General features: G+C 42.7%; 2 protein-coding genes across 3 annotated transcripts; both read right to left on the reverse strand.

The window, feature by feature from the left end:
• Window positions 1–11,975: 11,975 nt before the first annotated feature.
• On the reverse strand, window positions 11,976–36,088 carry DDO (D-aspartate oxidase). Of its 2 annotated transcripts, XM_004422210.3 has the most exons (5): window positions 35,949–36,088; window positions 33,961–34,136; window positions 29,848–29,956; window positions 26,463–26,639; window positions 11,976–13,409 (listed from the first exon to the last, which is right to left on the reverse strand). In XM_004422210.3, exons 1-5 carry the CDS (start codon window positions 36,086–36,088, stop codon window positions 12,842–12,844), a joined length of 1,170 nt encoding a protein of 389 aa, XP_004422267.2. In that variant the 3' UTR covers window positions 11,976–12,841. The 2 variants fall into 2 exon arrangements, with proteins under 2 accessions (XP_004422267.2, XP_087299870.1); XM_087443744.1 differs by lacking the exon at window positions 35,949–36,088.
• Window positions 36,089–41,769: 5,681 nt separating this feature from the next.
• On the reverse strand, window positions 41,770–82,319 carry SLC22A16 (solute carrier family 22 member 16). The gene is made up of 8 exons (XM_087444002.1): window positions 82,240–82,319; window positions 71,152–71,631; window positions 63,337–63,454; window positions 57,843–58,374; window positions 54,126–54,253; window positions 50,032–50,141; window positions 48,929–49,028; window positions 41,770–42,157 (listed from the first exon to the last, which is right to left on the reverse strand). Exons 1-8 carry the CDS (start codon window positions 82,290–82,292, stop codon window positions 41,945–41,947), a joined length of 1,734 nt encoding a protein of 577 aa, XP_087300128.1. The 5' UTR covers window positions 82,293–82,319; the 3' UTR covers window positions 41,770–41,944.
• Window positions 82,320–144,179: the final 61,860 nt, after the last annotated feature.

Here is a 144,179-nt window from a genome sequence, read left to right on the forward strand (position 1 = left end):
TCAGTCTTTACTAAGGCCAAGTAGCAGGCCAAGAGCTGTTTCTCCAAAAAAGAGTAGCTGTCTACAAAGGATGGCAGGGCTTTGCGCCAAAATCCTAAGGGTCTGTGCTGTGATTCACCAACAGGGGCCTGCCGAAGCCTCCAAATGGCATCCCTATCAGCCTCTGCACCTTCCAGTACCAAAGGATCTGCTGGATCCTATGGCCCAAGTAGCAGAGCAGCTTGCACAGCAGGCTGGACCTGTGGCAGAGCCTTCTCTTATTCTGGTACCTACTCAAAACTAGCAGTGTTTTTGGATTACTCAGTAAATGGTCCAGAGTAACACACCCAAATGAGGAATATGCTGCCTCCAAAATCCAAAGAGGCCCACTAGGCATTGTGCCTCTTTTTGGCTTGTAAGAGGGGCCGGAAGCAACATCTATCCTTTACCTAGAAGGGCTATCTCGACATGCCCAACACTGCTGGACCCCTACAAATTTCACTAAAGTAGAAGGCCCCTGAATTTTTGTCAGATTTATCCCACCCTCTGACATGCAAATGTCTTACCAACAAATCTGTAGTAGTTGCTACTTCTTGATCACCAGGCCCAATCAGCATAACGTCATCAATGCAGTGGGCCAACATGATATCTTGTGGAAGAAAAAGGCAATCAAGATCCCTGCAAACTAAATTATAACATAGGGCTAGAGAGTTGATATACCCGTGAGATAGGACAGTGAAGGTGTACTGCTGGCCTTGTCAGCTGAAACTAGCCTGCTTCTAGTAGACCTTACGGACACAGATGGAGAAAAAGGCATTTGCCAGTTCAATAGTTGTGTACCAAGTAACAGAGGATATGCTAATTTTCTCAAGCAAAGAAACCACATCTGGTACAGCAGCTACCATTGGAGTCACCATCTGGTTATGCTTACAAAAATCCACTGTCATTCTTCAAGATCCATCTGTCTTCTGCACAGGCCAAACAGGCGAGTTGAATGGGGATAGGGTAGGAATCACCACCTCTGCATCTTTCAAGTCCTTAATGGTGGCACTAATCTTTGCAGTCCCTCCAGGAATGTGGTATTGCTTTTGGTTTACTATTTTCCTAGGTAGAGGCAGTTCTACTGGCTTCCACTTGACCTTTTCCACCATAATAGCCCTCACTCCACAGAGCAGCAAACCAATGTTGGGATTCTGCCAGCTCATGAGTATATCTGTTCCAATAATACATTCCACAAGTGGGGAGATGATCACAGGATGGGTTTGGGGACCCCCTGGGCCCACTGTGAGACAGACCTGAGCTAATGCTCTATTGATCACCTGACCTCCATAAGCCCCTACTCTGGCTGGTGGCTCATATGATTATGGAAAAGTCCCACGATCTGCACTCTGCAAGCTGGAGACATAGGAAGGCCAGTGGTGTAGTTTGAAGGCCTGAGAGCTGATGGTATAGATTCCAGCGTCAGTCTGAAGGCCTGAGAACCAGGAGCACTGAGAGTAGAAGATTGATGTCCCAGGTCAGGTAGTCAGGCAGAGAGAGAGCAATTTCTCCCTCCCTCTACCTTTTTGTTCTACTCAAGCCCTCAGTGGATTGGATGATGTCCACCCACATTGAGGAGGGCAATTTACTTTACAGAGTCTACTTATTTAAATCCTCATCTCTTCTAGAAACACCTTCATAGACACACCCAGAAATAATGTCTAACTAGATATCTGGGCATCCCATGATTCAGTCAAGTTGAAACATAAAATTAACTATCACAAGTGCTTATCTTTGGAGGGATGTAAAGTGGGAGGGGCATGAGAGAGCATTCGGGGGTATTGTGAATATTCTATATCTTGATCTGGGTGATAATTATATGTCGGTGTAATTTGTAAGTTACACAAGTATGATTTATGCACTTTACTGTATAGAAATTATATGGAAGGAAGGAGGGAAGGAAGGAAGGAGGGAAGGGAGGGAGGGAGGGCGGGAGGGAAGGAAGGAAGGATGGAAGGAGGGAAGGAAGAAAAGAAGGAAGGAAGGAGGGCAGGAGGGAGGGAGGGACAATGAAAGTGCATGTGCTTCAGAGCCAGGCAGAACCAGTTCAAATTCTGACCATTTGCTAACTGTGTGACATGTTATTTAACCTCTGAATTGCAATTTCCCCCGGTGTAAATGGGAATTTTAATATCCCAAACTTATGAATTTTTAAAGAGATAGCACATGTGAAAAGCATCTAGCCCACAGTAGGTCCTCATACATGTCAGTTTCTTTCTCTCTCCCCTATTTCTTTTTCTTCTAGACTTCTTGTTTCCTGGTTGTTCTTCCTCATTTATCTTGGGATCACATTCCAATTAAGAAAGCCATTCTCTGTGCTGCAGAGTGGACCTTGACATCAACTGCTTTACTTTCTTGATCTTAAATTTCCATATACTCCTCTCTGACCACAGTGTCGCTCTCTCTGGTTGCCTCGCTTCTTTCATCCTAAGGGTCATGGTTTTGTCTCCTTGCCCATCCAACCCAGTCCCAGGGGCCTCACTTTGGCCACTCTGAGCAGCACCCTGGATGGTTTTGCCTCCAGTCCCCTTGCTGTACCCATCCTATGGTCCCCAGCCACGAACTGGTCTAATCTTCCACTCCACTTGCTGGGGGCTGCTGGAGAACATCCACCAAACTTCTCTGAGCTACTCCTTCTAGTTTCTGCTCCTTTTCTCTCCTCCCCTTCTCTGCAAAATTCCTTAAAGGAGTTGTCTCATACTCGATATTTCCACATCCTTTCTTCCCACTCTCTCTTGATCCTACTCCAATCAGACTCTCTCCCTCACCACTTTAGAGAAACTGCTTTTCTCAAGGCCACCAGTGATTTCCACTTTGCCAAATCCAATGGTCAATTCCCAGGCCTTGCTTTATTCCATTTCTCAGCAACATTCGACACAAGTGATTACTCCCTCGCTCCTGACACACTGTCTTCCTTTAGCTTCTGAAACACCATATTCTCCAGGCTTTCCTTTTACCTTACTGGAAGTTCCTTTGCTGTCCCCTCTTCATCTTCCCACTCTCTCAATGCTGACTGGCCTCAGAGCTCAGCCCTCAGGTTTCTTCTTTTCCTTTTTATATCACTTCCCAAACCATCTCACCAACTCTCATAACTTTAAATATGCTGATAACTCCCAAATCTCTGCCTCATCCTGGTCCTGTCCCTGAACTCCAGATCCATTTATCCAACTGCACACTCCACATCTCCACTTGGGTGTCTACTAGGTGTCTCAAATGTAACATGCCCAAAACTTCTGATTATTTGTACCTCCCATCCTCCAACTAAACCATCTCCCCCCTCAATCTTCTCCATTTCAGAACATAGCAGCTTCGTTCATCCAGATGCTCAGACAGAAAACCTTGGAGTTGGCTTTATCTCCTCTTTTATTTTCACATCTCACATCAGATCCATTAGTGAATCCTGTAGTTCTACTGTCAAAATATACACAGAATCCAGCGACTTCTTCCCACCCCTGCCACCCTAGTCCAACCCACTCTCCTCTTGCCCTGGATCATTGCAGTGGCCCCCTCAGTACTGCTTTCCTTTGTGTTGCCCGTCCATTCAGTTTATTCTCCACACAGCAACCAGAGTAATGTCAGATCATGTCATTCCTTTGTCCTCAACTCTCTGATAGCTTCCCATTGCACTTAGTACAAATCCAAAATCCTTACCACGGCCCCGAATCTGACCTGGCTCTACATCTCCGACCCAATCTTCTCCCACTCTCCTTCTTGCTCACTGCACCCAGCCACACTGGCCTCCTTGCTGTTCCTTATGCATACCAAGCACACTCTACTCCCTCCTTAGGACCTTTGCACCTGCCGTTCCTTCTGTCTGAGTGTTCTTCCCCCAGATATTTACATGGATCATAATTCCCTCACTTTACTCAGACTTCTGTTCAAGTGCCTCCTGCTCAGAGAGGCCTAACCAAACCACTCTATACAAAATAACAGCCTTAGATCCTCCCTATTTTTTAGAAAACTTTTCTTCATAGCACTTAAACACCTACTAACATTAGCGTCTGTACATATGTACTCTGTTTCCCCCAATGGACTATAAGCTCCATGAAGACAAGACTTTTGTCTCATTCATCACTCTTTTCCCTCAGTTTGGGGGGATGTGCCTGGCACATCGTCAGCATTTAATGACTATGCTTTGAATTAATTAATTAATTTTGCAGATTGGGGCACCACCAACCTCTAAGCATTCCTTGTGATCTATTTCATGTGTCTCTGGCCAGATCTCTTCCATATGCCTATTCTAAAACTTCGCCCTTCTCTTCAAGCTCCTTCCCTATTTTGCAGTTTCTCACTCATTATCAGCAAAACCCTTTGCTGCCCACTTTACAGGGAACAATCCAGGTCATCATATGAGAACTCCAGCAATCTTCACCCACACCTACCGATGTCCCCACACCCACTTCCCCCTTTACTGGCTCCCTGTCTCAGTGGAGGAGTTTTCTTTATCATCCCCTCCCCTGCCTTCTCAGGGATCTTGTACATCAATTAATTCCCTGTGGTTGAATCTTCAATTTCTCCCACTCCAGGGCCTTTTTCCTTCAGCATCTGAGAATTTTCAAGTCTCCCCTTTTAAACTTCCTGGGGCTTAGAAAAGGGTGGGCCTTCATCATACTACCAGGCTTGGGCAGGATCGGCTGAGGGACTGAGACTGAGCATCCAGGTCAGAGGTCTTTGGGACCTGCACAGAGTGAGCAGAATTACCACCGGCAGGCCAGAGCTCACCGTGCATCTTGGACCTAATCCCCGTTCCTCCTCTTCCACAGGCTCAGGTGGTTGAGGTTCCAGCAGGCCTGTGCCCAAGCCCAACATGTTACAACAGGATGTGCTTGGCATGGCCTAAAGCCTGGTTCTCAGGATTGGCTGTTCACCAGAAAGCTCCCATAGCAGCTTTCAAAAATATACATTGCTGGGTCCCACCCTCTGAGATTCTGATTTTTTAGAAATTAGAATCTGGAATTGATATTTTGTAAAAGCTCCCCAGGTGATTCTGATGTACAACCAGGACTGGAAATCTAGATCAGAGCATCTCAATCCTGGATGCACATTAATCACCAAGGTGAGGGTGGGGGGAGCTTTTAAAAAATATTGATGTCTGCTATCCACCCAAGAGATTCTAATTCTGTTGGTCTGGAGGTAGGCCCAGGTATCAGGGATTTTTTTTTTTTTTTTTTTTGTATAGCTTTCCAAGTGATTCCCATGCACAGTCAGGATTGAAGACCTCTGGTCCAGACAGTCAACCAAGATTTTGTTTAGGGCAATTAACTCACATCTGAGTATGTGTAAAGGTAAGGTAAGTCATGGGAGAAGACTAGATATATTAAAAGTGCTATTGGTGGGCTAGGCAGACAATAGGATGCAGGGATCAATGTAGGAAGGGCTGAGCTGAAACAAGGCGTCAAGCTCACCAGAAGGCTTTCTGGCCAACACAGTTTCCTGACACAGGTCCAGTGTTTTTATCTTTTATCTTGTTCTTCTCCTAGTAAGAGCCAAATCTCAGGCACAACAAGCCTGGAGGCTTCAGAGACCACAAGAGCAGGGCAGAGGCATAGCTTTAAGCTGCTCCCTTACCAGAGGGCACCCTCACACTCCTTCCTGGTCCCAGCTTGGTAGAATAAAGCCAGTGAGATGTACAAGCCTGGATGGGGGCACAAACATGATGGCTTTGCTCCTAAGAAAATTTTCTTCATCTTATTCCTTCTAGATGGTTAGATTATTCAACTGCCTGAGAATCCGGGCCATGAATGTATTCTCTGTGGTATACACAAACTGAGATTGTAGTAGTAGATAGATTTTCACAATTTTTAAGGAAAATCAATCAGAAAGCCAACAAGAGAGCCTGTTGAATGAGGCTTCCTAGTTTTTTCAAATTTAAGCTGGGAAAATCTGTCCATTGGTGTCACATTGATAGTTTACCCACCCAGTCATTCAATAAATGTTTATCGAGTACCAGGCTTGGTGTTTGGGGCTGGGTATAAAGTGTTAAACAAATCAGACATGTCCCTGCCCAAATGGAGCTGATATTCTAGTACAGGGCAACTACAGCCAATAGGTCAAATTGACCCTCTGCCTGTTTTTGTAAATAAAGTTTTATTATAACACAGCCATGACCATTGTTTACACATTATCTGACTGCTCGCAGATTATAGTGGCAGAGTTGTGGAGGTGAGTGGTTACAACAGAGACTGTATGGCCTGCGAAGCTGAAAATATTTACTGTTGGGCCCTTTACAGAAGCAATTTGCTGACCCCTGGTCTAGTGGAGAGTTGACATGTTTTCTCATCACAGGGATCCACTTGTTTTTTATAAGCTGACTTAGACAAGGGTTTTTGGTTGAAAGGAGAGAATCTACTTAAATGGGCTCTGGGAGAAAGGGAGATTATGATAAAATATTTCCCCGTGGAATCCATGGACAGGAAATTAAATACAGGCATTACTCCTACAGGCTGAGTTTTTGCCATCAAATTGGCCATAACTCAGTTCTATTAATTAAAGAGCATAATCTGCATTACTAAGGACACCATTGGTTACAACAGGATCTTGACCAGGAACCAATATTGTGTTCAGGAGCTAGCACCAATATAAGAAAAACTATTGCCTGAGCAACACAAGAGCTTTGTTTGGGTAGTTTAGACATTTTTTATCTCAACAAAGGGTGAAAACGAGGATGAAGGAGATAAGGAGACAAGGGTATATAAAATGTCCACCATTGGTGATAGAAAAAGAAAGGACAAGATTTTTAAGCAAAAGTTAAATGTCACCAAATGCTGGATTTGCTGCATGATGTTTAGATTTTACTCTTATAGCTATAAAAAATATTCTTATTGCTGAAATTACTGCAGGAAAAACAACTTCTTTTTCTGGGAATCTGAAACTCTCCAACTACCATCTCCTTTCTCTGTTTAATATAATAATTTTTAAAAAGCAGTTTCTAAAAATGTAAGGTTTCTGAGGAACGCAGAATTGACTGTCCAGTCAGACTTCATGAGAAGTGGAACTGAGTCAGGACCTGAGGTTGAAGCCGGGTCCCTGAGGGTTACTGTAAATATTCAATAAGAACGTGATTACCCTTTGACCTTGTTCCCAGCACAGACACAGATGAAAAAAAGTTAATCGTGTTAATTTGCTGTTTTCTTGTTTAACCTAAGGGGTAACTCAAGGGTCTCAGGGATTTATGAGCCTGTTTTGCAGAAGAAAAAGAATACCTTCAAAGAAGTTATGACCACCAGATAGCCAGCCCCCAGCTGCCATTGATGCCCAGAAGTCAGATTGCCCAAGGGTTTATCTGGAGTGAAGGAAACATGGAATTCCCCTTTGTTTCTCTGAAACTCCTCCTCCCAAGCCCTTTAGCTCTATAAAACTCCCTGGTTTCTTTTTTGTTAAGGTGAGTTTGAGAGAACCTATCCTCCTACCCTCTCATTTGGGCCAATTCAAATAAAACTTTCTCCCTCTCCAAGCACCGATGTCTCAGTGATTGGCTTATTGCACATTGGGCACATGAACTTGAGAGTAAGAGGTACGGTATAAAAGTCATTCTTGATGATTCTCCAGAAGTAGATGGACCCTGGGGCTTCCTTCTCTGCTTTTCTCTTCCTCCTCTCTCCTGCCTGGCTTCTTCTATAAACCTGAACAACCTGGACCGTTGGCCCAAGTCTACGTGTCTCCAGAGCCTGCCATTACCAGGAAGGAGTGTTAGAATCCCTTAATACAAATCTTTAAGAATCTGACCAGCTTAACCCAATTTACAGTTTGATACCTTTAGCAGAGCCTGCTAAAACTTTGACCTTTACATTGTCACCAAGCCAAAAGATTACATTCCCAGCTTACCTTGAAACTCAGTGTAGGCCTGAGGCTAAATCCCATGCAATGAGATATAAGCAAAAGTGGTGTGTGAGTCTTCAGGGAAGTTTCCTCAGGGGGTGTATGTGATGATGTGATGGCTGGAGCTCCGACTGCCATCTTGGAGCCACACCCTTGAGATAGCAGAGTGTGGGCAGGAAAAGCCTGGGTCACTGATGACGTCCCCATACCAGCCCTGGACTGCCTACATCCAGGCCTTTTTTATGTGAGAGAGAAACAAATGCCCATCTTGTTTAAGCAACTATTTGGGGCAGTTTCTGTTACTTACAACTGAACCTAAACCTAACTGATAGTTTCCTCTGATGCAATAAGCTGTGACCAGAGAGTCAGGGCACCGGGGATACTGCCCAGATAGTGAGCCCCTAGGTCGGAGCAGATATCCCAGGAAAGGGGACAGGGCAGAGCAGACAAACCATTTGGAATATTCACTACAATGGCTGAGTTCCATTGCCAGACCACTTGGGTCTGAATGGAAGGGAAATACTAGGAGGCATGAAAAGTTTTGGAGTGGGCTGATATCTTAGAACACACAGCAGGGTGAAAATTATAATTCAAGGGAAACAGGCTCTGAGTGGTGGAATTGTGGGTAACATGGCTGCAGGCCATGACCAGATGGAAGTTAATTGTTCCTCTAATAATTGAAGAGACATTGGTTACATTTTTTTCAGGGATCTGGTTAACTCATTCCCTTTGGCTACTTAAGGCTGTGATTTACAGGCAGCAAAGTCGCTTAGGATAATAAAGCCCCCAGGCCTGGTGGCAAACTGCTGAGATTTTTCAAGAAGAAAGAGACCACTTAAACATCTCAATCAGCTTTTCCTGAGTGAATGACATCCGGAGGAAACAGGTTTCAAATGTGTGTCCGTCATTCACACCCTCAGTAAGAAAGATGAGAGGAATCAAGAAAAAATACTCTGAGTGCTACATTCATTTCAAATATCTGACAAGTTATGAGAGTCCTGGAACAGGATTCCCAGAGCTACAACTCCTACAGGACACAGGTCCCACTATCATTTTTTTCCTCTTCTCTAAAAGCTCTTAATGGATTGAGAAAAATTGGTTCAAGTATCAATTGATTTGAATGCATCTATTCAATAAAAGGAAGAATATAATACATGTCACTTTTTGAAATAGCCTTTCTTCTGTACAACCATGTCCTACTGGGCTCTGGCCCTTCTGTTTAACTTCTTTTCTTTTTAAGTGAATACAGGCCTAAAAGTATGTACATAACCTCTGTCTGCTGAAGAAGCACGGTGCCTGCAATGCTGGCGCCCTCAAAGCTGCCGTGTCCCTCTGGGTCATAGACGCAGGAGGTCCGAGCTCAGCACAAATGTCAGACACTTGAAAGCAGGGATTTAAGAAAGAAATAAATTGTTCTCCATGTTCAGGGAAAAAAAAAATTTAGTGGTCTGTAATAGAAAATAGAGGAAAAAATAAATAAAGTAGTCCATTCTCCGGCCTCAGCACAGATCACCAAAGACTTCAATTTATATAAACAGGAAATCTTTGTTGAAATAAAAAATGCTCAGCCAAATAAGAAAAATAATGGCTATTTATTTATTCAGAGCTTGCTACTGCAAGGGAGTCAGCCACTGTCACTCCAAGGTAGGCAGAGGAGTGGGGAAGTTTTATAGGGCAAAAAGAGAGGACTTCAGGTGTGTCCTGAATGGAGGCTGCTGGCATGGGGAAGCTGTGGGTGGGTTAACTAGAAGTGGGGCATCCTCAGCGATTGGTTGGGGGTGCATATATTGCTTTTTCTGATTGGTCCTAAGTTAAAAACAGAACAAAAATTAGGGAAGCTGTCTGTTATTAATCAAGTCCTGGCCATTTGGGGCCAATTGTTACAGAAATCATGATTTAGGCTTCTGGATTGTTTCTAGAGATAGCAATCTGGCTCCTTGCAAATCTGACCGTAGTGGACTGGCTCCTTGGGCTGGTTATTGTAGACAAGGGGTTGGTTTCCTGGGCAGGTTGTGGGTCAGATTTCTAGTTTTATTTATAGTCTGGCCATTGTCCATTTGTATATTCAGTCTCTCATCTTTCAGACAAAGATTTGTTTTTTTTTTTTTTTTGGTGAGGAAGATCAGCCCTGAGCTAACATCTGCCAATCCTTCTCTTTTTGCTGGGGAAGACCAGCCCTGGGCTAACATCCGTGCCCATTTTCCTCCACTTTATGTGGGACACCGCCACAGCATGGCTTGACAAGCGGTGCGTCGGTGCGCCCCTGGGATCCGAACCGGTGAACCCCGGGTCCTTGCCGCGGAGTGAACGCACTTAACCGCTTGCGCCACCGGGCTGGCCCCTCAGACAAAGATTGACAGCTGTCTCCAGGCAGCTGACCTACAGCTAGCAAGGTGATTCCCAGTATCTCTAGAAAGCCACTTTGGGAAAGAGCTAATTCCTACCACTTTGCCCAAAAGTGCCTAAGGACACACCTGCTTATGTGAGCACATCCCTCTTAGCTCAATGCCCCAACACAGCGAGGAAGGAAGGGAAGGATGGTTGTTATGGCAGTGATGGAGCCCTGTGGGAAGAAGAATGAAACAGTGCTCAGTGACTCCCAGCCAGGCCGTTGGATAGAACCCCGTGGGCAGCTTTGAATAAACACTGATGCCGGGCCCCACTCCACTCCCACAGATTCTAATTTAATAGAGCAGGTTGTGCATCAGTAGTTTTTCAAAACTTCCCAGGTGATTCCAACGTGCAACCCAGATTGGCAGCCACTGACAAAATTTATAAACCTTTGAGGGACACTGGGAGCAAATATTTAGCAATTAGTGACAACGAAATTGGGGCATGAAGCCATGATCACTTTCTCAAGAAGCCTCTAATCTTTCAGTCTTGTAATGCTGGGCTTTAGAAATATAAAATGCAGAGTAAAATTAAACTAGAGTAATAGTTCAGGTCGTTGCAAATAGGCAATGGTCACAGAGTGTGAGCATATCTACAGGAAATGAAAATGCTGCAGAATCCAATCTGTGGGCATAAGGAACAGAGAGGACGCTTAAAACTGTAAAACAACTGAAGTATACCTATTCTGAGCAGCAGTCTTCATTTTTATTTTTAACTATTAAAAAATTTATTTTCGGGCCGGCTTGGTGGCGCAAGCTGTAAAGTGCGTGCGCTCCACTGCGGAGGCCCAGGGTTAGCCAGTTCGGATCCTGGGCGCACACCAACGTACTGCTTGGCAAGCCATGCTGTGGCTGTGTCCCATATAAAGTGGAGGAAGATGGGCATGGATGTTAGCCCAGGGCCAGTCTTCCTTAGCAAAAAAAGGAGGATTGGCAGATGTTAGCTCGGGGCCAATCTTCCTCACACACACAAAAAATTTATTTTCCCTCTTTAAAATGCCATTTATCATAACATTATTTCTTACAGATTGTGTGCCATGAGTGCGTGTGGGTGCGCACATATTTTCAGTCTACCTGAGCTTGTACGTTTCTCAAATACTTGAAACAGAATTTAGAACAATTGCATTTTGGGCTTGTAAACTCCCAAACCTCAAAAGAATCACACACATACTCCACACACCCCGTATCCACTTTTTATTTCTAGTCATTTCTAAATTTTCGAATTTACAGATGTATCTGAATTTGATACACCACCACCCCCTGGTGGAAATCTATAGAAAAGAACCCGCACTTGATTTAATTGGGAACTTGAGTAGCTGAGAGGGACGATTAAGACATTCCAGTACTAGTTCTGGTTCTGGAGTGTGCTCTCTCTCTCTCCCTCTTTCTCTCTCCCAGCACAACGTTATTGTCAAACAAAACCATATGCAAAAGCTTAACGAACAAAACAGTAAAAACGGAGCTGTGCTGGGGGCTTTCTCGTTCCCTTGTTCTCATTGCCAACCCCACATCTCCCCCCAGGATGTCCAGATAGAACTTACTATCACTAAACATGTCGTCTCCCCAAAAAATTAAAATTAAAATTACGTCTATTTCTCCCAAGCTTTCCTACCTCAATGAATAGCACCTCCTCTACCATTGACTCAAGCCAAAAACCCTCCTGAGTGTTCACAATGCACATGAGCAGATTAGAGGCTCTGAGTAAGCCCAAGTCAAGACACCAGGTTAGATTGATTTAATTCAGCAATTTCCAAACAAATTTTATTATGAGACACATTCTCCTTCCTCCTCAATACTTTTTAGCAACTTACAGAAAACTCTTTGGTTATATTTCATTTAGAATGATTGTTCTGTTTTAATTAGCAAATTAGCTCTTTGGCTACACAAGCTATTCAATCCTGAAAAATGCTTGGGCGAAGTCAACCATCCAACAAGCCAGCTCTCAGTCATTTGTGGTAATGGAAAGTACGCCCCTTAGGTGATTGACCCCAGACAGCTATTGAGTTGATGCCACTTCTGTAGGCAACTTCATCCCTTTCTTCTACGATCATTACCAGCCAAAGGGAGGAAGAGATTGCCACTAGGATTAGCAGGAATCACGCTTTGTCTTCCATCAAATGTAATAAGCTTGAATTGCGTGATCACTGTGTAAATTTATTTAGAGGGATTATAGTGTTCATTTGACTACAACCTAAGAGCATCATGGGCAGCTCTGCAACTGACAGGGAGTTAGTTAAGTGTTTTCCATACATTATTTCCTCCTGTGGATTTATGAGCCAAAAAGTATTAAAATCTCTACAGCTTCCAGCATCCATATAAATTAGCATAGATCCCTGGACACCAGATCTAAAAGAAATCTTACACTATAGCAAGTATTTTTAACAAAAATAGAGCTTTATGCTCTATGTCATTAGTACTGACTTAAGTCTAGTACTAGATTAGATTAGTACTAGTCCTAAGTCTACTGATACATATTGCATTATTTCTAATTTTGAAAGCAAAGTCATGTTTAATTAAATTTTCATGCAATGGAAAAGTTATTTAAAGGTGTTCTGGTGCTTAAATTGTATTTTGATCAATAGTCTGCAGGGCCATTTGCTGTCATTTCGTGTCATCTACAGCTTTGACTTGGGACTGGGGGTCCTGAGGTCTTGGGCACACTCACTCACCAGCTGGGCGGCCTCCAGAGCAGTGCCCCAGTGCATGGAGAAGCCCCCGCTCCCGTGGCCATAGTGGTGCACCACAGGCAGCCTCCGGCCCTCCCGGGCTAAGAGCTCTTTCTGCAGCCGTATGCCTGGCCTGGAGGGCCTCAAGCCCACCTTCTCCCTCATGTTGCGGGCTCCATGGAGGGAGGGCTCAAGAGCACAGCATCGGGAAAAAATATCTCTGCTAGTTTCTGCATCTGGGGACAGATTCCAGTCTCCTTTTTGCCTAGTTCCACCCAGGGTTACATCGGATGCACCCGGGTAAATATATGTCAGCCCACTCCCATCTCGGATAAAATGTTTCAACCAGGGAGCCTGAACTTTGAGCACTTGGCCCCTCACGGGGAAAATCTTCGAGTCTCCCGCAAGCTGTCTGCTTCCAAGGCCTGAACAGTTGACCACGATGTCAAAGGATGGGTGAAGCTCCCACAGGTCTTCTATCCGCTGGGTGAGCATCAGGCCCCCACTTCTTTTGATCCTGGGGAGAACGAGAGACCTGAGGTGAGCCTTAGGTGCCTCCTGCTCAACCCCTCATGGGAAGTGACAGACAGGATCACGGAAGCAAGGGGCCCCGGCAGGCCAAGTTCCAGCCATCGACCAACCCACATCCTAGGAAACTGGGGATTCCTAAAGATGAACCTAAATAAAGACCTATTTCAAAAATTCGAAACAAAAGAAATTGTGTGTCTTGTCCTTTTTATGTTTAGTAGAGTTTCCATATCATTCTAGATGCTAAATAAATACCAAGTTAATCTGGCGTTTTAAATACCCAAGCATTTCTTGTTTATGCCATTTATTTAGCACCTAAATTTACTGCCTGGGACATTTTGTCTCATATTGTTAACTCTTGCATGTTCCTTTGTATTAGTCAGGTCTCCCTAACTAGATGGTTGGGACAGGGGACACATGCTCCCTCCTTACATCTGCCACAGGGATGTTAGCATGAGAGGAACACAGAATATTCGCAGCTGATGGAATAAATGACAGTTGCAGTTGATAATGATTTTTTGGACAAAGTGCATCAATAACAAAAAGAAATAGAATTCTTTCTTTTTTTAAATTGGGGTAAAATACACATAACATAAAATTCACCATTTTTGACCATTTTTAGGTGTACAGTTCAATGGTATTAAGTTTAATACATTCACATTGTTCTGCAACCACCACCATTCATCTCCAGAACTTTTTTCATCTTGCAAAACTGAAATTCTGTACCCATTAAACAATAACTCCTAAACCCTATAATCTTATTCACAGGTCACTTGTAGAGGATATAATGTGAAAAAAAGACTATCAGCGGCTCTGTTCAACAGATGCAGGTTGGATGCCTGGATGCAAGGTACTGCTAAGAGGGCCCTAAAATGTGTGGGCTCTTCCTCAAGAGCTGACAAAGGAGCTGGGAGATGGGAGTGTAAATACTTGGCAGAATGAAGTAAGTTCCGAATGAGTGGTGATGTAGAATCAGAAAGCATGGGTTTATGTCCCAGTTCTGCCTCACATTAACTTTAAGGTCTTGGCCAACTCAGCTCACTTCTCTGACCCTCAGTTTCCTCATCTGTGTCATGGGGGTGATACCTCACTTGCCGGACTAAGAGGATGGCTGTGAAGTTCAAATGAAATAATGGGCATGACAGTACTTCGAAAGATATTAAGCACAATACATTCTAGGGGACTGATATTAATAAATTATAAATTTATCAAGGGCAGAGACCATGTCTTATGCTGCTATGACCCAGCTCAGTGCCCAGTACCTAAAGGGCTTGACATAAGTGTTGGCCAATACTGAAGACAATGTGAAATCCTGGTTTGAGTGTATGACGGTTAATTTTATGTGTTGACTTCACTGGGCCATGGGGTGCCCAGATATTTGGTCTAACATTGTTCTGGGTGTTTCTGTGAGGGTAGTTTTGGATGAGATTAACATTTACATTGGTAGACTGAGTAAAGCAGATTGCCCACCCAAATGTGGGTGGGCCTCATCCAATCAGTTGATGGCCTGAATAAAACAAAAAGGCTGATCCTCCACTTTCGAACTCGGACATCAGCTTGTTCCTGCCTTCAGACTCAAACTTAAACATTGGCTTTTTCTGGGTCTCAAGCCTGCCAGCTTTCAGACCAGAACTACACCATCTGCTTTCCTGGGTCTCCAGCTCGCCAACTCACTCTGCAGATCTTAGGACTTAGCCTCCATAATATCTACACATATACTTTATATATACTATATAGAGAGATAGACGTCAATATATATACATTCTATTGGTTCTGTTTCTCTGGAGAACCCTGACAAATACTGAGTGGTGCCACACTGGCACCCTCTCTCTCCAACAGCTGCAACTCAGGCCTGTTCCAGGGAGAATCTGGGAAGGGCTGACACCAGAAATGTGGGTAGAGTGTTGTTGCCCTACCTGCCCTTGAGAGAGCAGAAGTGGTCATGCCAACAGTTCTGAGTACCATCTGCCTTCAAGGCCAGATAAAGAGAGGTTTAAGGCTGAAAGGAAGCATATGACAAGGCAGAAACTTCCAGAGCATAAATAAGAGATGTCTGTGAAAGTGGTAAACAATGGCATGGTTTGACAGTCGATTTTAACTTAGCAAGGAGAAACTCTTTGAAGTGATTCCAACTTTCCACTCCTACTTCTTGACTGGAAAGTTCAATTGAAACTTGCATTAAGATCAGCAGGGGGCCGGCCCCGTGGCTTGGCGGTTGGGTGCGTGCACTCCGCTGCTGGCGGCCCGGGTTCAGATCCCGGGCGCGCACCGACGCACGGCTTCTCCGGCCGTGCTGAGGCCGCGTCCCACATGCAGCAGCTGGAAGGATGTGCAGCTATGACATACAACTATCTACTGGGGCTTTGGGGGGAAAAAAAAAAAAGATCAGCAGGAAGCTGGCTGTCTTCTGACACTGGTTCCCATTTCTAGAAAGTGCTGCAAATGGATGAGAATGGAAGACACCCATTGCTGCTCACTGCATCTTAGATCCTGACCCCAACAGCTCAGTTTCCTATTCTGTAAAATAGCAGCATTGGCTTATATCAGTGGCTTTCCACCTTCTCCCTCATCTGGCTGAAGGGTGAGATGCTGGGGGTGGGGAAGAGGGCATGGGTGGCCTGAGCAGGTCTCCATCTTCTCAGTCTCTGCATCCCACCCCAGCCCCTGCTACCCTACCTCTGAAGTATCTCCACTGAACAAGAACAGTTGGAAGCCTCTGGATTAGGTACATTTATTATTCGACAAATATTTGCTGAGGGCCTGTACTGTGCCAAGCAGAGCTAGGCTAGAAGAACTCGAAGGCTACCTCTTGCTCTAAGATCATACGAACAGGTGGTGCGTGTACTATTAAATGCAAGCTGTTATTTCAAGCAGCAATGCTCCAAACCACAGAACTTAAGCTCTACGCACTGGCATTTGTACTCTATGCCACCTTGCTCGTTATTCTGAAAATCCATGGAAGACAGTGTGTCATTTACCCGAGACAAGGAAACCAAAGAAAAAAACCTGGCAACATCCACACTTTAGGGCCCCTGAGAACCTATAAAGCCAATAGACTACTTTTTGGTGTAACTAAAAGTGGTTAAAAGAGAGAGAATGAGGCTGGGGCTACTGTCTTGTTTGTTTCTTTTCTAAGTAAAATAGTTCACAGAAAGTATTTCATGCAGAAAATTTTATGGTCACAAGTTTTCAACTCTCTCAGTGGAATAAACAAGTTGGCAGCTTAAATTATGTTTTTTAAAAATATAACAATAAATGAGTGTTTTTAAAGGTAAGATCACTGTGTAAAGTTTCTTTTTTTCCTAACACTGGCATAGAAAGAGGAGTAAATTGGAATTTTGTGGCATTACCGACATTTTGCGGTGTGTTTATAATCTTTAGGATAGTGAACATACAGAAAAGACTTTTACAAAGAGTTTAGGAAGGCTCTACCCTTGACCAGTCATATGACCTTGGTCAAGTTACTCAACTCTAAACTTTAATCCTCCATCCACAATTTGGAAATAATAATACTGACTTCATAGGCTCATTGTGAAAATAAAATGAGATAACATTTGGAAGAAGGCTAACACGGTGCATAATACACTGCAGTTGCTCAATAAAGGTATTTTAATAAGAAAAAATAGGGTTTAGGGATGTGTTACACTACAGTAAGACCTGGTATCTCATATATGAGTATGCTTGCCCTCCACACCCATATATCATTTACGTTTAATTATGTTTTAGAGCCTCTAAGAATGACATTTGGATTTTAAAAAAATGTTTTCTATTGATCGTTATTTGGATATTATTTGGTTTTGCTTTTAACAGATTGTGAATTCCATGTGTTACTACTTAAACATTATGTTCCATATTCTAACCACCACATTAGAACTCAGAATTATTTCCTAATTCAGAGAAATAAAGGAATTTACCAGCCTTGAGATTTGAGCAAATTTCTTAAACTCACTGAACTTGTTTCCTCAACTATAACCTAGGGATAAGAGTGCTGAGCTCACAGGGTTTTTATGGTGATTACGTAAGAATTCAATAAATACAAATGTCCTTCTTTTCTGCTTCAAGGGCACCCTGCTAGTTGAGCTACTAATGAAAGTCCACCCCTTACCTGGAGACTTCGTAAATTATCATAGGGAATGGGCTCTTGGAAGTCAGGCTTGCTGTACTGGGTCCCTCCCAGGCCTTGTATTCCAGGGAAAAACTTACTGAACGTGCCCAGGGACCAGTCATCCTTGCGCTGTTGCAATGTGACCGCGTGGTGATGCCCCGTCATTATTGTCTATGCCCCGGGCAATGCATCAGGATGACACCAGGTGTAGGAGGGCACTGGACTTGGAAGCTGGATGTTAAACTGGGTGACCGGCACCTACAAGGTGCTTTTAGAACCATACGATGCAGTTATTCTGGAGGTTTAGGGTGACATAGTGGGGGGTATAAGAAGTTTGGTGACTTTCCTCTTGGGGCTTCCTGCAACTGAGTAAGACCTCATCCTGGATAGGGAGAATACTATCGCCCTAAACTCCTATGAGGAAATGGGGGATGGAGAGATTCAAGAAGCCGTGCCCACTAAAGCCCCAGCCCAATGTCCTCTGCCCATCACCCTAAAACCTAAGAGCGCGTGTTTTCATCAAACCGAAAGTCAGCCCTCTGCTGGACTGCATCAGCCTGACCCATAAACACGGGGATGGTTGTCTTCAGGGCCCTTCCTTCAGTTCACTGGGAGTTTGAGCAAGAAGGGAAATTGAGCAGACTGTGCCACTGAGAAGAACACGGGCTCCAATAAGCATTTCTTTAAACACACACACACACACACACACACACACACACTCACACAACCTCCCAGGAGCACAGGGGAGTCCCCTCATTCCCTCCATTCTCCTGGAACTAGAGGCAACTCCTGCACTCCACCTCCTATCCCCTGCCACAGCCCAAGCTATGTGAGAGAGGAACCCTGGGCAGCTCTAAACGGGGAGGTGGGGGTTCTGGTGTGGAGATGCCGTGCCGGGGAGGGGGACACCTGGTAAAGACAGGACCCTGGTGAGCTCGCCGCGTACAGAGGGAAGGGGCTGCTTGGACAGCAGCACTGGGCAGCAGGGGCTGCAGGAAGGAGGCAGGGGCGTTGGAGTGGGAGGGCAGGGCAGGAAGGGGGGTGCAGACCAGCAGGAACAGAACGAGGGGTGCAGCAGAGCCAAGATATTGCCCTGGAACCCGCACGCACCTGGAATGCATTGGCTGAAACTTAGACCTTCATTATTTTTGGAACCTGATGAGTAGAAACTGGGGGAAAAGTTTTTTTTGCCATTTAAAATTTCTAAGTGCTTTCCATCTTGCCAAAGGTAGACATTTAACAGTCCTTTGTTAAGATTTTAACAGCTTATACCTTTTTTCTGGGAATGTTATCCAAATAGACCTCTGAGTTATGCAAATATAAAGTAAAAACTCTCACTTAAGTGTCTAAGACGACTCTGTGGTGAGAAGATACATGATTGTCTGTGGGAAGGCCGAGATGCTTCTCTGCAGATCAGATTGCTTTTGGAAAATCTGTGTCTCCGCCAAGGATGGTGGAGGGAGGAGGGGGTGGCACCGTGTTCTTTCCCAAGCTGGCTCCTCGGACTGGCTGGAGCTTCCTCTGTTAGAGGGCGAGGGTCAGAGCCTGAGGGGACTGATTCTGAGAGAACTGGTGATACTCAGACCTGAGCGGGGCTGCTGTGGAGCCCGGGGGGAAAGGAGGGTGTTCAGAGCTGGGAAGAGGACATTTCTCCCAACCTTTGCATGGAGCCTAGCTCCTCTCTGGCCCCAGGAAGGACCAATGACAGCAGAGACAGGATCTATAGCTTAAAGTTTGTTGGAATGAGGGAAACAGCATTGAGTTTTTGAGTTACTGCGTGAGGATAGCTTGGAGAGGAGAGAAACGGTGAAGAGATAGGAAGCCGTTGCTGCAGTTTGGAGAGAGACAGAACAGCCGGGAGAGGATGGTGGTCAGGGCCCTAGAGGGGACGGCTGGCTCTGCAAGATATTTTACATCAAGAATTTGTTAAACCTAGTCCTTCTATTATGTATTATTTGCATATTATTAGACATAGTCAATTAAAAAATTAATCCTTGCTTCAAGCCTGAAGAATGACACTTTACTAACAGTGATCAGAAAATTAACTATTTTCAGTCTTTTTGTCTGAAGATGAGGGGGAAAAAAATAGTGACACTTGATGTAGCTATACCTAAAATAGCTTACCATAGTTAGAATTTTAAAAATGCATTTTATGTTTACAAAGCAACTAAGTATCTATATATCTATACATATGGTCTAATTTTGACCTGACAGCATTATCTCATCTGATGATCCAATCTTCGTTCATTCCTTTGCAATGCATGTTCTAATAAAGTAAACTGCATTCTATCTCCCACTTCTCAGAATATCCGTGTCTGCCTTGTCCACTCCAGGAACTTGTATTAATCACGCTAAGCCTGTTCAGGCGTGGAGCAGCCTCTGGTCCCTTTGGGGAAGGAAGTAGGATGAGGCCCAAGGTTTCTATGGGCAGGGTGGTCCTGGAGGAGAGCAGCCGTGCATCCTTAGTCCGTCTAGCAAGTGTGGTTTCGGGAAACAAGTTCACCTCTGCAGCTGCCTTAGGGCGGCTACTGAAGCCCCACTGGAAGCCCCAAGACTATTGCACCCCACACAGACTCCATCTATACCCTGCTAACTTTGTTGCCATCATCAGAAAAAATGAACATCAACATTTTCCACCTTCCTGGCTGGTGCCCTCACAGTTCATCTTTGCACAGCCAGGGAGAAAGGGGAGTGCTCACATTAGACTGTGTCTGGGACCATCTTTTGCCCATTGCACCTCTGGTTTGGGGCTGGATGGCAGATGCTGAGAGGGGAGGAAATCCATAGAGGCCTGGGAAAGGAAGGCTGTACTCTAGCGGCATGGTGTGTGCTGGGCACAGGGGATCAGGAATCTGCTGCACACAGGAAGGGACCTTCGCAAGTTGGGCATGTGTAAGGCAGGGATGATCTGTACCATTCCTAATGTACAATCCATGTTTCTGTCCAACTGTGGCTGAGGGAGCCACAGGAGTTCCTTTCTTGGCACCGCTGTGAGTCAGGCCAAGTGGGAGAACAGAAGCTATAGGAGATGGGAGACTGAAGGCTGTCCCAGGGCCAGTAAGAGAGAGGACATATTAGATGAGTGGGGAGGAAAGTACAGAGAGAAGCTCACTGTGGTCAGTGCTGTGGGCAGCGCGAGGCCTACTCAGGGCTACAGAATAAGGCGTGGCCTACTGGAAAGACACAATGCACCTAAGTTCCGGGGTCCCCAGCACAGAAACCGGGCATCCAGCTTCCTGGATGTCATAAAGGAAGGACGATCCTGGTTCCCCTGGGATGATTTATTTAGGTAGGATGCCTGGCCGAGAGACAGGCTCAGATGACTTATTGCCTCTGTGATTCATTTCCTGGAAGGGGCAGTAAAATGCAACAGAATATGACTCCGCTGGCCGAAGATATAAAACATGATCCGCGTGGCTGTTTAAACCTCAGGGTGTTTTGTTTGTTTGTTCTGGAGATAGTTGGATATATGGTTTCTGTTTTTGTTTTTGTTTTGAGAGGGAGATGATCCCTCTGTTCTTTGAAAAATGCTAAAGATCTAATTCATGGTTAAAAACATTGTTTTCTTGCTTGGAAGATTATATTATATTCAGAAGGATAGAGCTTAGGTTGAAGCCATTGTTCACTCGGCCTACTGAGTGAAATGCCCGTTTTTGAGTCAGGACACTGAAGCCAGAACACTCACCTTGTGTAGAAGGGGCACAGGAGGCAACAAAACAGACCCTGGACGTGAGGAACAAGCAGAGATTGTGTGGCTTCCCAGCTGGGTTGCCTCTGTGGACAAGAGTGGGTGGCAGCCCAAGGGTAAGCCGCGGGGGTCCCACCCACCACTATGACGCTGCCCTGCCTCCCTCCTGGCCTGAAATCCTCGCCTGAAAGGCTTGCCTCGGGCTGAGAGGAGGCCCTGCCCTACGAAGCCTCCTGCCAGAGGAAAGGGGACCCACTTCCTCCTCCACATTGGCCTTCTGGCCAGATGCCAGGCCCTGAGGGAAGGGGGGACAGCTAATCTCCACAGAGAGAAGGCCCTGCGTGCTGTCTGTGCAGGCCCCACGTTGGGGGTCAGGAGGAAGCATGAGGTATCAGGGGCACAAGGGGGTGCTGAAAGGTGGGATGTGGGGTTGCTAGGACAAACATCTCCTCCGCATGGCTTCCCTGCAGTAGACTGTGTGTACCGTCTGCCTGAGGACTCGTGTCCCAGACCCGTGCCCCTGTCATGGTGGATGTGTATCTCAAACAAATGGACTGAAAAAGGCCTCCCCAGGACTCCATGGGGGACAACAGCAGTCCCTAGGACCTCTTCTCCCTGACTTTGTCACCTAAAAACAGACAGGAAGCAGCGAGCTCCAAGGCACGAACCCCAGCTGGCTGGTCATCAGGCCTGATGGCACTGCAGTCAGGAGGTGGCTCCCACTGGCACAAAGTACCACTCACCGGGTTATTTTAGGTGGAGTAAAATGCTGACAGCAGGCTTCCAACTAATGAGAGGGTATAGGGATTTTTCCCAGGCCTTCATCCCACAGTTAGAGATTAGGCCTGAAAATAAGGTTATTATGGAAATAAGGGGCCTATTTTCTAGAAGGTGATACTTCAGAAGCAGCCAGAACAAATTGTTCAGATAATACTTGTTTCCATGTGAAAACAGTTGAGGGTGGCCCCACAGCTAAAACATTCATTTTTAGCCAGAGAGGGAGAGCAGCTGGGACGGAGAGCAGCCGTGCTGGGGACTGGCCCTAACTCACTGTCCAGCCTGGGGACAGACACCCCTACCCACCCAAGGGGGACCTTCCTACTGCCCAGGGCAGCCACAGGCAAACCGGGAGACTTATGAAGACTCCTCAGAGGAGGTGACACGTAAATGAGGGTGAAGCTGGCTTTCCTGCATCCTCCCCTTCCCGCAGCGACACCCCTTCTGCCACCTCTTCCAGTGCCCTGAGCCTCATGCTCCCTCTCGGCCCCATCAAAACTCCCCATCTCCCAAGGACCTTATCTACTATCCGTCCCTTAAAGCAAAATGAAAGAAATGCACCCTCTCTCCCAGGAAGAATTTCTGTTTAAGTCTTCTGTCTAGACTTTATATCCAATATATCAGACAAAGATTGGGAGAAACGTCACATCCCCTCCCCCTGATGACCCGTTAGCTCAAGACTATTACTAGGACTTAGAACTTACCCCGGCTAATCTGAGCTGTACCTTCCTTCCACTGGGCCACCTAGAGGACCTGGCTCTGGCCCTTCTCCAGGCATGCATGAGAAGTAGTATGTGGGGCTGAGGGATGTGCTCAGCCACAGTCCTCTCCGTTCACTTCCAGTCCGTGGGCTGGGGACTCAAGATCCCCATCTTCCCTCCCCACCTCCAGTGCCTGCAATGTCTTCCTCCAAAGGGCAGACCATGCCCCTGTGTGCATCCCTGAGCCCAATGGGTGGCCAAGGGAAAGCTGTTTTCAAGGGGAGAGTATGGATGGAAGTTGGGTGTATGGGCTGGGGTCCCTCACAGCATGTGCCTAAGGCCACTTGCTGCCACATTAAGGCGCAGCACTCCCGGAAATCCAAGAATTCGAAATGTAAACTTGGCCTTCTGGCAGTGGTAAGGCACATTTGTTATGGTAAAAGGATAATTATATCTTATTTAACGGTTTGTTAGCTTGATTTAGAACTTCTAAATATTTACACATACGCATGTGGGCTTCTGTTTGTATTCTTGCACAGGCTGGACAAGGTCGAGGAGGGTCTGATGTTGGGTGTGTTCTCTAGCTATACCCAAAATCACAACAGACGGGACCTTCAGGGAACAGAGGGAAGGGGGAGGGAGGAAGAGTAAAGGCTATATATTCTGCACTGAATCCGTAAATTTAAATTGTGGCATTGCCTCAGGTTTCTATTACAGAAAAGATGGAGGGAAATATTCATGAAAAGAAAATATTTTTTCTCCAAATTGAAGTGTGTGGAATCTTGTGCCCATAAGTAAGAAAATGCTAAAAAAAAAAAAAACCAAAAAGCAAAAAACAAAAAACCAGGTGCAGACATGTCAAAAAGGGGCAGCTTGGAAGGGCAACTGGCCAAACCTTAGACAATTTGAACATAAAAATAAATAATAAGAGTAATAGACTATAACCCATTGAATAAAATAGGAATCTGTGAGTCCATAGTGATATAAATAAATATAGGAAAAGGAAAAGCTCTTCTAGAAAGAGTTAGAAAATTATCACTTGGCAAACATTATAGTAATGACTCAGGCAAGAATCATCAATGGATACTAAAACTAGAAAGTGACAGTTTGATGAGGAACAGGATATTTACACAGCCCCAAGGTATATCCTGACAAAGCATTTAATAATTACAAAGGGGAAAAGTAGTAACTTTGCCTTGGAGATACCTGGCAGGCCAGGTGATCAAAGTTCACATCACCAGCTGGGGACAAACTGACACCATGTGCCTCCTAGTATGGTGCAGTAAGGATTCAATGTTCCTTCTATCCACCAAAAATGCATAAGCTCAACCTGATCATAAGGAAACCTCAGACAAACCCCAATTGGGGGACATTCTACAAAACATCTGGTCTGTACTATTCAGAGTTGTAAATCTCATAAAAGACAATGACTAGACACTAAAGAGACATGACAACTAAATGCAACATGTGATCATGGACTGGATCATGGACCAGATAGACATAGATATCTATCTATATATATCTGTATAGATATATATACAAAGGACTTCATTGGGACAATTGGAAAAATACAAACAAGGTCCACAGAATATAGTATCAATATAAATATCTGGATTTTTTTTATCATAGTACTGTGTTTATGTAAAAGAATACCCTTGTTCCTAGAAAATACAAGTAGCAATGTTTAGGAATAAATAGGGGCATAAATGGTGCATCATGTATACAACTTACTCTTAAGTGCTTCTGGAAAAAAAATGTATGAAGAAGAAAGGGAGACAAAATGAAAAAGAAAATGTTAGGAATTTGCATGAAGGGTTTACAAGAGTTCATTCATTTCCCTTACCTCTCTTGTCCATTACCATCCCTGACCCATTCTCTGGCCATCCCCACACAGAAAAGCTCTTGGCCATCCCTTGACAGTCTCTGTGATGGGAACAAACACTCTGTAGCATTCTCCCTCACCCACCTCTTCCTGATCTGCCGGAGACCACAGGACTCCAGTCAGGTTTTCTACAGACCTTCCTGAACAACTGAGACAAAAGTCCAAGATGAGGAAGCCATACAACAGACTTGGGGATAATAAAGAAACTTCAGCCCAAGAGAACTAAAAATGCCAAAAATGATAAAACTCTCTAATGACACCTCATTTTTTATACCCAACATTTTGTACATGTTCTTCTATTTCATTTTTTTATCATAATCAAAAAAGTTATGCACCATATTGACAGTAAACTTCTGCCACTTTTGGCGTGCCTAATGATTTCCCCTTATGTGAATTTAATTAAGATAAAATATATGATACCTCAACTTCAAACCACTAGCATTAGCACTTCCAATTTTCTATTTCCAGTCATTTTTATGATATAAGGACAAAAATGAATACTCCATATCATTGCCACCCAGAAAATATGGCGATGCTGCTGAAACGTGAGTGTTGGCTCATGAGCAACTCCATCATATGATGGCTCAAAATGTTCATCAGCTGATGTATGCAGGTTCAAACTGAGCATACAAACAGTGGTTTATGGGCCAGTGAACAAGGCACAGAAGTGTGGGTTTTATGAAACTGGAACTTACAAAAGTAAAATGTCCCATATAAATTGCTAAGAGGTAAAAGTGAGAAGAGCACTTACAAAGCTACAAACACACATCATGATGCTCCTGACATGAGCCTAATAGACTTAGGCTCCCTCCTCTGTGCTCCCAATCCACCCTCAAAACCTGTACTAAACCCTCCCATATGTGTTACTGTAATTGTTAATTAACATATATAAACACACGCACACGTATATACACACATACACACCATCACTCCCAATAGACTATGGTTTCCTTAAGAAAAGTGATCATAGTTGATCCTTTCTTGACCATTTTCTAGCACAGTGCCGAGTTTATATATGTGTTCAACAAAGAATTGTGGAATTAATGAATTGTACGAATGAATTATCCTATAGCCTACATAGGGGACCAGATCATTGTTGCCACTGCTTACCTCAAGTCACTTTTTCAACATTTATATAATAATGTTCATTGTTCCTATTCATCTACCAAATATACAGATTTGGGGATTGGAAGTGTCAAGGTTTCACAACCCTCAATACGCATGCAATTTCCAGACTAAACTGAAGAGAGATTTATTGATGTGTCTCAAATAAAAATGCTCTCAATGTGTTTCCTAACTAACTGGAAACAGGAATTCGTGAAAACCAAACCAAAATGCAATGTCAAGATATTTGGGGCTGAACTTGGTGAGGAAGCAAATACCTAATTTAAATAAGCCCTCAGTTTTAGAGCTCTTATTTATAACAAAGAAAATAATGAAGCTATTTTCTTTATCACTAACGAGAAAAAAAATTCAAAAACAATTTATAATAAGCCTAAAATTCTCTCATCCAAAGAACTAGAGTAATTATAATTTTATAGCTGGAAGTGTACTCTCCAAAATTCTTCATTTTACAGATAAGGAAACTAAGATACTGTTTCAATAAGTGGGTTTTATTGGGGGGAAGGAGGCCAAATCGTGCATCAAGGTGCACACTAGAAGTAGAAGATGGACGTGTTACTAGCAGCGTGGCGTGACTCACTCCTTGTGACACAAACGCTGTCTTCAGACTGTTTTACAAAGCCCTAGACATTTGTGAGCAACAAGGCACACTGGAAAAGAGCTCTGAGGGACCACAAAGAATTGTCAGTATGTATTTTATGAATAGCTATGCAGTTATTTATGGCTATGACAGATAAAGAAAGCAGCAAAGAGCCCTTTCAACTGACCTTTTCTCCAACCATGGCAGGTAGGCAGGGCCTTCACATTTCAGGGTCGTAAAAGCTTGACCAAACACATGTTGGGGGAATTTCTTCAACTCAGCCTTGGTCATCTTTCGAAATCCCAGAACCACGTCAGCCCAGAACGGCACTTCTTCAGCAGGGATGCTCCGAAATATCTGCCAACTCAAACATATTAAGTGGAAAATTTTCTTGAAATTTTGTGAAATGACACATTTCTAGGAACCCCATGTGACATTCTCTAAATCATTTAAAACACATTCCTGTACACATAAAGGGAAAAAGATCTATTCTTCCATTCTCTTGGGTTAAGATAACTCAGTAGCTAAATTTAAAATCTTCATGATTGGGGGGAATAAGACATTTCAAAAGTAGTGTGTCTTTTAAAGATTGAATTTAATTCTCTTTTTCTAAAAGGCTCTTGCTCAGATTTTCTTTATTTACTTATGACTGCATTTCTGAGGAAAAGTTTTCCTGTTTTGCATAATGCTTTACATAAATTATAAGTAAACCATCAAAAGTTTAAAGATTGGCCTCAATTCTGACCAAAATATCTAAATTGGAATGAGCAATGGTGGGTGTGCAGAAGGCAGGGGTGCAAATTATGAGTTAAGTTGTAGGTCATCACCTTTAGCTCTTAATGGGAGAAGCAAGTGTTGTCAGGAGGAGCCTGTTATCACTAAGTCACCAGCACGGTTGGAAGTGGATGAGGCTGGAATGATATTGGTTGTTAACAAGAAGCCTGTAACAGTGCTACCAATAGCTGCTAGGCATGTTTGGATTTATAAGTATTGGGTTGTTTTCATCAATAGGAATAAATGTTCTAAATCATGGCTGCTCTAAAATAGCGAGGAAAATCCTTTGAGTGCTCTACATGGTTGCTAATGATGTGGTCATTAATGTACCAGAATTTATATCTCTAAGTAATCCATTCAAAGCGGTCCCTGTGGAAGGTATAAATGTTGTTTGCTGCAGGGCTCTACACTGGGCCCTCTTGCCGTCTCATTCTGCACAGTCTCCTTGAACTAGATTGCTCTCTTCCGTATCTTCACCATCATCTATAGGCCGAACACTCAGAACATCTCCAGCCCTCTTCTCTCTCCTGAGCTCCAAAACCAGATCCAGACTCATGTTGCCTACTCCGCATTGGGTAAGTCTACCTCCATGTCTCATACATTAACCCCACACACACTCTTCCCCTACCCCTTTCCCCAGTCTTATCCAACTCAGAAAATGGCACCCCATCCACCCACATGCTAACACCCAAAACTCAGAGTCATCCTTAACTCTATCCTCTCTCATCCCCTACATGCCATCAACTCTCAAGACCCATCAAATCTCCTCTTAAGCATTTCTCAAATCCATCTACTCTCTATCCTCACTGTCAACACCTAATTTATCCCACCATTATCTCTCTTTCCACAAATCTGTGCTCCAAACTATAGACAGAATATTTTTGAAATGCAAATGTGATCAGTTACTTCGCTGTGTAAAATCCTTCAATGGCTTCCCATTACCCTGGAATTGTTCAGTCCCTCCAACACAGCACAGTCACTTTAGACTCAGGTCTATACATGCGCTCTTCCCTCTACCTGGAATGCTGCCTCCTCTGTCCCCAACCCTGTCTCTGCCCCCTCACCTCTACAACCTCACCAGACTAATCCACACTCATCTGGATGGTCTCTACTGAAACATTACTTTTTTCCTGGTGGCTTCTCACAACTTCCCAGAGCAAGTTTATTCTCCAGATACATGCTTCCATAGAACTCTGTACTCTTCCCTTGGTAATTTGTGTCTCATTTGTAACTCACTAGATTCAGGACATTCCCTACAGACCATAAGCTACACTAGGGCAGGACTATGTCTGTCTTTCTTAAAAATTCCCTCAACAGGTGTTTATTGAGCATCTACCATATGCCAAGCAGTATGTACTGCATTGCTCCTTTCTATACCCCTGATACCTAGGAGAGTACTGGTACTGATAAATGCTGAATAAATTGTTTGAGGGAATGAATAGATGAATAAGGCTATATACTTATGCCAAAGACGCACAGGACATTTGTGCCCTTATCTTTGCTTGACTGATTCAAGTCCTTTTTGGAAGCAAGTCGGATAACAATCATTCATGTGAGGGAAATAAATCTCTTTTAGAATAGCTTAAAGTACATTCTTTTTAATATCCTCAATGGTGGCAAAGTCTTACTCTTGAAAGGACATTTGAATTTTGGACACAGATGTTTCCAAAAATTACTTAGAGCCAAAGTTTGTGAATTACACTGGGTCGTGTTGGTTTGGGACAAAAAGTTTGGCCATAAATCAGTGAGAACAATTTTTCTATATGGCTCATCAACTAGCTCTGGAGACAGTTATAGTATCAATCCATCTGCAGAAAGTAGAGAAGTAAAAGTTGCTACTTTGGGTACGGACCGTGGGAAATTAGTGACGTCAACATCATTTGGTGTTTGTGATGGTGAGGGCAGGAAAGAAGAGGAAAAGGGTAGAAATCTGCCGGATGCAGGTATGTTCACTAGCAGGAAATGGCAGCAGACAACCTGATTTCAAAAGAGGAGGGAGGAGAGTTTCTCTAAAACAGTACAAAAAAAACACAGTGGTTTTGAGAACTTAGTAAAAGGCAAACATCCCTCTGCTCTTCAGAACGCTGTAGGACCTGACTGTATTATCACACAGGATAATATAGACCACAGTTGTGTTATGCCATAAATTAAAAGTGATAGAATGGTTAGCGATCTCTGTTTAAGAAGATATAGAAAGATATTGTCATATTTTAGGTGCTAGTTGTGCTAGAAATGTTAAATAGGATTTATTTTTTAGACTCATTCATTTAATTATACATGTCTCCTGAAATCCGATATTAAAAATCCAATAGAAGTTTGCTAACCATTTCAGAAATATTTTTTCCTAAATGGCACTTCAAAAGGCAACTTTAGTGACCTGCAAATTTACTTTTTGGAACATCTCATGCTCCAGGGACACCAAATAAATAAGATGTCCCTATCCTGGATCTCTGCACCCATTCCAATATCACACTTGTTTGCTTTCCATCAGTCACATCATTCCCACATAACCCAAGCTATATGTTTTTCTAGCCATATTTGCAAATCACTGCATAATCCCTGAGGAAACTCAAAATAGTATTTGTGATGGGAAACTGTAAAGGTTATCGTTAAAAAGTCTAATATTATAACTTGTTTTTCTCAAGTTCTTTCGTGTAAAGCCTAAAATGTTCTAAATCCTCCCACATCTAATTCCGCACTCTGCTCACAGCAGATACTCAATAATATTTTTATGCTGAAATCTAAAGTCTGTTATGATCATTGTCAATTCTAAAATAATGTCAGATTTCCTCTCTTACCCGGACACCAGACAAACACCAGCATCTCCAGCTTGTGCAGAATTGGCGATTGCAAATAGGTGGTCAAATGTCTCTCTAAACCACTGCTTCTGCTTGGGAATGGGTGTGTCTGTAATCACGCAGAGAAGCAAAGCAGAACAGAAGGGAAAATGAGGATAATGACTATGCTTCAGACAAGTTCCTTCCTAGAAACTGGGAAAAAATTAAGAGGCAGGGAGGGACATTTAGATAAAGTACCACATTGTGTTGGAGGATCTGTCAGCGACCAGAGTTTTGAATGTTGACATGCTGTTGGTTTATGTTCCTATAATGATAAAACAACGGAGGGGAAATCAACCACTCAGGGCAAAATCTGGCATGTGAGCCAGCTGGAAGGTGGTCTTTGGCATTAGGTGTATTCCAGAGGTCTTTGAAGGGCCCATAACCAATCTGAGCAGAAGTTAGTTCATAGCTGAGGCATCCAGCTGGCCATATAGTTGAGATGATAGGAGAAAGGACCCAGGGCCTCTGTCCTGGGGGCTGAAAACATGGTGGGTGACAAGGGGAAATCTGTGGGGCCCAGGTCAACGAGGATAGAGAACAACCTACACATCAGTGGGAAGCCCAGGTTGCTCACTCTTCTGATACAAGGAAACAAGGCCTGCATTGCAGAGCTGAGCTCCTCGAGAAGAGCTCCTTGCAGCCACATCCAAGCCTGCCATCCATCCCCCTCCACTCCATGAAATCATGGACCAGCTTAGAGTAGCATTCCCAGGGTTACCAGGGGTGTACAGGAACCACACCAGGTACCACCTCTCTGTCAGAGTCCCGTGGACCAGTGCTCTCTATCCCTCAGGCATCCCTGCCAAAGCACAAGAGACTGGATTTGGACACAGCTTCCGGAAGGGTGCCAGCCCTGTCAGGGAGGCAATGAGGGTCAGAGTTCAAGACTAAAAATAATAGTGTCCAGTGTAGGCACAGAGAGCAAGCATAACCCAGAGGCACAGACAAATCCAGCTGTGAGGGAAGTATTTGGACATCTGATCTCTAAGGAAGGGTCATGAGGAGGAGTCCAGGGTCAGGCCAGGGACTGGAGAACAGTAATCCTGGGGGGCTGCTATGGGCAGAGCCACAGAGGAGACGAAGGCTCTGAGGCAGAGAAGATGCTGGGTCAGCTCTGCTTGGAGAGATGTCCTTGGGGTTCGTAGTAGAGATGAAAAGGCCCGCGGAGACAACCTGCTCCCCAGACAAAGCCCCCAGGTCAATGAGGGCATTTCAGTAGCAGGGTTTTAAAGCAATTCACTTATTAAAGAACCAAAAAATATTTTTTTCAGTAGTGAGTCTGTGCTGTCATCTTTAAACATGTGCCCGTGTAAACCCAACACTGTATTCCAAAATTGCAGACTGGGGCCACTGGTTTAGAAATAAGGAGGAAATAAATAATAAGCTGCAAAGAGAACGAAATCAGACCTCAGATGGATTTTACCCCATCAACCTAGGCCAGTGTGTGGGGCTGTATTGAAATGCATCCCCCATTCCCATCTCAAACCTTAAAAACAAAATAGTGGCTGCAACTCATACGCTGCAGAAGTCATCCCGAAAAAATGCACAATTCCAATTCAGCAGTGGGTAGAGGAAGCCTGGTGACCTAATTCACGTTCAAGTGCTGGTACAAGAAAACTGTAGCCAGAGCAGCAGTAAAAACAAAAGCAAATGCTGATACAGCACCTACTGTGTCCCAGGCACTGTTCTAAATGCTTTACATGTAGTAACTCATTTAATCCTCACAACAACCCTATAGAACAAGTATGGTCCCCAAATGGTATTGACATTTATGATCACAGAAGGTATTTACCACTGGGGCTGGTCTGAAAGAAGCCCAAAGAGAAGACCAGAGCCCTTATCTAGAAGCATCAGAGAGAAAGACCCTGATCCAAGAACCCCAACCACCTGCCCCAAGGGTGAGCTGGAGCCTCAATGGCCTGGATAAACTCTCAGATGAGCGTCCTTCCTTAAAGATGATTCCATGACTATCAGACAGCCTTCTGATAACCTCACCTGGGCCTGGTGCAAGCAAGGGGGCTCCTGGAAAATGGACACACGAACTCTGGTCACAAGAAAGGCTCCCAGTGTGAGCTAGCATTCTGCAAACACACCAGGCTGCTGTGCTCGTTCCTCGCGAGGCAGCTCCCAGGAGGCACTCCAGCATCACGGTTGCTGATAACGCCAAGATCCTGGACCTGCAACACCAAGGCCACTGCCCTCCCCATCCTGGCAAAACATGGGTTTATTCTCTGTTGGGTGAAACACGCGGTCTCTGGACTAGGAAACACCAAGCACAGGCAAAGGCAGGGATACCATACTGGAAATAGGAGGGTTAGGAAACACATGCAAACCGGATGCTAATATCCAGCCCTCTTCTCCCCCCACCTTCTAGAATACTGCCAGCCAGGCCCTCTCCCTCCCCAGCCTCTCCTCTGGGGAACGTGACCTGCCCAAGAAGAAAGACTTAAACATAATTACACCAGAGGTCCCCCAACTAAACAGCCCTGTCACGTCACTCCAGGGAGGCTCAAGGCAAAAAGCCCTACACAAGTGCTCAGACATTCCCATCCTCTGTTTAGGGTCCTGCTCTTCAAAGTCAGCAGACAAGTAAAGATGACCACATGGCCAAGGAAAACTTGCAACGTGAAAAATGAGAACATCAAACAAAAACATCAAACAACTTGGAGACAACAGAAACTATGCAGGGACAGGAAACTTTTAAAGCTATTATGAGTATCTTCAGAAAGACGAGAAAAGATATTGCAACCATAGGACACAAATAGGATGTTCTAGCAAAGGAAAATCCAGAGAACAAAAAAGAGCTTTGGAATATTGAAAATGCTATAGTAGAAGGGAGCCGAAATAGCTCAGTTGGGAGAGCATTAGACTGAAAAATGCTATAGTAGAAATAAAAAATTCAATAGCAAGGTAAAAAATAAAATTGAGAAAATCTCCCAGAAAGTAAAATAAAAAGAGAAAGAGATAGAAATAGGAGGGGTGGAGGTGGGAGCAGGGAAGCTAAGAGAATTGGAGGACCAGTCCAGGAGGCTCAGCATAACAATTCCAGAAAGAGGGACAGAGGCATCAGGAAGCACAAGTTAACAGCTGAGTAAGTCAAAGACAGCTTCTTGAACTGAAGAACGTGAGTTTCCGGATTAAACGGACAGGGCAATTTTGATAGTCTAGATTGCTGTTTTTTGTAATAAATCTTGTAACCATTTGATTATTCAAACTATGTGCATGTACAACTTTGATTTAAAGAATAAAGACTAATGGGGAAAAAAGAGACTGGAAATGAGGATGTGGAGACAATGAGTATAAACGTCATTCCCTGCAAAGTGATTTTGGTTTCTGTTTCACGCTCTTTCCCTCCTCCTCCTGTTTCATGTGAAGAGTACAGAATGGAGAGGATGCGTGGACATGTTTTAAAAAAATCAATACATCTTTAGGGCTGAATACATACTGACTGATTTTTTTAATACTGGCTTAGAAGTTAGGATCATTTTGGTTCCATTATAAGTAATTTCTGACTTGATGGTCATTACCTGTATCAGTGGAAAGACTTAGAGTTACCAATTGTAGTCATTAGTGCTGTTCACTGAATACTTCTGGCTGTCCACCTTCTGAGAGCCTATAGAACTGCACTTCCTGGCCTCCTTCTGAGGGGTGGGAGCACATGACTAACACTAACACAGAAGTGATGACAGTAGCTTCCTGGTTAGAGCCTTTAATTGCTAAGACGAGACCCCTCAGAGCTGCCTTCCTCCAGTCATGGGTACCCACGACATTCAAGATGGTGACTGCCCTATCACCTTAGGTCACTGGGTGACAAGCAGATCCCTTGCTGATGCTCAGTCAACACGTAGTGTGAGCACACAATAAACCTTTCCTTTTTAAGCTACTAAGATTTGAAGGTTGTTTTTGTCCTGCAGCATAACTGAGCCTTTCTCACAGATGAACCAATAAGATGTTAAAAGCCTACATTACACTTACATGTACATCCAGCTGTCCATGTCAACAGAATTCCACCAACGTCATTCTATCTAACATCTATCCTATCTGACAGAGGAGCTAAAATCCTTCCCTCACCTGGGTAAGCATGAGGAATGAGTATTCCAGCTGCCACATCACTCGTGGTATCAGGAGTAAACTTGTCTGAAATGACGGTAATGGAGCATCGTGGGACCAGTTTGGAAATGCACACAGCGGTAGAGAGCCCCATCAGGCCTGCCCCCACAACTGCAATCCGTACTGTATCCATGGGCCTGTGAGGAGGGAAAGTGTGGGTGTAAACTTTGTTTTAAGGATTATTCCATCCAGTACAAAGTTTGGCCCTGAGGATTCTTTCCTTACGTCCACAGCCTCTCAAAATAAGACCTTTCCTGTCAGCATTTCTCATGGGCTGATATGAGAGCTTTAACTCTTTTTCCATTAAATCTTGGGGTATGGGCAACAAGGACTCAACAGAGTTTTAGACATTAGCCCAAAACCGGCCTAAAGTTGCCTTTAGAACACACAACAGGTAAGTAGGTTTGCATTTAGGGGGAGAATTCTGTTCATTCCACCCCTTTCCAAAGCACTTTCCCTGTGGGCACAACCTAGGGAAGGTTCATGAAGAAAGCGAGGTGACAAGAGCAGCAGAGTTGCAGTCTGGGCTCCTAGAAACTTCCTGAGGAGCAGCCACTGAGAGGACACTACCCACGGGCAATTTAGAACTCAGCTCTTACTGTCTACAAACTTGTTTTTAATTATAACAACGTGACAGAAAGTTTGAACAACTGAACCCCGCGTCTCCTCTTCTGCTCCTCACTCTAACTGGAAACCAACTCTCCCCCCACCCCTTCCCTGACTGGTCACTGTCTTCCTCACCTCCATCCCTCCCACCCTCAGAGATAAGAACTTGGATTCCTTTGTGGATTCGGTCAGGTGCTGATTCTGTAACCTAGGGAGTGACCCACCGTCTCCTAGCCTCAACTCCTTACTTGGTAAACCGGGCCAGATGATTCTTCGTTAGATCCTTTGCGTGGTAAATAAGAGAGACCCACTGAGATTATCTCATAAAGGGGGCTTCTTTCCAGAATTTGTATGGAAAAGCAGGAGGCAGACACCCAGCAGCCTGAGCTGGGCATCCTGAGACTGGCACCTAGTGTGGGCACTAGACGGTTGATGGAGGCTCAACACCCTCCCACCTCCTTGCGGCTAATCAGCAGAGTCCACTGAGGCCTGCTGCACTGTCAGCTTCCCTGCCCACCCTTGCTTCCCTGCTTGTCTTTCTACTCTGTTCCCGCTCTCTGTCTAACTCTCTCTGCAGGTCTCAGGTTTAAACTCCAGAGACAGAAAATGCAATTAGTCCAGTTGGTCATTGCCATCCCTACTGGACAAAGTTCTAGCACCAGGCCAATTTACTGGGCTAAGCCAGCCTATAAATCTACCCTTGGCACAGTTGCCCTTCCCTGTCCAATCAGCAATAGCCAGGGCATTGGGTCTTGTGGCATAAATCATGGCCACTCGCAGGTAAAGATTCACCTTTCCTCAGGAGGGGGTGGGGCAGTTCCCTCTGCTGTGAGCAGGACAAAGGTGGTGGCAATGCTATCTTCCAGCTCGGAAGGTCTCTTGCACTATGATACTTTAACTAAGGTCCTCCCTTGAGGCTTAATCTGTATAATTTCTATTTCTCAAGCAGTATATGCATTTCCCTGGCCATTAGTTAACCTGATTGCTCTCCAGGGGGCTGGCTAGCTGAAAAGGAGCAGGATAGCCAGGGCAGAGGGAAGAGAAGGGAAGGGGCAGGGTAGAAGGCAGCCGCCTGTTCCCTAACTGGCTTTACTATTTCACACTGGCCTCCCCTGCCCAGCAACTTTCTCAAAATAGCTCTGATAAATTAAGTTGAGAGGGAAAGTAATCCGTGGCTGAGAATAACCAGCTGCCAGGGAGGAGAGAAGTGAGCCAGCAAGGTGGGTGCATCTTGGCCCTGTGACCTGTGAATCGATGTCACCTGATCCCGTTAAGACACACCCCCAAGCTCCCGGAGTATGCACAGAATGACCCCTGAGCCACAAGCAGGAGAATTCAAGTACCTGTCTCTGAAAAAGCAGCCTTGGAATCCACAGAAGCCTCTGGCACCAACACTTGTTTTCACAATGAGTGGTAGGTCTAGTGCCCCGAGAGGCTGAGGGAAAGCGAAACTGCCTCCCATTGGGGAATTTATTAAGGGCATTCCCTCTAATCTGACTCTCCATTGGCCTGTACGGCTGTGTCTTTGTCACTCATTCTCCTGAGAAAGGAGCGATTGACCTCATCTTGTGAGCTCCGTGGAGCTGGGGCTCTGCGGAGCCCTTGGCAGCTGGTCCTCCCTTAGCAGCACTTCTCTTCCTAGTTTACAAACCCTCCATCTCATCACCAGCCTAGGATTTGTAGGTATGGTAAACAATGGGTGAACCTGTCCAGCTTCCAGCAAGTTCCAGCTAGAAGCAAATACTAGTTTCCTCATTTGGCTGCCCAGAGTTAGCTGCCATCTCCCAAGGGTGCCTGGCTCTGCTGGGTCAGCTGGTGCGGGTGGCAGTGGCGGGTGCCGAAGAGTCAGTGAGATTTGGGTGGACAAAGAAGAGGAGTGAGGGGAATACCAGGAGGGAGGATGGTGTGAGCAAAGCCACAGAGGCAGGACGTTCAAAGGGAGCTGAGGAAAGTGAGTGGCTCCATGGGGAGGTCTGTGCGCGAGCAGAGTGTGCAAGCGCTGGAAATCTGGCTCGGATGGAGGACTGTATTTGAAAAATAATGGGAGCCCTGGAAGCTATCTGAGAGGGTGCCTTCTTCTCCCTGCCCAGGTAAGGGCTCTACTTCCCTCTGCAAAGCAAGAGGAGGAGGAAACTTTTAGAAATGAAACCAAGAAAGCTGTGCGTTTACAGCTAATCTTTTACTTTGTGCTACATAGAACTGTAGCAATGTGATTTGAATGAGGGGTCATTCAGAGAACTGGTAGGAAAACCTATCTGATTTAGGTATCATTGAGAGTGTCCTTTAGGTGTCATTAGGGGCTTCAAGGACCTTCCAGTGGGATCTTATTTTACAGTCACGTGGCTGACGTCCAAAGAGTTGAAGCGATCTCCCTGAGATGGCAGGCCCTCCTCCTTAACAATTTTCCAGAAACTTTTTACCTGAGGCTCTGGAGGTGGCCAAAGCCTCACCTGTGCCGTGTACTGGGGGCCTCCCTGATGGCCCAGCGCCTCCTGCTCTGCTCTCTATGGCTCCTGAGGTGTTGGCCTTGCTAGTGTGTTAGTCTGCCAGTAAATAAAAGGCCTCAAGCACAGAACTTGAGTTCTTCAGAAGGCTATTAAGGAAGCAAGGCTCATGGGGGCAGGCATTCAGCCATGTATGGCTACAGGTTGGGGCAGAGAAGGGAGGAAGAGTGAGATCAGGGAGACACAAGTCTCTGACATTGGCTAACCGTGACTCAGGGCACAGATGTAGGTCAGAGTCTATAATTGAACCCTTTCTTGCTTGTAAAATAAGAATTTCAAGGCTTACTTATTGGAACATCCATATAAATCTCTGAAGTTTGATTCCTGATAGGGTAGGTGAGCCCAGGGAGAGGCAGGGAATGAACGAGGAAAATGAATTTACTGAGGGAACTGACAGCTGTCAGTAAATACTGGTGCAGTGTGGACTTGAGAGATGAAATGAGCAGCCATTACTGACTTCTGGCAAATTCAGATAAGACATGAACACCCACAACTCCCAGACACTGGGAAGGGACGATGGACTTGGGCTTCCACAGTCAACTTTCACAATCGTAAATAAAATATCCTCTTCACCACCACAAGCAGTTACTAAGTATCCCTTTGCATATGTCATGTTACAGAATGAACTCCTTGTATTTAGTACGTTTTCAGTAAATATCTGATAGGAGTGAGAGAAAGGGGAGAACTTTAGAACTGAGCATTCAATTGAACACATTCAGAGAATATTTTCAATCGAAACTTCCTTAACAACAGACCTTTTAACAGCAATTTGGGGTAGGGGGGCAGATTCAGTTTTTGTAGGGTCTGAAGTTTATCCAGTTTTAAGAGCCTTCTTTATGAAAAAAAAATACAAAATCAGGAAAATAGAAATGCCTGTGATCACTTTGATGCACCTGACAGAAGAGAAATGTGACGAAAGGGAAACAGTGGAAGGAGACAGTGGTCTTAACTGATTGCAGTGAATATATCTTACTTTCGCAAAATTTACAAAATTTTACAAAAACTTATGAACCCATTACCAGCGGCTGTCACAAGAGCCTGTGCAAGTGAGGGACGTGAGCCTGAAGGTTATGCTTCATTGGCTTCACGGTAAGTTTTCCCTGCAACGATCATGAGCCAAAACCAATCACCAGAACCATCTATACTGCAGAATCCACAAGGGAGAAACAACGTATGTTGTAGGGCGCAATCAACTCGGGACAGTGACAGCATGATAGAATATTGACAGATTGGCCCCACATGTCCACTGGCCAAGACCAAGACTGGACAGGACGCTCACTACACTTGCCTTGACTGAGTGGTAGGATAGTATACAGAGCACGGAGGACTAGCATTGTACAGTATCAGGGCTGTGCAGGGTGGCATTTCATGATGTAGGTATAATATTTCATTTCATTTTCACAGTCCCATGAGGGACATTTTATTATGATCTTGAATTTTCAAATGAGGGGACTGAGATAAAGAGAGGTTGATTTGCTTAAGTGGGAGGATGTACAGCCAGGCATTTTTTATCTGCAAGCCTCACTGCCTCTCACGGTTCACTGCCTGTTGAAGTCAAGTTGATGCCTGGGCCTCAGTTAAATAGAACTGGTAACAAGGTCACCTACCTGCAGTTTACCTACTTGTGTGAGGCTTATTCTCTAAGCTTTCCAATGCTGTAGTAAAGTACTCCTCGAAATAGTTACAACTAGAGTCGGATCTGATGCGCTGCAACTAGGTTCCAACTATCATAGATCTAATAACATGACTCTTTTTCGAGTATAAAATCAGAAGGCTGTGCATGTTAAGAAATACTGGAGAAACAAAGTGTGTTTGGCTCCCTGTGTGACTAATATTTGTGAACTGTTCTGACAAAAAGCCCAATTTTTCTCCCAATAAAGAAAGGTTTTTTTTTTCCTTTTGAGTTCAAAACACTTTTTATCAAAGTTGCTGGACATAGTCACAATATATAAAATCAATCATCTTTTATACCAGCAATAGCAGTAGAAAATATATTAGGAATTTAGCATTTCTATTTGTAATAAAAATATAAACCTATGAATAAATATAACAAGAAATGTGCCTGATTTATGGAGAAAATCATACTTCACTGAAAGCCATTAAAGCCGACCCAAGTAAATGAAGAGATAACCCAGGATAAATGATGGAAGAGTCAACACCAGAAATAGGGTATGTTTTCCCTAAAATAATCTAAAAATCCAGCTCAATTCAACTCGAAACCATGACAGGCAGTTTCAGTAGTGTCAGTGGGAGTGTGGGCCCCTGGAATGCTGGTCAGCAGAAATGTGATTTCTCATAAGAAGCGGAAGCAGAAAGTGTGGGCTTATGGCACCCAGTCCATTTGTGGCAGCAGCTCCTTGATCTCTCAGTAACTTCTTCTCCATTTGGTTCCATCAGTTCTTCCTACACTTTCGTAACTAATTCCCCGGACTAAATTCCTCTTTGCTTGAAATATCTTAGACGGTTTTTGTTTTGATGGCTGGACAATTCCTGATACAGAAATACATACACGGGTGTTATGACTCAATGCTTGTAGGGTTAGATGAGGTCATGAGGGTGGGGCCCTCATGATGGGATTAGTGCCCTTATAAGAAGAGACAACAGAGAACTCTCTCTCTCCCCCTCTCCCTGCATGGGCACAAAGAAGAGGTCCTATGAGCACACAGCAAGATGGCGGCTGCCTACCAGCCAAGAGAAGAGGCCTCAGAATGAAGCCTACCTTGCCAGTACCTTGATCTTGGACTTCCAGCCTCCAGAACTGTGAGAAATAAATTCTGTTGTTTAAGCCCCCCAGTCTGTGGCATTTTTTTACAGCAGCCTAGCCAACTAATACAGAACATTAAAAAAAGTCAAGAAAATATCAAACATTAACTAAGAGAAAAAAATCTAAATGACGGTAGAAAAACAGGCTGGGGATAAAGAATAAAAGAAAAAAAACACAAAATAAGAGATGAGAGAAAAAACAAAGAAACGTCTTCCTCCTTTCTTCTCATATCCTCCTACTCATTTTGTTCTGTTTTCTTTTACAAAGGGAGAAAGGTTTTTGGTTTTATTTTTTATTTTATTTATTTATTTTTTTTGTGAGGAAGATTGGCCCTGAGCTAACATCTGCCAATCCTCCTCTTTTTGCTGAAGAAGACTGGCCCTGGGCTAACATCCATGCCCATCTTCCTCCACTTTATATGGGACGCCGCCACAGCATGGCTTGCCAAGCAGTGCGTCGGTGCACGCCCGGGATCTGAACCAGTGAACCCCGGGCCGCTGCAGCAGAGCACGCGCACTTAACCGCTTGCACCACCAGGCCAGCCCCCTTTATTTTTTAGTTTACAAGTTGAAAGCCCAAGTGAAGAACTGAACAATTATGCAGGGAACTGAATTAACATAAAATGTCTAAATAATTCAGGTCAAATCTCTCTTTTTCTTTCTCTTAGCAATGCTTTTTAAATCTATATAATTGTCTTAATCTTTCTTTTATTTTCCTCTGCAGATTACGCTAATACATCATCAGTTCTAATATACTGGAAATAAGACATATCCAACATCTAAATTTCAAGAGCAAAGAAAAAAATAATGAATTTCTGATGAAACCATAGTAAAGAAAAACCCAAAACCTATGGAAAATTTATCTGAAATGCACCCCTCTAACAGATATAATTTTGCAGTTGAAATATTCAGGATATTAAATTGTTCTTGCAAAATATGGCTTTAAGCGAAGTTGGGGAAACAAAATTTAGTGCTTAAAAAAAAAGAGTAAAATCTTCCTGAAAATTTTTTTTTTTTAAATGCAAGCATCCTAACATTTTTTTTTTAAATTGGCGACGGATCCATATGGTACTTAAAGTCAATTTCCTAGAGGAATGCGCTAAAATGCCATAGCTTCTCCGTGCTATGAAGGAGACTTATGGAGAGAATTTGGTAAATTTAGGAAAAATAGGAATGTCAGACTGGAAAACTCCCTCCTGGCTCCTAGCAGATGTGTGTCCCTTAACACATTTGTCTGCACATTCAAACCCTCTTTGCTCAGGGTGCTGGAAAGCAGGATATATTTTTTGCAGCTATAGTCTTTTGTTTGTTTATCTTTTCAGGGAAAGATTCGCCCTGAGCTAACATCTGTTGCCAATCTTCTTCTTTTTTGTTTTTGTTCCCCAAAGCCCCAGTACATAGTTGTAAATTCTAGTTGTAAATCCTTCTAGGTTTTCTATGTGAGCCATCCCCACAGCATGGCAACTGACAGGTGGTGTGGTTCTGCACCCAGAACCGAACACGGGCCGCCAAAGCGGAGCACACCAAACTTTAACCACTAGGCCATCAGGGCTAGCTCTCAACACCTATAGTTTTTATGGTTAAATTATGAAGACAAACATTTTTTGACACAGCATTTTTGAATAAGACTTGAGTTTAGAGCTATGATTCTCAGAAGAGGGGAAAGAACATCAGAAATAGAATCTTTAAGGGGCTTTGTTAAAAGAAACACACTCTCACATGCCGCCTCTTCCCAGTCAACAGTCCCTGGGGGGAAGAAGGGGGCCCCTGGCACTGATGGGAGTATGTGGTATTCCCTCAGGCCTGCGTGGTGGTGGTGGGAGAAGGCTGAGAATCAATGACACAGAAGAACAACTACGGAAAAATATTTTGTGGCAATAAGAAAGCATGTAAAAAATGAGAATTCTCATCTTGATTTTTATTTCTTTTACAAAACAATTGTTTTAAAACTTCTTACAAAATTTTTTTTAAAAGACATATAAATGACATGCGGGAGATGAGAATATATTTCTCTAACACAAAGGCATTAAAGTAAACAATACTTCAGGTGCTAGACAGCACATATGGCACATTTATTCGCTAAGACCAGAATCCTCTGAGTTAATCACTTCTCTTTCTTCCAGCACAGTATTATTGGTTGTGGGAAATAATTCGCCTGAACTGCTATCTTTTGCTGCGTCCAGTTTGGTGGCCTCCTCCCAAGTAGTTGCCAGAGGCTTCCCAAGGGTTTCTGGAAGCCTTAGTGTCAGCAAGCCACTCACAAAAGCCAAAATCCCAAGAAGCGACTAGAAGGAATTAAAATAATAACAATAAGTGACACATCAAGAAAGAAACATGCCCTTCAGAGAATAATAATTTCAGAAACTTTTTCAGAGGGCAATAGAATTGGATCTGACATAACAGTTGTCATTTTTATTCTTCGGTGAGACCTGTGGTTACTTATGGAAGTTCTTTAACTCATCCAATAGGCTTGGTCTGATCACTCATTAATTCATCATTAACCGCTGAGGAGCACCTACTCAATAAATCCCAGTTACTGCCGGCATTATTACTCTTGCAGGCACTGTTCTAGGAGCCACACAGCGAAAAAAGTCCCTGTCCCATATTCCCAGTCTCCAGAGTCTTGTGGAGAAACCCAGCAATTCAGTCTTGAGTTGGGACTTGATGGTGAAGGACAGTCTCAGTCAACCCTGTCCCTGCCCCAATAATCGGTATGCTGTCAGCATTCAATAAATGATGGGGAATGAATGAATGAATGCATGCATGCACCAATCAGTGTTTCAATGAACCCAAACCGACAGAATTTAGAGGGAAACAAAACAAAGGCAATGGAAACTAACTGCTATTTTGGGGGGGGAAGAGCATCCATTTGATTTTCTATAAAAATTTAGTATTTCTTTACTTTCCAAATTTTGACACATAAAAGGCAAACTTTTAGACTAGCACCGTGTTTTCCTTTAAATATGAAAATCATATTAAAAATTAAAGTCTACATATTTATTCTCTGTTGATCATTATGAAGATATTGGGTGGATTTTAGAACTAAATCTCTACATAGTCTGTAAAAACGCATTCTGTCCTTACATAATTTAAACTCCTTTAGCAAAAAATACTGCCTGGGAAGAACCCATAAAAATAAATTAAGGCATGGTTTTTCTGATAAATCTACCTACTTGGTGCTTTTACAGCCTCTGAGGATGAGAAGCATGAAGCACACAGTGCAGCAGTGACGGGATGTGAGGGCACATCAGTAACAGACGTGACCTGGGAGGACAGCTTTTTATTTGGTTTACAGAATGCTGATAACCTCATTCTCAGAAATATGGGCTAAGCCTAGAAGCAGTAGCAGAATTTAAAGTGATATTCCAAAGAGTTTTTAAAGGCATTTTCTAGTGTCTTGAGACATAGCAGGTATAATCCACTGATGCAGACACCCCAGAGGAGCCCTATGTCAGGGTCTGACGAACACAGAAGAAGTCTAAACATGAAACAGAATCAAATGGAAGATCCAAGACGGGACTGGATTTTTCTTTTTAGCTCAGTAGTGAAAAGGATAGTCAGGCAGTAAACAAACCCATAACCCTCCATGTCCCCTCTCACTCCAAGCAGAAGACCCGGCCTCCTGCAGCCCTGGCGGGCTCCCTCCACCCCCACAAACGTCCCAATGAGCCCCCCTCCCCACCTCTTCCTCTCCCTGGCCGGGAGAAGCCCTTCATCCCCTCCAGACTCCACTGCCTCTCACCTCCTCCTCCGGGGTCTCCCTCCATCAACAGACCTCCCTCCTTCTCACATACTTTTGACCTTTTCCATTATGCTGGTTATTTTCCCCCAGGAAAAATAAAAGTTCTCGAGCCTTTGGTAATCTCCGTACCCACTCTGCAGGGGAACTTGCACTTGCTACCTGTGTGGCCTTGGGCAAGTTACTGAACTTTCCTGCTCCTCAGTTTCCTCATCTGTAAAATGGAAATAATAACAGTGCCTGCCTCAAAGGACTGAAAGGATTAAGTAACACATTTAAAGCACTTACAAGAGTGCCTGGCCCCTGGTAAGCAGTCAGTAAATGCTAGTTGTCATTACTGCTACTTTATCTTTTAAAACAAGCAAAAGAGGCCCTCTGCCTCGGCCCACACCAACTCCAGCCTCCAGCCCGTCCTCTCCACCGCGGTCACTGCTTCCCCCTCTGTCTCTCTTCCCGTCTTGCCCTCTGTAGCACGGCCCACCCCCACCACCCACAGACGCTGCTCTTCCCAAGCCACAAACTCCTAACATCCAATGGATGTTTTCCTGAGCCGCTCTTTCCAAGCCACTGTCCTCTCCTGCCTTCCTCACCTCCTCTTCCCCTTTGAAATCCTGGTCACCTCCCCGCCTCCCTGGCTGCTGCACCTCAGTCTCTGCCCTGGACTCCTCCATCCATCGCACCTTAAATGCGCTGCTCCCAGGGTTCTGCTCTTCAGTCTCGCTCACTCCTCCCTCGCCTCTTGATAAGCTGACTCCCAAACCTGTGCCTCCAACAGGCCCGTCCCCTGAGCTCCAGACCTGCAAAAGCATCTGCCTCCTGGACGCCTCCCCTGGCCGTCCTGCAGGCACCTCCCACTCAACACACCCCATTCGAGTGCACCGTCCTTCCCCACCTCAGCCCTGTTTGACCTCTTGGGCTCCCTCTAGCCCCGAGAATGACTCTTGCATCCCTCCGCCCTCTCCACCACACCCAACAGGTCACCAGGTCCTGTGGATATGACTTGTCCATCCTGTCCTCTCCAATCCACCTTTAGTCTGAATTCTCTTCCCTTCTGACCCCCTTTGAGATCCTTGCCCATCTTTCCAGACTTCTCTTCTGACTCCCACAACCCACCCTGGATGTTAGCAATAATGCTTCCACCCCAACCCAAACTGGCCATGTTCCTTTGCCCCTCTAAGCCTTTGCCTCTTTGTTCCCTCTACCTGGAATTCTCTTCTCTCCTCCTCCACCAGGTTGACTCTTCCTGGCACCTCCAGATACAGATTAAAGGCTTCCTCCTCCAGGAAGCATCCTGCCTGGCCCTAGCCTGGGTTGGTAGCCCTCTCCTACAACCCCATAACCCCGGTATTTCCCCGCTATGGCCCTCTTCTCTGGGGCTTGTGACAGTTTGCTCTTCTGCTTTCCCCACCACCCTGGACGTCTCTGAGGACAGAGGCTGTTTCTTTCATCTCTGGTCCTTAGCATAGCAGGAGGTTAGTTCAAAATCAACACTCAATAAACCTTTGCCAAATGAGTTGATGAATGAATTGTGTTCGCTTTTTCCTTTTAGATTACTAGAAAATAATGGTCAGTAATAAAAGCGTCAGAACGACTGATTTTCATGTGCTTCTTTTCAAAAGAGAAAACATAAACTTATCTTCTCGATTAGCGTTTTCATTTCTCAAAATGAAAACACTGGCTCCCTAGGCAGTTTGACGTCCGTAAATAAGCTTAATGAGAAATTTAATAATTTATTTTTTTACTCATTAAAAACAACAAGCAACATGTGTTGCATCCAAAGGAAGCACATTCACGGAATATTTCTGCAAATATACACAAGACCCTGCTGACAGAGGCTGTCTTGGGGCAGCGGGTCTGGGGCAGGCAAGGGCAGTCAGGGTCAGAGGGAAGGAGGAGCTTATCTCTCTGCATTATTCCCTTCTGTACTGTTTGTTTGTTTAACCTGGTAAAAAGTGTGGTATTTGGGTTTGAATCCAAGCTGTGTCACCTTTACAGACCTTGGGCTGTAACCCTTGGTGTGACCTTGGGCTAATAACTACTTTCTGTACATCAGTCTCCACATCTGTAAAATGGGGACAGCAATAGTCTCTGCATTCTATGAAGACTAATTTTTGTAAAGCACTTAAAATAGAGCTTGCCACGTAACAAGCACTACTTAAGTCCCTATTAAATAAAATTAAAGATCCCCTTTAACTCCATAGTCCCTAATTGACTGTTATGGATGTCCTTTAAAAAAATCTTTATGTAGTTTTAGTCGTTTTTATAGCAGTTTGCTTTTATAGATTTATATGTCTTCTTCGGAGTGTTTCAGCTCATTGTTTTTAAAAATACTTTTCCGTTTTTATCTTTTATTTATTTAATGAGGAACACAAAGTGCTAGCACAAAGGAGATGCTTCTAGAAAAGTGCATGCATGCCCTAAAAAGGATGGTAGACTCTCCAAAAATACTTCCCTGTGCAGGCCAGACAGCCCGTATCATTTCTCAACTTCAGAGTCAGCCCAGGAAAGAGGCTGGCATCCCAACACCCCAATCAAGCAAACTTGACTGAGTGCCCGTTCCTGGGACATGAGAGAGACCCACGATAGGCCAATGAGTCCCAAGGGCAGAGGCACACCACCTGTGTACAAGGTGATGTCAGGTAGCATCAAACACTTCATTTTATTCCTTTTGAGGTTTTGTTAAATTGTATTTTAGAAAACATATAACTAGTATAACACCCATGATTTCACTGAGATTATTGGCCAGTCTACTTGATTTAAAATATTAAGTAAATTATAACATGAGTGGCACATAAAGCGAGGGAAATGCTTTGCCGGACCCAGTAGTGGGGATACAAAATGCCCATTCTGCAAGAGTTCAACAGTTCAACTGAGGGACAAAGATACACACGCAAATAATGAAGCCAGCCTGTGACTGCAGCCTGGGAAAGGAGTGCACTCGAAATGCTACGCAGACATGAGACAGGGAGAGGTTGGGTAATTGGATGATGGTGGCCTTCTTGGAGAAGTCGGGTTTGCTCTGCATCTTAAACGATACCTGGGGGCTGCTTCATCTAAACTCCTACAATGTTTGGCCTCCCACCAGTCATCCAGCAGAGGCACTGCGGGAGGATGAACTGGGAACGAGGCAAGTGGTTCCAGTTCTGGTATTGTTTCTCCAGCTGTGCAAGTCACAGCCACTAAAGCTCTGGGACAGCCTCATCCAGACGATCCTGGCAAGGCAGCTGCTCTCCACAAAGCCTGGGAAGACCATGTGAGAGGGACTGTATTGTGTGAACGGCCATAGACTTCATGGAAATACTGGGAAGAAATCGCTGCCTTAACTAATCTTATGGTTCTGGGAGCCCTTCAAGGCTCTGTCCCAGATGGAGTTCACACTTTTGAGACAGTTTGAGTCCTAATGGTTCCTGGATTTACCTCTTAAAAAGAAAAAAAACATCTATATCTGTCTATCTGTCGTAAAATATGGTAAAAGGTCTATATCTGTCTATCTGTCGTAAAATATGATTTAAGTATAAAAATGCATAAAACAAAAGCACAGTTTAAGAAGTAATTATAAAGCAAACACATCATGTTCTTGATAAACCACAACAAAACACTGTTTGCATCCCAGAAGCCTGCCTCTCCCTCCTCCACAGTCGTCCCGATTTTGTCACTTAGCCTTATCTGTTTTCCTCGTTTTAACATCACTTCCGTGTAAAGCCCATGTAAAACTGTTCCCATTCTCTTAAAGAAAGGAAAAAAATATAGATACCTGGAGGTGGCAGGGGGAGATGGGAGAGAAGCATGCTCTGCCGAGGGCACGTTCAGGCAGCGGCATAGGAGGAGAGTGGGTGGCGGGTGAGTGAGAACAGGGTGAGCATGGAGAGGAGGGGGAAGTGTGTGAGGAAACCAAACAAATAGGGATGATCAGCAGGAGGTCGCTCTGGAAAAGGCCTGAATATCAGGCAGAGTTTGGACTTTATTCTGAAGATGAGGGGGCAGTTGGGTCAGAGCTGTGGTTCAGTAAACTATTCTGATGGGGTAGGGGTGGTGGAGTGGAGGAAGACCCGAGAGGCAGAAGGTGAAGAGGCACTGAACTGCGAGCAGGCAAGCTAGGGTGGTTTTGAGAAAGAAGGTAAGGATTTAGTGTCATGGATTTGGAGGAGAGGGAGAAAGAGGAACAGAGGGAATACAAAGCCCATGCTCAACTGTCATGCTGGAGGCCACTGACTCCCTGACCCAAAGTGGGAGACAGAGGAGGAGGGAATGTAAGTCACCAACCAGTTCTGTTTAGGAAACAGTGAATTTGTTCTAAGACACCCAGGAAGAATATCCATGAGGCTCGTGGAAACATGGGTTTGCAGCTTGGAAGAGAAGTCAGAACTCAGGAGAGGTTATCCACGCAGAGATTGGGAAAGACAGCCAGGATGGCTCTTGGAGAATGAGTCTATTTAAGGAGCAATCGGAAAAAGAAAGAGGAGCTCTGAGGGAGGGAACAGCCTGGAGAGCTACGGCAAAGAAGTCCCGGAGAGGGAGCCTGGAGGAGGAGGGAGAGGGCCAGCAGACCCAGGGCTTGCCCCGAAGTCACTGCAGCACCTGTGTCACTTCCTAACACCCCCACCCCTCCCCGTCTCCCCTCTTCCTCCTGACCAGAGCATCATACTAATCCCAGGTGTATGACAGTGCTCCACGTGACTTTCCAACCTTGCAGCCCCTACCTGAGGAAATCTGCAAACTGAACACAACCGCTCTCACTCTTCATAACCCAGCAAACAGCTCATGCTACGGAGCCAGAGGAAGAGTACGAGAAGCCTCGCCCATGAACAGCCCGTCACGTTTCAGGTAACCTCAAAACCACAGATCCCTAAACCTCTCCATCAGGCATCACAGAAGCCTCCAAGGAGCAGGCAGCCTCCAGAATTTGCTTTGACCAGCAGGCACACAGTAGAACACAGAGGCCAGGGCTGGGGGTGGGAGGCAGCCTGCGGATCCAGGCCGAGGAGCACAGGCTGGGCGGGGCCGGGTGATGGAGACAGAGGCACTGAGAGAGGACAGAGACCGGAGCTCTCCCTGTGCAGTCCCGCTTCCTGATAGGGACGAGGACAGACCCTTCTCTGGCAGGCTGAGTTGTGATTAACAGCTCACCGGTGGTGGAAGGCAGAAACAAGAAATCAGCAACCACAGCCCTACTTACCGACTGGTGAGCTGTTAATAAGGTTTCTACAAACTCCCATAGTTGAATTATAAATTGGCTTCCAATAAATAAAAATGTAGAAGGCACTTAGCTGCTCTGCCTCTCTGCTGTCTCAGTAAGGCTCTAGAAACTGATGAACACCTGTGGCATGAAGATCCACACGCTGGAGAGAGAAACGCAGAGCGGGGCCATGATGCTTCCCACACGGCACACCATACTGCCACTCCCCACGGCCAGCGACCTGAAAACATGAAGAGTGTTAAAACAGCAGCAAGAACAGAAGACAAACAGAGTACAAATGATGCAGAGAGTGATGGAATGACTTCCTGTAGCCCCCATGCACCCTCCCAGCAGAGAATAAATAATAAAACTTAAGCTCAGCTTAATATACTTGGAAATAATCTACTTTAATTTTTTAAGACTCACTCGTGACTTATATCCACATTCTGTGAAACCCAGGCATGCAGATAATTCAAGACAAAAAAAAGGGCAAATCATTCTTCATCTGCTATGCACATGGGGTCCTTATGAATATTCATTAAGTCTAACACTGAGGATAACATCAGTCTTCTAAAGCCAGAATTTGTTTGGGGTAGGGAATGGAAATTTGGGAAAACAAAAGATTTATATCTATAGAACATTCTATTTCAATTTTTTGAAGTCAAGCAGTATCTTAATGTGATTTTCTTTAAAAGTTATTTAAAGAAACCTTATAGAATGTCTAGTAGGAAGGAATGTGCTTTTCTTGTGAATAAGTATCTCTTATTAAGCCAAGGAGAGAGGCCCCAGGAGAAACCAAACCTGCCAGACACCTTGATCTCCCTGGACTTCCAGCCTCCATAACTTCGAGAAAATAAATTTCCGTTGTTTGAGCCCCCCAGCCTTCGGTGTTTTGATATAGCCACCTTATCAAATTAATACAACTGACATCAGAACACCAAGAGACACATCCTGAGAAAATTAGCCTTGAGTTATATGGGGAGTCAGTGTAAGACAACTGTATTTGAGATTTAAAATGGTTTTAGGATAATAGAGTGTTATTTCAAAACAATTTCTTTAATATCCTTGCTAATGAGGTATAGACAAAGCCGCAGATTCAGAATTAGCATCATCGTGTAACTTAAAGCATCTCAGAGCTCTGGTAACTTCTATCAAAAGAAAGCTTTTATACTCAAAGGCCAAATATAATGAAATGACGCGTAAGTGAAAGATAAGAAAACAACAAAAAAATAAGTAACTCTTACCTTATAAGGGTTGGATACAATTCTGCTGTATAAAGGTAAATGAGACCAAATGCTGCCCCTATAGCAAATTTTCCAGCCATAGTCACCCCCACACTCCAGATATGGTAATCCTGAAAATATATATATATTAGTAAAATAGACCATCATAAGTAATATTTTTAAATGGAAAATATAAAATCTTTAAAATTATTATTTTAAAACTTTCTAATTCTCCAGTATTTTTCAGAACAATGAAGAATTTTATTTTTCTGTTTGAATTTATTTTGTAAACTCTACTTATGGTCTGCAAAAGCTTTCCCTCTTTATGAAATTTAGAGGAAAGTTTTTTTTTTTTTTTTTTTTTTTTTTTTTTTATTCTTCAGATATATTTATTATAACTTCCACTAAAAGCAATTTCCATTTCACTATGTTATCTCAGAGTTGTACATTAAAACTTCAGGAAAATAGAAAATAGTAGATAAGATTATAGCTTTTACAGACAAAACTTTAAAAAGTAAAACTAAGTTCCTACATTCAAAGATAGAATAACTATGACAACATTTATAACTATTGTATACAGCAATGTAATTGACACTACTAGGTCTCTGTAAATCAAGCACAAGTAATCACATAATATGTAGGACCAAAGTAAGAAAAACTTCATGAATATCTCTTTCTGCAAATAGGTATTTTCCTAATATGTGACTGTACAGATTCAAGCTTGACTCTCCATTAAAATGACTAAAATAAACTCTAAATTTTAATTCCTTTTTTTGGTGAGGAAGACCAGCCCTGAGCTAACATCTGATGCCAATCCCTGCTCTTTTTTTTTTGCTGAGGAAGACTGGCCCTGGGCTAACATCCATGCCCATCTTCCTCTGCTTTATATGGGACACCGCCACAGCATGGCTTAACAAGCGGTGCGTCGGTGTGCCCAGGATCTGAACCGGCACACCCCGAGCCATCGCAGCAGAACGCGCAAGATTTCACCGCTTGTGCCACCGGGCCGCCCCCTCTATTTCTTTTTTTTTTTTTTTTTTTTTTTGAGTTTATTTTTTTTATTTATTTATTTTTTTTTTATTGCAGTAACATTGGTTTATAACATTGCAAAAATTTCAGGTGTACATCATTGTACTTCTATTTCTGCATGGACTACATCATGTTCACCACCAAAATACTAATTACAACCCATCACCACACACATGTACCGAATTATCCCTTTCACCCTCCCCCCCCCCCCCTTCCCCTCTGGTAACCACCAATCCAATCTCTGTCCCTATGTGTTTGTTTATTGTTGTTATTATCTACTACTTAATGAAGGAAATCATACGGTATTTGGCCTTCTCCCTCTGACTTATTTCACTTTGCATTATACCCTCAATGTCCATCCATGTTGTCACAAATGGCTGGATTTCGTCGTTTCTTATGGCTGAGTAGTATTCCATTGTGTATATATACCACAGCTTCTTTATCCATTCGTCCCTTGATGGGCACTTAGGTTGCTTCCAAGTCTTGGCTATTGTGAATAAGGCTGCAATGAACACAGGGGTGCATGTACCTTTGCAAATTGGTGTTTTCAAGTTCTTTGGATAAATACCCAACAGTGGAATAGCTGGATCATATGGTAGTTCTATCCTTGATTTTTTGAGGAATCTCCATACTGTTTTCCATAGTGGCTGCACCAGTTTGCACTCCCACCAGCAGTGTATGAGAGTTCCCTTCTCTCCACATCCTCTCCAACACATGTTGTTTCCTGTCTTGTTAATTATAGCCATTCTGACAGGCGTGAGGTGATATCTCATTGTAGTTTTGATTTGCATTTCCCTGATAGTTAGTGATTTTGAACATCTTTTCATGTGTCTGTTGGCCATCTGTATATCTTCTTTGGAGAAATGTCTGTTCAGGTCTTTTGCCCATTTTTTAATTGGGTTGGTAGTTTTTTTGTTGTTGAGATAGAGGAAAGTTTTATTGTGTCTGCCCCCAGCCTTGGAGATTTCAAATTATCAAATAAGAAAAGCCATTTGGGAAGACAGCTTTGGAATGAGACACCCAGACAGTGCTGGTTCCACCAATAATTGACCCACTCCTTCCAGAATTGATCCACCAGAATGAATCGAAGAGCCATGAAAACAAATTGTGCCCTTTGTGGCAGTAATCCCCTGGCTTATAAACTATCTTCAGAAAATAATTTGAAAGTGATAACGGAACTGTTAGAACAGAGTCTTTTTTTTTTTTGGCTGCTGCATTCCTCAACAGCAAAAGTTCAGTGCCTCCAACTCAGTCTCTGTGTCCCTAATGTGCTTCACTTCTAAGAGTGGCTCACAAAGACCTCCCATATTCCATCTTTCTCTCCTCCCCTATCTGTCAGCTGGATGTCGAGACCCAGGTGACCTTGGAGTTCACGTGTTGAGGATGGCAGCACCTTTGTCAACCTGAGTCCCTGAATGACTCCATGGAGCCAAACACCCCCTCACCACTCCCACTGCTACCAACCAGGTGCACCCACATCGAACTTTCTATGAGTGAAAAAAGGTCTATTATATGAAGTCACTGAGATTTGGGGATACCTATATTAAAGCAGCTAGTGTCACCTTAATTACTATTGTAGACAATATTTGTTGAATGAATTAATGTGACTTGAAAAAAATTATATTGTGTTGACACTACCACTTGCGGAGAAATTTTACTAGAAGGGAGAAATTTGTGGTTAAGGGTTAGTGCTCTTTTTCTACAAATCCCCACCAGCCACTTTTCTGTCTTCTCCATTATCACTGGGGCTTAACCACTGTAGAACTCAAAGGTTCTGTGGTTCCCGTAAATCTTCACCAGCTCCAAGGCAGCTGCCATCAACTCAACTAATATAACTGCAAACTACTTAAAAACAAAGACCAAAAAAAAGGTACGGATGAAGTTCCCTCAAATTGGCAGAGGCCACCTTGTCCTGAGTAGTTTCATTGCATTCATATCAGTTGTTTTTCAATCACCTGGCAATTTCAGTTACATAAAACATTTGATTCACCAACCCTGATAATTAAGTGTGGTGTTACTATAAAAGGAAGTCACTGGTTAGCTTAAACTAAATTTCAAACAATATGCAAAATTTAAAATGCCTTGCCCTAAACGTTGAGATACCATTGCTTAATAATTATATAATTGCTGGAGAAAATTATATAAAATATTTTAAAGTATTGTTATAGTGACTATATTTTCCAAACAGAGAATGAAAATACAGGTTCTGATAACATTTTTTCAGGAAGAGGAAGAGCACTTCTGGATGCAAGAGGTATTCCAGGGATGAAGTTTGCCAAAATACAGAAATGTGAAAGTCATTTCAGTAGTTTATGGCAGTGTTTCTCACCAAGAAATTGCATTTTTAAAAACAAGCTCCTTGGGGGATTTATGCATACTAGAAATTGGAAACTACTAATCTACCACAATGAAAAACAAGACCATTTAAACTGGAACAATCTTGAATATAAGACTTATTATGTCCTTCACACATCTCCAGGGCTCCCTCCCTCCTTCAGATTTCTGATCAAATGTCATCTTCTCTGAGAGGCACACCATCCTTGATCACCCTAGATAAAATAAAATAGTACACATGTGCTCCCTTCCCCCCCACACACACTCATTCTCTATCCCTCATCCTGTTTTGTTTTTCTTCATTATACTTATAGAAACTTGATTCACTGTCTGTCTTCAGCACCTAGAACAGCACCTGGCACATAACGGATGCTGGAAAATCCTTGTTGAATGAATAAATGAATAAACATTTAAGATGACAATAATCACTGGAAGGCATGATCTGCTTTCCTCACTCAAGATTATTGTGTCTATGAAATACAACACTGGCCATCTCCGGGAAGTGGAATTAGGGGCTTTTTTTTTTTTTTTTTACATTTTTTTCCCTTAAATGTTCTACAATAAACATGTACTACTTACATAACAGAGAAAGAATAGTTTTTCATAGAAAGCATATTTTTAAATATTATGTATATACTCTGTCCATATGTCTGAATTCATCTTCATACTTACCGCAATAAGCTAAAAATTCTCCCATCAAACTGTCATGGTATTAACTAACCATTCCCTAAATAAAACATAAAATAACTCACCTTGGGGATCGCCATAATCACACCACAGATCAGTGCAGTTGAGATAAGGGAGAAGATCAGAATGTTTCTTCTCCCCAAACTGTCCATCCCCAAGCACACGAACATGTAGGCAGGAATTTCCACTGCGCCTGTCATTGAGCGAAAAGGCCCTCTATAAGCTGTGGTGGCCAACTGTACAAGGGGACCCCGCCTTCTAACTCACCACCCAAAAGGAGTGATCAGCCCTCTCCCGGCTTCCAGGGTCCTCTAAGAAATATCCAACAGCCGCCTGAGAGGCGGCAAGCCCTACCACTTTTAAACTCACTGCAGCAAGGGAGGAGGACATTTCCTGTGAAATGCACTAATGTTCACATAATCCGCCCGGCACTTATCCCCTGTCCTAGGGACTTTATCCCCTACAAGCCTGTAAGCTCTCCAGGACATGGCATGGTGTCTGGAGGACCAGCCTGTTTAATGAATACATAAGTAAATTAATAGACAACATTGATAATTTCTGGTCTTTGGTTTCTTACTCTTGGCAGAACTAGAGAGAAATTTTTGTATGAGTAACTTCAAACTTACAAACTAAAGTATAAAATTCAGTGTCGGCTAGATCCATAAGCTAATGACAACTGCTTGATGGATTTTAAACCTAAAAGTAAGCATTTTAAAATCTAATATGAATCCCCTAAGAACAAGGATACTTTATCTTTTTTTTTTGTGAGGAAGATCAGCCCTGAGCTAACATCTGATGCCAATCCTCCTCTTTTTTCTGAGGAAGACTGGCCCTGAGCTAACATCCCTGCCCATCTTCCTCTACTTTATATGGGACGCCACCACAGCATGGCTCGACAAGCAGTGCATCACTGCGCACCCGGGACCCGAACCTGCGAACCCCAAGCCGCTGTAGCGGAGCGCGAGCACTTAACCGCTTGCCCCACCAGGCCGGCCCCAGGGATACTTTATCTTGGACCTCTTTTCCCTCTACCATAACAAAAAATAAAGAGCTGAATCCGTAAGTCCATAATGGACTTAAAAGCCCTTCCCTTGAAGAACCGAAGTTTGAATCTTAGGTTCAGAACACAAAAGCTTTATATCTATCGGCCAGAACGAAACAAGGAGCAAGCAAGATCTCTCAGCACACCCCGCAATCTCCTTTGGGAAACTGTCACTGTTTACCAGCCTGGATCCTCCACATCATGCAAAGTTCTGTTGTTTCCTCCCTCTGCAGTTTGCCTAATCTCAGGACACTGCCCGCCACTGCGTATTAGGAGTGATGTGAATTTCTCCATTCAACTACAGAATGTTACAAGCACCTGGAGAGGCAGGTCTGGATCTACATGTCTCCCACAGCTTCTAGAACACATCACAGGGGTGCACACATATTTTCTGAGTGAATATTCTTAGTAGTGCATCAGAAATTAAACTCAGTTGCAGCTGCTTAGTTAATAACTGGCTCAGGCAAAGGCACCCAAAAGAAAATTCTGAGCCCAGGTTGAGAGACAGTCTCTCTCCCTTTCATTAATGAAAAATAAACAGCTTGGGAGGAAACACCTCCTTTCATGGACCCTACTGTGAGGTCCATGCTTGTGGGCCAGGAGGGTACGTACATCCATCACTCTACTTTTTTATTGTTTATTTTTTTAGTGAGGAAGATTCTCTCTGAGCTAATATCTGTTGCCAATCTTCCTCTTTTTTTTGCTTGAGGAAGATTTTGCCCTGAGCTAACATCTGTACCAATCCTCCTCTATTTTGTATGTGGGTCACCGTCACAGCACGGCTTGACAAGTGGTGTAGGTCCATGCCTGGGTTCCGAACCTGGGCCGCCAAAGTGGAGCACACCAGACTTAATCACTACGCCATGAGGCCAGCCCCTCTACTGTTTTTTTAAGAGTTTATCAAGCACTTTTCGAGATCAAATAAGGCAATGATCCTTAAAAGAGCCTCATGCGAGTAGGCCTGGATTATTATCCCTACTTTACAACTAAAATGAAATGATCTGAGCCAAATGAGTAAGTGACAGCTCAGGGGCTGGAATAGAGGTCTTCGGGAGCCAAGGCCTCTTTCCTGCAGCCTCCCTCCCCCATCGCCTCCCTCCATGTCTGACTCAGGGCTCTCCTGTGTGCAGGTCCACCAACCAACTTCCTGGAGTCTAGCAAAGCTTGCAGCAACTGTGAAACAGCTGAGGAGACATTTAAAGTACTACTGTAACTAATGTCACTACACTGGTGTTTCTTGAGTTGCTGCTTCAGGATACCAATACTACATCTAATTTTTGGCTTGACTATATCTGGGATAGAAAGGATGCAAGCAATGAGCCCCAACCCTTCTGGGATTAGGACAATGTGCCATTTCTTTCTTCACTTTATAATACATAATCTCTCTAATCACTGAGACCCCATTCTGCTCCTATCTCCACATAACCCCAACGGTGTGTCTTGAAGCTACTGAAGCATTTGTCACCTGCAAGGGGCACAAAACCAGAGCTGAAATTCCCACCAGCCCCAAACCATCTCAGGAGATTAAAACTCATTCAAAAATTTCACAGTGTAGCAGTATTGACTAGAAGCACCTGTCAGCAAGAGGACTACTGGGAAGGGTAATGACATGGAAAATCCAAGACAGTAGAGAATATAAAACCATGGATATTTGTCTTGGAAACATTTTTATATTTATGAGATTGCCAAGCTTCTTGAGAATTTATATCAAAATTAAGAATCTATATAATAATGATCTAAAAATCCACCTTTCCTAAGCTTCCCCCTGTCACACCCCACCCCACTTGACTCTCCTACCATTTGCTGCTCTGTTCTAAGAATACTGCGCCATTTCTCAAACTGACATATAGAATGGGTCTGAAGTCAAGACGGGCTCCTTCCACAAACTTGTCGGTTTGCCCAAAAAGAGAGTAAAGTTTTTTCTTAAAATGACTTCTCTCATAATTCCTGCTATGTCATAATAAACAAAAACAGATGTGCCATCAAAGCACTTTAATGAGAAGAGATAATATCAATGTATAAAAATTTTAAAGCAAGATTTTCTGAGGATAATATCAAATATAGATGGCCCACAGGGAAAGAACCAGGAGTTAAGACTAGATGGCCAAATGCAGATTTCTAATATTTCTCTCACATTTGGCATGAATTTGGTTTACCCTAGGAGTCACGTCTCAAGCTATCCCAGCAGTATCTGATGTCATTTTAACCTGCTACTAAAATGAAAGAATCATGACGATGTAAATTATAGCTGCATGTATTTAAATTATTTTACTGGCTAAAATTTCTACATTAAGGACATTTGAAGGTAGAAAGATCTCCAAGACATATTCAATTTTAAAAGGACAGCAACTTACAAAGAACAATATGTCGTGAATGATCTCATTTATGTTAAAATATAAAACATTTATCTGCACAAATGTATGGAAATGCATAGAAAGAGATCTGAAAGGGTACAAGCCAAACATAATAGAAGTTACCTCTAAAAGAGAGTTCTGAGATGGGGATGGGCTTAAAGGAAGGAAGCAAGCAAGGAGAAGAGGCAGAAAAGGAAGGAGGGACTAAATTCTTCTGACTGTTCACGTTTTTTGAAAAGAAAATATATACGTGTTACAGTATAATAACACTAAAAGAGACCATAATAATATAGTTGGCAGTATTGTTCCTGGTAGAAAAAAAGACAATAAAAACACGGTAGGAATTTCACTTCATTGCCACACTTAAATATAATGTAACTACTTACCCATGAGGAAGAGGTTTAAATATTCATTGCCTCCTAAATTAACAGAATTCAAGGAGAAGGAGTAGAATCCCAAAGCCCCTGTGAACCAAATCAGCCAAAGAGTAAGTGTCCTTGTTCCAATATTCCAGTCATAAAACAGATCTAACAGGTTGTGCTTCTTAACTTCAGTGGTTTTATTACCAACAGGACCATTTAGATCCAGTGATAAAAGTTCTGACAGTTTACAGGAGCTGGCCCTATTCCACTTGGCCATCGTATCAACAACTTTTTGTGCTTCTTCATATCTTCCTTCTGAGAGAAGCCAAAAAGGTGTCTCCGGGAGAATCCAACAGCACAGGACAAAGGGGACAGTCACTGTGGAGAGGACTATCTGATAGATCCACCAGGTCCTGACCAAGTAGCCCATCAAAGCCACCATCATTGCCCCAAGGGCAAAAAAGGAATGCATATGGATGGATGCCCACGTCCGAGATTTCATGCCAATAAATTCCGTCACATAGACAAACACCACTATGAGATAGCCACTTGCAGCCTGAAAAACAAAGGAGGGGGGTGGTCTAGACTTAAGGTCACATTTATAGCTATGGAGGAGTCTGATCTCTCTGCAAATTACACATAGGCAAGAAAGAAAATGACAAAGAATTGTTTTCTGAAGCCCATATCACATTTATAAAATGGCGTTTAACCCAATTCATCCTTTTTCTTTAAATGGGTCCTTTCATTCTTCCTCCACCTTCTCCAACCCAAATGAGAAGTTATGTATGATATAAATTTTAGACACTACCTTTTGTTTCATTTAAATGTTCCCTTATAGTGTGAATTTATTTCTCAGTTCCTTGTAAATGTGCCTATCAATTTATCTACGTACAAGAGGTCCTTATTATCAAATCCTAAATTGTTAAATGGGACAAATAAAGTATGGACAAAAAAAATGGGGATAAAAACATGGGAAGAAAAAAGATTTGATTAAAACTTTATTTTGACAGGCAACAAAGAAAAAATAGACATATTGGACTTCATGAAAATTAAAAACTTCTGTGCATCAAAAGACACCATCATCAGAGTGAAAAGGCAACCCACAGAATGAGATATTTGTGAATCACATATCTGATAAAAGGTTAATATCCAGAATATATAGAGAACTCCTAAAACTCAACAACAAAACAAACAATCCAATTGAAAAATGAGCAAAAGATGTGGATTTCTCCAAAGAAGATATATGAAAGGCAAAAAGCACGTGAAAAGATGTTCAGCATCACTAAACATTAGGGAAATGCAAATCAAAACCACAATGAGATACCACCTTATAGCCATGAGAACGGCTACTATCAAAAAAATACAGAAATCAGAGTTAGCTCTGATGGTCTAGCAGTTAAAGGTCAGCTGTGTTCCACTTCAGCAGACTGGGTTCAGTTCCTGGGCACAGAACCACACTGCTCGTCTGTCAGTAGCCATGCAGTGGCAGCAGCTCACACAGAAGAACTAGAAGGACCTGCAACTAGAATATACAACCACGTACTGGGGCTTTGGGGAGGAAAAAAAAGAGAGGAAGATTGGCAAAGGATGTTAGCTCAGAGTGAATCTTTCCCAGCAAAAAAAAAAAAAAAAAAAAAACCTATCATTGCCACATAGATTTAAAAAAAAACAAAAACAGAAAATAACAAGTGTTGGCAAGGATGTGGAGAAATTAGAACCCTTGTGCACTGTTGGTGGGAATGTAAAATGGTACAGCTGCTATGGAAAACAGTATGAGGATTTCTCAAAAAATTAAAAAATAGAATTACCATATGATCCAGCAATCCCACTTTGGGTATATACCCAAAAGAATTGAAAGTGAGATCTCAAAGAGATATTTATATACCCATGTTTATAATAGCATTATTAACAGTGGCAAAAAGAAGCAAATTTAGAATACTGTATGATTCCACTTATATGTGGTACCCAGAGGTATTCAAAATCATAGAGACAGAAAGTAGAATGTTATTTTCTAGGGGCTGGGGGGAAGAGGGAATGGGGAGTTCTTGTTTAATGGGTATAGAGTCTCAGCTTTGCAAGATGAAAAGAGTTGTGGAGACAAATGGTGGTGACGGTTGCAGAACAATATGAATGTACTTATTATCACTGAACTGTACACTTAAAAATGGTTACGCTAGTAAATTTTATGTTATGTGTATTTTACCACAATAAAAAAAATTGAGGAGGGCCGGCCTGGTGGCATAGTGGTTAAGTTCGCGTGTTCAGCTTTGGCAGCCCGGAGTTTGCAGGTTCGGATCCCAGGTGTGGACCTAGACACCGCTCATCAAACCATGCTGTAGAGGCATCCCACATACAAAATAGAGGAAGACTGGCACTTCTTCCTTGTCCCTAAGGATGTTAGCTCAGGGACAATCTTCCTCATCAAAAAAAAAAAAAAAAATTGGGGAAAAAAACTTTATTTTGAAAATAGGCCTATCTTTAATTTAACAAAATTTAGATTATAATAACAATATGTGGTCATTCTTGGAATAAACAAAGAATGAATCAAATGATGGATTTTTTGGTTGGTGGGGTGGTGGTAAAAGGATTAGAATTCTTCCTACAATATTATTTCACATTTGACTTTTATAACACAAATCATAAACTTAATTTTTGCAAAATTATTCTAGAATGCCATTGATTTCCCCAAAGGCCTCTCTTAGCCTGTTGATATTCAAATCATATTCTTTTGAAGGCTCATCATGTCATTATCCTGGTGGATGTTAATTTCTTCAAAAGTTAACTGGTCTAGTTCTGCCAGATCCCACTTGGTCAAGGGATTTGGGTCGGATTCAGACAGTTTTTCCCCATTGCTTTCAAAGACTTTTTGTAATCAAGCACCTTCAGTAAGATCTGCAATTTCACCTTGCATCAGAGTCACAAAGAGGTTACCCTACAAGAAATTTCCTGTGATGAGAGAGGATTGACACTAGCAGTAAGTAAGCAAGGAAGTGCTTGATGGGGACTATTGTGTTAATGGTCAGTTTAATATTTTTGTGACAACAGTTTTTATTTCCTCGTGCAACCTTGTAATTGCAAGACTCAGATCGTGAACGTTGATATTGAGGACTCCTGTATCCAAAAATCTAATTGTTTGGTAAATGTTTACTGCTGTTACAGCAAAGAAAGAAAGATTGTAATAACCTTCAAATACTACAAATTTGCCCCGTAAGTTAAGCTGTAACATCAGTCCCCAACACGTTTTTTTCAAAGCTAATGCTTTCTGAGTCCACTCCCACCTCCTATTGGTTACTTCTGTCACTGGGTTCAGACAATCCATACACAACTGCCTAAATAATTCCAAAAGACTCTGAATCCATTGACACCTGTCACCTCCACTCATAACACTCTATTCCTCACATCTACCCTGACCCCACCCCAACAGAGCAGCCAGAATGACCACTTTACCCGACCTGAACCCCTTCTGCGGATTCTCATTGCCTCTAGGAAATCTCTTTATCACCCTACAAGGCCCTGCCTAATCCCTCCCTCCCCTTCAGCCTCATCAGTGTATTTCGCCTCCCCTCTATTCTCCAGACATCTGGATCTTCAACTCTTTCTCATCTCAGGGCCTTTTTACTTGCTGCTCCCTCTGCCTGGAATGTTTTCTTACCCATCCCTCAGAACTAAACAGCCCCTGACTCTCCAGACACCCCACCCCCTCTCCCCCACTGTTATGCCTCCACTGTCAACATTGTATGTATTTTTGAAGATGGCCCATCATTGTCTTGCCTTCCCACTACACTGTAGGGTTATTGAAACAGCCTGGTCTGGTTTACTTAGCATTACACTCTGTAGGAAGATCAATAAATGTGTTGAGTGAATGAAGCTGCCTGCACCTCCCCTACTCAGATCCACCACAAATACATTGCCCACGAAAATAAAAGGAAAGAGCCACAGAAAATTAAGGCCACATTTTACAGATAGTCTATGGGTGGCTGTCTCATTTTCTCAGCTCTGGAAATCGACACCTTGGTATTTTCTAAGACTAAAACAGATATTTTCAGAATTACCTTCTGAAGTCTCCCAAAAGAGGACCTACACACTCTCTTGATACCTGTGCCTCTGTTGAACCATCATTCCCATCAGAAGGTTTCTTATCAAACCTCACTCGGCAGTTACAAAGCCATTTCCTCTTACTCTGTCTTCAGTGGAGACAGAACTGCTGGTTGTTATCTTTTGTAGTAAAAACTCTTTACATTCATAAACATATATATACTTTTTTTTTAAGGTGCAACACCTTCGATTCTCCTAAATCTTTTTTTTTATGCATCTTCCCTATCCTTGGCCACCTGTGTGGCTTCCTGGGAACCCTTTCCAGCCATCAGTGAAGACTCCAAACTGAACACACCACCTTGCTCTCTGAGGGGGTGCAACGACCTCTTCTGAGACCAAAGCCCTCGACTTCTCTCTGGACCCTTGGATCATCTATCCTGGTGAGAAAGGATGCATGCCCTGCTCTGCATACAGCAAGATCACAAGTTCTTCCCACAGACAAAAACCTCACTCCATTATCCTTGATCAGTGACCTCCAAATAGAATCAACACTGCTGTTGTTTGGTAGTTTGGAACCTGTCTGAAAGCCTCACTAAGTGTGGAAACAGGTTCCTCACTCACTGGTCCACTTCCAATAACAGTCACCATCGTAAAAAGTGCCAGGTGCTGTACCATGGATGTTTACTCTAATCTCACTGAATCCTGATAACAACCCAGTGAAACAGGTATTATTTTCTCCAGATTACAGATTAGAAACTAAGGCTCAAAAATGATAACATATTTGCCCAAGGTTACACAGCTTAGAAGCCAAAATAGGGCAAAGCTGGTATTCACACTCATGCCCTTTCCACCAGACTCCCCTGTTCTCATAACAGAAAGGTCTAATCCTTTCTTGTTTTCATTCTTACTGCACAGGATACAAATGACTTTCTTTTTTTTTGCTGAGGAAGATTCACCCTGAGCTAATATCTGTTGCCTATCTTCCTCTTTTTTGTATGTGAGCCACAACCACAGCGTGGCCACACACAAGTGGTGTAGGTCCACGCCTGGGAACCAAACCCTGGGTTGCCGAGCAGAGTGCACTGAACTTAACCACTAGGCCATGGGGCCAGCCCCTACAAATGACTTTCTTAACCATACACCTTCACCATCTGTTTGGCTCATGCATACAGGGCCTGACTAGACCAATATAATTGCTCAGAAATAAAACAATGCCTTAGTAATTGTGGAATGTGGATCATGTGCCAGGCACAGAGTTAAACAAAAAGTTTCTGCCTGGGAAGCAACAGTTTTTCATTTTAATGAATTCATTTCTAAACATAGAGCATTAATATTCCACAAAAAGACTGCTGCAGTGGAGTGAACAAGGATTAGTCCTTGATCTCTCTCACTAGATTCCAAATGAGCAAAACTAAGAGACTGAAGGTTTAATATGAAAATACTGCAGTAGAATTAAAGAGGTAAAAAAAAACACCCAACTCACCATCGCAAGAAGAAAACGTGCGACCACAAAGCTGTAATAATCGAATGTGAATCCCGCTGCAACGCCAAAGAAAAACATGCCAATGCTTGTGGACCACAGGACAAGGCGTCTGCCGATCCTGAAAAATAAGAATCACGCAGTGGAAGAAGCAAGGTACGGTTGTAACAGTTTAAACACCCACTCCAATTCATGAAAGGTGAGTGGTACCTATATTTTTAATAGCTTATGTATTTGATTGTTGTTATTCATTCATTTATTTTGAGCAAATCATCAGTTAACACACAATTTCTTCAAGAGGCCAGTCTTTCTGGAGGGGCCTCTACCTAGCTGCTAATATACACACACGATCAGTCTGGGTGATCCCCAGAGGACCTCCTAATCTGGGATTGGAGGGATGAAGAGGGAGGATTTGTCATTTTCCTCCCGAGACCTCCCGTCTCTGCCTTCTTGGATCATCTTCCCTGTTGGGCTTGCTTTGCTCACCAAGGGTGAGGCAGCTGTCGCTAAGCCCCTCTGAAAACAGAGGTCTGGCTACCTTATGCTTCTCGAACAAGGTGCTCACTTGCCCTGTATAATCGAGAGGGGCATCTCTTTGTCTAAAAAGCAAACAAATTATATTCCTGACAAATTTTTTAAAATTGAGATATAATCCACATGCAATAAAATTCAACCTTTTAAAATACACAACTCAGAGCCTTTTAGTATATTCACAGAGTTGTGTGACTCTCACCACTATCTAATTCCAGGACGTTTTCATCACTCCAGGAAGAAACTCTGCAGCCAGGAGCCATCATTCCGTATTCTCTGCTCCCTCTAGCCCCTGACAACCATTGATCTACTTTCTGTCTCTATAGAGTTGCCTCTTATGGACTTTTCATATAAACGGAGTCACACCATCTGTGTACCTGGCTTCTTTTACTAAGCATTATGTTTTCAAGGTTCATCCACGTTGTAGCATGTATCAGTACTTCATTCCTTTTTATGACTAAATAACGTTCCATTGTATGGATATACCACATTTTGTTTATCTATTCATCAGCTGATGGACATTGGATTGTTTCCACTTTTTGGCTGAGTAATACGCCCATGAACATTCATGAGCAAGATTTTGTATGAACTTATGTTTTCAATTCTCTTGGGTATATACAGAGAAGTGGAATTGCTGGGTCATATGATAACTCTATGTTGAACTTTTAGGAACTGCCAAACTGTTTTCCAAAGTGGCTGCCCCATTTTTACAATCCCACCAGCAATGTATGAGGGTACCAATTTCCCCACATCCTCCACAACACTTGTATTGTCTGTCTTTTCGATTATAGTTATCCTAGTGAGTGTGCAAGGGTATCTCATTGTGATTTTGATTTTCATTTCCCTAATGATTAACGATGTTGAGCATTTTTATATGTGCTTATTGGCCATTCTTTAGAGAACTATCTATCCAAATCTTTTGCCCAGTTTTAAACTGGGTCTTTTTATTGTTGAGTTATCAGAGTTCTTTATATATTCTGGATACTAGACCCTTATTAGATATATGATTTGCAAATATTTTCTCCCTGTGGTTATCCCTGACAGTTTTAAGGCAAAAGAACATAGTCTTGAGATTTCAACCAACAGGTTTGACAGGTATAGCAGAGGATATGCAAGCAAATAAGAAACTGTCATCTTCACGCTCTCAGCCTTCTCTGCTCCGACACAGGATTGTTGGCCCTATACACAAACATTTCCCAATCTCATTTGAGCCTTGAATGTCATTTAAAATGATTTTTTACCCATCCCTGATCAACCCCCTCTACTACCCCCAGTGTCTCCACTCTCAGCAGATGAGCAGCCACCTCCTGCAGGGAACAGAGACCATGAAAGACAAAGCCCCACAACTCCCTGCTCTGCCCCTTGTCAACACAACCTGTATCTGCATTCAGCCTGCTCTTCTTCCCTCCCCTCTAGAGACACATGCCCTGTTCTCTCCAAGTACCATTCTGCATCTTTGTATTGGATCATGCCTCTTCCCACCTCCTCTGAGACCTCATTCTACCAACTACTTCTTTGTCATCTGTCTTTCCCTTTCCTCTGACTCCTTCCTTTCAGTTTAAGTCTCTTCTAACCAAAGACAAGAACCTTCTCTGGACCCCACCCCTCCTTCAGCCACCTTGCATCTTGCATTGCCTCCCCTGACACAGTTATCAGAAGGGAGTATCTACTTCCCCAGATCCTACATTTCCTCAGCCAATGACCGCCACCAGGTTGCAACTGACTTTCCTGAGATCGCTTTACAGTCCCCAGGGACCTCCAGGTTGCCTCTCTGGGTCCTTTGCTGCCTGTCTTCTCTAGTGGCACTGACCATGCCTGCTCCTCAGGGGCCTGCTCTCCCTCGGCTTGCAGAACACCACCCTCCAGGTTGGCTCGTGTTTCCCCAATGGCCCACCTGCCTCAACGCTGGCATCTCCTAAGGTTCTCTGCTGCACACTCTCTGCCCTTGTGATGTCATCTACTTCCCTGGCTCTGATTCCTAAATATGTGCTATTAACTGCCCGCTTGCCTTCGGGTCCCAGCTGCTCTTCTCCACTTGAATGCCCTGCAAAGCTGAAATCTTCTGTTTTTGTCGTTATAGTTGGTATTAATTTTTATTTTCTCTTTTGTTCTTAATCCAGGGATAGTACATGCTCATTGGAAATATGCAAACGTTTTCCTCTCTTCCAAAGCAGCTCTCTCCCTCATATTTCCTGAGTTGGTCGGCAACATCACCTGCCCTCCAGGTTCCTAAACTTTAATGCATTCCTCCCCCAACTCCTCTCCCTCCTGCATATTGGTCGCCAAATTATGTCAGTTTAAAAATGCCTCCCAAATATGTATCCATCTTTCCTTCTCCGCTTCTCCTGTTTTCATTCAAGCCTTCAGCATTTCTGACATCATCCGTCCCAATAGCCTCCCAACCAATCCTCTTAATGTCACACCAGCACACTCCCCAGACTTCCTAGAAGTAAAACAGTCCTGGTCAGGATTCTGTCTCTTGTTGTTTCCTTTATCCATCCCACACGTCTTCCAAACTGACCTCCCCACTATTCCCAGAACGTGCCAGGCTCTCTCATGACACAAAGTTGCTCCTTCCCCTTGGAAAGTCTTCTCCATTGAGCTTTTAGAACCCAGGTCAACCGTGAAGCTTTTTCTGACCATCCTCTGGGGTCTTGTGGCAGAAATTAAGAGACAGTTAGGTATACAGGCCTGGGTTCAAATCCCAGCCCCACCGCTCACTTTCGAAATGAACTTTCTGTGCTTCCTTTTCCTCATCAGTAAAAGAGGGCCAATAGTGCCTCCCTCTTTAAGTAATAAAATGAGATAACACACAAGACATTTAGAATAGTACCTTTTGCATAGTAAATTGTCCACAAATGTTAGTTGTTATTACTTTAAAAGCATTTACCACATTTCATCGAAATTATCTGTTTAGAAGTCTGTCTCCTCTACTGTTAGATCCATAAGGATGGGATCAGATCTTATTTCTTGGCTTTTTTATTACAATATATCATACATAAGAATATATAAAAACATATATATATAATTTAGAGATTAATAAAGAATCAAACACCTATGAAATCACAACCCAAACTAAGAAAGAGATCATTGCCAGCCTCCCAATAGCTTCTCACACCTCCCTTTGTGATTTCAAACCCCTTGCCCCCTTCTAGGAGGAACCATTATCCTAATTTTGGCAATAATCAATTCCTTGCTTTTCATTCCATTTTACCACTTTTATAAGAAAGCCAAAAAAATATAGGTTACTTTTGCTAGTTTTTAAACTTTCTATAATAGAACAGTACCATATGTATTATTTTATGACTTGCTTCGTTCACTCAACGTTATTTTTGGAGATTCATCTCTGTTGTTTTGCGTGGCTGTGGTTCATTCATTTCATGGCCACATATCCCACTGCAAAAAGACACTGCAATACATGGGTCTAAGATATGGTGGAAGGACGTTTGAGTTGTTTGTAGTGCCAGGCTGTTAGGAACAATGCGGTAGGAACATTCTTATGCATATACCCATATGGACATGTGCAAGAGTATCTCCAGGGCACACGCCCTAGAACACGTGGGCTGTACACATCACCAACTTCTCTGTATAATGCTAAACCATTCTTCAAAGTTCTCACACCAGCAGGGTGAGAGATTCTATTACTCCATATCCTCACCAACTCTTAGCATTACATGACTTCTTACTTTTGACAACTGGTGAAAAATAAATGGTATGATTATATATCATTGACACCCTTTTCATCTTTTCATTAGCCATTTGGATTTTTCTTTTATGAAGTGACTTCAGAACTTTTTCTCATTTTTCTATTGGGTTGTCTATCTTTTTTCTATTGATATAAAAATCCTTTGACTATTCTGGATCCTGGTCCTTTAGTTATATGTTAAGCAAATATTTTCTCCCTCTTTCTCTCTCTCTGGCTTGTGTCTTTCTTCTCTTAATAGCGTCTTTGATGGACATAAATTCTAATGAAGTCAAATTTATCCATCTTTTCCTTCATGGTTAGCGCTTTTTGTGTCTTAAAAAAAGTTTTCTCTTCCATTAGGTTCTGAAAATATTCTCCTTATATTATCTTCCTAAAGTTACATAGTTTTGCCTTTCATACATGTACCTTTAATCCTTCTGGAACTGATTTTTGTACTGTAAGGTGTGAGGAAGGGACTCCAATTGTATTTTCTTCTATATGGCTAGACAGTTGTCCCAGCACCACTTATTGATACTTTTCTTGCTGATATACAATGTCTTCTTTGTTCCATAGTTATGTCTATGAACGCACTAGTCTGTTTCAGGGTCCTCTAAGGGACCATCAATGTGTTTATCTAACAATCTATCTATTTACCTTAATGATTTGATTCTTGAAGTTTGTCATTTTCTCCATAAAGGGCTTACATACATTTTGTTAGATTTATCCATATATATTTTATATTTTTAGGCTTTTGCAATGGCATTTTTTAATTTTTATATTTGTTACTGGTATATAGAGATATAATTAATTTACATATATTGATAATATATCTGGAAAACTCATTAAATGCTTATTAATTGTAATAATTCAGCTGCAGGATTTTCTTCATGCAGAATTGTAAAGGCTGGAAATAATGACTTTTTTCTTCCTTCTTTCCCCTTATGCCTTTCTCCCTCCCTCTCCTTCTCTTGCTCTTTTTCTCTCTCTCTTTTGCTTTATAGCACTGGCTAGACTCGCCGGTACAATGCTAATAGAACTGGTGTTTCACACATCCTTGTCTGCTCCTGATCTCAAAGGAAAAGCTTCTAATATTTCACAATTAACATGTTCATGGTAGATCTTTGTGTAGATACCCGTTATCATGTTAAGGACATTCTTCTATTTTTAGTTTTTATCATGAATGGATTTTGAAATTTATCAAATGCTTTTCTTGTATTTATTGAGTTGATAATATGAATTTTGTCCTCTAACCTGTTAATGTAGTAAATTCCACTGGTTAGTTTCTAATATTAAATATGTTTTGGACCTTATCCCTCTGCTTCCATGAATTTGAGTCTCTCATATTTTCCATGTCTCTCTGAGTTCTATTATTGATAATTTTTTTCTGAGCTATCATACATTTTACTAATTTTTTCTTTGGTTGTGTATAACAGGTTGTTACAACTACCCAGGAAGATTGTTATTCACTTTTGTTTTTTTGTTTCTAGATGGTCTAGGTAGTTACTTTTCAATTTTATGTCATTTTTATATACAATTTTCAGATTTTTATCAATATTTTCAAGCTTGTCTTCTATTTATTTAAGAATAGTAAACATAGTTATTCTATTATCTATGCCTGATAATTCCAGTACTTGAAATCTTTGTGTAGAAGTCTCTTTCTGCTGCCTATTGTTTCTGCTGGTGTCTTTTAATCATGTTTTTTGGCTTTGACCAACCTACTTATTTTCCTTAAAAAATAATTTATGAGAATCCTCTCGGGCTAGGATGATGGCAAATGTTGGGTCTTGAATTTGGTTTTCCTCAACTTTTAAGTTAATATGTTAATCTGTTACTGTTTAATGGATGCTGGCAGAAGACACAAGACTCCTGGGACAGAGATAAAGGACATCATTACTTACAACACAGCAAGAGCAACAATACTAGCACAACACTAGTAGAGCATCAGCATATTTGTGTCAGTGCCCGTTGCCCCCAAGTCCCACAGGGACAACACAATGAGCTCAGATGACACCAGCACATGTAGTAGGTTGCATTACAGAAGAGAAACACTGGACTTGAGAAATCTACTGCTTTTATAGTAAGCAGTGAGCAAGCTCGCTCTTTGTCTGTGGTAGAGAGAGGACATTACCCGATCTTGGAAGGTTATCAGCTGCATAAACAACTCTGAGAAATGGCCCATGCAAAAGAGTGGTCAGCAACTTGCAGTCTTGGCACACCCAGAAAGATACATAGAAGAATTCAAGCGACCCAAGGAGGGAGGCTCTCCACCAGCTTCTTAGGTCTTTTCTGTCCATCTTACAGTCATTGAGCTCCAATTGAAAGAAATGATTCACAACAACATCTAAGACTTTCCACTTTGTTCCAGAAAAGCCTACTTTGTTCCTCTCCCCACTGACAACCTAATTTCCACACCTCCCAGGAAGACAGTTATGGAGCAGGAGATTCTTAAGCATTGAAACATAACTTCAGCCACTAAATAATAACTAGACTCCACTTCTGCTCCAATTTCATTATACAAATGCCACCTCCTGGAGGGGATGTGGGTGCGGGGGGAAACACCTGGCACTCCTCCCTTTAGGCTTCCATAGTATTTGCCTCCATTGCTTTCACTGCTAGTATGGCCCTGGCCACAACAAAGCCCTATAATTCTTCTTTGGACATGCTTGTCAGCCCCATTAGACTGGCACACCCCAAGGGCAGGGATTTCTGACCTAAGTTGCTGTCTTTAAGTTCCCAGTACCCAGCACATGCCAGTAAAATTCACAACTATGGAGACCAAATAAGTTCATCACTGTGCTTTAGCACAGGTACTTAGAGTGTGGTCCATATTCATACAGAGATGAACTTTGCTTTATTTTAAGAGCTACACATTCATTTTAATGTGTATTTTTTAAAAATATGGCTGATATATCAAACCCACAGTTTCATAGATTTCACTGCTTAGGACCAAGCTACACCTCTTAAAAAGCAAGACTATTTAAAGATTTTATTTATTTTATTTTTTGCCCCCAAAGCCCCAGCAGATAGTTGTATGTCATAGCCGCACACCCTTCTAGTTGCTGTACGTGGGACTCGGCCCCAGGATGGACAGAGAAGTGGTGCCTCGATGCGCACCCGGGATCCGAACCCGAGCCGCCAGCATCGCAGCGCGCGCACTTAACCACCAAGCCACAGGGCCGGCCCAGCAAGACTATTTAAAGAAAAAAATATTCAAAGTAATAATTAGTTATCTATTGAGTGGTTATATGTGGAAGGTACTTTTTCTGTATCAATTTTGTAATAACCCTTTGAGCTGAATGCTATTATTTTCATCACCAGCTTACAAACAAGATTTTGAAACACAGTTTAGGCAATTTGCCCAGGGTCCACAGCTAATAAATGGTAGAACCAGGACTTGAACCCAGGCAGACTGTCTTCAGAACCCATTCTCTTACCACTATGTTATTTTGTGTCCCTAAATAACAGATCAGCAAACAGGTAGGTATTTGGATAAGAGGTATGAAAATGACTAAAGTTTTGAACATAATTCCCTGTCCCCTAAGAAAATCAGATAGAAAAATGAACCCTACACTGATGCAACAATCCTAAATACTTTATTTTACCTGTCAGAAAGGTAGCCAAAAATCACCGCTCCCAGTAGGACTCCAAGCATAAACATGGGCTGGATCAGCCTTGCGAACCATTCTCGGTTACAGACCAGATCCCACTCGGTCACCACGGTGCTGTTCCATTTACTTTGGTCATAGATGTAGCCATCTGAGCAAGGAAAGCTAGTCTTATGGCCATTATAATCATAGTTCAAACTCGACTTGTTGTCCCTTCGGAACCTGTGACACTTTGTGAGCTCCCAGATCTCACCGTTCTGCAGCTGCACTACAACGCGATCTTCATGGCCTGCGGAAAACAGGGTCCAGACGTCATCCAGCCTCCAACTAGAGATATTGCGGACAAGAACCTGACTCACGTTGCCCGGGGGCCTGCAGGTATGCCGAGGGGACGTTGTCAAGAACACAGAAGCCAAGTAGTGGATACCACAAGAGATGTTCTGGAAGGCACACACAAAATAGAGGAATATCTGGTATCTGCAAAAAGAAGAAAAGCAAGTTATTTTATCTGGCCTATGGGCTAAAAGAGAACATGAGCAAATATGTTTTAGTATATATACACATATTAGGTATATTTAGTATACATATACACATATGTAGGTTAGTATATATATGCATATTACATAGCTCTCTCTGCCTGTTAAGAGGACCTGGAAGCAATGACATCCATTAGCAACACACACACCCAGTGCCCAGATCTTGACGTCTAAATACTATTCTCCAATAAGGAAAAATGGCTGATTCTAAGACCAGGACAGGTAGAATACAAAATAAGCCTGGAGCATCTCAAAACATAAAAATATGGGCATATGTCAAAGGGACACAGGAACCAATCTGAAAGAGCTCCCAGTGGCCAAAGCTGAAACAATTTTAGCAACAAAATAAATAGCATAGTATATCCCAAAGTATAAAATAAATATATGAGTCCATACTGTGATGGTTAATTTTATGTGTCAACAAGACTGGGCCAAGGGGCCTCCAGAGAGCTGGTAAAACATTATTTCTGGGTGTGTCTGAGAGGGTGTCTAGGAGGAGATTAGCATTTGAATCGGTAGACTGAGGAAAGAAGATTGCCTTCACCAACAAGAGTGAGCATCATCCGGTCCACTGAGGGCCTGAATAGAACAAAGGCGGAGGAAGGATGAATTCTCTCTCTCTGCTTGGGCTGAGACATCCATCTTCTCCTGCCTTCAGACATTGGTGCTCCTGGGTCTTGGGCTTTCAGACTCAGACTGGGACATACGCCATCAGCCCTCTGATTCTCAGGCCTTTGGACTCAGACTGAATTATACCACTGTCTTTCCTAGGTTTCCAGGCACATTGTGGGACTTCTTGCCTCCATAATCATATGAATCAATTCCTATAATAAATCTCTTCATATCTGTATCTATCTATCTATCTATCTATCTATCTATCTATCTATCTATCATCTATCTATCTATCTCCTATTGATTCTGTTTCTCTGGAGAATCCTGACAAATATGCCATATTGATATAAATAAATGATTGAACAAATTAATAAAAAGGAGAGAAGAGACAAATCTTATAGTAGAATTCCAACTAATATCTGTAGATATTCTTCCTTTACAGGAAATGAAGCTTAATTCCCCCTCTTTACTGCTTGCAGGTGGGCTAGAATATAGGAAGAAAAGGGGAAAAAATAGTAACTTTACACTAGGGAAATCTGGCAAACACTATGGTAACCAAATGTTGAAAGTTAACATCCCCAGTGATGTTGGGTGGCTATCATGAACCCCCTCACATGATGTGATGAATAGGCACTTCACCTCTGTGGCCTTCTTCCCAAAATCTATAACCCCAGTCTAATCATGAGAAAAACAGCAGATAATTCCAGTTCGGGGGGCATTCTACAGATTGCCTGGCCAATACACCTAAAGACTGTCAAGGTCATAAAAAACAAGGAAAGACTGAGAAACTGCCACAGACCAGAGGAGACTGGGATACCATGACAACTAAATGCAATGAGGTACCCGGGATTGGATCCTAGAACAGGAAGAGGACATGCGTGGGAAAACTGGTGAACTCCACATAAAGTCTAGAGTTTAGCTAATAGTAATGTACTAACATCAATTTCTTATTTTTGACAAATACAACATGGTGATGTAAGATGTTAACAGTAGGGGAAACTGGGTGAGGGGCATAGAGGAACTCTGTACTATCTTTGCAACTTTCCTGTAAATCTAAAATTATCCAAAAATTAAGTTTATTCAAAATTTAAAAAATAAATGTAGGGTCTCCAAATTTAAAGACTGTGATATATTTTCTGAAATAAAAATTGTCTCGGAGCCGGCCAGGTGGCATAGCAGTTAAGTTCGTGTGCTCCGCTTCTTCGGCCTGGGGTTCGCAGGTTCGGATTCCGGGTGCAGACCTATGCACCACTCATCAAGCCATGCTGTGGCGGCATCCCACATATAAAATAGAGGAAGATGGGCACAGATGTTAGCTTAGGGCCAATCTTCTTCACCAAAAAAAAAAAAAAGAAAAATTGTCTCCCAGGGACAACCGGGCACATAGGACTGCAGGGTAGAATATATGAAATTCGGACTGCCCCACGATTTTCCAACCCTGGAATTAAGAGTCAGAACAGCCCCTTTGGGCAGGTGATATCATTATTTAGATTTAAAACAGATTCAGTTCAGACAATGAAGAACGTTACTAGAAAACCACTATAACAGGAAATAGAAAATAGGTCCTGTCAGATCACACTGAGGCAAACTTGCATGTCGATACATGTGATCTTCATCTCCCTTCCTCCTTTTCACACCTGCCCACCCACCTGGTCCTGATGCTCCCTCTCACTATAAGGTGCTTCTGACCACCCTTCAGCTCAGCGGTCCTCAAACTTGTTGGTCCCAGGAGTCTTGATATTCTTAAAAATCTTGAGGACCCCAAGAGGCTTTTCTTTATGTGGGTGATATCCATCAATATTTACGTATTAGAAATTAAAATGGAAAAAATTAAAAATATTTATTACTCCCTTTAAACATAACAATAATAAGCCCATTGCATGTTAACATTAAATAACATATAGCTGTAGTTTTCAAAACAAAATTGGTGAGAAAAGTGGCACTGTCTTATATTTAAAACTTGGATTAATAAGAGACAGCTCATGTCTCATATCTGCGTCTGCCTTCAATCTGAAGCGTTATTACACATCATCTAGCTTCTAGAAAATTCCATTGTACTTTCATGAGAGAGTGAGGGTAAACAAGGCAACGTCTGAGTATTACCATGAAAATAGTTTGAGCCCTGCAGACCCCAGAGATCTACAGATCACAGTCTGAGAACTGCTGGTCGAGCCTCTTCTTTCTAGAGTCCCCTCTCTCCATGTCTCCTTTTTCCCCTCCACACTAACCACCCACTTTCAGCCCCTCTTTCCCATCCTGCCTGCTTCTCTCAGTTCGACCCTGTCTATTTGCTCCCCCTGCTCCACTCTCACTCATTTACTCACTGTCTCTCCCCATTTCTTTCTTTCTCTTCTCTGACCACATTATGCAACCGAAGTACTGTTCCGTTACTTATGTTGACTTTTTTAAAGAACACCAGGTGAATGTCTTCTATTTCTCTATCAAACCAACAACAAAAAAAGTCCCATAAAAGGTTGAATGAAAGTCCCATAAGGGTAGAAATTGTGGTTCAGTCACTTTAGTATTTCCTGTAGCACTTAGCAAGGTGGGTAATGCAGTATATACAGAATGTCATAGAATATCCCAGACTGAAAATGAGCAGCACTGGAGTTAATGCATACTCAGGAATCGGGTAAGGAGAGGTGTCCAAGAGCCCAGTGTATCCAAAAAATTTGACTGGGTTCCCCATCGGTAAAAAAATGAATGTGTGGGGGCCGGCCTGGTGGCATAGTGGTTAAGTTCGAGCTCTCCACTTTGGTGGCCTAGGGTTCCCAGGTTCAAATCCCAGACATGCACTGGCACACTGCTCATCAAGCCATGCTGTGGCAGCATCCCACATACAAAATAGAGGAAGATGGGCACAGATGATAGTTCAGAGCCAATCTTCCTCAGCTAAAAAAGAAGATTGGCAATAGATGTTAGCTCAGGGCCAATCTTCCTCACCGAAAAAAAAAAAATGAATGCATGTGTGTGTGTCTGTGTGTGTGCACAGACATATAAAATGAGCATATATACATACACATATTCACATAATACTCAATTAACATATTATGTATATTGAAATATAAACTCACATATGTATATTTACTTATATACATACATTCATATGCAAAATGGGTGTTTTTATGGCAATCCAAAGGATCATCTTTGCCCGCCATAGGGGTGAACACACCCCACTTTGGACACTATCGCAAGTGACAATGCTAGGCAAAGTCACAGCAGTGGTGCTGTGAGGTTATCAAGCTGGCGACCTCCCCAAGTCCTCAGGATGACTGCCAAGCTGGTATGTGGCCACCATTCCTCCTTCTCATAGAACCTCATGTGGATAAATGACAAGTAAAGTCGAATCAGTTTAAAGCGTTGTGGCTATCAGGACACCGCAGGCTGGTGGTGCTGGCCACAGTTTCAAAGCTGAACTCTGTATCTTGCCCTGGCCCTGGAGCTAGTTCAGAGAAGAAAAACACAAAGCAAAAGGCAGGCAGGAATTAAGTGGCTTTTTTCTAGCAACGGAAGGAAAGGGAGACACAAATTACTATTCTCAGGGTCTCTTTGGGATGAGCAGCCAAGAGAAGAACCTAGAGCTCCGAAGCTTGAGTCCTCAAGCTAACGGAGGTCAGCTCTGTTTTTCCAGAAAAGGTGCCTCTGGCAGAAGAAAAATGACCAGAAATCAGCCTCAACCTATTCCATACAGAGGGGCTGGGCAGGGACAGCAGGCTGAGAAGGTAAGTCTGAGTTGCTGTGGCTCAAAAGACTCCAAGAGGCTATGATCATGGTTCAAAAGAGTGGTGCTTGAACCTTCAACCCTGCAGGTCACAAGCCCTCATGCGCTGGCTGCTGGATTCACTGCAGAGCCTCGGGGTCAGGCTCTGCCCTTGGCCTGCACACGCTATGCTACCTGTGAGCACACGGCATGCTACCTGTGAGCACACGGCATGGCTGGAGGATCACTTGCCCCCAGGCAACAGGTTTGCACTTCAGGGGATGTTTCTTCCTTCCCTGGCGTTTTCTCAGGAAGCATTTCCCAGCCAGCTAGAAGCGCTCTGTTAGAGAATTCCATTCCAGCGGTTCTGCTCCCAACAGGCAGATTCCAGATGGGCCTGTTCTTACACGGGAGGTCCTCACTGCCCCACTTCTCTCGCCCAGGCTCCACCTGCTGCTGGTGCTGTTCTGCACATGGCACCTTATCCGGCATTGTCTTGGTCACTGCGCATGTTCTACTGACACCTTATGTTGGACCATGCTGTACAGTTTAAGCACTTTCCTGTTCATGGTCTCACTGAATCATTGCAACATACTCCAAAGTGTGTGGGCTAGCTGAAATTTACCAATCCAAAACACTTTGCCTAGCAAATTACTCATGTAAATAAAATGGAAAGCTAATCGTACTTAAGAAAACAGTTCATATTTACCAAGTCTTTTTTTAAAATCAAGCACCTAAGTGTCTCTACTTTGCTATAAGTATTAGACTAATGGGTATTACCATCTGTCTTTGAAAGTAATAAAACTTTACTGCCCTAAAAGTAACCAGTACTCAACATCATAAAGATATCAACTCTCCCAAAGTTAATTTATAAATTTACTTTTCAGTGCAAAACATTGGAAATTTGAATGTCCTCTAGCAGGAGATTAGTCACATAAATTATGGTAAAAGTATAAATACTGCCTGGGGGATGCCAGAGGGAAAGAGCAGCATGGAGTTTTTCACTAAAGGCAAGCTCCTGGGGTCTAAAACAGATGGAGAATCAGACTATCCCGATCATTACAGTGTGGAGTTTGTGGTGGGCCGGCATCTAACTGCCAGATTCCATGGCATTCAAGACTTGGGCATCGGATCCTCTTGAAACAAAACCCTGTTTGGGACCTGAGAGGCATCCTATAAAAACAATCCTATATAAATATGACTGAGAATGGAACATAAATCATATGATGCACATAATTATAATTCTTTGACTCCTTCCCACACCACAAATTTAAATTCAGCAAACTACAACACAGTGCCTGCAAACAGAAGACAGGTTTTGTTTGTCTGAAGTTTATCTGCCTGCCTCCGAAGGCACCTGGGTTTGGTGCCTAAGTAGAGCCATCACCTGGAACAGCTCCACCGCTGAAAACCTCGCATTCTGCTCTCTGACCATGACCTCGCAACCTCCCAGCTCCCCCCTCCTTCCCACTGACCCCATCTCCAGCACCATCCAGGTGTCCAGTCTTGGGATTCTACCAACTTCTCTAGTCTCTCAGACACACACCTCCCAACAGACCACCCACCCTGGCAGGCCTCTGAAGCTAGGATTTGTATTCTCTGCCCACCCTCCACCCCTGCCAGTGACTGTGGTTCAAGAGGTCTGAGGTGGGATCCAGGACTCTACACAAGCTTTAAAAGCTTCCTAGGAGATTCCGATATGGATGAGAAACACTGTCCAGAAAATCAAATTCTCTGGTTTAACTATACACCAATATAAGGTTTGACGTTCAAAATATTTAACAATTGTTGTGGAGCAACTGGAACTCTCATAAATGGCTTGTGAGGGTGTAATTTGTTACAACCACTTTGCAAAACTGTTTGGCGGCTGACCATGTGCATGCTCAGCGACAGAGCAATTCCTCTCCTAAGTACACACCCAAAGAAATGCGTACACGAGTACCCCAAAACACATATACAAGAAAGGCTATTTTTAATAAGCCCAACCTGGAGACAATCTACATGTCTGTTGACAGTAAATGAATAAACTGTGGAATATTCTTGCCGTGACATACTATACAGCAATGAAAATCAACAAACTACTGTGACACACAATATGGGTGAATCTCACAAACACAATGTTGAACAAAAGAAGCCAGACAGAGAGTACAAGATTTTTTACTCCATTGAGCTAAAGTTTAGAATCAGGCAAAACTAGATGTGAAGATAGTAGTGAGATTGGGGGAGAGGTATGGGGTAGGGCTTGGGAGAGGGCACGAGAAGGGGTGATCTGGGTAGTGGTAACAATGGTGTGTTCACTTTATGATGATTCATCAGGTTGCAGATTATGCTGCACATTTTTCTGTATATATGTAATATATCAATTTGAGTTTTATATCTGCAAGACCCAGGGAGAGAGAAAAGTATTCAGCAATGCCCTTGCTGAGGCACGATTAGAATGCGTGCCAAGGCACACCCAGGCTGTCTACACGGTGCCTGCCAGCTGAATTTCAGCCCTGGATGGCCACCCAATCCACAGCGACAAGGAGACATCTTGCCTGCGCAATGCATTGTTTACCCAAATGCCTACTGGATGTCTCGACCTGGAATTCCCACAAGGAACTCAAGTTAGCATCTCAAACTGATCTCAAAATCCAAGCCCCAAGCCTGCCGCAGCTGGAGTGTAACTGTGTCTGAGTTTAGGGCTCCACTTCTCCTTCATGCCTTAGGGCCAGGAGGTCCCTTCAACTCCATCAATTAAAACTGTCCCATCCTCCCTGCTCACACTCCCCCTGCTTCAGTCCAGACCCTCACTATCTCCACCGGGGCTCTTACCTGGGTCTTCTCTGGTCTCCTTGCCCCCGACTCCTGCTCCTCCAATGCACCTTCCATTCTGCAAAGTGATCTTTCTAATACCCAAACCCCTTAGCATGACATGTAAAAATATTCTTGGGGATGATTGTAAGCTTACCTCTCACCAGCCTTCTCCCATCCTCATGCTATATACTCCAGAAATAATCAGCCACTTAGCAGTCCCCAAACAAGCCCTGCTAGTTCACACAGATTTATGTCATTCTGTATAAAGAAGCATAACAAGTGATACCCCATTCCAGGTAAGAGCATGGACTCCAGAGCCAGACTGCTGAGTTTGAATGTTGGCTCTGTTACTTACTACCTGGGACCTTGGGCAAGATCCTTAACCTTTCTGTGCCTCAGTTTCCTCATCTGAAAAATGGGTTGTTGTGGGAATAGAAAGAGTTAACACATGTAAAGCACTATGGCACCTTATAGGTGCATACCAGTGTTAGCTCTTATGATGTGCATAAGGTGAAGCCAAAAAAGAAGTCAGGGGCTGGCCCAGTGGTGTAGAGGTTAAGTTCATGTGCTCTACTCCAGTGGCCCGGGATTCGCGGGTTCGGATCCCAGGCGCAGACCTAAGCACCGCTTATCAAGCCATGCTCTGGCAGGTGTCCCACATATAAAGTAGGAAGATGGGCATGGATGTTAGCCCAGGGCCAATCTTCCTCAGCAAAAAGAAGAGGATTGGCAACAGATGTTAGCTCAGGGCTAATCTTCCTCACAAAAAAAAAAAAGAAGAAGAAGAAGAGTCAAAAAAGGTTTATACATAGAAAAAGAAAAAACACTCCTTATATCCATGGATGTAGGTCAGCCACAAGGCTCCACATTCCAATTCTGAAATTTTAAACCATCTCTCCCCTCATCCCAAGACAACTCAGACATCTAGGTTCTTAGATCCCTTCAACACAGATGCCTGAATATCAGTCTCCTCAGTTCCCTCTGACACCAGGCTTACGCCATGAAGTTTATGGAACGTCAATGTGGCTTCAGGACAAGTCCTGGAAAGGCTTTCTAATTCTTCTTAGGTGTTCTGCTTTCCTCTCTTAAAGGTGATTAGGATAGTGCTTCCTCACCCTTGAAATGACTCAGGAGAAATGAGAGTTAGTTCTCTACTTAACACTGTCACTAGGTTTCCTTAAGACTAAATAATAATACGAAATGACCTCTCTTTCTATTTACAAACAATAAAGAGACCAGTTAGAGCAAATACCAGAGAAACTGTGGGGTACTGTGTTACGGTCACACTGTTTTCGCCTTCTGCAGTAAGCACTGGCTTGTGACCCTTTTCCTTCCTGCAAGCTGCTTTCACAATCAACCCTTCCCACCAGGATGGGGACCCAGGCAACAATAACACCCATGATATATGGAGAACTTACTGAATGATAAGACTTTTGAATACATTATGGTGTCTGGCTAAGAGTTGTCTCCCAAAATCCATTCTCCCCTTCTTCCTCCGTGGTGAGCTACATTTGACCGTGTGGGTGAAGACGACGGGAGCAGCTGCCCCTGGTGCAGAGAGGGAGCCCCACACTGCGGATGGCGGAGCTGTCTGGGTCCCTGGATGACCCCCTGGAACAGAACCTGCCCTGGAAGGTTACTAGAGAGGACAAACTTCCAAATGAGGGATCTCTTTGTTACAGCACCTTAGCCAAACACCAGCTAACACAATTACCTTGGTTAATCCTAAAATACACAGGGAAAGAATGGTATTAGTACCTCCTACCTCACAGGGTTACTGTGAGGATGAAATGAGAGGCTTGTGGAGTCCTTACAACAGGCATTTGTGGTACTATTATCATCCCCATTTTACAGATGAGGAAGTGGTAAGTGAAATGCTCCAGACCATCTAGTTAACACATGGTAGAGCCAGGACTGGAGCTCAGACATCTAACCCCGGAGCTGATCTTGTAATCCCCATGCTATTGCACTTCAAGAAGGATAAATGAAATAATACGTAAAAGGCCTGACCGAGTGCCGGGGTTGGTACCTAATTGTGCTCAGGGGAGCATCATCGTTGAGAGCGTGGCCGATGGACATCCAGTGACATCCAATTCTGCTCTGCTCTTACTAGATTTGTGACTGAGCCACAAGCCCCGGTTTTCTCCTACGTAAAATGAGAGTGATATTGCCAATCTCATAAAGCTGTAGATTAAAGAAGGTAACATGTACGAAGAGCTTAGGACCGAGGCAGGGAGGACTGGCGTTCAGTAATGTGGGTATCAGGAGCAAGCAGGGGGGCGCTGGGGCCTCCCGCCCTCCCCCGCCTGGTCAACTGCTTCCTCTTTGCGAGGCTGGGAATCATAACCAACATTTGTGCAAGCTCCCACCCAGGAGAGCAGCACCACATCATCCCTGCACCTGGGAGGCACAGAAGGCAGGAATTATGACGGTTCTCATTTTGTGGATAGGAAACGGAGACACAAGATTCCCAGAAGCACATTAGGGGTAAGCCGGGGTTCAGACTTAGAGCTCCAAATCTCTGATCGGTGGCACGCTGTATGGCCGCTCACCCAGCTGCCTCTCCTCCCAGAACGTTCTGGGTTAGACAGAGGAGCACTTCTCCATGAATGAATGAGCGAATGAATACATTAAAAAAATTTTTTTAATTAATTTGACAAATGAAAAGAGGGTTCCAGGTGTACAAAGGTTAAACCTAGGTCCCACCATGCGGTAGCTGTGGCTCTTTGGCCCTACCAGCCTCAGTTTCCCAGTCATTAAAATAAGGATTCGAACACCTACTTGGCAAGATCCCCTGAGCATCGAATGAAGCGGTGTGTGTAACCACCCGGCAGTGTACCTGGCACAGATTAGCTTTCTATAAACGGCAACAAACTCTGACTACCGTTTGCCCTGGGACAATACCTGCCAGGCACTGAGAGAGACCCTGCGGCGGGGCGGGGCGCGACAGCACAGCAGGCGTCTGGGGAAGTGAAAGAGGAGACGGTTTGTTGGATTAGGGAACCGAGCGCCAGGAACAGGCGCTCCTCTACTCGTGTGACCCGGCCTCTCCAGCCGGGCCCCGGGACTCCCAGAGGGCGCGCCCCGGGTCCCACCTGCCGGGCAGCGGGCGCGCCGGGCGGGGGGACCTCGCACCCACCGCCCACCCTCCCGAAGCGAGCCCCAGCGCCCCTCTGCAGGCTGTGCGGAGGTCCCGCCGCCAGAGTCCGAGAGGACAAGCCCAGCTCCGGGCCCCGAGTGTGGTGGCGAGTCTCCCGACTCCCCCGGGAAGGAGGGGTGGAGACGTTTTCGGATCGCGAGCACAGGGCAAGAAGCCCGCTTCAAGGCAGTGAAACAGACCCCCGGCGCCTCCGCCCACGTGGCGCCAGCTCTCCCTACGCCGTCCCCCCTCCCCACCCCCCTCCCCACCCCCCTCCCCACCCCCCTCCCCACCCTCCCTACCTGCTGAAGTGCCCCACTTGGTCAAAAATCGGCTCCACGTTGTGAGACCCCATGGTGCGGCCGTGCTCTGCGCTCCGAAGCGGGACGCGCCGAGCTCGCCGCGCGCCCGGGGCTGCGGGCACCGCGCCCGGCCCCGCCCCTCCCCGCCCCGGCCCGCCGCGCCCCCCGGGCCCGCCCCGGCCTCCGCGTCCCCTGACCGTCCAAGTGCTCGGGACGCGCGCGGGCCGGCTCTGATCCTCCCTCGGTTGCCCAGTCCCTCCTCCCCTCCCCAGCAGCCTCTGTCTTCTCCCCGCCAACGCGGCCGCTTCCCCAGCGCGCTGTGCCCCCGCAGCCCCGGTGCCCTCACCCCCAGCCCCGCCACTTCCCGCGCCCTCCCCGCCGCCCCGTCCCACTCTTGACACTCACCATGTCCGCGTGGTCGCCACTTCCCGCGCCACTCCCGGCGCCTCGGGATGGTTGGTCACCCGACAGCGCAAGGCGGGAATGCAGAGGTCCAGATTCGGTCTGCGGGCCGCAAGAACTGCAGGATGACACGCCGTACAACAACCATGCCGCTCAAACTTTCGTGCTGAAGTACTTGGTTTTATGTGTACGTTACTGGACTCCACTCTTTGACAAGCACAAATATCGCTTTCTCAGAGTCCAACGATTTGAGAGCCACGACGGGGGTCTGTCTACCAGAGCAGAGCATAAATGGCTTCTGAGGACCCTGAGAAGTGGCAGGATCGCGCGGGGCTGTGTTAAAGATGTTACGTTAACCAAAGGGCAAAGGAACTCCCTGGGTAGAGACTGAAGCAGAACGATAACAACTACAAACTCGTACTTGAATAGGATTTGAAAAAGAGGAAAGCCCGCCTTCCAATGTACTTCCCTCACCTACTTGTCAGAGCCTGAAATAGCACCATTGAAGATTTACTCATTTTTGCTGTGTATAGTCCATTCTAGACGTTTTCTTTTGACATGCAAATACTCCTGGAATGATTAATCCACTAAATAATTTGGAGTGGATTTTTTTTAATTAGGTAGATTCCTGCTAACTAGAGAGACTTAAGGTGGGAAATCCTAGAGAAGTACAAATTGCCTGGGGGGTGGGGGGGAGGTTAGTGAGGAGCAGTTTCACCAAGAGCTGACCCTAGGAGGAAAGGGGTGGGGGCCCCAGGGACAAGGCAAGACCCTATAATGCTTCAAAGCACCAAAGGGAGAGATACCTGGAAAACATATGGAGAAAATTGAACTTTTATCTGCTATTCTAATTACACCAGAAAATTCCTTGAAAAACACAAACTACCAATACCCACTCAAGAAAAAAATAGATAACCAGAATAGCCCTATATCTATTAAAGAAATTAGATGTGTAGTTAAAAACTTTTCCACAAGAAAACCCCAGGCCCGAGTATTTAAGGAAGAAATAATACTGATTCTGCACAAACACTTCAAGAAAACCGACGAGTAGGGAATATTTCCCAATTCATTCTCAGCATTACCCTGATACCAAAATGTTCAGGCAATGACATAAGGAAACTACAGACTAATACACCTCATGAACATGGACACAAAAATTCTGAAAATTTTAGCAAAGTGAATGCATCTTTATATAAAAAGGACAATACATCCTGACCGAGTGAGATTTATCCCAGGAAAGCAAGAGTGGTTTAACATTTGAAAATCAACAATATAATTCACCATATTAACAAACTAAAAAAGAAAACTCATAGGATCATCTCAATAGATGCATAAAAGGCATTTGACAAAAATCTAACATCCTTTCATAATAAAACACTCAGCAAACTAGGAATAGAAGGGTCTATGATCTGTTTCTACCCATAGAACACTTCTAATATCAAATGTATGGAGTTTTTCCTCACAGCAACAACCAATTCTCCAGCTCTCCGAACATCAGCTGGGTGACCTACAATTTGATTCAATTCTGACACTAACTACTTGGAATTAGTATCAGATCCCACAAGTTAAGGGCTCAGTCCCGCAAGACTGTCCCCTACTTCAGAAGTCAATCACAGGTCCCAGGCCTCCCACACTTCTCATCAACTGACTATAAATCAGGGCTTCCCACCACCCCCTCCTCAGGTTCAGTAATTTGCTAGAACAGCTCACAGAACTCAGGAAAACACTTTACTTACGTTTACCAGTTTATTATAAAGGATATTATAAAGAATACAGATGAATAGCCAGATGAAGAGGTACACAGGACAAGGTATGGGGGAAGGAGCATGGACCTTCCATGCCCTCTCTCAGCGTGCCACCTTCCCAGCACATCGATGTGTTCACCAACCCAGAAGCTCTCCCAACCCCATAGTTTAGGGGTTTTTATGAAGGTTTCATTACATAGCCATGACTAATTAAATCATTGGCCATTGGCAATTAACTCAGTCTCCAGCCATTTTCCCCTCTCTGGAGGTCAGGGTACAGAGCTGAAAGTTCCGACCCTCTAATCATGCCTTGTTCTTTCTGGAAACCAACCCCCATTCTGAAGACACCAAGGGGCCCCCAGCCAACAGTCATCTCATTAGCATACCAAAAAGATACTCTTGTCACTTTGGAGATTCCAGCGGTCTCAGAAGCTCTCGTGTCAGGAACTGGGGACTAGGACCAAATATGATGACAAAAGATTTTCCTATCAACCCTGTCACTCAGGAAATTACAAGGGTTTTAGGAGCTCTGTGCCAGGAACTGGGAATGAAGACCAAATACGTATTTCTTATTATATCACAATATCACAGAAGGGAATTTCCTCAGTCTGATAAAGGGCATCAACGAAAAACCCATAGCTAACAGTATATTTAATGGCAAAAGACTGAATACTTTCTCCCTAGGATTAGGAACAAGAGAATAATGTCCACTCTCACTGCTTCTATTCACCTTTGTAGTGGGGGTTTTAACCAGAGCATTAGGCAAGAAAAAAGAAAAAAATGCCTCCAGATTGGACAGTAAGAAATAAAACTGTCTTTATTCACAGATGATATGGTCATCTATGTAGAAAATCTGATGGAGTCTACAAAAAAAAAAGCTACTAGAATAAACTACTTTAGCAAAGTTGCTTGACAAAATTAATACACAACAATCAATTGTATTTGTATATAGCAGCAATTTCAACTGGACATTGAAATTCTTTCAAATATCATTTCTAATATCACTAAAAATATGAATACTTAGGGATAAATCTAACAAAAAATGTGCAAGACTTATAAACTAAAAACTAGGTATGTGCATGTATTCTGCAACTTGGTTTTTCCCCTGAATATTTGTTTGTGAAATTCATCTATATTGATCCACGTAGCTCTAGCTCATCTTTTTCATTGCTACATAGTATTCCTTTATTCCAACACACCACAATTTACTTAACCATTTTGTAATTGATGGATATGCAGATTGTATTCAGAATTTTACTACAGCAATACTGCTATAAACAGTCCCTATCCATATATATTGGAGTTTTTCTAAGGTATATACCTAAGAATGGAGTTGCTATGTTGTACAGTATACATATGAACTTTATTAAATATTGCCAAATTGCTCTCTAAAGTGGTTGTACCAATTTGCCTCCCAGCCAGCAGAGTATAAAAGTTCTAATTTCCCCACACCTTTGCCAACACTTGGATCATCAGACTGAAACATTAGTCAGTTTCAAAGATGTGAAATGGTATTACATTGGAGTTTTAATCTGCATTTCTCTAATTAGTATCAAGATTGTACATCTTTTCATATGTTGGTTGGTCATTTGGATTTCCTCTTATGAAAATTTCCTGTTCATATTTTTGCACATTTTTCTATTAGGTTCTTTTTGTTTATGTTGATTTGTAAGTCTTCTCCTCATATTCTAGATACCTATCCTATGTCAGTTAAGTGTTATGAGCAATTGTATTTTCAATCTCTTTATGGTGTTTTTTGGTGATCAGAAGTGGTATTTTTATTTTAATAAAGTCAATTCATAAATATTTTCCTTTATAGTTTGTGATTTTGTATCTTGTTTTAAAAAGATACCTCCTTTACCATGAGGTCACAAAAATAGCCTATTTTCTTCCAAAAACTTAGCCTTTGGGTTTTCTTATTTAGATCTTAAATCCACTGAAACAGATTGTTTGGTTTGAGGTAGAGATCCAGTTTTGGTTTTTTCCATAGGTAAAAAAATTGTCCTAGTACTATTTATTGAATACTCTATCCTTTTCTCTGCATTGTCACCTCTGTCATCTATAAAGTTTCTACTTATGTGTAGGTTTGTTCTGGGCTTTCTAAATCTGTACCATTGGTCTATTTATTTTTCCCTGTGCCCATGTGTCTTAATTATTATAGTTTTATACAATCTGCTCCAACCAATCTTTTACTACTACTACTCCAAAATAGCTCTTATCAAAGTCACCACGATCTCCATGTTGCCAAATTCAATGGTCAATTTTCTATCTTTAATTTACTCAATCTCCACTGTTAAAGAATAATTATTTTAAAAGTTAAAATCATTACTGATGTGCAAATATAAAATGAACGCTTCAATCATTTTATTTTACTCATTAACTAATGAGGAAACTAATAAGATGTTGCAAGGAGTTCAAAGAAGAATTCAATGAAGCCAACATATAAAAGCAATAAGGAATGCCAGTACGAATTTACAAATAGATGTAGAACCAGTCTATCCACAGAGCAGTGGCATTTCACCAATGCCACCAATGCAATCAATTGCATTCCACAACGCGTTTCTATGGACAACAATCATTTGCATTATTATCAATTTCCTACAACTTACAAAATTGTAAAATAGCTCAAAGACAATGAAAAATAAAGATAACCCTAAAGAGAATACTATACAGACATTCTAATTTTTTTTTTTTTTTTGGCTCATTTCAAAGTCTTTCACGGTGTTTACTGGCACCACATGTTGGTTTGTCCTTCTTGAAATGTCTTCCTTGGCTTCTGTGCCACCCCAGTCTCTTGATTTTCCTCTTACCTCGCTGCTTGCTGTATCTCAGTCTCTTAGATCCTCCTCCTCTTCCCCTTTTCTCTAAATGTTGGAGTGCCCCAGGGCTCTGAGCTCTTCTCTTCTCTTTTTACACTCTCCCTCAGCAGCATCACGTACCCCAAGAGTTGGCAAACTACAGTCCATGGGCCAAATCTGGCCTGCCACCTGCTTTTGCAAATAAAGTTTTACTAGAACACAGTCATGCTCATTCATTTGTATACTATCTATGGCTGCTTTCATACTACAATGGCAGACTTGAGTAGTTGTGACAGACTGCATGGCCCAGAAAGCCTAAAATATTTACTATCTGGCCCTTTATAGAAAAAAATTTTGCCAACTCATGATCTAGTCCTATGGCTTTCAAAACATACGTAATGACTCCTGGGTTTATACGCCTAAGCTGACCTCACCCCGGCACTCCAGACTTGTTAATACCACCACTTCTCCAGGCCTCCGTCACCTGTCTAAAAGCTACCTCACACTCACCATGGCCACCTTCAACCCTGCTCCTCTCCAGGACTTCCCATCTCAGTAAATAGCACCACTTGCACCCAGTAGCATAGGCCAAAACCCTTGGTGTCTTCTTTTACCCCTCTCTTGTTGTCACACCCAACATCCTTTTCCATCAGAAAATTCCAGTTGCTCTGTCTTTATGATGGAGCCTGATTCTGAACACTTCTTTCTACTCCCACTGCTAAACTTCTCGTCCAAACCATCATCTCTTGCCTGGATTATGCAACATCCTCCTAACCGGGCTCCTTGCTTCCTCTCTTACCCCATACAGCAGGCAAGTGCTCCTTAAAAATATAATTCAGGGCAAGACACTCCCTGCTCAGCAGCCTCCTATCACACAGAATAAAACTGAGAGTCCTTACATAACCCTGGCTGCTTCTCGGACTCATCTCCTACCTCTGTCTCAACCACTACCCCACTTCAGCCACACTGGCCTCCTCACTCATCCTCTAGCACACTCCGGGCCCCACACTTGATACTTGTAATTCCCTCTACCTGCAACTTCTTTTATTTTTCCACTTTGACTTTCTGTTTATTTTTCAACTTAAAAATATGTCCCCCCCAAAGAAAACAACCACAACAATAAAACCAAACAAGTCACCCCATCCGCAGTCTGGAACTTTTCCTGTAACTTTTTTCCCCAGATTTATTGAGATATAATTGACATATAACGCTGTGTCAGTTTAAGGTGTACAATGTGATGATTTGATATATGTATATATTATGAAATTATTACCACAATAAAGTTAGTTAACACATCCATCACCTCACATAGTTTTTTTTTGCTTTTGTGGTGAGAACTTTTAAGATCTAGTCTCCTATCAACTTTCAAGTATATAATACAGTATTGTTAACTGTAGTCACCATGCTGTACATTAGATCCCCATAATATATTGGTCTTATAACTGGAAGCTTGTGACCTTTGACCACCCTCACCCATCTTCTCCACTTCACCCTCTGCCCCTGACAACCACCAATCTACTCTCTGTTACTACAAGTTCAGTTTCTTCTACCAGAGACTTCTGTCCCCAAGGAGCAACATGGCTCATTTCCTTACATCAGTCAAGTCACTGTTCAAACGTTGCCTTTTCTGAGAAGATTTCTCTGTTCCTCCTCAAATATCAGTCCTCATCACTCTGTAGCCCTTTATCAACATGCTACCCTATTTTATTTTTCTTCAACCTGAGATAGATAGATAGACAGACAGAAAGATAGATGACAGATTAGATATATAGATAGATAAATAGATAGATGATAGATAAGATAGATAGATATAATTTGACATCACTACTATAGAATATAAGCTCCATGAGGGCAGGGACTTTGACATATAGTAGGTGCTCAATACGTATGTGTTGAATGAATGAATGGACATAATCCAAACATAGGGAATAATGAAACAAAATTTAAGCAATTTCCTAAGGGCACCAGTTTCTCCACACATGAATGGAAGAAGACTAAGGCCCTGGCTGGAACCCTATCCACCACTCAACCAAGTCTTGGGATTTCCTAAAGAGGAGCCTGCTAACAATGCACTTGCCCTCTTAGAAATCCGACGAGCTCATTTTAACAAATACAAGGCAGATGTGTTTCTACCAGTCAGTGGAAGGGGTATGGAGAGATAGGGAGGGGAGAAACACAGGGACCTAAGAGAAAACAATGTTTGTGCATCCCTCTGAATCTAGAAGGAGAAGTTGTTAAATTGGGGGACTTAGGATCTTGGCATGTGAGTAAATATTCTGATGTCCTGTGGCCCCACAGCCAGTCTCTAGGTCTCAACCCTCATCCCAGCCTGTCTGTTCAAAGTCTCCTTGTAACCACATCTAGGTCCCTACAAGGTATCCACAAATTGAAGAGAAAGCAGAGAGCAAATGATGGTTAAGTTAATTGATGGGCAAAGAGGGACCCATAACTATACTTACAAAATGCTAAGTATGCTTCAGATTATAAGAATAGTTATAAATGTATGAGAACAGATTGTCTGGCCATGGCTAAGAAATCATCAACAAAGCAAGAAGGAGATTTGGTGTGGTGCCAAAAGGGGGCAGCCCACAAAGTTCCTGCCAGAAGAGGTTTGCACGCCCCTTCTCACAGGCTCTGTCCCATCGCGTCCTCCCCGTGGCCCAGACAGGCTGCCACATTCTGCCAAGCCAAAGTCCTTCCTCAGGAGAACCCAGGCAGAGCCTGCCTGAAGGAAAATTCTAGAGTAAAATTTGTGTTGGCACCCTCTCACTTCCCCTACCAACTTCCCTCCAACTCAAGGAACCAGATCACCTCTGCTCCCTAGTGCTCCAGGCTGGGGCTGGTCTCTAAGTGCCACCCCCACTCCCACCCCCACCATACACTGTGTCCTACCCACCCGAAGGCTCTGGGTTCAGATTACCTCCTCACCCTCTCTCAAGCCCTACTTCCCAGGGTCAATGCCTCTAAATGGAATTTATGATAACATCAGATTCTTTGTCAGAAAAATACCTGTGCTCCTCCGCTGCCTTTAAATGATGATGTCCTTGGCATTTCTTATCCTTGCCCTTCTTCTCTTCTTGCCCTACATTCTCTCTTGATTGAGCAGATTCTCCGGTAATGGAACCTAGAAAATACCACCAAAACTACTGGACAAAGCCAAGCAGTACCACATAAGGGAGAGCACAGCCTTGCCAGAGTCTCAGTGGCGCTCACAGAGGGGAGGGCAAAGGCAGGCGAGGTCTTGGAGTCTGGTTTCTGGCAAGCCTTTCCATGGAGAGCTTGATTGGGATTGGAAAAGGATCCTGATATGAGAGTTTAGGATTGGAGAACACAGAAAGGTAAGGATTTTGAAGCAAGGGGTTCAAACGTTCCTGGGGAGTAAACATGCTTTCTATTGAAAAGTTAGAATTTGATGTTCATTTAAATGCATTTGGGAAGCTCCTGAAATGAACGATAAGATGTCTGCAACTTTTCTTTTCCTTGACAAGAGTTTGCTGGAACAGTAAAGTCACATTAATGAAGACAGTGGGAATAGAGCATCAGACAGGACAAGAGCAGGCGTGGGTTGCACTCAGCCTCGCGCCTGGCACATAGGAACTACTGGGGGCATTTCCTGAACAGCCTTGGAAGGCAGCGTTAAGCTTATGTTCGGACTGCTTGCTTGTAAATTCTATCCTCCCCCGCTTAAAAACTGTGAGACCTCAGGCAAGTCACATCTCACAGGTGTCGCTTCCCCACCAAAATGGTTGAAGGTAATAGTCCTACCTCACCAGGCGGTAGCGAGGATCAAATGAGCTGAGCCGTGTAAAGTGCTCTAGTCACCGTTTCAGTTGCAGATAACAGCAAACCTAACTCAAACAAGCTCAAGTAAGGAAGGGACTTTTTTGACTCACTATGGGAAAAGTCCAGAGGTATACCTGGCTGCATGCGTGGTGGGATCCAGAAGGACAAGCAGTGTCATCAGGTTTCCCTTTCTCTCTTATTCTTCATTCCTTCTCTGCTTTTCTCTGCTTCTCTGTGTAGATTTCCACCCCAGAAGAAGAGAGAAACGCACCCTCTCCCACCTCTAGAAGTCAAATTTCAAAAAGCTGGGGGAGAGTAGAATGCTCTGATTGGCTAGCCTGCATCACGTGTTCAGCTCTCATCAAGGGCAGCCCAACAGGACCTCAGGAAGTGGGGGACATACACCTTTCCTGGAAAGGGATTCTGGATGGATAAATAACATTTAGAAGCTTTTAACAGCATGCCTGGCCATGGTAAGTGTTTAATAAAAGCTAACGCTATGGAGATAGGCCAAGAAGAGTAAGTTAGGGCCACAGTGCTCGAAGCCTTGAATTCTAGGCGACAACTATCTAGCTTTAGGTAATGGGCGGTGGGCAGCCACTGAAGGCTTTGTCCAATGTGGTGAACAAAGTATGTCTTAGGAAGATTAGTCTGCTAATGAGGGTGTGACAGAGGGTGGAGGAGGGTGGAGAAGTTGGCGGTAGGACCGTCAGCGGGGAGGCTGATATATTTGGAGTTCAGTGTTCAGGATCCAGGTTAAAGAGATGACAGCAGGAACAGAATGAAGGGGATTCCTACTCAAATGGCAGAGAAGGAAGAATGGCAGGCTTTGGCAACTGGCTGCCTGGGGAGGGCATATAGACGTGAAGAGGTGAGGAGTCCCTGAGGTCGCAAGCCCGGGTGACTGAGAGGATGGTGGCCTGGCCACAGAGGCTCCTCTCTTTCCTCCCTCTTGTCATCTTCCCCCTCCTCCCCACTCTCTTTCTGGAATGATGCAAGTTTCTCTCATCCCAGACAGCAGTCTTTCCCTGGTGCAGCTCTCTTGATCACCCAACGAGGGCTCCACTGGGAGCCGCTTTAACAGGATTGGTTCACAAACAAATGCAATATGTTAAGAAAGAGTCAGGTGAATAAAATGTTTTCCCTCTTAGCATAAAAGAAAAACAAACAGGGGATTTGCAGAATGTACAAAAAATTTGGAATAACTGCTGTAAGTCTCTTTTAAGAGCACGCAATGAATAAAAGTTTTGGCTAGGAACCTTGAATGTTATAATATATCCGTGTTAGAAATGTAAAGAGTGTAGCAGAAGATGGATTTCATCCGCTTCAGGAGAGAGGTGTGAAGTGTGTGTGTGTGTCTGTGTGTGCGTGTCTGTGTGTGTGTTTACAGGTCTGTGAGTGAGCTGAAGGAGAACAGCTGGCGCCTCGGAAGCGGCTGCACGTCGCAGTGATACTGGCCAAGGTGGTCAAAAAACAAGAAGAAAGTCTGAGGAAGCAAAGAGAGATTTTCCTAGTTCTGCTTCCCAAGTGTGTTTCTGACGAGGTCAGGATGCTACGAGGAGAGTTGCAGAATGAGGTGCACCAAAACTGTCTGGACGCAACCCGTCTCTGTTCCTGGGGGCCCTCCCCCACAGCAACGACTCGCCCAGGCAGTCTCTGTGATGAATTTCTTTTTTTCAGCAATGATGGAAATTTGCCCTGTCTTTCACTCCTGTAACTTGAGTGTGTTACCGAGTCTTGTGAAAACTTCAAGAGGGATTCCAGTCCCCTGGTCTGTAATATGGGAAGTGAAACTAAGTCTAAAACAACCAAAGAAGCTACGGCATGGGGGGCAGGCACAGTGGCATAGCAGTTAAGTTCTTGTGCTCTGCTTCGGCGGCCTGGGCTTTGCCGGTTCGGATCCTGGTCGCAGACATATTCACTGCTCATCAAGCCATGCTGAGGCAGCGTCCCACATAGAAGAACCAGAAGGATGTACAACTAGGATATACAACTATGTGCTGGGGCTTTGGGGAGAAAAAAGGAAAAAAAAAGAGGAAGATTGGCAACAAATGTTAGCTCAGGGCCAATCTTAAAAAAAAAAAAAAGTTATGGCATGGCCTGTTACTGTCCACAACTTTCCATCTTCTTCCATCATATAACCCTTTGAATAAAGACCACAGAGGCGATGGCAGAGCTGGTTAGGAGCCTGTGGCCCCAATAGTCTGGCGCAAACCTGAATAAGACAATGGCAAATAATGTTATCCAAAAGGGAGTGAAAGACCCCGAAAGTTTCTCTCCGCCAGTCTGTTGCAGACAACTGACATAGCACCCTAGGTGTCCCGTTTTAGGAAGGAAGTCGTTTCTCTTGAGAGCACTGGCAGTCCCTTTCCTTATACGAAACACTCACTCGTCCTTCCTAGTTCAGCTTCAGTGATGTGCCTCTCTTGTGAAGCTTGCCCTCATCCCCTCTCCCAACTCTGTCTTCTTGCCTCCATCTCTCTCTCCAGCGGAGAACTGACCATGCAGCTCTCTGAGTACTCATCTTCTCCAATGGCTGCCAGCCCCAAGAGAACAGAGCCTCATCTTTTCAATTTTGCATCCTCAGCACCATACCCTGTAGTAGGTGCTCAATAGATGAGGAATGAGTATGACGTAGTGGAAAAGTCACTGAGCTTGGAATTAAGTGACCGTGCTAAACAGGCTCCTCAGCTGCTGATCTTGGGCAAGAGACTCAAACCTTTTGAGCCTCAGTTTCCTCATCTGACAAGAAAAACAATACCCCCTGCCCTTCCCACCGGTCGCAGGTTTGCCACGTGAGATAAGGTATTTGAAAAACCTTTTAGCCAGAGCACAGCCCTAAAGGAAGGAAATATGAGGACACACTGGTCCAGCCCACTCATTTTACAGATGATAAAACTGATCCTCAGATGCTTCTTTTTTATTGCAAGTTACCATCCCTAGACCCAGTCCTGTAGGAGCTTGCTCTTGGAATCTGACCTGGAAGTAGGAATCTAATAAATTTATTTTTTTAGGAGTTAATAATGGTTGTTGAGAGTGTCAGAGTATCTCTTCTAGAAATATTTGCATTTCACTTAAGATGTACACAGTAGTGGCATTTCTTTCAGGTCTTTGAGCAGACCAGTAGAGAGGTATTCTGGATGGGACAGTTTCCAAGTCTTTCCCAATTTGCGTGATATAAATGGTTGTCTTTCTATATACTATGTCTTGCATTGATTATTGGAGAAAAGACACATTAATGTTGATCTCCCACAAGTGCCCCATGCACCAAAGTCTGGAGGATTCACCTTTTTTAAATATGAAAACTAGAATGCTCAGACCCCCTGAAGTCACAAAGGCAGTAAACATCTTCAGAGAGATGAAAAATTAATCCTGACGCATTGGAAAGAATCTTCAAATAGACATGAGGAAACCTGAGGCCCAGCTCTCACCCTAGCAAGTTATGTGAATTTGGGCACCTCAGGCTTTCTGAGCATTCCCCCCCTCCAATATTTTAATACTTGCCTGTGTGTGTGTGTGTGTGTGTGTGTGTGTGTGTGTACATAGTTCAAAATTCAAAAGGTACTGCAATATTATACGAAATATATATTTGGTCTTTGAGTCCCCCTCCCACCCACTTCTTCACACAGAGCTCCTAAAACCCCTGGAATTTCCTGAGTGAGGAGTCTGTCTTTTGCTATTCATGACAAGCCCCTTCCAACCATATCTGAGTTTATGCTAATGCAATGACTATTGTTGGGCCTCCAGATAGCTTCAGGATAGGGGCTGGTCTCCAGAAAGACCAAGCCTTGATTAGAGAGTTGGAACTTTCAGCCCGCCTCCCCAAGCTCTGGGGAGAGGGGGGGTTGGAATTGAGTTCAATCACCAATGGCCAATGATTTGATGAACTCTGCCTATGTAATGAAACCTCCATAAAAATCCCTAAACACAATTTGGAGAGCTTCCATGTTGGTGAACACATCCACGTGCTGGGAGAGTAGTGCACGACAACTCTACAGGGACAGATGCTCTTGCACTCAGGACCCTTCTGGACCTCGCCTATATACCTCTTCATCTGGCTGTTTATTTGCATACTTTATAATAAACCAGTGAATGTTTTCCTGAGTTCTGTGAGCCATTTTAGCAAATTATCGAACCTGAGGAAGGGGTCATGGAAACCCCCAATTCATAGCTGGTTGGTCAGAAGTATGGGTGGCGCAGGACTCGTGACTGGCATCTGAAGTGGGGGCAGTCTTGTGGGACTGAGCCCTTTAACCTTGTGGGATCTGATGCTAACTCCAGGTAGATGGTGTCAGAATTGAATTGAATTGTTGGACACCCAGTTGGTGTTGGAGAATTGGAGAACTATGGAGGTATAAAGAGCAAACAGTGAAAAATAACATTTACAGTTCTATCCCCTAGCTCTTGTTTCCCTCCCTGGGCCCAGAGGCAACTGCTATTATCAATTACTTAGTGCTGTGGGTTGAATTCATATGTTGAAGCCCTAACCCCCAATGTGATAACATTTAGAAATGGAGCTCTTGGGAGGTAATTAGGTTTCAATGAGGTCATGAGGGTGGGGCCCTCATAATGAGATCAGTGCCCTTATAAGAAGAGACACCAGAGAGCTTGCTCTCTCTCCACCATGTGAAGACACAGCATGAAGACAGCCATCTTCAAGCCGTGGAGAGAGCTCTCACCATGCTGACACCCTGATCCCAGACTTCCAGCCTCCAGAACTGTGAGAAAATAAATTTCTGTTATTTAAGCCACCTAGTCTATGATATTTTGTTATCACAAACCAAGCTAAAATTCTTGGGTATCCTTTCAGAAATATTTTAGGCATAAACAAGCAAAAATGGATATATTTAGATTAGTTTCCTTCCTTTTTTCACACAAATAGTTCTGCACCTTGCCATACTCTGTCTTGGAAGACAGTCCAAGCCACTACATTTTTTTTTAATAGCTGCATGATATTTTCCATTGTATGAATATACCATAGTTCATTTAACCAAACTTCTACTGCTGAACATTTAGATCGTTTCCAGTCTTGTGCAATTACAGATAATATTACAATTAATAACTTCGCACATATGCCATTTGCCCATAGGAGAGCTATGTTACCGAACCAGGCTGGTTTTGTCCGCTGCACAGTATGCCAATCACTGAGATGACGAGTTTTGCAGCAAAGAAAGGGTTTATTCGTGAGGCAACCAAGCGAGGAGAAGAGAGAACAAGTCTCACATCCGCCTCCCTGAAAATGGGGATTGGGGCTAATTATGGTATAAAGGGCCAGGGTGGTCTGAAGTGTGGGGATAGACGATTGGAGGTAAGGAGAAGTGGGGTAATAGATGATGTGCACAAGCATGGTCAAGCTTCCTGGCTTTTCATGGGACACACGTTCACAAAATGGTGGCGTTAGCATGATCTGAAGGTGGAGTTTTCGGCCCCCTGACATCAAAGCATCAGCTGTTGGGCATTCGCACAAGCACAGTTGAGGAGTCAATGGTCTCAACCGGCATTAACTGGACAAGGGGTTGACTGGGTTCCTGAAAAACAACTTAAGCACCCGTTACCATGGTGAGCAAAGTATCAGAGATGTTATCTCTAAGGAAACTAGTGGAAGTCTGATATTATTGCTTATCTACATGACTTTTAAGAATAATCATTAATGGCTACCTGGCCACTGGTTTCAGCTAGTTGTTGGCTAGATTCCTAGAAATGAACTGCTGGGTGGAAATATATCTATAATCTTGATAGACATTGCCAAATTGCCCTTCAGTCATTGTGCCAATTTAAACTCCATTTAGTATGTGTAGTAATGTTTATTTTTCCCTCACTTTCACCTACACAATATGTTAGCAAACACGAGATTTGCCAAATTGACCTGTACAATGTTATTTCTTTATAGTTTTCCTTTTCTTTTTGCATTTTCCTATTATGTGTGAGATTGTGTATCTTTTCGTATATTTAAGAGCCTTTTGTGCTTTCCTTCAACAGTTCACATCCTTTTTTGGTTGTTGGTATTTTTCTTATTGTTTTGTTGAAGCTTTTTTTTTTTTTTTTATGAGAAAGATCAGCCCTGAGCTAACATCCGTGCTAATCCTCCTCTTTTTGCTGAGGAAGACCGGCTCTGAGCTAACATCTATTGCCAATCCTCCTCCTTTTTGTCCCCCAAAGCCCCAGTAGATAGTTGTATGTCATAGTTGCACATCCTTCTAGTTGCTGTATGTGGGACGCGGCCTCAGCATGGCCGGAGAAGCGGTGTGTCGGTGCGCGCCAGTAGCAGAGCGCGCGCACTTAACCCCTAAGCCACGGGGCAGGCCCAAAGCTCTTTACTATAACAGGAAAATAAAACTTTCATGTGTGATAAGAATTGTAAACTTCTCTCCAATTTGTTGTCTGAATTTTGACTTTCCTTGTGGTAAATTTTGTCATACTGAACTTTTTTATTTTTATATAGTTCAATTTATCAAACTTTTCTTTTAAGCCTTCTGGGTTTCATATCATGCTTAGAAATTATTTCCCTCCTCCAAGATGAAAATATCTCCATACTTTCTTCTACTTCTCTTTACCTCTTATATTTAAATCTTCGACCCACCTGAAATTTATTTTGATATAAGGTATGAATTATGGATCCAACTTAGTTTCTTTCCAGAGAGTCACCCAGTTTGTCCCAATGCCATTGACTAAATAATCCATTCTTTCCTCCTCTGATTTGAAACACACCTTTATCATATACCAAACAACAATAAATATCATAGACTGTCATATATAAGTTTTGGGGTCTATTTCAAGACTTTGTACTCCGTTCCACTGAGCTGCCTATCATATGCCAACATGGCACTGTCTAAATTGTTATGACTTTGTAATATGTTTTAATATCTGGGTTGGTTCCCTGCTCTTCTTTTTATAATTGTCCTGGCTGTTCTTGCCCAGTTATTTTTCATATTAACTTGAGAGGCATCTTAATTGGTCTCAAAAAAAGTCTTATGTATTTTTACTGAGATTGCATTAAAGTAAGGAAAGTTCACATGATTATGATGTTGGGTTTTTCTTCTGAAAAGCAGAACATGCCTTTCCGTTGTCCTTATTCTTTCTGGTATCTCTCAGTAGATTTTAAGTTTTTCTTTAATTGGAACTTCCATATTTCTTTTAAATTTAATTTACTTTTTCAGTTACAATGTAAATAGGGTCTTTCATTATATCCTCTAATTGATTATTGTTTTTATATTTAAAAAACTTTATTTCTTTTGTTTTATTTTGTTTACCTACCCAAATTACTTCCCATGTTGTTTGATATCATTATTCAGGTGACTCTCTTAAACTTTCTAGGTATAACATTACCTCATCTGCAAATAGTGATTATGTTACCTCTTCTTTATTTTTTTGTTTTTGTTTTTTTTGTGAGGAAGATCAGCCCTGAGCTAACATCTGCCAATCCTCTTCTTTTTGCTGAGGAAGACTGGCCCTGGGCTAACATCTGTGCCCATCTTCCTCCACTTTATATGGGACGCCGCCACAGCATGGCTTGACAAGCGGTGCATCAGTGAGAGCCCAGGATCCGCACCGGCGAACCCCGGGCCGCTGCAGCGGAGCACGCGCACTTAACCTCTTGCGCCACCGGGCCGGCCCCTATTTTTTTAATATACCTCTAGTTTCTCTCTTTTATCTAATCAAATTAGCTAGTACCTGCAGAATAATGTTAAATAATTGTAGTGTTACTAGGCATTCTTGCCTTGTTTCTGACTTTAATGGAATTGTATATTGTTTCTTCATTAAGCTCAATGTTGGCTTTTAGATCGAGATAGACATATTAAATCATGTTAAGAGAGTATCCACCTATTGCTAGTTTATTGCATCTTTACCAGGAACAGATATTGAATTTTATCAAATGCCTTCTTAGTACCTATTGGAAAGATAATATTAATTTTCTCCTATCATAATAATAAATTTCCTAATATTGAATAGTCCTTGCATTCCTGGAATTCCTAACTGTTGATGTTATTATTCTTTTAATGTGCTACTGAAGTCTATTTGCTAATATTTATGTTGGATTGTTGTATTGATATTCATAAATGAGATTATTCTGTGGTTTTCTTATGCAATAATTGTTGCATATTGTTATCAATGTCATGCTGGCTTCATATAAAATAATTTGGATACTTTATTTCTCTTTCTATACCCTGGAACAGTTTAAGTAGCATTGGAGTCATCCATACCTTTCATAAAATTTCTCTCTTTTTTTTTTTATGATTTCTTGCTTTACCAACTTTTCAGTTAATCAACCATCTACTAGTTACCAATACCTCAGATAAAAATATTTTTATTATTTATAAATTTTATAAATTTGCATTACCTTTATAACCACAAGGATGTTAAAATATTACTAAAATGAGGAAATAACCATAGAAATCTGCAAATGTCTATATTCATAATTTTTAAATACGGCATTATTTATCATAAAAGCAAAAAAGGAAGCAACTTAAGTGCTAAATGTTTACAGGGGACTGGTTAAATTATGGTGTTTTCTATACAATAAAATACCATGCAGCTATTGAAAACAATGTTTTGGTATGGAAGAATAAGACCTTCATTTTTTATACATTCCTGAGTTGTCCAAAGATTTTACACGAGGAAATTGTTACTTTTATAATCAGTAATGTATCATTTTAAAATTAAAATTAAAATGATGGTGTAGTTGTATGTTTATTAACATGGACAGATGTTCACAATAGATGGCGATGCATGTTTCAGAACAATATGACCCCATTTTTGTAATGTGTGTTTCTATAATTATAGAAAAAATGTTTGGAAGTGATTTTCTTGGTCTAATTGGAATTTGGATGTTGTTTACATTTATTTTCCAGTTTTCCTAGGGTGATTATAAATTGTTTACATGGATGGAGGGATGGATGGATGGGCAGATAGACAAATAAATGGATGAAATGCCTTATTTTGGGATTAAATAAGAACCTTTATAGAATTAACTGGATGAAAGGTCGGGAATGCCAGCTGGCTCCAGTCCACCCAAATAAGAAGTCTCCCAGTACAAACTACTGGTGAAAAGAAGAAAATATTCTCCAGTGCCCCTCCATACTTCAGGTCAGGGATTGGAAATTGAGCACCCACCGTCTGGCTGGGCTGCCTAGTACCATAGCCCTGAGTTCCCAGGCCTGGGGAGGGGGCAGGGAGAGAAGTCTTTAGGGACAAAAATAAATAGACCTCATCCTACATAATGGCACAGACCTTAAATGTCCTCTACCTTTCAAGAGAAGGGTCAGCTAAATGTGTAAATGCTATAAACCAGTGGCTCTCTAAGTGTGGTTCCAGACCAGCAGCATCAGTATCACCTGGGAGCTTGTTAGAAACACAGAATCTCAGGCCCCACCGTAGACTAGCAGAACCAGATTCTCTGGGAGTAGGATCCAGCAACCTGTGTTTAATAAACTGCCAGGTGATTCTGAGGCCTACGAACCACTTCTACGAATATTCCCAATCCAAGACGATTTCTGAGGCAGGGCGGTCTGACTGCTGAGGGGGAAGAAAAAAATCCCCTCCCTTCTCATAAATCTTGGAAAACACTACTTGTTCCCAGAAAATTTCCAGAAGAGTTTAGTCAGTACATTCACAATAAGCTAAAGAAGATTTCTGAGTTTCAGAGAACTATTTCCCATGTTAATCAAGCCTTTCAACATTTTTCTGAGAATATCTACAGTAAGATCCTAGAATAACAGAATGTCACAGCTGCTTGGACCTCAGAGATCATTCTGGAACAATCCCCTGGTTTTTACAAATGAAGACACTGTGCTGAGAGAGGTGACTTGGCAAACAGCAAAGTACAAACAAGGTAAATAGTTTGTTTGGATTTGTTTCCAGTAGACCCCAAGAGGCCCCAAACTATGGTTACTTATTGATGTACCAAAGTGTCACCCATAACTGCCAAACAAAGACGTTCTGAGAGAAGCCACAGACTCTGCAGGAGTAAGATCTTCACCTCTCCAGACCCATGATGACAATCGCTAGACAAACCTGACCAAATTCATTCTCACAAGCTTTCTCACTGAGAATGAATTTCAATTAATGACAAAACTCAATATGAATCCAAACCTTTCCCGGAAAGGCCAGGCTGAGCAGTCTAATTCAAATATTTCCCTCCCAAGTAATTTCACATTTACTCTTTTGTAAAATGCATTTTCTGGATCAATGTTTAAAATAAACATATGCTCTTCAAGAGTGCTAGAAAACACTGAGTTACATTTAATACTTCTTAAATCAATAACAGTGTTACATCAGGCAGAATTTCTTACGTTCAAGTTCTATTTCAACAAATACCAGGGACAAAGCCAACAGGTAATTATATGAAATAAGTGAGTCTGCGGCCAACGCTTAGGTCATTGTGTAATAATAAACATGTTTTGCTGTTGTTGCAATAGCATTTCTGTATAGGGTCTTTTGAGTTCATGATTTAACTCCTCTATGGAGCTTAGACTCCTCCATGAAACTTTCCTGTATGTTCAAGTAAAAAGAAAGTATAATCATTTTGGAATCACAGTACTGGAAAGAAGCATTTGTAAATCAATGTTTTTACACACAAATTACTTTGCTGATCACTGAAGGCACAACCAGAGAAGTTTAACACATAGTCCCTGCTTTTAAATAGCTTTGTTACCGATAAAATATTTACCAGACTCGTATAGGTGGAATTGAAAGCTAAGAAAGTTCAAAACAAGTTTAAAATGTTAGTGGTCATGTCTTGTTTTTGCCATTAGATGTCCTTTCACCCTCATTGTCATAAAATATTTTCTTTTGGGAGCAACCATCTACCCTGTTTTCAGCAGGGACAGCTCCAGGTTTTGTGAAGCTTGATGTTTATACAATTTGCAGAAATCATTTTAAAGGATAAAAAATTATGAACACAAAATTATTTAGAGTAAGAAAAGAAATCACAATACATTATAAGTTTCAAAAAGCTGACCAATACAAAAACATCACAAAATCTTGAAAACTAACCTAATACTTTTTTTTTACTGAATGTTCTGACTCTCTCTTGAATTGTTTTCTCCTCTATGACATTGTTTGCTGGACCAAACCTTACCTGAAGCCATCAACTTCTGGACTTTTCTGTTACATAAGCCAGTGTTTCTCTTTATTGTTTAAGCTACTTTGAGTTATTTGCAACATAGAATCCTAATTCACACAAGGGTATATGGAAAACTCATAATGAGCTTTAAGGATAGATGGACTTCAGCTTATGAAGAAAAGCACTTGAGGATTTATCCCTGATTGCAAAAAAGAGAATGTTTTGTGCAGTCACATGGCAATTCCTCCAATAGCAGAAGGATCTTAGAATCACTTAATTTTTAGCATTGTGTGATAAACATAATTGAACTACACAAGGATATGTGGGAAAATAAAAACATTTGTAGGGTCAGAACAATAAAACAAAAAGATTATTGTCTTTACCACGTATTTAGTAATTAGCCCTTAATAGGAAATGGTTACATGGCTCCTTTGATGTGGTCGCCTAGAATTAATTGCTGTCTAGTACTGCTTTGTTTCCAGTGGAATAAAGAAATAAGTAATCTATATAAAGATGAAAAAAAGGTGGGGAATAGTTTAATTGACTAAAAACTGTATTTACTTAAAATCCGTTAAGTAAGGGCATTTCAAAGAAGCAAATGGAAATCATAATGTGCAACATGCATTAGGCAATGCAGCCTTGATACATAAATGTGCCACGGGAAAACAACAATAGCTCTGTGATAGAAAATTCTATACGACTTTCTGCAGTATGGGGAAACAAATGGTCATTTTGAAAGTATGCGAGCTCAGCGTGGTTCTGTTTGGAATAATGACAGAAAGGAGCCAAAACAATAATTGCAGAATATGATTTGGAACAGACTCGTGCTGGGATGCATTGTTTTATTACTGCCAGATGAAGAGCGGAGAAGGCCAAGCACACTAGGTTTTAGGGTATCTTTTACAATTGTGGTTTACTTAATGATGACCTTCTTGGATTTACCTGGAACCATAAAAGAGGAAAGGGGCAGAATGACTTGAGAGGCTTAGGAAAACAGTTAACAGTTGGGATGGATTTTCTTTACAGTGCTTTGACAAAACAACTTCTCCAGTTACTGCTCGTAATGGAAACATAGATGCCGTGGCAGAATCATGGCACCGTGGGGTGAGGCCTCCGAGAGCACCTCATCTGGGACGCACTTTGCACATAAATTAAGGGACTTGTCGAAGTCCACACAGTCAGTTGGTAGCAGAGTGCATAGCAACTAACTGCATAACTTAAAAGTTACATAAAAAGGAGAGTTGAGCCTAAGGAGGAATGTTTGTTTCTGTTCCAAGGTGCAATATTTATGCCTCCCATCCCCCTGCAAACGCATTCATCATTTCTCACAACCTTCCTTCCCTCCACCCACTCTCACCAGACACCTGAGAATATCCCTTCAGCCCCAATGACTTCAATTATAAAATTGAGACTTATTCTTACAGAAAGGTATAGCTCCATAGGTTATATAGTCCACGAGGGATCTCACCACGATCACATCTTGACCTCCTAGCCTGGTGCCAGCTCTCAGCCCGTGTTTGTTGAATGAATGCACTGCCACAAAAGGTAACTGAATTGTTCAGTAAAGGCTTCCCCTGCTCAGCTGGCCTTAAACTTCTTTGATTTTCTAAAATTGCTTGCCAGCCTGCCTTGCCAGTGGGCGTGATGGTCTTTACTTGCCAATTCACTTATCTTCTACGGCACAATCTTGACCAGTTTCCTCCATTATGGGCAAAACTCACTCACCCCTTGCATGACTGCCTTCAACCAACCAGCCCCAGCCTCCGCTGACCCTTACTTCGTATTGTGCCGAGACCATAGTAGAGAAAAATTAGTAGAGAAATTTCACACACTCCCAGCACCACATCTTACCACTCTCCTGCCTTTACGCCTACATACTCTGTTTCCCTACTTCTGTGAAGGACAAACTCTTTCTTCTCCTAACTCAGGCCAGCCCTGCAACTTGTGTGCTGGGTCCCTGTCTTCTCTAGCCTACTCAAGGACGTCAATCATGCAGTTACCCCCTCTTTCCCCCAAATTCCCTTCTCTACTTGAGATCTCTCATCTGCATACAAGAATGTCACAATATCTTGATCTTAGCATCCTCACTTGATTCCACACCCCTTCAAGCTACTGTCCCCTTTTTTCCTGCTCTCTTTTGAAGCAAAACTCCTCAAGAGTTATAGTTATAACCAGTCTCCAGTTCTTCTCTTCTCATTCTCTCTTGAGCCCGCTCCAGTCAGACTTTTGCCCACATCAGTGAGCTCCACACTGTCAATTCCTACAGTCAATTGTAAGTCAGCAGCATTTAACTAACTGAAAGCTAGGCCTCCACTCCCCTTGTTTCCTCCTGCCTCGATAGCTTTTCCTTCTTCTTTACTAGATCTTTTTCCACTTTCCAATTTCTAAATGTTGGAATGCTCTCAGAGCCCGTGGACCTCTTCTCACTCTGCACTCACTATCTCATGAGTCTCATAGTTTTGAATATCATCCTTACCCTGATGACTCCCAAATCAATATCTTTAGCCCTGAGCTTTTCCCTAAACTCTGATTTCTTGACACCTCCACTGGGAAATCTGATTGGCACTTAACTTTAATATTTCCAAAATAGATTTCGTGATGTTGCTCTTCTCCCCAAAGCTGCTCATCCCCCAGTATCCTGTATCTTAGAAAATGGTACCTTCAATCTCTTAGTTGTTTAGCCCCCAACCTTTGGAATCTTCTTTGACTCTTCTTTTCCTCTCACATGCTATGTCTAAGCATCAGCAAATCATGTTACCTTTACCTCCAAAATGTACTCCATTCCAACCACTTGTCACCACCATCCTTGCCAACACTCTCTGGTCCTAGCCACTTAACACTCCTCTGGACTATTGCAATGGCCTCCCAACCAGTCTCCCTGCTTTTGTTGTTGCTCCCTAACCCCAAGGCTATTCTCAACACAACAGCCAGAATGATCCTTTGAAAATATGAGCACTGCTACCTTAGAGAAACTCTCACAAGAGGATATGTACTAGAAATTTTTAAGGCCCATCAGCGTGTTCTTAAAACTCAAGTAAATGACTAGTTCAAAAAATGTTCCCTTGGAAAGACTGAAAGCCATTCCTCTGAGAACAGGAGCGAGGCAGGGCTGCCCACTCTCACCACTCCTGTTCAACATAGTACTGGAGGTTTTGGCCAGAGCAATTAGGCAAGAAAAAGAAATAAAAGGAATCCAAACAGGTAATGAAGAAGTGAAACTCTCACTATTTGCAGATGACATGATTGTATATATAGGAAACCCTAAAGAATCTGTTGGAAAACTATTAGAAACAATCAACAACTACAGCAAAGTTGCAGGGTACAAAATCAATCTACAAAAATCAGTTGCATTTCTGTATGCCAATAATGAACTAACAGAAAGAGAGCTCAAAAAGATAATACCATTTACAATTGCATCAAAAAGAATAAAATACCTAGGAATAAATCTTACCAAGGAGGTGAAGGACCTTTTCAATGAGAACTACAAGACATTATTGAAAGAAATCCAAGATGACATAAAGAAACGGAAAGATATTCCATGCACGTGGATTGGAAGAATAAACATAGTTAAAATGTCTATATTACCTAAAGCAATCTACAGATTCAATGCAATCCCAATCAGAATCCCAATGACATTCTTCACAGAAATAGAAAAAAGAATACTAAAATTTATGTGGGGCAACAAAAGACCCCGAATAGCTAAAGAAATCCTAAGAAAAAAGAACAAAGCAGGAGGCATCACAATTCCTGACTTCAAAACATACTACAAAGCAATAGTAATCAAAACAGCATGGGACTGGTACAAAAACAGACACACAGATCAACGGAACAGAATTGAAAGCCCAGAAATAAAACCCCACATATACGGACAGCTGATTTTCGACAAAGGTACTAAGAACATACAATGAAGAAAGGAAAGTCTCTTCAGTAAATGGTGTTGGGAAAACTGGACAGCCACATGCAAAAGAATGAAAGTGGACCATCTGCTATCGCCATTCACAAAAATTAACTCAAAATGGATCAAAGACCTGAAGGTGAGACCTGAAACTATAAAACTCATAGAAGAAAATATAGGCAACACGCTATTTGACATTGGTTATAAAGGAACCTTTTTGGATGACATGCCTACCCAGACTAGGGAAACTAAAGAAAAAATAAACAAGTGGGACTTTATCAGATTAAAGAGCTTCTATAAGACAAACAAAACCAGAATCAAGATGAACAGACAACCCACCAGCTGGGAGAGAATATTTGCAAAACATACATCTGACAAGGGGTTGATCTCCATAATATATAAAGAACTCACACAACTGAACAATAAAAAAACAAACAACCCGATCAAAAAATGGGCAGAGGAAATGAACAGACACTTCTCCAAAGAAGATATACAGATGGTCAATAGGCACATGAAAATATGTTCAACATCACTAATCATCAGGGAAATGCAAATCAAAACAACACTAAGATACCGCCTCACACCTGTTAGAATGGCTATAATCACCAAGACAAAAAACAACAAGTGTTGGAGAGGATGTGGAGAAACAGGAACCCTCATACACAGCTGGTGGGAATGTAAACTTGTGCAGCCTCTATGGAAAATGGTATGGAGATTCCTCAAACACTTAAAAATAGAGATGCCCTACGACCCAGCCATCCCATTACTGGGAATCTATCCAACGAACCTGAAATCAACAATCCAAAGAGGCTTATGCACCCTTATGTTCATTGCAGCATTATTCACCATAGCCAAGAAGTGGAAGCAACCTAAGTGTCCCTCGACTGACGATTGGATTAAGAAAATGTGGTATATATTTACAATGGAATACTACTCAGCCATAAAAAGAGACAAAATCGTTCCATTTGCAACAACATGGATGGGTCTGGAACATATTATGTTAAGTGAAATAAGCCAGAAAGAGAAAGACAAACACTGTGTGATCTCACTCATATGTGGACTATAAACCAACACATAGACAGAGAAAACTGTACTGTGGTTACCAGGGGCAGTGGGGGTGGCGGGTGGGGGGTGGGCACAAGGGGTGAAGGGAGTCATATATATGGTGATGGACAAACAAAAATGCACAACCCAAAATTTCACAATGTTAAAAACCATTAAAACATCAATAAAAAAAAAAATTTCCCTTGGGTTTGTGCTACACGCTTATAAAATGTATTGACCAAAAGCAAGATACGTAATGTGTATACGCTGCATAAATTATGTATTAATTTGTTTTAATAAAAACTGTGTTTCCTTGGACAGAGAGAACAGTTTGGTGGTTACCAGGGGAAAGGGAGTTAGGGGGTGAGCACAAGGGGTGCAGGGGTGTATTTATATGGTGACTGACAAACAACAACGTACAACTAAAATTTCACAATGTTATAAACTATTATGACATCAGTTAAAAATGTGTTTCAAACTGTAACGACATTTGAGTATAGATATTGGCCTTTTCCTTAAAAAAAAAAAAAAAAAAGGCAATGAGATCCTCTATTTCTTTCATAGCCGTATTATTAATCCTGAGAAAGTGCGCCCACCATGCTTATTGCCTGCCTACATGCTTTCAAGTCCAGCTCTGCACGGGTATAATGGTGTGTTTAACAAGCACTCGCCCAGATTTATATAGTCATTTTGTAGGAAACTGCCTCAGAACCAGCATGTGGTTAGGACTGTTCATCTCTTATTTAAGTGCTGCTGCCTGATGCTCCGCAGCTGGGGGCTTAGTGCTCACAGCAGCTGATTTAAGTGTTGAAAAGGACTTGGAAAATTTCAGATTTTCCCAGGTTGTCAGCACTTCTCTTCTTCCCAGTGTGGTCAAAAGGCAAAGTCTTGCTCTATTTCTTCTACCCCTCTAAATAGGAAAGTTCTATCTGTGTTCTATCTGTGGGGCAATTGCACTGCAGAGGAACAATTTGTACATTCCACACAATTAATCTATAACTATATTGGTAACCAGAAGAGTACAGCAGCAATCAAGGGGTGGATAAAAATTGCAGACTTCTGTTTCTGGTAATATTGCACACTTGATTCTCTTGATCACACTTGATTGCACAATTAAAAATGCTAGACGAAATTATTTAAATCCTTTAAATTATTTAAATTTAAACCTGTAACCAAACGTTAAATTGAGAATTTTGAGTGAGATACCAAGATATAACAAATCTCAGACACAAAGCAAGTTATGAAGATGTTCAGCACAGGTCGCCAAGAACACAACCCACACTGAAGACACAAAAAGTCCAGTGACTTGCCACACGGAACCCCACTGGAGAGGGCTTGTGGAAAGATTCCCTTGGCGAGAGCTGCTGTCACGCTGTGGGAAGCAATGACACTTTCTCACAAGTCTAGTAAGAGGAGCTTCCAGGAAACCTCTCAGAGAGCTTATCATGCGTCCCCTGAAATTGTGAGACACAGGAGACAGGTGACTCAGGGCTGAGGAAGCTAAAGGCAGAGGCTATCGTTTTTGACCTGGGGCAGCAGAGCAAAAAAGGGGGTTGCTCTTTCATTGTGATGAACCTGCATTCTAAAATTTATATGCAAATGCAAAGCACCTAGAATAGCCAAAAGTTTTGGGAAACAAAGGCAAAGTTGGAGGACTTGTATTATCTGATTTCAAAAATTATTATCAAGCTACAGTAATTAAGACAGTGTGCATTGGCATGAAGGTAGATGTATAGAGCAATTGAACAGAAAGTCCAGAAATAAATTCACTTATATACAGTCAATTGTCTTTTGACAAAGATCCCAAGGCAATTCAACGGGCATAAGATAATATTTTCAACAATTAGTGCTGGAATAACTGGAGGGTCATATGCAAAAAAAAAAAGAAGAAGAAAGGAAGAGAAAGAAAGACAATCTCAACCCTTACCTCACATTATCTATAAAAATTAACTTGAAACAGATCAAAGACATAAATGTAAGAGTTAAAATTATCAAACTTCTAAAAAATAACTGTACTAGTTGTCTGTTGCTGAGTAACAATATTACCACCGACTTAGTGGCTTAAAACAACACACATTTGTTACTCACAATTTCTGTGGGTAGGGAGTCCAGGTGTGGGTAGGCAAGTTCTCTGCTTAGGGTCTCACAAGGCTGCAGCCAAGATGTCAGCCAGGCTGTGGTCTCATTCAAGGGTCAACTGGGGATAGCTATTGGCAGAATTCAGCTTCTTGCAGTTGTAGGACTGAAGACTTCAATATCTTGCTGGCTGTTGGTCAGAAGCTGCCCTTAGTTCCTAGTCGCCACCCAGTTTCTTACCTTGTGGGCTTCCCCAGCACAACCACTTGTTTCCTCAAAGCCAGAGAGAAAGTGACCCCAGCAAAGTGGATGCTAAAATCTTAAGTCACATAATCATGTAGTCACACATAATCACATACATCCCATTAGTTTTGCCATATTCTATTGGTTAGAAGCAAGCCACAGGTCCTGCCTACACTCAAGGCCGAAAACAAAAGAATAATTTAAGAAAGTTTACAGCTTTTCTGCATCGATGGGGAAAAAATGTATATGACTATACAGATCATTTGTCTGTTTAAAAAATAGTTCTACATAGATATTTCTTCTGTACTGACTTATATGGTGGTATCTTTTCCGTGTATATATTTTTTCTTTTTTTTATTGAAGTATAATTGACATGCAAAATTGCATTAATTTCATTATTCATTAATTATGTACAAATAATGATTTGATATTTGTATATATTGGGAAATGATCACCACAATAAGTCTAGTTAGCATCCATCACCATACATAGTTACAAAATTTTATTTTTCTTGTGATGAGAAGTTTTAGGATCTACTCACTTAGCAACTTTCAAATATGCAATATAGTATTATTAACTATAGTCACCATGGTGTACACTAACTACATCCCCAGGATTTATGTATTTTATAACTGGAAGTTTATACCTTTTGACCCCCTTCACCCGTTTCTCCCACACCCCAACCCCCTGCCTCTGGCAACCAGCAATCTCTTCTCTGTATTAATGTGCTTGGCTTTTTTTTTTTTTTTTAGATTCCATATATAAGTGAGATCATACGGTTATTTGTCTTTCTCTGTCTGACTTATTTCACTTAGCATAAGGCCTTCAAGGTCCATCCACGTTGTTGCAAATGGTAAGACTTCATTCTTTTTTATGGTTGATTAATAATCCATTATATAGATAGATGATAGGTAGATAGATATAGATATATATAGATATATACCACATCTTCTTTATCCATTCATCCATTGATGGACACTTAGGTTGTTCCATATCTTGGCTATTGTAAATAATGATGCAATGAACATGGAGGTGCATATATCTTTTTGAGTTAGTGTTTTCGTTTTCTTCAGATAAATACCCAGAAGTGGAATTGCTGGATCATATGGTACTTCTATTTTTAACTTTTTGAGGAACCTCCATACTGTTTTCCATAGTGGCTGCACCAATTTACATTCCTATCAACAGTGCACAGAGGTGCCCCTTTCTCCACATCCTCACCGGCACTTTTATCTCTTGTCTTTTTGATAATAGCCATGCTGAGATGTGAGGTGATATCTCATTGTTGTTTTGATTTGCATTTCCCTGATGATTAGTGATGTTGAGCATCTTTTCACGTACCTATTGATCATCTATATGTCTCCTTTGGAAAAATGTCTATTCAGATTCTCTGCCCATTTTTTAATCTCATTGTTTGTTGTTTTGCTATTTAGTTGTATGAGTTCTTTACATATTTTTGGATATTAACCTCTTATCGGATATATGATTTGCAAATATTTTCTCCCATTCAGTAGGTTGCCTTTTCATTTTGCTGATGGTTTTCTTTGCTGTGCAGAAGCTTTTTAGTTTGATGTAGTTCCACTTGTTAGTTTCTGCTTTTGCTGCCTTTGCTTTTGGTGTCAAATCCAAAAAATCACTGCCAAGACGAACGTCAAGGAGCTCACCACCTATGTTTTCTTCTAGGAGTTTTATAGTTTCAGGTCTCACATTCAAGTCTTTAATCCATTTTGAGTTGATTTTTGTGTATGGTGTAAGATGGTGGTCCAGTTTCATTCTTTTGCGTGCAGCTGCCCAGTTTTCCCAACACCATTTATTAAAAAGACTGTCATTTCCCCATTGTATATTCTTGGCTCCTTTGTCATAAATTAATTGACTATATATGCATGGCTTTATTTCTTGGCTTTCTGTTCTGTTCCATTGATCTGTGTGTCTGTTTTTATGCCAGTACCATAGTGTTCTGATTACTATAGCTTTGTAATATAGTTTGAAATCAGAAAGCATGATGCCTCCAGCTTCACTCTTCTTTCTCAAGATTACTTTGGCTGTTCAGGGTCTTTTGTGGTTCCCCTAGAATTGTTTGTTCTATTTCTGTCAAAAATGCCATTAGAATTTTGATAGGAATTGCATTGAATCTGTAGATTGCTTTGGGTAGCATGGACTTTTTAACAATATTAATTGTTCTGATCCATGAGCATGGAATATCTTTCCATTTATTTGTATTTTCTTCAATTTCTTTCATCAGTATCTTATAGTTTTCGATGCACAGGTCTTTTACCTCCTTGGTTAAACTTATTCCTAGGTGTTTTATTCTTTTTGATGCAATTGTAAATGGGATTGTTTTCTCAGTTTCTCTTTCTGATGGTTTGCTATTAGTGTATAGAAATGCAACAGATTTCTGTATATTGATTTTGTATCCTGCAGCTTTACTGAGTTCATTTATTAGTTCTAAGAGTTTTCTGGTGGAGTCTTTAGGGTTTTCTGTATATATAATATGATGTCATCTGCAAATAGTGCCAGTTTTACTTCTTCCTTTCCAATTTGGATGTCTTTTATTTCTTTTTCTTGCCTAATTGCTCTGGCTGGGACTTCCAGTACTATGTTGAATAAAAGTGATGAGAGTGGGCATCCTTGTCTTGTTCTTGATCTTGGAGGAAAAGCTTTCAGCTTTTCATTGTTGAGTGTCCATGTATGGATTTTATTTTCCTATGTAGGTCATAAGTTCCTGAAGAATGGGGAGTATCTAATGCTTATAAGTCCCAGAGCACCCCCATGTGTTAAATACTCAAGAAATACTTGGCTAGAGAGTCAGCTTGGCACAATGGAAAGTGTGCAGGCTTGTGGAAGCAGGGTAAGGTTAATTCAAATCCCAGCTTTGTCATTTACTAGTTGGGTAAACTCAAAAAGTGACTTAATATCTCTGAGCCTCAGTTTCCCTATATAACCTCATGGTTTTGAGATAAAATGAGATAAATGCGTATAAACTGCCTGACATTCACTAAATGATAGCAATTACTGCTATTTATAGATTCCAATAACCATAAAATGTTTAAAATGAGTAAATTTTAACATTAAACAGAAAATTAAAATGCCAGCTTTCTGTGATGGTTATTTCTTTGCAGCTGTGAAAACATCAGCATTCCTTTTGACTGCTGCTCCCCTTGAGTAAGGGTAGCCCCACCCAGACGTACGTGCTCTAAGGAGCCCCAGCAAGGACCCTTTTGCCAACTGCCTTCTGCAAATCATCTTTTCCCTTAAACAAACTTTCTCAAAATGAATCTGATCAATTACTGTATATATACACCAGGGTATCTTCTACATTCTAACCGTAATAATATTTCTGCCACAAGAGGGCACAGTGTGACTGTGAATACCGTGCAAGACATGCGACAATCCTAAAAGTTAATAGTACACTGTGCTCCAGTAGTTGTGATTTGAATATTATTTTTATATACTTCAATTAATTTTATTCTTTAAAGCAAGACTAACTGAAAGCAGGGGATTTCCACCGTTTCCTTCTGGAAAATCTTTTTTCAGGCCATAATTGGTTAAGTACAAACTTAGCATCATTCTTCTCTGTTTAAAATACTGTGATTCATCTCCTTTCTGGGAGTCATTTCCTGTGGGGCCTTAAGGGGCCTTCTAGCTCCAAATTACTGTACATTCCCAGTTCTTATTATGTTTCCTGCGGGCCATCAAGTTCATGGTTTTATTATAGCCTTGCAAATTAGCAGAAAAAATTTACTAGCCCATAAACATTTTATCAGCCTCATCTTGCTCCTGCGGGCAGATTGTAACAAAATAGCTGAAAGCACTGTTATGAGTAACTTACCCAGCTATGAAATTAATGATTGTTATGCAATCAATTTCTAGCTTTTTATTTTCTCCTTGTGAAGAGTGTGCATGGATAGTGGATGTGGGCATGAATGCAACCAAATAAACCTGCTGCCCAACACCGCATGCAATCTACAGCATGCATGGCAAGAGTGATATACACGCAGACGGTTATCATTGACAAATGGAAATCACCCTTGTTTGAGAAGTCCCACTGGCCCCTGCTCAAGAGAGGCCATTACTGGCCAGAACATGCCTGTTCCCTCCTCCTCCTCCTTGACCCTCTGCTCCTCCTACCCTGCACCCAGACACCCAGAGAGAGTGGGCAGAACCTTGGCGCACTATTTTACAAAGGTTTCTGACCTCTGGACTGAGATGGATGTTTCTGCACTCAGGAAGCTGGCGTCTATGTGGTGTGGTGCAGTGGTCCCAGTCACGGTCTACTTTCCCCTTTGCAAACACATATGTGTTTCTTTGTGGTTGCCACGCCCATTTCAACTTAGACTTCATGTTCCATGCCAACCTTAATGTAGCTGAGGGTAAATGCCCTTACCCCTATATTTTGGGCATGCCTGCCCCTTTCTGTAAGAGTAGCTGTAGTTCTGCCTCCTTCTCCTTCACACTAGTTATGGCTCTGCCTACCCTCACTGGTCCACCACCCAGAACAGGGTGGCAGATGATCCACACATGTGGAAGCAGACGTACCACAAAAGAGAAGCAGCCCCCTGTAGGCAAGAGGGCAGGTGAGGACAACCATGAAGAAGAGGCTGATTCTTTTTCAACCGTCAAGGCTCTGAGTAAGTCAGTGGGAATCTGATTGGCCCCATTATTGGGCACTGGCTCCTGATTTGAGCCCTGCCCCATAAGCACAGGGACATGGTGAGGACAGTGGAGAGCTGGCAGTAGTAGAATAGGGTGGCTGAGACCAGGATCCTCAGTGGGTCCTAGTCCTGGGCTGCCAGGTGCCAAGCAGAATGTGAGGATGCCGACAAGGTGAACTTCAAGACAGATTTCAGGACCAGTTTTTCCCAAAGGATGTGCTGAGAGAGGTTAAGAGATGTCCTGTGAAAATAAAGTTCAAAGTTTCTTTGCTACGGGACTCCTCAGAGCCTTTAATATGCCAAAACTTGCGTCTCCTAAAGGGAGATGTTATTTTATCACAAAACTTCTTTTTGAAATAACGTCATACAAACCTAGGGTTTTGAATTACACACATGGGAACTGTTTTTCTAATCATCTAATTTGGTCCAATTATCCCAAAAGAAAAAAATCATAATGTGTTGTTCCTCATTAAGTAAGAGCAAAAATTGTTTAATCATGTGTTACAAAAAAATAAAATTGAGGTGTACGTCTAGGGGGTTATCAGGGGACTGGAGGTGGCAAATACCTAGGGTCCCAGTAAAGGACACAAAGATTGTCCTTCATCCAGCTGCGTCCTTATTTCAACAAGCTTGCACTGTTTCCCAGATGTCACCTTGTAAGAATTCCCAAGTTCTAAAAACTGGTTTAGAGGTAGCCTGGTCCATGATGTGATGAATTAATAAATGAAGGGGCTCAATGTTCGTTAAGCAGGATTTGAATATCTGATACTTCAGGGAGATATACCCAGCAACTGTCTATTCTTAGTGAAGTACAAGATACTACTGCCCTTGCTAAAATTCATGGGCTAGACTGTTCCCCCACATATAAACCAGTACAAGTTGACGACCTAAAAGAAGCTAAGCTGATTAAAAGGAAGCAGGCTGTGGGCAAATAAAATCCCAGGAAAACCTGAAATAACATAACTTGGTCTTGTTACCATTGTCTTATGTAGTAAGAATTGCTGTGGCAGCACAAGAGATGCAGATGCAGGGATGTTTTGGCTGGGTCCTTTTGCAGGTTAGGGAGCATTTTTCACTCATCTACGGGACTTCCACCAGTCCTGCTGATCTTGCTTTGCTCTGGACCATGAGGGTGATGATGAAGGATGGCATCCTTACAGCATGTCCGAGGAATGGGGATTGGCATGAATTGTCTTCTGAATTCCAAATACTAGAGGAAATCAACCATGAATGTTCAGGGCTCCAGAATAGATGACAACAACTAAGTCTATATCTAATTCTGTTCCTGTGATCTAGCCACAAACCTATGGACACTTTGCCCCTATAGAAACTTGCTCTGGAGTGTCTTGTGTGAGTACCTGTGTCAAGTTGGCCCAAAAGGTGACCTGCAGAGTTCTGACCTGGTGCCAAACTCTGCCATCTATTCTGAGAAACCAAAATCTGACTTCCAGACAAAAAAACAGAAACTAAAGAAAGAATTAAAAAAAACAAAAACTTAATCTCCTCCAGAAACCTAAGGAGAGGGAGGAGGTGCATACCAGTACTTGTGGCCACACGGAGAGAGGACCTAAATGGCCCCAGAAGAAAATGTGCCATTCTAAGTGGAGAAGAAAACAGCTATTGTCTAACACTTCAATAAAAAATACTGTATAAACAGCTAACAGCTGTTTTTCAGCTTTTGCTTTTTAGGGCAAAAGCCAATAAAAGAAAAGACATACTCTTTCAAATGTAGTTTTTGTTCAGAGCCCAGATTTTCTACAACTAATTTCCAAGCCAGAAGTAGGCCCTGTTTCGGATCATTTTGTTTTGAAGACTAGAGAAAACTAGAAAGTTCAGTAAAGAGCCACAGGTCTAGACGGAGGCTGAGCAGACGGAGGCTGAGCAGACGGACTCTGCTGCACCAGGGACGAGGTGTATACATGTCAGAGGGGGTTTTAGGGTTAAAAAACAGAAGCCGGTACTCCCAAAACCCTCCTCAGTGAATGGATTTCTAAAAGAAAAAACATTCACTTTGCATGCAGAAATAGAAAACAAGGTACATCTCTTTGAGATCTTGTTTGATTTCAGCATCCTTAACTACAAGATTATCAAGGAAAGTAAATGACGTGATCCATCCGTTCATTGTCCACGTATAAAAGCCACCTGATAAGACCAGGAGGACTCTAATGAGCACCCATCTTGTAAATAAGAAAATTATAGGGGACTTTCAAAAGGGATATTCATATGAAAAATTACTAGCTACGTCTTATAATTATGAAGCCAGGGGGATAAAATAACAGTGAGGCAAGGCCTGGTTTATAAACAGAAACTCGAAGATAAGGCCTTACTTATTCCCTCCTGGTGCCTCTGTTAATGCTGTTTACTCCACCCTGAATACCAGCTTCGGTCCCTTAAAGGAAATCTCAGACTTGCTTTCGGTATCAGCTCTTCATCCATCTCTAACTTTTTTATTATATATAAAAATATATGTGTGTGTATGTATATTTGTGGATACACATACATACATGTATATAAAAGGAGAGAGAGCTTTGTAATTTTCTCTAATTATGTCTTGTATCTTTATCTTATCTTTAAATTTTGAAGGGCAAGCTGTATCTCCTGCATGGGAGATCTTGCTGTGTTGTCCATAGGCCCTGAATATTATGAACACATGACATCCGTTCCCAGCATTATGGCAGAGCCGGTCCTCTGAAGGCCCTCCTGCTACGATTCTATTTGATCTAATGTGGTTTTTAATGTGTACTGCTGGGCTTGCAGATAGCATGTGGACTGTGGACTCTTCCAGAGTCCAAAGAAACGAGCAGTGAGCTGAAATCCAAGCAGGAGGTGGTAAGTGCAGGACAGCATTGGACACTAAGCCCTGGGCCCACTGCAAGGTGCAAAAGCCAAACTCAAGTCTCCTGCTGTAAACCCTGACCCTTGAAGGGGGCTAAATCAGCCCTCTAGGGCCTGGAGGAAAACCTCCAAAGGAAACCCTCTTTTGGAGTAAACAACTCCAATTTAGGCCTTCGACTCCCACAGACTGAGCAAAATAGTTCAGAGTCAAAGATCACCAAACAGCAGGAAAATAAGCCACACACATAACATGTAAGAGAAAGCAGAAACAAATACATTTATCCTTCCAGGACTTTGGTACTGAATTATCAAATGCAAAATTTTAAATGTTGTATATGAAATATTTGAAGAAATCCAAGATGGAATCATAAGTGTTGGCTGGCCTGGTGGCATAGTGGTTAAGTTTACGTGCTCTGCTTCAGCAGCCCAGAGTTCACGGGTTCAGATCCCAGGAACGGACCTATATGCCACTCATCAAGCCATGCTGTGGCAGTGTCCCACATTCAAAATAGGGGAAGATTGGCACAGATGTTAGATCAGGGCCAATCTTCCACCAAAAAAAAAAAAAAAAAAAAAAGAGGCCGGCCCCATGGCGTAGTGGTTAAGTCCGGCATGCTCTACTTTGGTGGCCCAGGATTCACAGGTTCGGATCCTAGGCACGGGCCTACACCACTTATCAGCCATGTTGTGGCGGTGACACACGTACAAAATAGAGGAAGACTGGAAAAGGTGTTAGCTCAGGGTGAATGTTCCTGAAGGAAAAAAAAAAAAAAAGAGGAAGATTGGCAACAGATGTTAGTTCAGAGCAAATCTTCCTCACCAAAAAAAAAAAAAAAAAAAATGGAATCATGTGTGCAAGGACCAAGAGATTATGAAATATGAACAGGCAGACATTTATAAATGAAAAATATAATTGTTGAAATTAAGAACTCAATCCCTGGATTAAACAGTAAATAAGACCCAGTTGAAAGGAGAATCAGTTAACCAATGTGTCTGAAGAAATTACCCAGAATACAGCTCAGAGAGACAGGAAGATAGAAAATATGAAGGAAGGGTTAAGACGCAGAGGATAGAATGAGAAGATTTAATATACTAATCAAAGGAGCCCCAGAAAAGACTAGAGAGAATGGGTGAAAAGATAATATTCAAAGAGATAATGAAGAAGAATGTCCAGAACTGATCGATATGAATCCTCAGATACAAGAAGCAGGACGTACACTACAATAAAGGATAAAATTCTTTTTTTACATCTACACTCATACACATTGTACTAAAACTGCACAACGCTAAACTCAAAAAGAAGATCTTAAAGGCAACAAGCAGAAAAAAGGCAGGTCCCCTAGAAAGAAACAATTAGGTTGTCAGCAGACATCTTCATACAGCAACAGAAAGCAGAAAACTGCAGGACGATATCTTCAAAGCGATGAGACAGCAACTGAGAATGGCATGTGCAGAAAAACTGCTTTTAAGAATGTGTGAAATAAAGAATTTTTAGATAAACATTATATATGAACAAAAAAATGAACAGGGTGAAGGGTGCTATGCTTAAGTTTCTTTCCAGGCATCATACCAAGAACGTTTTTTTATGGAAAAAAGATTTAAGTATGAGGTTAACATTGACTGAGTTGAGTGACAAAGAGGGTTTCTCTTGCTCCCTGACACTCTGGGAATTCAGGAAACAATTGAGTTATTCGTGGTTTAAAATGTCAGAAAGCAGTAATCACAATGTGCTTCCCACTCTCAATTACTTGAAGCATTGTCTGATTTGAGGCTATTTTTGAGAACTAAAATGTTTTTCTAGTATATATTGTGTAGTTTCCACGTGCTTAGTATGACTAATGCATTAGACACAAGTTACAATATGAGAGACTCAAGAAAAGACAGCCTTGATCTCTGGAATGACCTTCCTGCCAACACTTAGTGCCCCCACGCCAACCAATTATTGCCCCTGCTACTGAGACTGGCTCTGTTCTGGGCGGGAGGTACTTCCCGAGTAGGACCTGCTGCCTCTTGAAGCCTTTACTTCAGTCAAACACTCCATCCTCCTGGGGCAGACATTCCCCCAGTATTTCTCATCCCTTTTCCTGTGATCTCTTATCTGCTAGCGGGAAAATGTGTGAGCCCAGCTGCTAGAGAAGTAAGAAAGGGAGAGACAAGAGGAAAAATTAGGTGGGGTTGATGCAACTTGAACAAAGATATTTCAAGCTGTGCTTTTTGTAATATGGGACAGTAGGAACCAACCCAAGTATATCCAACAATTAGGAACTAGCTAAGCAAACTTTAGCATATGAAAAAAATGGAATATTATATTGCCCTGACTGATGATAAATGGAAGACTGGGTGGACAGTGGCTTCATGTGGGTTATGGGACTGCATCAAACTGTTTACATAAACTAATGTCAAACTGATAAACATAGAGCGCAGACTCAATTATGCGCAAAGGTTACAACTATGTAAGAATCATGTAGACGTGGAGCTAAGAATTGAAAAGAGATGTAGAGCCTTCTAATTTACCAAAATATTTATTATTTATTTATTAGTATTTATTAAATTTATGGCGAAAGTGTTTTTATGTTGTTTGTGTTGCTTCCATGATGCTTATATTTTTTCCATATAAAGGAGGCTACATTTTTATTTTAAATGGTGGACTGAAAAAGTTGGTGACCGTATTAGTTAGAATCCAAACAGGAGACAGAAACCACACAGTAATTTCTACAAGGAAAGTTAACTATAAAGAATTATTAACAGGGAATGGGAGTAACCAGAGATTGGCTAGTAAGAGGTAAAAAGAGCACCGAGGAAAACAGGAATAGCAGACACGGAGAGCAGCTGTCACCCTTAAGGCTGAGAAAGAACATTCAGGAAGAGGCCGCCTCCTCCCAGGCCCGAGATCTAGACCTCACTGGAGAGGGTAGAGCCGCGGCTCTCTGGATGGTAGGAAAGTCCATAAGGGGCCACACTGGTAAGACTTTCCAGAAACCTGCTCTCTGAAGTGCTGAGGAAGCCAGCCATGGGGTGGGATACATGACCCAGAAATCACTGCAAACCCACCCAATGGGGTGCCAGGGAAGCCACCCAAGGGGAAGGACCTCACTTCTGGTACTCTACTCTGAAGCCACCTACGGGCGTTCCAACAGAAATCATTCGCAGGGAGGTGCCCAGCGAAGCTGCCCAGGGGAGGGCACCACTGCTGCTGGCCACCGGTTACTGCAGAAAAAGCTGTGCACGCTGGAGGAGCCCAACAAAGCAAGCCCACTGCAGCCAGGAAGAGAGTCCCTACCTCTCGCCATATCCCACCAGGAGCCTCTACTCACAAAGCTCGACCCCACGCTCGCTGGCAAAGGAGAAATGCTAATAGGGTCCAGGTCCATCACTGCAGAACAAGTAATGAAGGGTGAGTTTGGAGCTGAAAGGCAACAAATTGGTAACCGTCACAGTGAATTTATCTGATGGCTATACATATGTTCATTACAGGCAGGAAGCCCGGGATTTTCCTGTCAGAGAGCCAAGCTTGTGCAGGAAGCCTGAGCTGCTGATCACACAGCTGGGCGAGTGGGTTCTTAGCTTCCTTGTGTGCAGTATCTTTTATGAAAGCCCACTGGTTTGCCATAGTAATCATTTCTTGTCTGCCCCAAGGCATACTGGACCAAATGGGTCTCCCCAGTCTTGTGATTTAAAACATATATATAGCAATACAAATATGTCTTTCAGGTATGTCAAGGAAAATAATGAATTAAGCATACTGTCAATATGTTTAATAGCTAAATGAATGTCAATCATGGTTATAAAATTTCTGCAACATATTGTTTCTAAGTATAGTGACCAAGAACCTGGGCTCTGAGCCATTTACTAATTGTGTAACCTTGGGTAAATTATGTCACCTCTCTGTGCCTCAATTTCCCCATCTGTAAAGTGGGGATAATGATAGTACCTAATTCAGAGAATAGTGGGAGGATTAAGTGAGTTAATATATGTAAAGCTCTTAGGACAAGGTAGCCCACAGCACATAGTAAGCACTCTATATGTCAGGTATTATTACTAATATTTGAGAACAGTTAACACCCAGACCCATCTATGCTAGACCCCTCTCAAGTCCCCTACAATCTCTCCCACATTCCTTCCTTAGAAAGGTGAACTTCCTCACAAATACTGCTCCTTAGGGACATCTGGGCACAGTGCAACCACTGACTCATGCTGTATAGCCCCTCAGTTCCACTGGTCATGCAGGACGCCGGCCTGTTCTTCTATCGCCAACGCTGGACAGAAAGGCCAAAAGCCAAAACAAGTCAACTGGCCCCACATAACTGATCCAAACAGCTTGGGGCCTGGCAGTACCAGTGGAAGAGCTTGAAAAGAAAAACAACCAAAAACAACGCACAGGCCTGTCTTTGTCATGGCTGACCCAGCTCGCAGCCAGGCACGGAAACAGAGCAGATTTATGAGAAAATGCCTTTCTTTCCACGTGGTAATTGAATCCAGTTGTGGATTGAGGTTGTACATTAGTGGGGTTTAAGAAAGGTTTGCCTCAGATACATTGACTCCAGCTGAATAATCTTTTATTTCTGTTAAATTCTCGTTAAGCAGGGTGTTCAAGCATCCAGGCACAATATAATCCTTTGGAATCTGGCTCTCACACTCACCCCAGAGATATGCTGGGAATCCTTCAGGCTCTTCAAAAACTAAACCTCTTGGGTGGAGTCCAAGACAGCCCCTCTGGACACTGCATTCTACGTTGTAGCAAACAGTGTTGGGGGCGGTTTTAGAGGCAGCTGAACTTTTAGAGCACTTTAGATTGACATCTACATAATTCCTCTTCAAAGGAGCTCTCCTTGTCTGATGACTGGCTCTCCCCAAAAGAACCCCGAAAGGGGAAGAGTTTGCCTGTGGCAAGGACAGGATGTTTCAGCCTCAGATTTGGTTGCATCTTGTCCCGCGGCTCTTGCTGCCTGCTGACAGCGTGCTTTGCTCTGTTAATGAAACGAAACAGTCCCTGTTCTAAACTGCCACCCACGTCAGGACAGCAAGTCTTACGCCACCCAGCTGGAGCCCTGCTCTGGAGCCCTCGGGGGCACAGATTCCAAGGTCTTGTCCAGCTCTTCAGTAAAGCGTGCTTTTTAAAATTGTTGATTACTTTGGTAGTCTTGCAATGATGAGATGCTCCACGTGGGAAGTAGAGTGGGATGTGGGTTAAGGTAAAAAGAGTCAAGTTTCTTTTGTAGACATAAAAGCAAAAGAGGTTGCTGGGCATCCGCTGGGTGTGCAAGACTCCGGCGCTCCCCCGTGTGGCGCGGTCGCTCCCGTCCTCAGGCACTTTACGAGCTTCCAGCTTCCAGCTACTCCCTGGGAAAGGTTTTTCCACCTGTATCAGTCAGGGTGCTGGGCATGGAATAAATGGCTCACTCAAACCCCGGAGAGTTGACTAAAGGGACAGTCATGTCTCCCTGATTGCTGAGAGCTCATCCCTCAGTGAGGCCCCCTCCGTCACTGGCATTCAGCAGGGTTGGGATAATCAGAATCGGCAGCTGATATGCAGAGCAGTTATGAGGCGCAGGCCCGTCTTCAGGCCTCCTCAGAGCTCTCCCCTTTGCCATCTGCCAGTCACCTCAGTCACAGGCCCCCTCGTCACTTGGTCTGTGTGGATGAGCACAAGGTGCAGGCTCCCGGGGAAGATGTGCCCTAGAAAATGGTCCTTGGGACCATGTCGGCTCCTGTCACAGCTTAAAAGACGGAAGGTGGAAAAGAAAGACATCAGAACCAAAATCTTTGTCGATTTTCTAAAATGGAGTGGGAAGGAGAAAGGGAAAAATGAAGACAAAAGGAAATTATCTCTGTGAGTGAAATCCTGTTCTGTTTAGTTGAGCCCAAAGTTTTTACACTAATAACTGAGCACCTGGCAATGGTGGCCCTGGGCAGGACACAGTGAGATGCCCCAGGTCTGTGTCAGGTCCTCAGACTGTGGCCAAATACTCTCCTCCACACCCGCAAGCCCCCTCCCCCATATTAGTTTCCTAGGCTACTGTAACAAATAACCACAAACATGCTGGTTTAAAACAGTAGAAATACATTTTCTCATAGTTCTGGAAGGCAGAAGTCTGAAATCAAGGTGTGGGCAGGGTCATGCTCCCTCCAGGGGCTTTAGGGAAGAATCCTTTGGGCCCCTTCCAGCTTCTGGAGACACCAGGCATTCCCTGGCTTGTGGTTGCATCACTCCCATCTCTGCCTGTGTCTTCACATGGCCTCCTCCTCTTCTCTCTGTGTCTTCTCTTCTGTCTCTTATAAGGGCTCTTGTCACTGGATGTAGGGCCCACCAGATAATCCAGATGATCTCATCTGATGATCCTTTAATTACATCTGCAAAGACCCTCTTTCCAAATAAAGCCACATTCACAGTTCCAGGGGTTAGGACGTGGGCATATCTGTTTGGGCGCCACCATTCAACCCACTACACGCCCCCATCTTCCTTCTCTCCTCCCTCTGAATCCTCACGTTCAATCTAGAAATGTATTCAAGTTGCCTCATCAAAAGAAAAATAAATTCTTTCTATCCCGTTAGCTTTTCCAGCTGTGCGATCTGTCCTTCGTTCCTTCACTCAGCAATCAAACTTCTCCAAAGAGTCACCTGTATTTGCTACCTCCATTTCTGACTTACCACTTAATGTTTTCTCTACTTACTTTCTAAAGCAATTTATTATGATACGGTTCAAGTGAAAAGTGTAGAGAACAATATGACTTTTTAAATTTTTATATTTTTCTCCAAATTACTTTTTTGGGGTAAAATATGACATAAAATTTGTCATTTTAACTATATTTAAATGTGCGATTCAGTGGCATTCATTATGCCCACTTCCTTTTCAATGCTTTCTAATTTGGATGCCACCCTCACCACTGTCCTGTGGCGTCCTCCACCTTCTCAGCCCCTTTATCAAAGTGGGTCCTGCTGACCGCTCCCTTCTTAAAACTCTTCCCTCAGCTTCCCAGCCCCTGTTCTCTTCTGGTATGACTGTTTCTCTAACTCCTTCTCCCCTGTCCTAAGCCAGGATTCTTCAAGGACCTGCCTGGTTCCTCTTAGTTTTGATTGCTCCCTTGGAAAGCTCTCGTGTTCTCATCCAGTGTTATGGCTTCAACCAACTCCTCCATGCAGACGACTCATTTAAAGCTGAAGCCTGGCCTAAAAGCTTGGCTACTAGCTTAAGCCTCTGAGTTCTAGGCATACATTTCTGGCTGCCTTCAGGTCTCCACCTACAAGTCCCATTGACACCTCAAACTCAGCATGTCCAAAAGGGGACTCATGGTCTCTTCTTTCAAAAACTTGTGCTTCCCCCATGGTCTCCCCATATCTCCGTATGGCACGACCATCCTCCCATTCGCCCACTGTGGAAATCTTGGCACCATCTCTGCCTTCCATATCTATTCTGATCCTGTAACTTTTATCTCTACAGTAGCTTCACCACGCCACCCCCGCCCCCAACATCTTTCCATTCTGACACTCTCTTGCCTCCCTTCTTCAGCCTGGAAGACTATAGTGGACCTCTGTCAGGTTTCCCTCCCTCCGCTCTCTATTTGCCATTCCATTTCACACATTGTTAATATGTTATTCTCCCTAAAACACAGTTCTGCTCCAACTCATCCAAAATCTTCAGTAGCTCCTACTACGTTGAGAATTAAAGCCTGCACTCCTCAGCTGAGCCTTCAACACCCTCCATGAACTGATGCTGACCCTCTCCTGACCACCGGTACCCCCTGCTCCAGCCAAAGAGATGAACTGTCTGTCCTCTGGGCACATCCCACACTTCCTGCCTTACCGCTCACCATTCAACTACAGGTTTCATAGTCTTCTAAAAGACCTCTTTTCTTTCTGTAAAATATGAGTAACAAAATAAGAGCTACCAACTGAAGAGAAGATTGCCAAATTCCACGAAGTGGAATCACCCACCTCTTATTTCCTGTACCAAACAGAAAACACACCCCAGATCATCCTTATCTGACGAGGTTACAAACAGAGCTTTGTTTGCTTGTGGAATTTACCAGCATGAAGTGGAACCTTTTGAGAACTCAAGCATTTTCTTGGTGACTCATCAGTCAGGGAGAGCATCAACTTTCCTGCTCCGAATAAGGGGCTCCGGGTGCAGATAAGATGGTAACAGAAACTATCACTTCAAACCTGAGATCTTGTGACTGAGAGTTCCAGGAAGCCAAACAGTGCTAACGACAGGAGACAAAAATTAAAAGGAAACTCCAACCCAGAGAAAACACTGGAGGCGCAAAGAGGATAGAATGGAAGGTGCTCCAGTGGGTGCTTATTTCTTGTGCATTTTGGTTCCCAAGCCCTTGACCTTACCAGGAGATGGCATCAGAATTCTTTTAAGAAGCCTACACACACACACCAATGCAGCCACACCAAGAGAAGAGAACTGTTTTTGGAAAACCTAGATGTAGCATCCTTTAATCCATTTGAAAAGACCCAAGTAGTTTATCTTTCTGTCTACACGATATCTGAAATTGTAGATTCTTCTTCTGGATCCCTTGTCCATTTAGTGCTATTTCTGTCTCTGGGGCCATTGAGATGTTCAAAAGCAGCTGAAGCTGCAGCTTCTGAAGGTGGAAAAGCACTTTGAGCTTTAAAAGCCCTCAGAAATTCAACCAAACCAAGTTTAGGGCACTTTATGTTTTCTTAGCAGAGAAAGATATTCCGTTATATACAAGCTGGACTTGAGTCACTTGGGGGGAGCTATTAGCTATGTCACTCTGGGATTGTTACTAAACGTCCCTCAGCCTCAGTTTCCTCATTTGTAAAATGGGATTATTAATTACTTTGCAGAGTTGTAGTAAGGATTAAAAATAATAATATGTGAAGAGCAACATTTCACTATTTTCCTGAGATAGATGTTTCCAGGATATTCCCCACTGTTCCCAGAACAGAGCTCGACTTTTATCTAAGACTCCACTTCTCCCTCATTTTTAGTTCCTGAGTTGCGCAATGCTTCACCCCCACCTCCAGGGCTCCTGCAAGTGGCCCTGATGTGGCCAATCAAAACATTGTATTCTCCTGCCACTCTCATTGGTTTGGAGATGAGCATGTGACCTAAATCAATCCAATGAGAGAGTTGCTAGGGAATTGTGGGAGCCACTAGAGAAGACATTTACTCTTCCCTGCTGTAGACAAATCTGAGAGGGTGTGAAGCTGAGGTTGCTGCAGCCATGTTGTTACCACGTGGCACTTGGTGGGGAAGCCAGTAGAAACGAAGGCAGGCTGAGCAATGGCAAGAAGGTTCAAAGCCCTGAAACAGAATGGGGTTGGAGCACAGGAGGGAAAAAGTCCAGAGCTGAAATGGCAGCAGGGGCAAAAGATGAAGAAACTAAAGGGTGAATGAGGAGAAAGAGAGAAGGGGAGCCTGGAGAGGGAAGGGGTGGATTGAACAGGTAAGCAGAAGGAGGAGAAGGGCAGGAGCAGCTTCTCTAGCTTTCTCTGATGTCCAGCTCCTCCTACTCCTCCACTTTCTTCCTAAGGTCCTCCTCCATCACGGAAATTCAGTTACTGGCCATTAAAAACGTGCAACCTCCCTGGTACGTCTTCCTTTCTGGAATATATTTGAAGGAAATTGTAATGAATATACACAAAGATTTATGTGCAAGGGTGTTCATTGCACCTTATTTAAGAGAGCGGAAAGTTATGAACAACGTGAATGTCCCACCACTGTAGGTGTGCACAATATTAATCCACTTTGTGTTTGTGAGTGTCTATATACATATATATATTTCATACACTCACCCAATATGAGAAGAAATACACAAAAATGTTATCAACAGTGGCTGTTTCATGGTGAGATTATGGGAGGTATTTATTTTTCTATTTATTTATCCACTTGCTCACCTGTATGTTCTAATTTATTCTACTAAGAACATGTATGAATTGGAGAGTAAAAAGGAAATAAAATAACCAAGTGTTAAGGCTTCAACTGGGGTAGAGCTCAGCTGCTGGTGACTTGTTGCCAAGGGCTCTTCCCAGGAGAGCCAGGTAGGGTGCCCACCACCACCCCATCCTCAGGCAGAGGCACCACCACCTATGGCCCTCCTGTGGGACCAACTTAGACGGCAGCTGCCAAGGCCTAGTGATGACCCCAAAGCTGAGCTTGGACCCAGAAACCAATGCTCTGCTGACAAGGGACAGGTGGCATGGAGCTGGACCATGTCATCACTCTCTCCTGTTTTCCTTCCAGGCAGACAGGCTACGCACTAAAGAGCAGCTGCCGAGAAAAGGCACCAGCCCAAGGACCAGGTGTGCTGGGAGCAGGGTAGTGAGGGGGAGTGGTCTCCTGAGACCCTCCCTGGCCTCATTAGCACCTCACCCACTGTTGGGAACCGGAGCATTAAGATGAAAAGCATCTTCACGAAGGTAATTGTGCCTGTGGGAAGAAGACAGTTTTGGTTTTTTGGATTTTTTTTCAAGACATAGAAGCTTTTTGTTTTTCTTAAACACTCTTCCCAAATGTACTCTACCAAGTCTACCTTCTCCAGTGAATAGTAGATCTTTTAATGGCTTCTTAGGCAGATCCATAATTTTCCAGTTGTTTTCAGATACTAAGCCTCTGTACAGTTTAAAACATCAATTCCAAACTTGACTCTATTCTCACTTCCTCCCCTCCCCCACCCCATGCAACGCGAGCCTGGACCTGGACCCTGACTAATTGGAGGTCTATTTCCAGGACACCCCCCTGCCCCTACTTTCTCCTTCCACGGCTGGTTCCTCTAGTGCGTTGGGCTAAGAGGTAGGACAGGGAAGGGGCAAAGGGTCTTATACTAATAGACCACTTGGATAGCCTGGTGGTGGCTACTGCTTCTTTGGCCGACCTGGACTGCCTGTCGATGCCCTCTGGGAGTGGGACATCCAAATGCTGGCTTCCTCTGGGGGATTCGTGTGAGTCTCTTTAGAAAGACTTGCAGGGCAGGGATATGGCAAATCCAGGTTCAACCCTTCCATGCCCCTCAGCTCCCATGACTGGATGTATACTCTACAGACTCTTTGAGCTTTTCTAAGTAGCATGCACTTGAACCACAGGGAACTCATTCCCTAGCCTTGACAAACTGGGTACGTTCAGACTGCCCCCTGCAAAGCTTCTTTCTGCCTTCTCTTCTTTCTCCAAGTCTCTTCTCTGCTCCTAATAATGTACTGGTAAATCAGCAAATCCTTTTCCTAATCAAATGTCCAACTGGGGAACTAATTTACATGCAATCTTTATGAATGATTTTCTTAGAACCGCCTCACTAGAGAGAAAGTACAGCTACTCCCATTGCCCCTCCCCACAGGAAGGGGAGGAATCACCTCTCCTCATACCCATTACACTCCAAAGACTCTTAGATTGACAATGACTCTGTCTCCTTCCTAGTGTTGTTCATTAGAAGATGGTGCTTGGTGGTAACAGGGCACATCTGTCTCCTCTTGGGAATCCTTGGTTCTCCAGCTCCTACGGATGTCAGCTCAGGATTGGGGACTTCTCTGTCCTCACTCTTGAGCCCTAGTAGCCAGGTCCAGAGCAACAGAAAGAGTCCCTCTCAATAGCTTGTGTCATGTTTAAGGTAAATAAAGTTCCATTTCCAGAGCTCTTGATTCCTTCGTGTAGAGCCAGAATTTTAGCTGGTATCATTTTCCTTCTGCCTAAATCACTTTCTTTTATGGGTCAGCTGAGAATCATTTTTTCAGTTTTTGTATAGCTGGAAAAGTCTTTCTTTTCCATTCATTTTTGAAAGATATTTTTGCTGGGTATGGAATTCTTGGTTGACAATATTTTTCTTTCAGTGCTTCAAAGATTATTGTTCCTCTGTCTCATCACTTACTTTGTTTCTGGCAAGAACTCTGCTGTCATCCTTATCTTTGTTTCTCTTTTCACATCATAACTTTTTTCTCTGACTACTTTTAAGATTCTCTCTTTATCACTGGTTTTGAGCAATTTGATTATGATGTGCCTTGGTATAATTTTCTTCATGTTTCTATTGCTTGAATTTTACCTTGTTGAATGCTGGATATTCTTTTATTTTTTTAAATAAAAATTCTTTGTGGTTCTAGGACACAGTTAAGTTACTTGGAAATAGTTTGATCCTTTCAAGACTTGCTTTTAAGCTTTATTAGGAAGAACCAGGGCAGCCTTAAGTCTAAGGCTAGTTAGGCCCCATTACTAAGACAATACTCTTCTGAATACTCTACTCAATGCCCCATGAATTATAAGGTTTTCATCTCTAGCTTGTGGGAACTGTGACTATTCCCTGTCCTGTGTGAGCTCTAGGGATTTTTCTCACTAATCCTTTCAGGTGGTTCTTTCCCTGGCCTCAGGTAGTTCCCTCACATGCATGTGCTGATAAGTATTCAGCTGAAGACTCGAAGGGGACACTCTGTAGAACTCCAGAGGTCTCTCTGTGTGCAGCTCTCTCCTCTCCAGTATTCTGTTGTGTGACTTCTAGCTTCATTGGCTTCCCTGGGATCCCAGCTCCATCTTCTCTACTCAGGGATACTGCCGGGCTCCACCCGTATTCCCCATCCCAGTGCTGTGACCTGGAAGTTCTCTCCAGGCAGGAAGCTGGGGGCAATCATAAGACTTCCCTCATTTGTTTCCGCTCTCTCAGGAATTGCCATTATGCACTGCCTGTGGTCCAACATCTGAAAATCATTGGTTCAAATATTCAGTCTGGTTTTTTACTCAATTCAGAATGCTGGTTTTAGTGTGCATTTCCTGGAATTCCTGGAATCATCAATGTTAGCTCTCAGGTGGGCTTTAAAAATCATCTAAGTCCATACCTCCCATTTCCCAGTGAAAACACTGAGGTGGGAGAAGGGACCAGCTTGAGTTTGTGGCAGCCTCTGAACTGGGCCAGGTCTCTTGACTTCAGATGGAAGTTGTTTTGAAACCTGTGAGCTCCCGGGAGAAAAGAAGGAAGAAGGAACTTGGGGAACTTCAAATCAAGACTCCTTTGTGCCAAAGAGTAAGTAGAGTCAGTTGCTCTTGGTGTCTCACCGTCTTCCTCATTTCAACATTTCCCATATTTTTTGCCTACAGTGATGTTGGCCCCTTACCTCAATTTATGCATTGATAATGTAGAGGCTTCCATTCCCTCTGCATGTCCTCTACCAAGTCAGTCTCCTAGCATAACTGAAGGATGTTATGGAATCTCAGAACCGGGAAAAGGCAGATAGCAGAGCTAGGATTTGAGCTCATACCCCAAAGACTCCCCAAGGGAGCCTGAAGATCATCTGAGCCAACACATCATTTTATAGACAAGGAAACTGGGACCAGACAGGGTCACTGGTACACCTAGGTAGGGCTAAGATCTTGGTTTTGCACTCAGATGCCCAGCTCTGAAAGACGATGTGCTTAAGTGTTTAACAGTCACCTCTTAATGATGCTGTATTTTTAATATATGTTCAGCTTACTACATTGTTTACCTGCAAGAACCACTCCAAACCCAGCTGGAATTCTGTATCAGACTTTTCCAAGTCTTTTTGTTCATGTTTTCAGAGCACTTATAATCGTCTGTTTTGCTTGCCCAGCCACACAGCAGGGTGAGAATTCCCTGGGGTCCCTATGAGAGGAAGTTTTTGGAAAGGAAAACTAGTGTCCAAGAGAAGGGGGAGGAAGAAGGAAGGAAACAATGAAAGCAATAAGCCCATTTCTCAGGTCATTTTAAAAGCCTCTAATTTGGACACTGAGCAGATAAGTATCTATTTTTCTGTGCTTTAGGTACTTTTAAAGGAACTGTCCCCTCCCCATTTACTTTAATACAATACTAAGCACACACTTCTCAGCACGTAAAAAGTCAGGAGGTTCCAGGTTTTGATGCACGGGGCAACCCTTGCTTTGCCTTGTTGACTAGTCATCACAATGGAGCCTTTCATTGCAGGACCACATGGTTCCGGGCAACGTGACCTGAGAGCTGGCAAAGGCTCTGGGCAGCACAAAGGAACGGAACTTGTCTTTGTGCTGTGAGCACAGTGTTGGTGTTTGGAGTTACTTGCGATTGCTCCTCTGTTCAGAGCCCAGGCAGTTGTCTGAGCCACTCAGTCCACTTCTTTACCCCTTTCCTCCACCTCTGCAGTTCATCGGTGGCCAGAGCTGAGCCAGGCTCCCAGGGCAGGGGAGGAGGCGGGGCTGGGGTGAAGTCCACCTGGGGAAACACACAATATATACACATAAAGAAATGTTATAGTGGTCAAAAAACACCCATCTGTACATACTGTGGTAATTATTTTAACTTCTTTTATGAACTTGTAAATTTCCAAAAAGAGTTGAATTAAACAGAGTCTGAACGTAGAGATTTTTCACATAGATAAAAGAGTGGGGAAATGAAATTGGGTCATCAAGAAGAGCCTCATGGCAAAATACACCCTACACCCAGCTGAAGGGAGAGCTATTTCAAACATTGTCTTTAAGGCAAATTTAATGGGTGTTACCTAATACTCCCCACACTGCTGTCATGCCTCCAGGGACTTTTTATCTCAATCCACAGGAAAAGGCCTCAATTTGGGCAGGAAGGAGGGTGCAGGGTACAACTGGGCTGGAGTGACATTCTGTCCATTGATTAGTCTTCACCTCTTCACAAGGATGGTAAAATGCTAACTGGGCTTTCTTAAAACAGCAACCCCAAAACACAAGGAAGTCCTGATGTGCTTTCCAAACCATCAACAATTCATTACGTTCAGCACAGTTTTGGGACTAATTGAGAATGGTACTCATTATCTGGAGTTTATTGAACATCTACTATGTACTCAGGACCCTCTGCTATCCTCCATTATCACAGTTTCACTGAGGACCAGTTGCCAAGAAAATCTAGAAAGCTATGAGAATATTAATAACAAGATAAATGTCGTTTATCAAATTCTTACTCTGTACCAGGCTCTTCACATGGAGTATCTCCTTTAATGCTCCAAACAACACCATAAGAAGGGGATCAGCATATCCCCCATCTTACAGAGGAGGAAATAGGCTCAGAGAGGTTAAGGAAGTGACCCATGATCACACAACTAGAGCCGGGATTCAAACCCAGGAGGCGTGGACCCATAAACCATGCATTTATCCACGAGCTGCTGTGGGTCGCTGGGGAACAGGAGCAAGGGGCAAAGGAGATGCATAGTGGGTAGGGTTGTAGTGAAGGTGCAGGGCTAGGATGACATCCCCCACGAATCTCCAAAGCCTGGATGGAGAATTCCTCTCCAATACAACAAAGGGAGAGACTGCAGAGAAAAAAAAAAAACCTGCTCCAAATGAGGAGAGAGAAGAGTGTTGATGGCAAAACATCAGTGAGACGCTGTGGTTTGTGCTCTTTGTCTTTTCGCTCCAGCTCCCCTAGCAACAGTTAAGTAACATCAATGTTAACGCGCTTAAGGCGCTGACTTGACTGTTCCTCCGGGCAGCGTCCCTGCTCAACAGAACCGCACGCTGATTTCTGCTCCATTAAGCAAGGGAAGCATCAGCAGGGTCTGCCTGGTGGAAAAGGACAAAAAGAAGACGACAAGATGTGGAAATTTCAAGGTTACGTGAGAACAGAGAAGAAAGAACAGGTTGTAAATTATTTTTTGAAAGATGAAGCTACTAACAAAATCCGAACACTCACCAAGACAGATAGCAGAGGAAGTACAATGTGAGGGGGAGAGAGAGTGGTGATCGAGGCTGTTTTGCCACAACATATTGCTGCTGCCACATTTTTCTAGAGTGTCTGAAAATATCAGTCTTTAAAATACATATGCATTATTTTTTGAGACGTGTGTCTATAGCCTCAGGGCTGAGAAACAAACAGCTCTATTGCCATGAGCTCATGCTGGAGTCGGTGGAAGTTGTTTCCCCTCCTGATGTATGATGTTTCTAATTAGGACGATTATGGAGGATGAGCTCAGTGGGCTGTTGAGTTGGCTCTTTGTGCTAATTGCAAGCAGAGGGCTCTGTGCCGGCCTGTGCCCGGCCGACCTGCTCCTTAGAGGCATCACTAGGTGGGGACGGTGACCCCCAGTCCAGCTCCCTGATGTCCCATGTCAGGGAAAACACCGAGGGGATGTGTTCTCGCCCCCTCGCCTCACCTGTCATTACAACAAGACATCTTTCCAAGATACCTGACTAGACGATGACTCTGGTTTCCAGTTTGCCCTTTTGCTCCAGTAACACCTTTAATTACCACAAGTCCATTTTGAGGTCATTTCTCTAAGAGAGAACTGTCTACCTAAAAGCAGTAGGGTGAACGATAAATACTGGCTCCTCCCTCTGCGTCAAGAATTTTAGAAATGTGCCATTTTGATGTTTGTGAAGTGGAAGTGGAGGAGGACTCTGCTCCCCTGAAAGGCTGAGGCCTTGGAGAGAGGAGGTAATTCAGGGTGAGTCTCTCTGGCTCGGACCCGCCTGCTCCCCTCCTCTGACATGCTTCTCTGTGCAGGTCAGAGATACTTGAGAAATCAGTCGTCAACCACCTGAGGAGCTGACTGTGAGCAGGTAATTCTTTTCCACAGGTAAAACCTCAGTCATCCTTTTGAGAACTATCTCACTGATGCCAGGCCCCGTGCCCTTCGGGTCTGGCTGTGGTGGGCAAGGCACAGAAACAGTGTTGGCTTGCCCTGGAGGTCTTCTCATCCTTGGTCTCAGAGGACCAAGTAAAGGTCCCCTGTTGATCTAGCAAAACGTTTCCATTGTGGGACCTGGAGGCGCTGGAATTTCAAGGATGGTGGGGGCTGGCACTGAAAAGCTTCCCCCGGGAGTCTGATAAGCTCAGATGAGGTGATGGCAGTGGTCTCGGGCAGGCTTCCCATTGCCTCAGGCCGGTTGTATCACTGCCTTGTCCGGGCCTGCAGAGTCAGAATAGCCCAGCCTGCAGAGCAAAAGCCACGTTGGAAGAAGCCCAAGCTGGGGCCCGAGAGCCTGACACCGCCAGAGAAAACCCCATCATGGATGCCCCCAGGCAAACCCCAGACAACAGGCAGATCCTTCTTCCTGTGGGTCCGTTGGCAGCTCCTTGGGGACTGGGTTAGGACAGGAAGTCCCCAGAGCCAGCAGGACATGGGGTTCGTGGATAGTCTGGCTGCACACCAGGCTGAGGAGCGGGTAGTGGACTGCTGCTCTGAACCACAGAGGCGCTCATGCCTTCTGCCTGTGGTTTCCCAAGGCCCATCTGGATGCCCTATCCGTGACCTAGTTTTCTACCTAAACTGAAATGAGAAAAACAAGGATGGCATAGTGAGTTTTTCATTAAGCTAAGTTTATTTAATTTTAAAGAACTGCCATTTGTTCTGGGATTATGTCCTTTCTCCCTTTTTGGTAGGAAAAAAACATACTTACTTTTAAGAAACAGATGGGAGAATGTAATAGATGATAACATTTTTAGTATTGCTTTTTAGTATTCCTATTTATCAAAATAAAATACAGCAACACTGTATTAGTCCTCCATTTTGTTTGTTTGTGAGTTTGTTTTTGTTCATATGCGGAGTTGATTAAAGATGGTCTCAAATTCTTTGGCACTTCTCTCATTGAGAGGTGCATCTAATTTGCCTCCCCTTGAATCTGGGAGGGCCTTAGTGACTTACTTGGCTGATAAAACGTGGTTGACGTGACAGTCTAGAACTTCCGAAATGAGGTCATAGGGAGCCTTGCAATTTCCTCCCAGGCCTCTTGGAACCCAACTGCCCTGCTGTTAGGAAGCCCAAGTAGCCATGAGAAGAGGCCCACTGAGAGAGGAAGCAAGGCCTCTGGCCAGTAGCACTGCATGAGCTCCTAACTGATAGCAGGCACCAACCTGCTGGTCATCCAGTGAGCCCTTTTGGAAGTGGATCCTACAGCCCCAGTCGAGCTGCCAGAACTGATACCACACGGAGCAAAGATGAGTCCCACGAAGCCCTGCCCAAATTATAGATTTGTGAGGAAAACAAATGATTTTTGTTGTTTTAAACCACTGAATTTGAGGATGATTTGTTACACAGAAGTAGAGAACCAGAACAGCTTGTTTGTTTAGATGGCTTGTGAAATTCAAAAGTCAGAGCACTGCTGGCTCATGTTGTTTATTTAGCATCTATATTAGGTGGAATAATGGCCCCCCAAAGATGTCATCTCCAGAATCTGTGAATATGTTATGTTACAGGGCAAAAGGGAACCAAGGTTACAGATAGAATTAAGATTGCCAATCAGATGACCTTAAAACAGGGAGATTTTCCTGGATTATCTGGGTGGACCTGACGTAATCACAAGAGCCCTTAACTATGGAAGAGGGAGGCAGAAGAGTCAGATGATGCGACGTGAGAACTGGACCCGGGGCTGCTGGCTGTGAAGATGGAGGAAGGGGGCCACCAGCCACAGAATGCGGACGGCCCCAAGAAGCTAGAAGAGGCCAGAAAACAGATTCTCTGTAAAACATCCAAAGGAACGTGGTCATGCCAACACCTTGATTTTAGCCCAGTGAGACCAGGTCAGACTTCTGACTTCCAGACTGTGAGAAAGTAAATTTGTGTTGTTTTAAGCACTAAATTTGTGGTCATGTTTTACACAGCCGTAGAAAACTAGTATAGCGCCTAGTCTAGCTTACTGCATACGTACTGTCGATGTTTTAGAGTCAGAATCAATGATTAAAACATCTAAGATCGAGTATAGTGCCGATTTTAAGGATGGGAACATGTGAGCACGTAGATTCTAAGGTCAAACAGCTAATTTGTAACATACCCAGGACTAGAATGTGGGTCCTCTAACTCCATGTGGAAAGGAAATTTGAAGGGCAGTGGGGGGCTGTTTTGTTCGCCGTTGTATCCCCAGTGTCTAGAACAATGTCTGGCACATGGTAGGTATTTGTTGAATGAAAGAATAAAAACTAATTGCTAAATGTTCTGTTTTAATCACTTGCTCCAGTAAAGTTACCGAAAGACAAAAACCACAGCTTTTTTAAAGACAAGAAAAAAAATCTCCATTGCATCTTACATTTTACATCAGGTTCTGTGGCTTTTAACAATGTTCTATTTTAAAAGCTCACCATTTGTTTTATTTTAAATATGTTATATTTTTATATAGATACATGGTACAAAATTCAAAAAGTATGAAAGAATACAATGAAAAATAAGTTTTATTTTTCATCCTAGCCACCCAGAAGTAACCACAGGTACCATTTTCTTGTGCATTCTCCCAAAGATACTGAGCCGTATCTTTGAGAGTTGAGAGTCTGAACGGTTTCAGATATGTCTAATGTAGTCGTCGGATTTTTACATTCTCCTCGGCACCTCTGTTGTAATTGGTCACTTTGGGTATAATGGCTCTGAAAGAGTCTGAAATATTCCCTGTAGTTGGACAGGACCCAACCAACATGGCTCACCCCACCCGCTGCAGAGGTCAAGGCTCTCCTCAGGCACCAGGGCCCGCACAGACCTCTGGGAGTAGAGCTTATGGTGGCTATTTAACTCCAGGGACTGGTTAATTGAGGCCTGCCTGAACTTGGGAATCTGTCCCATGTCCCATAGTTGGTGGAAGAGCCAGGAAGATGTCAGTTGTGTTTTCCTGACACACTGTGTGGTGGTTGAGACAATAGACTGCTTTAATCTTGGGGCACTGATTCAGTTCAAGAAGCTAACTGGTTCCTTTTCATGAACCACAGTCCAAGGGGTAGCCAGCGGTGATCTCAAGATGCCAGGTGAGAAGGTGGGAGCTGAGACGCCCGTCATCCTTCCTCAGACATCCCACACCCCCTGAGTGAGATTCCCTATTATACTCTCTTAGTACCACATGCCTCCGCTTTGCAGCCCTGTTTCCTGTTGTTTACATTTACAATACAGCTAGATATTTTATATTACATATGAAATACATTTGCAATAATTACGGTGTAATTATTTAATTAAAGAGTAAACATCCTTCATTTAGACTGGAAGCTTCCTGAGGGCAAGGATGGTGCTTCTTTGTACTCACCCTCGTTTCTCCATCACCTAAGGCAGCCCGTGGCAAGTAGGTGCTCAATAAAAATGTGTTGAATGAATAAATAAATGAGCAAGAGTCAACCCTTGTGCCAAATGCCAGGCATTAAGCACTTGATATGTGTTTACTCATTCAGTTCTTACAACAACCTTATGGAAACGGGCCATGTCATTATCCGCCTTTCCATAGAGGGAAACTAAGGCAGAAAGTGCTTGGGTAGCTTGCCCACGATTGCACAGCAAATGGCAGTCTGGCACCAGAGTCTACCTGCTTAACCACCACATTACATTGCCTTTCAATAAAATTTTGGGCGGGTGCCTGGAGAGTGAGGAGAGTGAGGTTCAGATGCCGATAAAGCAACAAGAGCTTGCGGAGTCAGGAGACAGAAGCACGTGCAAGACCGGGGACACGGGGAGTGGAGGAAAGCCAGTCGTGTGACTGTGAACGGTGACCCTGGGGCTGCGCATCACAGGAGTGAAGAGAAAAACTTGACCTTCAAGCCCAGGGGGCTTCTGCTCAGGTTCCTCCTGTGCCTCCTGGCCATGGCCAAACCCACACAGAGCTGATTCTGAGGTGACATGGCATGCAGGTGGTATTTAGGGTTGGCAGGGAGAGGTGGGTGCCAAGGGTGAGCTGTCCCAAAGGAGTCAGGGCCTCCCCAACCGGCTCTCTGAACCAGCTCTGTGTCAGTCATTTGCATTTTAGTTTGAATACCAGCCCATGGTTGTCCTCTCCTACAGTTATTAGCATTTTAGACATTCTGTCTCTAGTGTGAGTAAATGCTTTTTGTTAGAGGGATTTGGGGCATCGTCAAATAGGTGGGGAGGCGTTTGGGGCCCTGGTAGAGAGGGATCCCACACATTTCAGGCAGGCCCAGGCAGGCCCGAGCTTGGCACCCTGCTCATCGGCAGCATCAGCACCAGCTCGGTGGGTCCACCTCAGCTCTCAAAATTTAGCCTTCAAATGTGCCCATTCTAGTCCAAACCGAGGAGGGAGAAGAAGTTGTGTCACCAGAGCTGTGAGCCAGAGTTTCGGGGAAGGTAGGAGATTGGTAAGGAGAGAAATTACCGTATTTATCAACCATCCTTTCCTTCTGCAAACTGCAAAACAAAATATAAAATGAAACATGAAATAAGATTAAATTAAAAATCTCTACCAGTGCTTTCAGAGGTAGAAGGGTTCTGGTCTCCCGCCCGCAAAGACCACACTTCTCAAATGCACAATAACCTCGTTCAGTCTTTGGTGCTAGAGTAACTGTTTATTTATAAGAATGCTCAAGGTTCCAGCTAAGAACAGAGAATGAATTATTACTTAGGAATTTCTCTTTTCTGCACATGACATGCCATCTTAAATAATCACCACTTTGATGACTTCATCATCACATTTCCTTCAAAGAGCAGCTAAGAGCCATGGAAATTACAAAACCTGACTCCTGTCCTCGTGTCCCCATCATGCAGGGAAGGTGGCTCCTCTGCAGGGCTGGAGGGCTGAGAGGCCCCTGGTTTTCACTGAGGACTCTGCTTGACCCCTGCATGTTGGCGGGAAAGAGGAGGGGGCATCCTGTTACATTTACTGTTTACTATTTTTTGTTTCATGCTTTCATTTCATCTTTTACATCGTAGAAAGTGAGAAGTGATTTTTCTTTGTGAATCTTTCACCCAAATCAGTATTTGTCCCCTCCCTATCTATTCCAGGAAATACTGAAAGAAAATTCTTTGTATTTCTTTTAAATAATAGTATTTAAACTTTTGTTGAAGAACTAAGCCATGTTCATTACTGAAAATTTAGAGGAAAACAAACTGCCCATAATCCCAGGATCCAGAGACAATCGTTATTCAAAATTCAGATTACCAAGATAAGCCCTTCTACATTGTGATGTATTGTCTTTTTATTTTTATTGCTGGATTTGATTTGCCAACATTTTGTTAAGGATTTTTGCATGTTTGTTCATGAAGAATTTGGGTCTGTAATTTTATTTTTGGTAATATCTTTGTCTGGTTTTGGTATCAGGGGAATGCTGCCCTAATAAATTGAGTTGGGATGTGTTTCCTCCTCTTCTGTATTCTGGAAAAGATTGTCTAGAATTGGTATTATTTCTTCCTTAAATCTTAGTAGAATTAGCCAGTGTAAACATTTAGACTCAGTTTACTTTATTGAAAGTTTTTAACTACAAATTCAATTCCTTTACTTGTTACTTGTTACTTTACTTGTTACTTATACAGAATTTCTATTTCTTCTTGAGTCAGTTTTGATAATTTGTGTCCTTCATGATATTCCCAGAAAATCCTTTTAATTTCTGTCAGATTGGTAGTGATGTCCCCTCTTTCATTGTTGATTTTGATAATTTGTCTTGTTTCTTCTCTCTTTTTTTTTCTTGTTCAGTCTAGCTAAAGGTTTATCTTTTTTCTTTTTATTCTTTTCATAGTACATACTTGTGGTTTAATTGAACTGATTTTCTGTATTGTTTTTCTGTTTTTTATTTTATTGATTTCTACACTGATCTTTATTATTTTCTTTCTTCTACTTATTTAAGGTTTCATTTGTTCTTCTTTTTCTAATTTCTTATGGTGAATGTTGAGGTAATTGACTTACAATATTTCTTTTTTTTTAATATAGGTATTCAGTGTCATGAATTTCCCCCAACCACTGCTTTAGCTGCACCTCATAAATTTTGATATGTTGAGTTTTGTTTACATTAAATTTATAAAGCTTCTAAATTTCCTTTTTGATTTCTTCTTTTGTCCCTGGGTTATTTAGAAGTGCATTAACTTCCAAATATTTGGAGATTTCCCAAGTTTCCTTCATTGATGATCTCTAGTTTAACTCCATTGTGGTCAGAGAACATCTTTTTAATAATTTCAATCATTTTAAATTTATTTAGATTTGTTTTATGGCCTAGCATATGATCTATCCTGGAGAGTGTTTCATGTGCTCTTAAAAAGAATGTGTATTCTACTGCTGTTGGAGTATGTAAGTCTTCTCTACCCTTATTGATTTTCTGTCCAGTTATTCTGTCAATTATCAAAAGTTCAGGATTGGAATCTCTAACTATAGTTGTGGAATTGTCAATTTCTTTTTTCAGTTCTGTCAATTTTTGCTTCATATATTTAGGTACTCTGTTGTTAGGTGTATACCACTTATAATTATTATATCTTTTTGATTTATTGACATTTTTATCATGATGAAATACCTCTCCTTGTCTCCAACATATATCTTGTTTTTGAGTTTATTTATCTGATATTAATATAGCCATTCCAGCTCTCTTATGGTTACTGTTTACATAGTAATATTTTTCCATTCTTTTACTGTCCATCTATTTTTATCTTTGAATCTAAAGTTTGTCTCTTATAGACAGCATATTATTGGATCTTGTTTTATATCCACTGTGTGAATTTTTGTTGCCATTGGATGATTAGTAATGTAATAATTTTAATTTAATGTAATTATTGATAGGATTGTATTATGTCTATCACTTTGCTATTCAATTCCTATATGTTGCAGACTTTTGTTCTTCTGTTGCTCTTTTACTATCTTCTTTTGTGTTAAGCAAATATTTTAAGTATAACATCTTTATTCCATTGATGATTTTTAAAGTATTTTAAAAATGTATTTTATTAATGGTTGCTCTAGGGATTAAAATATACAGCTTACTTTGTTATAACAATTTAGTTCAAGTTAACACTAACAATTCTAGTAAAATATGAACTTTGCTCCAATATAACTCTATTCCACCCTTCCTTTATGCTACAATTGTTTATACATTATACATGTGTTATAAGCTTAAAAATGGTGTTATATTATAGCTTTACAGAATATTATGGTTTTAAAGAAATTAAGAGAAGTAAAGAAATATATTTATAAGTCCTTTATATTTACCCACATATTTACCATTTCCTATGTTCTTCATTTCTTCTTTGGATGTAAATGAATTGTTACCATCTGGTGTCACTCCTTTCAGCCTGAAGAACTTCCTTTAGTATTTCTTATAGAGCTGGCCAGCCAGCAACAAATTCTCTCAGTCTTTATCTGGGAATATCTTTCTTTCATTTCAATTATTAAAGGATAGTTTTACTAGATATAGAATTCTTGGTTGGCAGTTTTCCTTTCTTCTTTCAGCAATTTGAATATATCATTCTACTGTCTTTTGGCTTCCAAGGTTTCTGACAAGAAGTCGAACAATTATTCCCTTGTACATGGTGAGTCGTTTTCTTTCTCTGGCTTCAAAATTTTGTCTTGTCTTTGGCTTCCAATAGTTGTCTATGATGTGTCTAGGTGCGGATCTCTTTATTTATTCTACTTGGGGTTTGTTGCGCTTCTGGGGTCTGTAGATTAATGTTTTTATCAAATTTGAGAAATTTTCAGCCTTTATGTCATTAAATATTTTTCTGCCACTTTTTCTTTTAGCCTTCTGGGACTCTGATTACATGTATATTGGTATGCTTGATGTTATCCCACCAGTCTCTGAGGCTCTGTTTATTTTTCTTCAATCTTTTTCCCTTCTCTTCTTCAGATTAAATAATTTTAAATGATCTGTATTAAACTTCACTGATTCTTTCTTCCATGACCTCCTCTAGTAGACTTTTAAATTTCTGTTATTATATATTTCAATTCAAAATTTCCATTAGGTTTATTTTTACAATGTCTATTTCTTTGTTGAGACTATTTGTTGAGTTGTTGTCATTACACTGTCTTTTAATTCTTAAGCATGGTTTCCTTTAGTTTTTCAAACATAGTTATCATAGCTGCTTTAAAATCTTTGTCTGCTAAATCTAATTTCTGGGCCCACTCAGAGTCAGCGTCTAATGTTTGTTTTTTTCCCTGAGTATGGGTCACACTTTTTTTGGAGTATGAATCATATTTTCTGTTTCTTCATGTGTCTCATAATTTTTACTGGAAACTTGACATTTTAGATAATATATCCTAGCAACTCTGGACTCTGATTTCTTTTCCTGAGGTGGTTATTATTGTTTTTATTAACTTGCCTGGACTTAATCTGCAGAATCTGTGTCTCCTGCGGTGTGTTGCCGCTAGTATCTCTGCTCAGTTTTTTGTTTTTAATTCTTATGTTTAATTTTTAGCCTGACTCCCTAAGGGTCATCGCTGTGTCTGCATAGTTTAGTGGTCAGCCAATGATTGGGCAGAGGCTGTGCTCAAATACCTTAAGCCTATAAGATTCAACCTTTGCTGGTGGATCTGTGTATGGGTGCAGAATATATTCAAATTTCAGTCAGTTTTCAAGTTTGCCTGACTTTAATTTCTTCTAGGCTCTCTTGGCTCTCCCTAGTACATATGCTTAGTTTCCTGGTCAACCAGGGATGCGTGTAGAGCTTATAGAGCTTTTCTATGGCTCTCTCATTTCTAGGATTTCTCTATTAAATTTCTGGCTGGTCAGCTGCTCCCTCCAACCAGAAACAGCAATCTTAGGCTAGCCAAGCGACAAGTTTTCCTTTTTAATTCCTACTAAGTTTGCTGCTTTTACTGACAACACTGTTGGGTGTGGGTTTTCACCTTTCATTCCAAATCAAATCCACTGCCCTCTGACAGTGAGGCTGCTGGTTTTCACAGCCAGTATTGCCCTGGTAAAATTACCAGGCTAAATGTGCTGGGGGCACAGGGAAGGGAGCAGCTCTAGGCATGAAGGCCACAGACTCTCATTATTTTTACATAAAATTTTAGCAGCTTTTCATTACTAAATGCTTCTCAATATGTTGTTTCTCTTTGGTTGATTTCCAAAGCCCTGAAATTGATGCTTTTTACAATTTTGCCCAGTTTTATATTTTATTTTTGGGGGTGAAAATTTGCCAACCTCTTCACTCTGCTGTAGCCAGAAGTCTCACTCAATATATATTTTAAAAATGCAATCACACTGCACACTCTGTTTCTACAGCAAAAATTCAGTCTATTCTAGATTTTCAGTTTGATCCGTGAGTTTGATAACTTGGCTTCTTTTCACTGATTTTCTAAATTCTCCAATTGAACTTTTGGGATCATTACCTCCTTTGACCTAGAACTCCCTTAAAAAACAAAGAAATCTTAAATGATCATATAGTCAGGAGACTCTTAACTTAGGCCCTGAAACCCTAAAGGTGGGAGAAAGTAGTAACAGGGACAGGGAGGAGCAACTACTACATTATTTTCCATATTTCAAAAACATCACATGGAAATTGTACAATTACCAGAGATAAGGCTAAGCTAACCACATTGTCCCATTTCTAAGCTTTGGGCTGGAATTACTTCAACTCAAAATAAGAATTCTGGTAATCTTATGCTGATCAGAGGTTTTTGTTGGTCGATATAAATAGCACTGGTTAACAAAAGTGAGAGATGAAGCCAATTATTACCTAATAAAGCGGTTTATTTTAAACATGGGTGTGGGTCCAAGGGAACAAAGTAACAATCAAAGGGACTCTTGGAGATAAAATAGTTGGAAACCTCTGATGTGGACAGACCTCCCTAGTACAGATGAGGGAAGCTGAAGCCAGTCCAGCAGACCACTTGGCAAATTAATAGAGGACCCGAACCTACATCAATGGGCGATTCAACTTACCCTTTAAGCCTACAAACGTATTATAACACGGAGTCCACAGCCACTGTCAATTAAGTCCTATGATTTAAATAATATAAAATAGTGCAGTCTAACAGAACTTTCTGCAATGATGGAAGTGTTCATATCTGTACTGTCCAAAATGGTAGCCACTAGTCACATGTGACTGTTGAGTACTTGAAATATGCCTAGTGAAACTGAGGAACTGAATTGGATTCTTTATTTAATTTGATTATAGTGGCTATTGTTTTGGAGAAGGAAGATATAGACATTTGTGTCATTCATAAAATTAAATTCCTCCTCTAAGCTATTCAAAGTATAAGGCAGTTATTTTCAAACTTTAAATCACAGAATCCCTTCTTAAAAAAGGAAAATATTGTTCCCAAACCAATTTAAAATGTAAAATAGCAGAGCTAACACGGGAGTGGGCCTGGAGCGCAAATGCTCCCTTCCCTATTTTCTGCCATTATCAGTTCTGACCTGCCTTGACCCACCTGGGGCCTTGGGCACCTCCTCAGAACCCCTAAGACAGATGCACTGAGCATGGTGTGAAAATTACCAACAAAAATGCAGGAGAATAGAGTAGCAGCAAGTAATTCCTCTAACAAATATTTACTAAGCAGCACCTGGGAAGCAGGCACCAGGCTAGATGTTACAGGAGTTACACAGGAAATATGGGCCCTGCCATGAAGAGACAGGAAAAGACAATAATGTTTATCAATAACATTTTAGCCAGATGCCGTCCATACCTGATCTCATTTTGTCATCGTGTTAGCCCTATGAAGTAAGTCTAATGATCCTCATCTCACAGTTTAGTACACTAGGCTCTGAGAAAGAAATAGCTCACCCACATGCACACACACAACTGGTCAAGGAAGAGCTGAGACCCAGGACTGCCAGACTCAAAATTGTGTTGTGCCGCTCCAGGGTTCACTAGCCAGAGGAGGATGTTGTC

The sequence above is a fragment of the Ceratotherium simum genome, chromosome 19 (genome assembly GCF_057802395.1).
Source record: "Ceratotherium simum simum isolate JZ-2026a chromosome 19, ASM5780239v1, whole genome shotgun sequence".
In the NCBI taxonomy this organism is placed as follows: domain Eukaryota; kingdom Metazoa; phylum Chordata; class Mammalia; order Perissodactyla; family Rhinocerotidae; genus Ceratotherium; species Ceratotherium simum.

Coding starts and splice junctions, on each gene's coding strand:
- DDO (XM_004422210.3), bottom strand. CDS start 36,088: ATGCCCTTAATAAATTCCCCAATGGGAGGCAGTTTCGCTTTCCCTCAG. Junction 34,137..35,948: donor GGCTGCTTTTTCAGAGACAG/GTACTTGAATTC, acceptor CCCTCCTCACAG/GCCCATGGATACAGTACGGA. Junction 13,410..26,462: donor CTGCCATGGTTGGAGAAAAG/GTCAGTTGAAAG, acceptor CGTTCTCCCCAG/GATCAAAAGAAGTGGGGGCC.
- SLC22A16 (XM_087444002.1), bottom strand. CDS start 82,292: ATGGGGTCTCACAACGTGGAGCCGATTTTTGACCAAGTGGGGCACTTC. Junction 71,632..82,239: donor CAAGTGGGGCACTTCAGCAG/GTAGGGAGGGTG, acceptor TTCTTTTTGCAG/ATACCAGATATTCCTCTATT. Junction 50,142..54,125: donor TGATTATGGCGATCCCCAAG/GTGAGTTATTTT, acceptor ATATATTTTCAG/GATTACCATATCTGGAGTGT.